Source organism: Argopecten irradians, chromosome 9 (genome assembly GCF_041381155.1).
Source record: "Argopecten irradians isolate NY chromosome 9, Ai_NY, whole genome shotgun sequence".
Lineage (NCBI taxonomy): Eukaryota > Metazoa > Mollusca > Bivalvia > Pectinida > Pectinidae > Argopecten > Argopecten irradians.
The window spans coordinates 24554468-24698646 of NC_091142.1; the positions used below are offsets into that span (position 1 = coordinate 24554468).

The 144179-nt window shown below is 36.1% G+C and overlaps 2 protein-coding genes and 1 long non-coding RNA gene across 4 annotated transcripts; 2 read left to right on the forward strand and 1 right to left on the reverse strand.

Moving 5' to 3' along the window:
- Positions 1–16992: 16992 nt before the first annotated feature.
- LOC138331846 (fatty acid-binding protein, liver-like) lies at positions 16993–28332 on the forward strand. The gene is made up of 4 exons (XM_069279675.1): positions 16993–17151; positions 26333–26520; positions 27084–27185; positions 27750–28332. The coding sequence occupies exons 1-4, from the start codon at positions 17082–17084 to the stop codon at positions 27798–27800; spliced, it is 411 nt and encodes a 136-aa protein (XP_069135776.1). The 5' UTR covers positions 16993–17081; the 3' UTR covers positions 27801–28332.
- A 10767-nt stretch (positions 28333–39099) lies between these two features.
- LOC138331847 (uncharacterized) lies at positions 39100–71027 on the forward strand. Its single transcript, XR_011209729.1, has 3 exons — positions 39100–39921; positions 57795–57897; positions 70462–71027. It is a non-coding gene; the product is annotated as an uncharacterized lncRNA (long non-coding RNA).
- On the reverse strand, positions 48204–110041 carry LOC138331845 (rabphilin-3A-like). 2 transcript variants are annotated; one of them, XM_069279674.1, is made up of 18 exons: positions 109942–110041; positions 98712–98943; positions 92974–93117; positions 90986–91115; positions 79583–79669; positions 78438–78624; positions 74571–74666; positions 73430–73606; positions 60365–60526; positions 59881–59960; positions 59260–59334; positions 58134–58243; positions 57233–57356; positions 53457–53614; positions 52754–52835; positions 52283–52379; positions 51657–51778; positions 48204–49481 (listed from the first exon to the last, which is right to left on the reverse strand). In XM_069279674.1, exons 2-18 carry the CDS (start codon positions 98759–98761, stop codon positions 49467–49469), a joined length of 1896 nt encoding a protein of 631 aa, XP_069135775.1. In that variant the 5' UTR covers positions 98762–98943; positions 109942–110041; the 3' UTR covers positions 48204–49466. The 2 variants fall into 2 exon arrangements, with proteins under 2 accessions (XP_069135775.1, XP_069135774.1); XM_069279673.1 differs by having other exon boundaries at positions 48205–49481; positions 51601–51778.
- Positions 110042–144179: the final 34138 nt, after the last annotated feature.

The window sequence follows — 144179 nt, forward strand, 5'->3', positions numbered from 1 at the left end:
AATTTTCATAGGAAATGTAACAGATGTAATGGAATCAAATACTCTTCATAGATTTAAAAGTTAAATTGATACCTCATCACTGACTGATTTCATGGGCCTTATAGGCCAAGGTATGGTGCTTATATACAGTGTATGTTTGTTTCATTCTGTATCCGAACTCATGATCATTTGACCAATCAGAAAAGAAAAAAAACATGACTGTCAGGTGTCTATGTGGTTTTTACTGCTATATAGACTTCATTTTTAGTTTTTCTATGTTATAAAACATTTCCAAGAGGAAAGAAAAGGGTAAAGAATTACAGAAATAGAGAAAAGATCCATCTTTTATTGGTATGATTTACATAAGTCAGAAGTGGGTACCAAGTTCATTACACTTTAATGTGCAACTGCAGGGGCATAGGAAGAAAAAGTGTCCTCCTGCACATTTTTCGTACTTCATTTTAGAAAATTTGCCGCTTTGCGGCGCATTTCCTAAAACGTAATTCAAGCACGTTATGTTCAAATCTTTAATAATAAAAATTCAATACACATGAACTAGACTAAAAATCTCCATCAAGGGATTCTACTATTTCAAAAATGTTTCTTAAAATATTACTTTGTTTTAGCAAGACAATTAAATCAACTCATTATTTTTTAGTAAAACAACAATGTGCCGATGGTGTGAAGCCGTATGTTCAGATCGAGCAGGGTTGCATAATGATATGACGACATTCACAATTATAATTTCTAAATGCAAGTAACTTTAAATCGAAAAATTACCACGTTAAGAACGCTTTAAAATCCTCAAAATACATCTTAAAACTTATCTCAGCCATTCTAAATCGTAATATTTTTTCACGTGACCATAGGGCCATGAAATTCACAATTTTGGTAGAGGGCCTTAGCTTGAGACCTTTCAATCTATGAAGAGTAATTCTGACGAACTAAATGATATACTAATAACCAGTAGTATCTAGGCATTTTCGTACGGAACCTACCGAAGCATAATGATTTAGGTCCTTCATGTATATATATATATATAGGTCCCAATTTAGCACATAAGCCCGTGCACGCACATCGATTTCCTTAATTAGTACGCGTACAAGTACATGAATTAGATTCCCAAAAAGCTAAGTGGGCTACGCGGGAGCTTAACCATTGTATTTTTTGGAAAGAATTTGGAAAATACACAATGATATGATAGTATTGCTTAAGCAATTTCAAATGGTGGAAATGAAACCACGATCCGCGGGGGATTTTCCCCATAATGTTACAAAGCACGTGTTCTTTGTAGTCAAACGTAGTAAAAAAAAGTCACGTGCTTATACCTCATTCATGCCATTGGCCGAAATAAATATGTAATTATATTATGGGTAACTAGTGATCACATGAGTGTGTGTTTACTTTTAAATATAGTGATTTCTCTGACCTGGTATTTAGTATATATGATTTGGCCTTTTGACGCAGATCTTATTTTCTCTTTTTTATATGTGTGTGTTGTGAAACCTAAATTAATAATATATAAAAATATAAATTTAGAATTCTACGAATATAGGCGGGAGTAGCCGATCATCGCTGATCCTAGATTAGACGGCTAGACCTAATGAATTGTTCGATTCGCATTATATCATTTATTTACAAAACGTGGAAATGGCAGTTTTATAGCTCATTTCAGTTCATTATTTATACTAAAACAATACATATGTGCAAGTCAAAATGATATGCATGCAATATTTATAACATTTTGGAGTGTAAATATTTTCAAATAATTCAATTTTTCCGAAGAAATGGCAAGCAAACTATCACCATATTTGGAAGTAAACACACAATCACGTGATTACTAGTTACCCATAATACAATTGTATATTCCGGCCAATGGCATGAATGAGGTTCTATAAGCACGTGGCTTTTTTACTACGTTTTTACTACAAAAAATACATGCAAATTTATCCCGATTTTGGAGCTAAAACCGCGCCCCGGGAGGAATTTAAGCCCAAAGGTTGAATCTGGCCATTAAGATCATAACAAACATTCGTTGTGTCTATATATAAGTGTATCGAGGGATGTAAATATTTATGTATATATATCGACAGGGCAAGCTAACAAGTAAAGCTGGTTTTCCAATGTGTATGGTTTACCTGTACTGTGACCTTTTTGGCTTTTAAATTACGTAACTGGTATTTTTCGTGATTCGTAAGAAAATAAAACATGAAAAAAATCATTGTTTTTCATTTTTAATTCATTCTTTTAATATAGTATAGTACGGTATGTACCCCATGGACCTGGTACGAATGCTAATCCACAAAACACACACACACATCTTTTAAACGAATTTTCAACCCACGATTACTTAATAAATAATTATGGCCAAGAGGATGGAAATTCGTTGTACAAAGAAGAGTCATTTTGCACCCCTAACTTCCTCAGCTCGGACTAACAGCTACATGTACGTACACGCAGGCTAGAGCTGCATGGCCGGTATGTGCAGTATCACAATTTTTAATTTTGAAATCAATTAACAAAATCAACGTCGATCTCTGCTGTATGGTGCTTTGCTGTATAAACACAGTGCTTTATGAAAGGGTGGCCTTTGATTTCCACTTTCAAGAAAATATGTCGACGTCTTTTAGTTTAGATGTCGACATCAATAACTGACAAGTCGGTGTCACGCCCGAGCATATAAACACGATTAATCGCCGAGTTACCGACTTTCTACATAATTATCTTAATTATCTTTGGAATCATTACGTGGGCAGGTACATGTGGTAAGTCGACATAGTCTTCTGTTTATGTCAACATCTTCCCATATGATGTCGACATCATTAAGTCGTAAGTCGGCAACTCGATGGCAGAAATATGCCACCATACAAAATACCACATGGGTCTAGTTCAATGAACATGGATGTTGTCATACATTTTTACCCAAACACCATCAGATGGTGGGCTATTCAAATCGCCTTTCGTCCGTAATTCGTCGTCCGTCCGGCTTTTCTTCCGTCCGTTCGTCCATTAACAATTCTTATTTCCGCTATTTCACAGTAAGTTAAGGGACCTTTTTCGAGTTTGATATGTAGGTTCCCCTAGGGTCCAAGTAGGTAATTGTGCATATTACTTTTTGGGACCGATCAATCAACACGATGGACGCCAGGCAGCCATCTTGAACTTTGATAGTTAAAGGCCCACTACCTTTCCAAAACGGCTTTTAATTTTTAAAATAGAAATGTAAAACGAGATTGATAATTTTGTAGAGTCGCAAAAGTTATCAACTTACCGGTAATGCTACACTTATCATCACCTTCTGAACAATTTAATTTAAATAAATAAAATGTTAATTTTCATAACGCGGGTCGTCTTATGTTTCCCGCCGTCGTCCTAAATGCCGCGCGGTAGTTGACTATCACTGCCCCAGAAGGCAAAACAGTGAAATGAAACTCAACTGTCATCATATATAACGCAGGAAAACTTGCATAAGCTTCATGTTATAACCTCATCTTAGGCCATCGATATATATTTTCTTATGTTATCTATGATTTTTAGAAACCTTTAATTTTGCTCCGGAAAGGTAGTGAGCCTTTAAAGTTTGTTACCGCTATTTCTCAGAAAGTACAAAAGGGATATTTCCCAAATTTCATATGTAGGTTCCTTTAGGAACCTAATCGTAAATAATGCATTTTGGGACCGATCGGTCAACAAAATGGCCGACAGGCCGCCATATTGAATTTTGATAGTTGAAGTTTGTTACCGCTATTTCTCAGAAAGTGCTGGAGCCATCTGCTTTTAAATTTTATCTGTAGGATGTAGTCAAAAGAATAGCAGAGAAAAGACCCCTCTTTCCATAGTTAGACATGGGTCATTCTTTGGTTGGCCCCTAGATCCCTCTGAGATCTCTTGTTTATATATGGTGAATAGAGTGATGAAAATACTGTACCTAACAGTCATGTGAATTTTTTTCAGAAAATGCGAGATTTGAAAAATAAGTTTTAAAATGCGGATATTTACTATAAAACTGTCTAAAAATCAGGATAATTACTATAAAACAGTCTAAATATCGGGAAATTTACTATAAAACAGAGACTGTTTCATAGTAAATATCCCAATTTTTATATTTTTTTCTTCAAATCTCGTATTTTCGGGGGGAAAAACCACATGACTGTCATATATAGTTATCAGTCCATCCACCAAGTACAAAAATGTATGACAGCATCCATTTTCATTGAACTGGCCCGCTGTGCAAAATACACATATATATAGTCCGAATTATCTGGGTTTTTTTTTCTTTTTTCTTTTTGTTGTCGTTTACGGAGTGAGCATCACCACATCAAAACTCAAACACTTATGTTCTCCATACAATTATCTCTAATCCACGACTTCCAAACCTGAAATGCCTAGAATCAAATTAAAGTTCATCTCAGGCAAAAAAAAAAAAAAAAAAAAAAAAAGCCGTTAACCTCTTAAAATTAACTGGCAGTCCATCATGCGGGACCTAATCTCACCAGAGTAGCTTTTTGACCCACACTACTTTTTGCTGTTGATACGGAGGCGAGCTTGGCAAGTCGCGAATATTATCAGGTAAAACAATATACAGTTTTATATAAAGAGGAATATTATCTCTCTTTGCAAAATTTTGAATATCGAAAATTGTTGACAAAACTTCGGATCAGCAATCACAACCTAGAAATTGAAGCTGGTAGGACAAAAAAGATACCTCGCCAGCACCGGTTATGCAAATTTTGCAATATTGTAGAGGATGAAGCTCACTTCATCCTCCAGTGTACAGTAAATTCTACTGAAAGAAAAAGTTTCCTATCTAAATACAACATTAATTCTATGTTCACAGACTATGAAAATTTAATAAAGTTATTGTCATCTAATGAACCACAACTTCTGCAGGATTTGGGCCTCTTCATTAAAAAGTCGTTTGAACTGAGGAAAGCGGGCTTGCTGAATGCATAAGTTGTTCTTGTTTTATTGTTATTGTGTTATACATGTAATGTTATCTTTGTAATTTGCTATCGATCCTTGTTTGTGGATGTAAAAATGCAAATAAATGAATTGAATTGAATTAATATATACCAATTTCCAATAGACTGTCACGCTCACACGTGGTATACACATTCTAGACGATTTTGTTCAATGCGTATCCATTTTGCGGTCTGATGCGATGGATTTAGCGGGTTATTCAGCGTCCAACCTGATTTTTGTGTTATTTCTTCCTAACATAAAAAAACTATTCAAGTTAATCTTTAAATACAGAATATAGTCATTCGGTGAGAACTGCGCGAAACTTAAATACCTAAATACCTTTACTTAAACAAGAGGCCCATGGGCCTTCATGGTCATCTGACTATTAGCACAATACAACATAGTCGTTTAAAGATTTTAGCCTATTTGACCCCTGTGACCTTGATTGAAGGTCAAGGTCCTTCATTTGAACAAACTTGGTAGCCCTTCATCCCAGCATGCTGCAGGCCGAATATGAGTATCCTGGGCCTTTTGGTTCTTGAGAAGAAGAAGTTTAAAGATCTTAGCATATTTGATAACCTGTGACCTTGAGTGAAGGTCAAGGTCCTTCATTTGAACAAACTTGGTAGCCCTTCATCCCAGCATGCTGCAGGCCTGATATCAGTACAATGGGCCTTTTGGTTCTTGAGAAGAAGTCGTTTAAAGATTTAAGCCTTTTTGACCCCATGACCTTGAGTGAATATCAAGGTCATTCATTTGAACAAACTTGATAGTCCTTCATTCAAGCATGTCAAGGGCCCAATATCAGGTCTCTAGGTCTCTTAGTTATTGACAAGAAGTTGTTTAAAGGATTTTAGCCTATTTGACCCCTGTGACCTTGAATAAAGGTCAATGTCCTTCATTTGAACAAACTTGGTAGTCCTTCATCCCAGCATGCTGCAGGCCGAATATGAGTATCCTGGGCCTTTTGGTTCTTGAGGAGAAGAAGTTTAAAGATCTTAGCATATTTGATAACCTGTGACCTTGAGTGAAGGTCAAGGTCCTTCATTTGAACAAACTTGGTAGCCCTTCATCCCAGCATGCTGCAGGCCTGATATCAGTACAATGGGCCTTTTGGTTCTTGAGAAGAAGTCGTTTAAAGATTTAAGCCTTTTTGACCCCATGACCTTGAGTGAAGATCTAGGTCATTGATTTGAACAAACTTGATAGTCCTTCATTCAAGCATGTCAAGGACCCAATATCAGGTCTCTAGGCCTCTTAGTTATTGACAAGAAGTTGTTTAAAGGATTTTAGCCTATTTGACCCCTGTGACCTTGAATAAAGGTCAATGTCCTTCATTTGAACAAACTTGGTAGCCCTTCGTCCAAGCATGCTACAGGCCTAATATGAGTATCCTGGACATTTTGGTTCTTGAGAAGAAGTAGTTTAAAGATTTTAGCCTATTTGACCCCTGTGACCTTGAATGAAGGTCAAGGTCTTGGGTCTTGGTACGCTTCATCCCAGCATGCTACATGCCCAATATCAGTACCCTGGGCCTTCTGGTTCTTGAGAAAGAGTCGTTTGAACGAAGAGTTTACGCACGGCGCACGACGACGGACGGTGCATGATGACAGTAGGTCATCCTGACCCTTCGCTGACCCTTCGGGTCAGGTGACCTAATAAACCATTTTTATAACGGTGTGAATCACGTTTCTTCATTAACTCACATTTTCCACTTGGTTGTATACCCCACACTAATGAGACGTGGTAATGCCATTAAGACGATGGATTCCCGCCTTCTCCTTAAAGGTAGGTTTCGCCCAATGAAATATAAAGACTACGAAATTGAAATTTATCCTATACATAGATATAATCTTCAGATCATTTTCAATGCATACAGCGAACAATATGGGTGGTCAGTTGCCTAGCTTGACCAGGAAAATACTCCTCTAAAAATAGAGCGAAGTCAAGCTTTACATAGAACATGACGTATTTTTTCCAAAACGAGGCCGCAGCAACAAACGGAAGCGTGCAACAAAATGTCAGATAGAAGTGACAGTCTTGCCACGGCATGTTTAGTTAAAAAAAACAACAACAACAAATCGAAGTGCGAGGGACTGTTTATACATATCATATAATCTAAAACACTTCATGTTACTTACATACGCTCGCTAACTTTGTACACCAAATATACATGTAGTAAGTCTGCGGCTGTTTGTGCGCTGGCATATGTGTTGAAATTTAACTCACCACGTGCAATGCCGTTACACGAGTCCCAACAGATTCCGGCAAGTTCCGCTTGAGATGTGGCTTCTGTTTCTTCTATTGCTACATGCCATCTCTGAATTTAAATCCCTATAGATATCCTAGGGTGCTACCGAATCCATTATAATTTCCTCCACTTTGTTGCCGATTCAGATATATTTTTTTTCATCTCGCACACTTTCGTTCAGCCATTTTGTTTACTTTTAGTGCGTGACAATGCGCATGCGCCAAACTTCGACAACGCAATCCATCGCAGCTTCATTTGCATATTATTTTGTCTGACGGACACCGTAATAAATCAAGGATTTCCTTCAATTTTGTATTCAAGACACATTTGTTCAATCTCAAACACATAAAGAAATTAAATTGAGATATTTTAATATGTTTTTACATCTTTTCTTCTGCTTATCGCATTTCACAAAAAAAATATTTATTTGGTTGGGCGAAACCTACCTTTAATTCTAACCCTGATATAGAAATAGTCATATATATTCTAAAATATAAAAAAAAGTCGAAAATATAATACATTGTACTGTCTGCACACAATAATGTGCATTTGAAAAGTTTAGTTCGCCAGTCATACATATTGTTATTTCTATATCAGTAGTTTCCATTTTATCACAATGTTGTTTAAATATTGACCATTTTTTTCTGAAGTTTTAATTAAAAATTCATAATTCGCCCCTAAATGACCTTGGCTGTTGACGGGCCCTAAAACAAAACAAAATAATTGCCACAGTTGGACAATGAAAGTTGTTCAGCATCATTTCTGGACGAAAACTTGAAATTTTATCAAGCTGTTAACGAAATTTTCGGATGACCAGTTTTATTTTAATACTCGTTAGCTTGCCTCAAGGCATCATTTAAACCTCATTAAACATTGGAGGGGGTATTACCACGTCATTATATATTAGAAATTTGCTAAAGATCTTCGTTCCATATTCGAAATCCTTGGTATGTATCCTTGTGGATTAGGCCTGGTGTGCATACTGACCACTTTGTTTGATAAGATACTCATAATATTACACCTTCTATTGACACTGTGTCTTTACTTGTAGGCTACATTCAGGTGACTGTGAGAGCTGGATAGCTTTGGCAGGAAGTGTTCACAACCACATAAACAGTATTCTACCTGTGTAGCACTAAGCATTTTGTAACATTCACGGACTGCAATGTTTGGTCCCAGGTAAAAATCGAAAATATACATATCGTCAACGTTATTAGTGCCAACAGTGGTATATAACACTCACATAATTTTTTTTCGGAGTAAATTATCCTGACAAAATAGAATTGTTGAGTCAATTTGCGACACGAATTCTGATCCTATTCTTGCTGCAAATTTTGGTGAATAGATTTTCATTGTTCATAATAAGAAGATAATCAATATAATTTGCAGTAAGAATAGGACCAAAATGCGAGTTTCAACTTCATTCAGCAATTTTATTTTGACAGGATAATTTACTCTGAAAAAATAATGTGTGTACAATTCTTCAAAACGCAACACTTTAAAATTGATAAACGTTTCCGAGAATGAAAAGGAAGGAGTGATAGTTAGAAAACATTATAGTATAGTACTATTAGAAAGTGACATATGATCGAATGTTTCTCCCAGCAATTAGTACTAAAGACAAGATCGCGAAATTATCCCTGAGAAAAATGTAACTACAACATGTATACAGACCAATGCCGCCAGTCGAAAAGAGAGACCTGAGCATTCACCAAGCACATGTTACAGGGATCAACCAACTAAATAAAAAAAGACCTTCGAAATGGCCACTGTGTATACAAGATTGAGCCCAGGATAGAATTTTAACCCGGCCGCTGATTGGCTGGCTAATTATGAATTTCAAAAGTAAAAATGTTTTCTGACAGGTAATTATTCCTAGATAACCATGATATGAATTTGGAAATTCATATTGAGATTTAGGTTCAAAATATCAACTTTGATAATGAATAGGTAAAACCATTAGAATTTCAGGATTTTTTAGTGCAAAATGCGCCTGATTTCAATAAAGCTACCCTGGATGGAGTTTGAGCAGAAGGACCCAAACTTTTTTTTCTATTTAGTGTTATATAAAAACCTAGACTTAAATTATAGAACACAACAGCTAACTAATATTCCTTTGTTTTAATAATACAGTACAAAAATTAAACAAAGTTTAACACTGTGGTCTATGTAAAATCATTTAGTTGGTTGCTCTCTACATGCAGAATGAAATATCACCTTATACATGTAGTAAGAAATCAGAATCAGTAGGCTTTTAAGCAGTGAAGTCCAAAGCATTTTACCTTTTTTTAAACACTTTTCATTCTGTTGATAATAAACTATTTTGATGAGCACCTGAGGAAACCTTTTCAAACATGCTCTTGTATTTTCATCGTCGATTCGATTAGAACACATGCCAATTTGCGTATCATATAAAATATATACCAAACGGGAAAAACACAATGTAGATGCATAAAGGCGCTGAAATAATCAAACTTTCGACTTTATAATAAAAACATATCTGCTGGTAATTGACATCTACCTGTAAGACACTTTCTTTTTTATCTATTTTTTCATGTGTGTCCTGATTTCATGCATTGTGGTATTACGCTCGCTTTTTCCGTCACACTTAGTTTTCAATGTATCATTCCAAATGCACGAGAACACATACTCTTTTCAAATGAACAGTATACTTTTAGTACATTTACATTATACAAAGTACACAGACACATAAACTAGATGATTCTAGAAGTGGTATAGTGCTTGCTCCATTCCTATCCCTGCCAGCTATGAGCTGGTCACTGAATAATTAGTCTTGCCAAAGTATGTTCATTTTGGTTTACAATGCTAAAAATATAGTTTATCTTCCTGTCACAAAGAATGCATTACAGAAGTAGAAACAAGATTGATCACCCTTGTTTATTGTGTAAACGGACCCCCAACGGGTTATAGGTAGACTGGCCACCAGACCCTAAAGTCTTTACTAGATTATCTCCCCTAGCTTCAAAATCTAGAATCAGATATGTAGTAGAAACCACAGGGACCTGGCACGATTTTTTTAAACTAACAGTATACATATATATATTATAGTATTGGTTAAAAAATTTTCGTGCCAGGTCCCTGTGGTAGAAACAAAGACAATCAAGCCAAATTTAAGTGATTTTTTTCCAATATTCTAGAGACTGTTGGCCTGTCTAGCTAAGGTAAAGTTATGATCCACACACAATACACTAGACTGGCCACCAGTCTCTAGAATATTAAAAAAATCACTAAAAATTGGCTTGATTATATTTGTCTCTACTAAGTGCCTGATTCTAGTTTTAAACTAAGGGGAGATAATCTATTAAAGAACTCAACTGAGAAAGTCTTATCAGCAACTTAGGGTCTGGTGGCCAGTCTAACAATACACCACAACGACGGAGATGGTAGACTGACCACCAGTTGTTGATAAGATCTTCTTTCTTCGTGTTCGTGTTTCTAATTGTAAACCTCTGGAAACCTTGCCCTACGAATTCCTGCTAGGAAGGCATACGTGTGGCTATCAATTGCTTGAATAATCATGTATGTTTCCTAAATACACACCCTGGCCCCGTGTTGCATACCAAACATACATCTATGTTTATATACATACCATGTTGTGCACTGGCCTGGACATGTTTGTTTGTTTGAGTGTTATGGCCCATCGACAACTAAGGTCATTTAGTTCAGCTGAACCAGATTAGGTCATACAGTTTTTGTGTGTTAAATGTGTATCAACTGTAGTGTTTCTGGTTGCAGTCATCACGCTCGATCCCTAAAATATTAAAATTTTATATTATTATTTAGAAACTTTTTTTTCGATAATGCTTTTTACATTTTTTTCTTGTACTGAATACATGTATATCGTATATGTGAAACTACAACTTCCTGCTGTTCGAATTGTTCCTGCCCCTATTGCATGACGGTATAAGTCGACTAAATTTCTAATCTTTTCTCTTCCTTCTAACCTAACTTACTTTCTTCTTTCTAAGGACTCCCTTGGCACCACCTCACGTGTTTGGCCTGCAATTGATCGCTCGCTCCTGTGAGGTAGGCTCTGGGTACTGTCCCCTGGCCAAGACACATCATGGTCTGTATAAATGGTCACTTTTAATGGCTGGGTTTGGTTTTATTTATTACATTAACGCCCTATCAACAGCCAGGATCATTTAAGGTCGGCCTCCCATGTTCATGTATGTGATGTCTTGCGTGTGTTAAATGCGACGTGTGTTTTGGGAGACTGCGGTATATTTGTGTTGTGTTCGTATTGTGTCTACTTGTGATAGTGGAACCCTTGCCTTTTTATAGTACTATCTCACTGATGCATGCCGCCGAAGACAAGCAACACACACCTCCTGGTCACATTATACAGACAACGGGCAAACCAGTCGTCCCATTACTTTAATGCGGAGCGCTAAGCAGGAGCAGATGTGTCTCTTTTATAGACTACGATGTGTCTCGGCCTGGTGAGGCTAAAAGTGAGGCGATATCAAGAGAGACGCTAGGAAGAGTATACAATCGATTTGGAAGAAGACAAAATATCATATCCTAAATTTAGTCGCCTTTTACCATCAAGCATTCGGGAAAGCAATTATAACTCTAATGCCCTATCCACGGGACCTTATTGGCTAATTGAAAGAGTAATGATATCATAGAAAAAAGAGTCCCAAAATAAATTTTGAAGGGATTATCTTTCGTTTATTGAATAATATGGATTAACTAGAATCGTTTTCGTGTTATGTAGATATAACACAACCATTTGTGTATACTCTCGTCATAAACCGCTTCGGGAGCATATTTTCGGCATGCATCATCAATTTGTTCCACTTTTCTGACCTGTGCCAAGAGGTAGAATCATAGTTGTCCTCACAATGGTAATACAAACGCAAAAACTGAGCCGGTGTCGAGGGAGATGTTAGGAAGGAGAATATGGGCTAAGACAAGATCACTTATTTACTCGTCTTTTACGATCATACAACGGAGCAGCAGGTAGATTTGGTTTTTTACAGAAATAGATATTTGACCGATAACCTGCAGTACGTAGCCACGCCTCGTGCCCATACACGCACGTGTACCTATATAATGTAGGAAAACGTGTTTTAACATAAGAATACAAAGCCACGTGATGTTTGATTAGCAGCTGACGAACCGTCAATTAGAAATGTGCCTTCATGATCTTACACTGCTCATGGTGTCACGTGATAAATCTGTCTTCCTAACGCCAAGAGAAAAGAAATAAAACAAACAAAATATCTTCTTGACAAATAAGCTTGAACATAAAATAGTTATTGTATTTAATCTTGTCGTTTTATCTTTTGACAGTGTGCACGTGATAGCACGGAAGTTTTCCACAATTCGCACGCTCTTCGTGCAATTCGAACATTTAGTTTTTTGTTAAACTCTACTCGCCATTTCCTGCTTTGATAGAGCTTATTTAAGACCACATTATTCTCCTTTGACGTCGCGTGCTCGCGCGCCCTTGCGAAATATATTGGCCCAAGACGATAGCCATAAAGAACAATTTCACTCTTGAATACAATCGTTATAGACATTTACTTCGCCTGGTTTGTCGGAAATGCACGTGCGTTGCCAACATGAATGATGGTACTTTTTTGCCACATTTTCTTTAGTACACTCGACTCCGTCAGAAACATACTACGTTTTGGTACATGGCGCGTCAGTAGTATACCTGACGAGTCAGTAGTATACCTGACGAGTTCTCACACCCTGGAACCATCCTGTTAATGTTTCTGTGGTTTTTTTCAGCTGTACAAACCAAACATTAGGCTGTACCATAGTTAAGACGTGGTGTTTACAAGCTAAATGTCAATACACATTATCACTAAATACACTCTCATACCGCACTCCAAAGCCTCTTTTACGGCAAATTACAATCCATCCCACTTTCATCAGGTTTCAAACTAGACACGCCCCAAATACAGCGTTTTGTCACTAAATTCACGAGTTTTAAATTTTGGTTAGCAATGGTTGTTATTTCAATATAATATTTTAGGTAACGACGGTATAGCGTTTATAAAATAAAATTAATATCTATGAATAATTAGTACACGAGTATATCAAGGACATTTGCTAGTAAGCACGAAGCCTGTCAAGTGCTGACCAGTCATAATATTTCGAGTGGGTTGAGATACACCGATTTAGTGATAGATTAGTGCTGACTGTTTCACTATTATAGGCTAGGAAAATATCAAATTTGTTTTGAAGTATCTAACATCATGATATCATCAGCATGATCGTCGGTATGCGTAAAATGATGACGTCATCGACAAGGCACGGTCTGGTTATGCCGCATATATACATTACGTCATGTTAATGCTACAACAATACATGCTTCCGGATCAAACGTTTACCACGTGCAATCCATCATTACCATAGAAAAGTCCCCACGGCTAAAACGAATGACGAATCGCTTAAGTATGCAGAAAGCATGGTCAATATTATGTAAGTGTAATCGATTTCAGTGCTACAGTTGAAGATAAATGGTCAATGGTATAATTGCATACATTCATTGGCTAACCCATCCTCGATGTCTCAGGGGTTACTATTACTGTCGTTATATCCACGACAGTGAAAGTCACCCCTGGAGCATCGAGGATGTACGGGGGTAATATAGTGTAGTTTAATCATATGTGTCGTAATATCTTTTTGTCCTGAATTGTAAATGTAAAAGGTACCATTCTTGATCTAGTTATTATTTTACATAAGTTTTATCGGATTCGCCTTGTTACTGAACTAAATTGTAGAGTCATTTGACATTTTCGTAATTCAATATAGTGTTATTTTAAAGTTGGGACAAAAATTGATTGTTTTCTTGATTAAATTTACGTCCTATTTACAGCCAGGGTCATGTAAGGACGGCATCCCATGCATGCGGTGTGAAATGTGTGTGAAGTGCGAGCTGCGTGTTTTGGGAAACTGTGGTGTGTCTTCTTGTATATAGTGGGACTATTGCCCTTTTCATAGTGCTATAACACTGAAGCTTGCCGCCGAAGACACCAGGCAACACACCCCACCCGGTTACATGATAAAAAAGCTCTATATAAACAGGTCCATACCGACCATAATATCAATAATTTCCGATTATTTTCTGTATAATGTTCATTTACAGAACCCAAATCAGATTCTCTGCTATTGGTTCAATGGACGGTTCAACTTGAGCAATTCCCATTCAGTTTCATTGCCTGAATCTTGCCATTAGGCCTGAACAAAGCTAGAAATAACATTTAATTTCCTGTGTGGCTAACGTTGTATCAGCAAACAGACGTACATTTTGCTATTAACATCCCTTACATACCTGTATGTACACAGCGTTTTCACTCGATAATATCGCCAAGGTTTGGATGATGGCTAGACGGCATGCTGTAAAGTATGAACCTTCTCTCAAATCGAGGATCTCCCTTGCTATCCGTAAACGAAAAGATATTGTCGTGAACGAAAGGTTGTTTCAATTCACCAAAACAGGCACAGGGCCCAATTTCGTAAATAATCCTTAGTTTTAAGAGATCTCAAAATGTAAAATTCTCCACAAAGATGCTTTACAGAATTTAAGGAAAACATTTTAAGTTATTGAGCTATCTTTAAAATTGTGTATTGGTTTCCCAATAATACTTTAAGTTAATATATATTATGAAACTGGACACAGAAAATACTTTGCATAAAACTGGTATTCCATTTGATGATTTTACAAAATATTTACGACGAGTGTCAATTTATTCGAGTTCAAAATTTAAACTTCGGATTACCATATAAAATTGTAATGAAAATATGGTGTAAATTATCTAAATTGTATCTGATAATTCAAGAACTGAAGAACATGTACTCAACTCAACAATACAAATAGAGAGAATTAGCATTTTTAAACTCTCGCTTATTTGAATTGTTTAGATCTATTTTGATATGGAATGTCGTTTCATTTGTTTCCCAGGATAACCTTATAAGTTCGTTATATTATTTTTAAGAAAAAAAAACGTAGACTAGGATTGTAATTGTTCTCTTGTGTACAGTTAAAGGCGACTAAATTTGAAATCTTACATTTTTTCTTTTCCTTTATGATGTCTTCCTTGTTATTCCTCTGTAACTATTGATTGTAAAAGGCCACTAAATTTGAGATCTTAATCTTCTGGCTACCGAGATCAATATACTTTCACAACTATTTACTACTTTGGTATTGATGTTTAGCGCTTAATGATCTTGAAATCATCTTTTTAAGACGATTTTATCCCATTTTTTTAAATATAGGATATTATCTTTCCTTTCTTCCTTACCTTGACAACGCCTCACTTTTGGCCTTTTGTTGGTGGCTTGCCCATGTGAGGTAGGCTCTGGGTTCTGACCCCTGGCCGGGACACACCAAAAGCCCACAAAAGTGATAGTTTCTGTTCTTAAAGGAGTGGGACGACCGCTGTGGTGTCTTGGCTGCATGTTTCAGTGACATAGCACTGTAAAAAGAGCAAGAGCTCCACTATACAAGAAGACACGACACGAATACACCGCGGTCTCCCAAAACACGCACCTCGCATCATACACGCTGCACACCGCATACATGGGAGGCCGTCCTTACATGACCCTGGCTGTTAATAATGTCTGACGTTAATTGAATCAATCACACATCTGATCTTATTACCTAGGCAATGTCATCGCTAACAGGCAGTGCTAAACATCAACCTCAATTTATCAAATCGTTGTTTTGAGCAAAATCGTGAAAGGTTAAAACAGAACAACTTTTTATCTTGGTCACTGTGACTTATTTCTTCATTTTTTATCTGTGTGCTGAACTCAAATCCACAAACCCTTGCCTTGCAGATCAAAAAAATATCATTACTTCTTTAATATTTAATTAATTAGTAAAATGAAAACATTAAATTTCACCATTTGAACTTTGTCCGCTGAAATTATTATGAGTATTAAAAAAATCGGATGGTCTAAATAGCATACAGTTTGCAGCTAAATAGCATACAGTTTGCAGCTAAATAGCATATAGTTTGCAGCCGACCCTTATTGTAAATTATCTTCATCCAGTTTGCCTGTCGTATCACTGAGTGGTCGTAAAACGGCCCAAAGTGATGTCACTCCTTTTGTTTTCGCGAATTTTTAATTCATTGTGTATATGGAAAGTTTAATGCATTATTTAGTTGTAAATTAAACTAATAAAAATGTTAGCTGAAAACATTATATCAGCATGTGCGACGTTATTCAATACACTGTATGTTTTGTAGGGAATAGGAATTATATCTACTCGAAAAGTTAATTTACCCATGTTTCAAAGGTCAATAAAAACATTTCATTTAGGAATTTAAAGTTGCCCCAATAATGACAAATACATTTTTTCTTTATTAAAACAGGAACAGAAGAAAAAGATTTTTTTCTTCGGTTACAAAAGTTAATTACTTTACACCATTACCATCATTGAAAAGTCTTAGTTTCTTATTTTACTTCAAGATAAAATTGTTGAAAATAATTTTGTATATACTTTTTGTTAATTAGACATATATGTAACGATTTAACACCAGTTATTGTTCAAATGATGAGTATCGTTTATGTCTGGCATCTTTAAGGCCAGACACAATCGTCTCGGTTAATCTTGGTACGAACCGGAACAGGACAGTGCGTACAAGTACTAAATGACACTCATGACAAGTGATGGGACTGATGATGAACCAAGTACACAAATATTACCCCTGGTGTTGCGTAACCAGAGCAAGCCTCACATATGACGAAGATGAGTCACGCCAAGCCTTCATTCCCAGAACGCCCCAGTCTATCTAATATATAAAGCGACTGCTGCTGGGCCGGACCAGAAGTACGGATCACTGACGAATCGACTTCTGTTGTGAAAAACTTGGATACGTACGGATATTTAATATAATAAGCCATGGCGTGTTTTAAGGGCAAATGGGAAATTCAGAGTAGCGACAAGTTTACCGAATATATGGACGCTATAGGTACGTATCCGTTCTTATGTGGTTGTCCAGAAATGCATTTTAGGATAAAATTATAAAGGTATCAAATAGTTCTGACATTTAATAAGTCAAGTACTAGTTAATGACAATTCTGATAAACCATTAACAACCGGTGCTGTAGATAAGTTTATCGTCCTGGTCAATGATGGCCTTGAGTTGATAGCGAAATTTATTTTGTGGTAGACTAGATGTTTTAAAAATGTTTAGTGTACCGGCTACCTATTGAATTATGGTTAAATATTAGCTTGCTCAAATACATTGTATTTGATGTTGTCTATTTATATTAGGTTCTGGTTTTGTTACCATATATCCCGGTAGGCAAGGAGTTCAAATATTTTACTTGTTTGCATGCTTTTCCATTGCATGATCGTAAAAGGCGACTAAATGTGAGATAGGATCTGCTTTATGTTCTTTAATGAATAGCTGTTCTTTTTGACGAGTTCATCATAAATACGGTGTGTGCTACTGGTTTGCCGTTATCAGTGTGAAATGCCACTGACCGGTTAGGTGTGCTGTTCTGTGTCTTTGATGGAACGATTCGGTCAGTTATCAATCGAAGATGAATAAAGGTTTTTACTATTGCAATGAGCCACAAACCTATACCGGCCAAGCTTTGCGATCTGTCAGTTTCACTGGTTTCATTTGGTGTTCAGCTACGTCCACGATATGGAATTCTGTGCGGTCTCTCGACTTCAAAGGTTCAGTTACTTTTAATTGCTTGTAGAGTTTTTGCTCGTTTGCTTTACTCGCGTATTCTTAACACGAAGCCTGACAAACTGAGATATGATCATTGAACGCCCAACAAAAAATTGTTGAACTAAATCAAATCCCATCTCCTCAGAACTGTAGAATTTGTTAAAGCAAGCGACAATATGACAGAACTAGACTGGGCGCTACTGACCAGTCAGTTAACAAGTCAAGCGTCTATCTTGAGGCCAGAGTTCAAAGCCTTATATTGCATTACTTTCATCTATTTAACATGGCATTGACATCATAGCTACGCGAAATGATGTGCATAATAAGAGAACTGCATGCTTTTGAGTTGTAATCCTCAGGAAGCAAATTGCACAAAGGATCTGAAATCGCGTTCAATAGTTGTTAATAGCGGTTACCAGTTATAATACTAAGGTTCATGGCTCGAATCTATATCTGGTATTTTAACGTATAAATATCTATAATGCAGACAATATAATTCCCAGAGTTTATGTATAATCCATACAAATGTCATCCCCCAATCCATTCTAAGCCGAATAACAAGCTCTCGGCAGTAATAAAGTGTACTCATACATGTGTATTAGTTTAAACATATCCCTCGTCGAAACCGGACACTTTTGTGTGTTGTCAGAGAAAATATTATGGCTACTTAAGCCGTAGGGATAATTGTCTGACCACTTACTGACCAATATTACTGACCGGTACTAAACTATGTTTATGATGTAGCCGCCAGAAGAGGGTCATCAAAATCGGTCAAAACGTACACGGAAGCCAAGGGTACCGAACGAAAAGTTCACATCGCATACAACGGATTGCAGATCGCTAATTAACGCGTATCTAGGGTGTTATTTCAGTTTGAAATCCAATTTTGTTAACTTTCTGGCTTTTTGCAGACTTCGTGCATTTCCATTGCTCAAAACAGAGGCACAGGTCAACACAATTTATGTCTTTCATCATGACGACCGGTGTTCGATTCCCTAATCCAACTTGAATAAGAATTGGATAATCTGACCCTATATTGTTGTTTCCCTTGGTACTGCAATTTATTTCGACATTTAGAGCCCTCGTGCTCTTTCAGTCCGGTCATCATGCGTAATTGATATGGCCCATGCTGATAATACGTATTGTTTTATAAAGAAAATACTAATCACACTAGTCTAGTAAAACTATCATCGAAGCGAACTGTGTTATACCATTGAAACCTAAAACCGAGAAGTTATTGTTGCCTCAATATCCTTCCTTAGAACAGAACGTTGTGCTTGATTCCTGATGACGTTTAAGAACCAGTTGATAAAGTTGTCTACCCAACACTTGCCCAGCAGCTTGATCATGGTTCCAAAAACTCGATCACGGAACTCAGATCGTGATTTTTATTCGGATACAGAAAACGGATCGTACCAAATTATTTGCGCCGCGAGAAAAGATGGATACCGTATTGTATTTCCTTGTCGGTTTTATGTGTTTTACGGTATACGTTCCGAATACCTGGATGTTTTGTTGGAATCCCGCGAGACATTGACATTGGAATGTACTTGAATGACCTCTCGAGCCACGTGCATTGTTTACACGTGCACTCAGTGTTATCTCGACTTGCGCCCTAAAATCAATACATCAATCAAACACGCAATGTACCCGACTGGCTTTAAGGGATGGGATTAGGCGAAGGAGAATAGATTGAAAGTGAAATTGCTGGAATATCTGTCTTTACAATTAGAAATACCACAAAGGCCGTGTCAGTAGAACCTTTCATCTGTAGATCACCGCACGCGCTAAACTAACGTCAATTAAAACGGCGGGTAAAGGCCAGTTGGATGTTTGTTGAAACTGCACGAGTGATGGAACTGCATTTTTTGGCAAAACTTCCAATTGGGACGTCATGTACGTATGTAGAACGTGCATAGTGTTAAATAATACTTCCCTTTTCTAGATGGATTCTTTTGATGAAAATAAAACTTCTGGGGTTCTGGATATTACCAAACCCATTTTGTTTATATCTTACCAATCGATACTTATAGAAATCACCTGCCAGAGACATGTCTACGCACTTTCGTTTAGAAGAAATCAACAATATACATGTATGTCTAATTATTTGAAATGGAAATTTGATCTTTGAATCTGAAAGAAAGCTACAGTGTGTTAAATTAATGTAATGACAGTTTGCTATTGATATTATCAGTAGTTTCCGGTAGAGTTTAATTGAGAGCTGAACTCGACTCCTGCTCATCAAACCCGAATCCCTGATTAGCGTTAACCGTTTTCACATTGTATATAGATGAAAGCCTCTGTAAATGCTGTATGCATGCCGTGTAATTGCTACTCATAGAGTGGATATCTATTGTTTCTGTATAGCTCGACGTGCAACCAGCATATCTTCAAAATTCCATTCGCACGTGTAGGTCGAGTCCTTAGAATCAGTAGAATGTTCTCGTTACATACTCGCCACGTGACAAATTGCTACATAGTCGCAATGTTCTCCTTGACAATTGCAAGCGTTGATAAGAAACTGATGGATTGTTGACGTAACGGCTATTATACACATACAATGCACATGCATTCCATACATGGAAGACCACATTGCATTCCACAGGCAACTTTTTGGGGAATAATCGTGTATATATATCTAATTAACACAAACATGATATAAAAACTTTTATTTCCTTTTGGTGCATGCGCAAGCAGTACTTAAGTCCATATAGGACAAAATGCCACAGAATTTTATTGATTTTTAATATTTTTCTCTTGGAGTAAATATAGAAGCTCAAACTTTTCAATGGTGGTAATGGTGTAAAGAAAGTAATTTTTGTAACCCAAGAAAATTACTAAATCTTCTGCTCCTGTTTTTGATACAGAAAAAAATACCATTTGTCAGCGATGAATCATATTTATGAATCTGTCTATACGTGAATGCTCGATTATATTGATATTGATTATAGAAATCAATGTTTATTTGTTTCTCAACACGTTTATTTTTTCTGAAACACTGAGTACACTTTGACTACTTATGTTTCTCTTTGTCCTTTACGTTTCAACAAATATCATCGCAAAAACTAAACGGATTTACCAAGAGGCATCTTTGTCCTTTGTTGTATGCAACGGAAGCCAATCTGGGATCAAAATTGCCAATAACCAACCACCGTATATCAATATTTCAGTATCGTATGACATTGTGCACACTTCTTTGTCGACTTAAAAGTAGACTAAAGTTGGAATATTCATCGAACTCCATGGTCCATCCTTAATCCATTTAATGTTGGTCAAATTTATAGGTCACAGTGACCTAGTTTCGGGACCTGCGATTCTCCTTACTATCGTACTTGTGATCGTGACAGATCGTACAGAAGGCCGACATTGACAAGTCGTACGGGCAAACTGCCTTCCTATAAAACATAAATAACACGTGGTCAGAATATGTGGATGTCCCATAACACGTGGTCAGAATATGTGGATGTCCCATCTGGCGTTTATTTCATTTACAGATCATTTTATGTCACCGATGATAAATCTGTTTGATAGAAATGTATACTGTGTTATTGGTGTATCTGGTATTCAATTTTATCACAGATGTGGCCAATATTTTAGAATTTTCCGCGAAATTTTTACATTTTTTATTTCATCCGCATCTCTAAAATAAAAACAAATGTTATTACAAACTATTAAACGTGTCTTAGTCAACTTCACGTTGTGTTCATAAAAACATGTAATATATGAATGGAATATAAACACAAATAACATTAACATTTGATACAAAAATACACGCATGGTGAATACCAAAGAAGTCTGAAATCTCATGTCTGGCCTCTAGAATGCTCGAATGAAGTGCTACCAAGTTTGTTGAAATCCATGGGCCTCTTGTTGTTTTTTTTTTAGTCCCGGCGAAACACGTTTGCAGGGGATATTAAATTGGGCTTCGTCCGTGCGTCTGTCCGAGACTCTTTTCTGGGATAAAACTCAAAACCGTCCGACGTAGCTCCTTGAAACTTACTGAATATACATCAGACTAGTGCTGTAGTTGTGCCTTTTGCTATTGTGGACCTTCCATTTTGGGAATTGTTTCCGTTACCATGGAAACTTAGTCAAAAATACCAAATTACTGTTTTCTTAGGTTCCGGACTATAACTCCCAAACTGTTTAACGCAGCTCCATGAAACTTTCTGTATACATCAAACAAGTGCCCTAGTTGTGCCGTTTGTTATTGCGGGCCTTCCATGTTATGTGTTTTTTTCTGTTACCATGGAAACTAAGTCAAAAATACCAAATTACAGTTTCATGTTGTTACCCGCTGGTTTTTTTCAGTTTTACAATGCTCGTATACATCTAAGGCTATACTTGAATAATTGTTACTTTGACATTGATGTATTTGGGTTTTTATACCAACTGCGGGGCGCGTGGATAATGCCACGCTTTGTGGCTCATTGTTTTTTTACAGAAAAAGCAATCAAAATTTATCTTTCAGGTAAATTTTAAGCAATATTGGGATACATGACTACCAAGGCTGTTCAAAGGAATGACCTTGACCTTCATTCAAGGTCTCAGAGGTGAAATAGACTAAACTCTTTAAATTACTTCAAACTCTTGTATTACATATTATTTCCTAACCCAATGAAATTTGTCTGTGTTAGAGTTATTTCCCCTTCATAATTCTCTTCATTTCTTCCGCGACATAAATGGAATATAAACATAAATAACATAAACAGTTGATAAAAAAATACACACATGAATAATATATGGGGCAGTATGGCATCACTAGCTAGTACTGATACAGATACATTGTATGTGCCTACTGTACATGCCTGCGGGAGAGTTCAGTCGTGTGTCGACAACAATCCTGGGATCGTTCATTACCTCTTATCAACTTAATTCTCCTCCGCTGTGTCCAAAGATCTATTCGTTAATGCATTAACTAATTTCCTGTGATGGTAAACTTCATACATGTGGTTTACATCCTTCTCTCATATTTTCCACACGTGTATGTAATTACATGTTATTATATTTCAGTGTTCGTTTGACTAGGTATGTTTAAATGTATTTATCGAAATGGAAGGGTTTAACATAACACTAATATAAATAGGTAATGATAGCAAAATATCATAGCATTAAGGATACACGTACAAATGTATCTGACTGATTTTCAGGGGAGGTAATAATCATTTTCAGGTGTATACAATATGTATAATCTAATCATACAGTATTAGGGATGGAGTGGAATCTTATATGAAAGTTTCATATGGAGAAAACTATGATACTGTCGAATTAACCATACTGAGATTAAATTGAACTAATGATGACGTATAAAGGAATTTGTTTCAAGGGAGATGATAACAAAAATTCGCTTCAAGGGAGATAACTTTAACGAAATAAATAGGAAGTACATGAATATGTAATGTAGTCAGTCAATGTGAATATCAACTAAAAGGCCATGAAACGTAAGCTATATGTAAACTGCCCGATGAACAACCTTGCGGACAGTTCTCGTTGATATGAGCAATGACTGTCAAAAATGTCATACATTCATTTGATGTATATCATACATAGTGACTCCAGGTGGCAGACCAAGAACGCATTGCCCGCGGTTTCTATAAGCGTAACATACTCTAGATGTCAGTGTGGCTTGCTGTAAATTATGAATAAACCTAATTATCTAAAGTCAGCTTGTCATTCAATGATTAGTTGGGGATGGAGCTGATGGCTAGAAACTTCCGCCTGGTCAAGGTGAGGGGGACTCAGAAAATTAGCGAAATCCCGTTTTATCAGAACATTCGCTAATTGCTTTGGTTTTCTCAGTCGATACAAAGGTGTCAGAAATAATATATTGCTACTTGTTATACTTGATCAAGTTTTACGATGAGATAGTCCAGGGGTTGATATAACAACAGTGATAGTAACCCCTGAAATATAGAGGATGATGCACATCAGATCCTAAGAATTCCATTCTACCTTTGGACAAATTTCAGGTCAGTTTCCTTTCGTTTAGAATAAAGAGACTGCTAACACAAATTAACAACATCCGAATTATGTTATCAATATACATGTATCATGTTGGCGCGAGAAGGACATGGGAAACAAACAGTTTTTGTGTTCGATAATGTGGATGTATAAAGTACTGCGTTCGCGAAACACTCCACCAAAGGAAGGGAGATAATTTAAACTCTGATATATCAAAACGAATAGATTATTCCTAACGACAAATAAGCAAAGTGTCTGTGGTTTAATTCACACATACAGCTACTTAAGAATATCATAATTATTATATCATATGTTTCACTATAAAAGAATCATCAAATGGGATTGAACTTGTGAAACATTACTTTATCTTCAGTATTTAACTGTAATCAGAAGCGCGAACAGGTCCTTGACATGATAAGGGTTTTATTGAATGATGGCTTACATGGTGTCACGAGGTCTACCGATTTCCCCTCGAACCAGGCAGATATTTGTACGGAAAGCCACAGCTCTGAAGCATCCTAATGACAGAATAATTTCCTATTGCGCTACTCAAAGGTTTAGATTATGAGACTAGGCCACCGACATTATAAATCAGGACGCCTCAGACATCATTGCATGCTATCTGTTTAATGCTCATACAGTCTTACGGATTCAGGATTTTTATCGATTCTACAGAAACCTCCACTGAGGTTTTTTCTTCTTTTGAAACGATGGCAAGGTTCCGATGTGGTTGTGTTGTAATCAATGATTTTTTGTTTAGACTTTCAACACTTTCCTTATGTTCAGACAAGAAAGTTTACGTTTCAGCCCGTCAATACTGACGGAGTATATCAATGAACAATAAGGAATAGTTTTATTTTGAATGCATAACGTTCAAAAACAGCAAAGTGACGTTTTCCCTGGTGTGCGACACGTGATCAAATGTTTTGGTATGGTTGTGTTGTCCTATCTGGCGCAGAATTCCTCTTTATGTGTCCATGTGTCCAGATGTATAATCATGTATCTTAATGTGACTTGGACTTTCGTGTTTTATACGTTTCTAATCCTGCTATCAGAAATATATATATGTTTCTCCTCCTATTGTTGAATAATTCACCTTTAAAAGCTCAGGTTTTATGTGTGACCGATATAATCCTTGTCACGACCGCCCTCAAAGGAGTCTACACACACTGTGGGGGACAGATGTTTAAAGTTATAAATATCCATAAGTGCACACACTTAATATAATTTACAGCACGTGGCAGCTCCCGCCAATACACTGATAATGACACACTGCGCGTGTTAAGCACGAGGCTGGTTTATGACCTGAAGAAGAGGGTTTCAGCCACAGGTGAAGCCATGCGGAAGATGTATCTTTGTACGGTTTTCTTGTTAAATATAGAACATATCCATGGCCTATCATTTTCTTTTTTCGTTCTTGATTACAGGCATTGAGCAAGCAATGGAAATTGTCAAAGTAATGGACTGATGGCATTGCGCATATCGTTTATCAAATTATAGTTACTTTAATTATAAGTTTCATACATAGAAAGTGTATTCATAAACGTAATTTCTAATGGTTACTGTATTCGACAGTTTAATACGAACGAATTCTATTTTAATGTCCAGTACATGCATTGTATGACGGGTTATTTTGCATGAATTTAGTTTCTTTTTAACCACCAACATGACACAAGCTACTGAAATGTTTTGTCATCAAGCAGGTTGTAGTTGCGGGTGATTGTAGACAAAGTTTATGTTACATGCTGTATGCTATCCCCTCCTTTTGGGACCAGCTATAGCAGAGTTGTGGTAAAATAAGTTTCTATAAATTGCTCTTGTCCTTGACCTTTCAGTTGAGATCCATGCTGCTTCTATTTAACCCGTCTCAGTATGTTACTAAACCAAACGATTCCAATATATCAGTATTGTATAAGATTTATTACGGTATAGACTATACAACACCCACTCGTTATCGCCTAGAACCATTACACCGGCGACCTTGACCTGTACCACCAGACAGGAAGGAATGGCTATATCTGTCAGTACCGATTCTGGCGATGTGCTGATTACAGAGTTATTAAATGTATATGCAAGAATACTGTCAAAATGCATAATTCATATAAACTGTAACACTGAATCACGCCTTGGTTATTCAAAGAAACTTTAGAAGACATAAAAGAGACGCCAGAGTACACAGAAAAAAGACGTTGACTTACAGTCATTATATTTCAACTATCTCACGAAGAGAAGTTTACTTAGAGATTCGAACTCGCGACCCAGAGGTGTCGAGACATTGGCCACCGCACCCTCTTTTGAAAGTCGTTCCAGACATGCATCCATCGCATAATGAAGATTGTGATAAAGTTTCTCCACACTTTGAAACTTCATTTTCGGAAACTTTTACAAGAGCGTGCGTGAAAACTTAAACATTTTATGAAATACCACTTGTATTAGTTCCCCTGAATTATTTGAACCACTTCCCGTCCGGAGCGATCTTAAAGTGTCCCTATTATTTTATTTTCAGGTGTAGCAGCTGAGAAGAAAGAAGAAGCTCTAAAGTTCCTAGGGGACGGGTCCAAAATGTCTTATGAAATCTGTAACTGTGGCGACGAATGGGAATTCCACGTGGGAACTCAAGCAGGCGAAAAGACAATAAAATTCACTTTAGGAAAGGAGTTCGAAACATTCACATTAGACGGACGACCAATTAAGGTGCGTCATATGTAACATGTACTTAGATCGAAGGTCGATAGGCTTTTGTGATTACATTAAGGTATAGCTGCAATATTGTAGCTCAAAAGACTTTTAGACTTGTATATTGTCGGCCGAAGGGTATAGTAGACCGGGTACATATATTCGTTCTAAGTAATCTAAAAACAGTAGGGGCCCCAGTTATTGCCTGGTTTTTTTTTCTAATAAAACATCAAAAACATATTTATCGTGTACCATGGAGATACAGATAGACCAGTGTTAATAATGAGATTCTATCAATTTGTATAACTAAACAAAGACAGAATGAAACCTGTGATCTTTAAGTGGTTAATAAAGATATTTGATCTACAGCCAGATCTATCTTTATACGTTGATGTTTATTTCTGAACGAAGTTACAAGCAAGCAGAATAAGAAATCCACGGTTCAATAAGAGGGGGGAAGGCTTATTACCGAATGAGAGCTTATTACCGGTAAATACAATACTTTGTCAATGCTACGTACTAAACTATTCATCTGTTCTTTAGTTTTGTATTAATTTTGTTGTCAATTCAAATATTTTAAGACAACTTTCACTCTTGATGGTGAGAATCTGAAGGAATGTCAGCGGGGAGACGGGTTCGAAACGACAAACGTCCGAACAGTGGACGGAGATTCCATGACGATGGTTAGTACACAACTTTATGTACATGAATGAAATAAAAGACGGCTTGAATTAGATGGAATATAAAAAATAATTATAATCACAAGCGTTTAAAAAAGCCGTATGTTACACACGGGTACAGTTTCAGCAAGCTTCGTAACTTTACGTATTTCGAAAGTTAGCGTAACTTTTTTCGTAAATATTTACGAAAGTTCGCATGTTACGAATCTTTATGAAACGTTCCCAGTTCTCCAGTCTTAGTATTTAAACAATGAAGCTGTATGCATGAACAGCCTAGTCTGTTATTTAGAAAACCGAAAGGCTTTGGTACCCGAAAAAATATGAATTGAAATACATTAAATACCTTTTCACTCTTACATTCAACGTATGTATTTAAGTTTTCTAAGAATTATCCTTCCCAAATAAGGACAAGATAATTACACGTTTCCTTAGATCTTGTGGTATAACTGTAATTGGCCACGTAACAATTATGACTGTACTGTATTTGTTACTCTATAGCTAACAATCTTGATGCCATCCTCGACACTCCAGGGGTTACTATCACTGACGTTACATAATTTATTTCAGACAATGACCGGAAATGGCGTGACCTGTACACGGAGATACAAGAAAGTGTGATTGGACGACTCTCTAGAAGCTTAACCAATAGAAACAGTTCTCTTCATCTCAATGTTGTCACGTGATAAACATGTATGTGTATTTTGTTGTCGTTGAATGTGTGAACGTAAAAAAGTGCCGAGAAACTTACAATAACGCTCTTCGGAACCTTTGACAACGCTCTTCGGAACATCTCATAACTTTTTTCTACGAATGAATGTAGACTTACGTTCGACACGTGTTTCTTGTTAATATTCATCAAGACAATCGTTTCCTTGAGTATGGAACCAACATTTCTATAGCTAGAATCAATCGAAATCGTATTTCCAAATAGGGCCTACTCGAAGATATTCTTCACATGCAAAACAGCTAGATGGAAAATGCATTATTAAAGTGTTTGAACGAACCATTTTTGTATAGTACAGGATTACATGTACAGGTACTTAGAACTTCAACGTTCTTGAAGGTTGATGACACCAGATTACCAGGAAATTTTCCATTTTATCCAGAACATCTAAGGGATTTCCAATAAAGCATTACGTAGAAGTCGTAACATGCTGTCTTTGATTTTGTTTGAATCTTTAAATGGCTTTAAAATATATAAATACTCGACCGTAAGGCGTCCCCCAGCAGTTGCAGGGATACTGGTGCAGGGATGCTTCCACCCAGAAACGTAGCGTTTAGATAGATGGCCGAGTGCGTTAATTATCTCTGGACTCAAATCTAACAAAATTCCAGTTGTTTAGCTGAAAGTCTTGTGCATTGATAGTTGCCCTTTTGACGACTTTCCGCAAAGATTTCACAACGGTCACCATATAATACCATGTCATACACTGTTTTATGCTTTAAATACTCAGGTGGTAGAACTCATTTAGAAATAACTGCAATATTATATATGCAAACATGACATCTATAAAACGTTACCAGGGAAATGATCTTTTGTTAAATTAATCATTAGTTTGATGGGTTTGTTTTGGCAGCTTCCCTAATGGAGCGTATAATACACCAACACCTTAATGGTACTCTGCATAGAATATACCAATTTATCAAAGGTCATCTTTACTCTCTGGACCACTGTACTAACATACGACATTTTTTATATATAAATACGAGTGCAGTGAACATTTCATTTGGTGTACCAATTCATATAATTAATGTTCCCTGCTTCCATTAAATCGTCTGTTTATAATTGTATAAACATCTACTGCCATACATCATCCAGCTGCTTGCTCCGAAATTATAGTTACTGATGCATTTAATCCTATGTGAAATAACACACCAGGCTTAATGTTACCAGTCGTCGCGGGGCTGTAACGACTTTTATATCCTATCCGTAATTACATATGGCTCACTCTATCTTAATTGGTAAATGACACATCAGATGGAATGATATGATATCGCTAATCGAGTGAATACTAAACAGGAAGTTATCAATAGTTCTAAAACAGACACAGATAAGGCTTTTAAATGAAACAGAAAAAAACATAACGGAAATACAAAAAAGCAGCATTGAAGATCAGACCCATAGCAGGTACTAGTCCGTGTAATGACCTTTGGGTTGGCTGTTATGTAAGATACTCCTGACTGCCCACTGGATATACGTTAGTAGGGGTCTTCCTGTCATGTCTCGACTTAACGCTGGTCAAAGCCATAAATCTGTTAGAACTACACAGTTAAGATCTGGATACTACTAGTAGTCTATCTAATCATCGTTTATAGTCACACTATACATACATAACTATCACAACAAGAGATCCCGGAGAGATCTTGGCGCCCACCAAAGATTGATCTATGTCTGACCACAGGAGTTTGATCTGACAAATGAAAGAGGGATTTTTTCTCTGCTTTTCAAACTGAATCTTCTGTTTTCTGCTTTTCAAACTTAAACTTCTTTTTCTGCTTATCAAAATCCAAGATGGTGGTCGGCCATATCTTGTTGACCGATCGGTCCCAAGATGCAATAGGCAGAACTAGGGCCCTAGAACAACCTACATGAAAATTTGAGAACGATCCATTCAGTACTTTTTGAGAAAAAGCGGTAACAAACTTTAAATTTCAAAGTTGCTTGCCTGTTGGCTATCTTGTTAACCTACATGCATTGGTCCCAAATTGCAATATGTGCAACTAGGGCCTTATATTTAGGGGAACCTACATAGGAAATTTGCAACAATCCCTTCAGTACCTTTTGAGAAATAGTGGTAACAAACAGCTGCCTGGCGGCTGTCTTGTTTATCGATTGATCCCAAAATGAAATATGCAATACTAGGGTCCTAGGTGAACATACATATGAAATTTGAGAATGATCCCTTCAGTACTTTCTGAGAAAAGGCTTTAACAAACTTTAACTCAGTCTCAAATGAGCATGACTCTCCGTGTCTCCTATGGGAAATCTACATATGAAATTTGAGACATTTCCTTTGGGTACTTTCTGAGAAATAGCGGTAACAATCACCAACTGCCAAATCCAAGATGGCTGCCTGGGGGCCATATTTTTTCCGATCAGTCTCAAAATCAGCATGACATTCCGTGTGCCCTACGGAAACCTACATATGAAATTTGAGACAGATCCCTTGAGTACTTTTTGAGAAATAGCGGAAACAAACATCAACTGCCAAAATCCAAGATGGCTGTCTAGTGGCCATATTTTTTTCCCGATCAGTCTCAAAATCAGTGTAACACCCCTAGGGCCTTAGGGGGTCATATACAAAAATAAATGAAATTTGAGACAGATCCATTGAGGACTTTCTGAGTAATAGCGGTAACAAACATCAACTGCCTTGATCCAAAATGACTGCCTGGCGGCCATATATTTTTCCCCGATCAGCATAAAAATCTGCATGACACTTCATGTGCCCTAGGGGAACCTACCTATGAAATTTGATGAAATTTGAGACATTTCCCTTGAGTACTTTCTGAGAAATAGTGGTAACAAACATCAAACATCTAATTAAAATTCGATGTTCATTATCTACTCCGATCATACAACGGAGTAGATAATGAACATCGAATTTTAATTAGATTGCCTTGATCCAAGATGGCTACCTGGCGCCCATATTGTTATTCCGATCAGTCTGAAAATCTGCATGACACTCACAGGGCTCTAGGGGAACCTACATATGACATTTGAGACAGATCCCTTGAGAACTTTCTGAGAAATAGCGGAAACAGAAATCAATAACCAAAATCCAAGATGGCTGCCTGGCAGCCATATTGTTTTTTTAGATCAGTCTGAAAATCTGCATGACACCTCGTGTGCCCTAGGGTAACCTACATACACTCAACAAATTAAGTTAAGGGTCAAAAGTTTTGAGTATAGGATTTTTTTTACCGAACACTTAGAACATGATTTTTATATTAATTTATTATCATTAACATTTCATTCATTCATTGGAAACGATTTTTGGCGGGAAAACAAGACATTTTTCAAACTACAGGCATCCGACAAGGCATACCCTATTTTCAAAGTGAAATCACATATGGTGATGAAAAGTTACTTTCATTCTGGGGAGTTCATTCGTTTATCAGTACTTTGTGTGACCTCCTCTGGCCTGAATAACGGCACGACAACGCCTGCTGAAGCTGCGGATGAGTCTACGGATGGTCAATTGTGCCAGGTTACGCCATTCCTCTAACAGTGCGATTTCCAGTTCAGGAATTGACGCCGGTTGAACGGCCCGCTTCTGAATCTGTCTCTGAAGGACATCCCAGATGTGTTCTATAGGATTTAAGTCGGGAGAAACCGCGGGCCAGTCCATGCGCTCGATAGTTTCCGCTTCAAGGTACTCATTTACGATCCTAGCACGATGAGGACGCGCATTATCATCCATGAGTACAAAATCGGGACCTAATGCACCCGCGAATGGTCGCACAATAGGGTCTAGGATTTCGTCCCTATAACGTTGTCCAGTCAGCGTTCCGTTCCGAATGATATACAGCTCCGTTTTTCCGTCGAGAGAGATGCCACCCCAAACCATTACTGAACCTCCACCAAAACGATTGTGCTGCGTCACACAGCAGTCGCGATATCGTTCGTTTTTCTCTCGCCACACTCGCCTCCTACCATCGTGAAAGTCCACACAAAATTTCGACTCGTCGGTGAACAGTATTAGTCCAGGTGCCAACCAGAAAACCCAAAAATATAGTTCGCATAAAATGTTTTTGCTGATTATGTTGCAGTAGGATGTGCTTAATCAGAATCCGAATGATGCCACCTTGGCATCTTTGGGGAATTGAAAATATTCAAGATGGCCGCCATGAACGTTCTCAAAAACGGTATAAGTCAAATAAATTAGAGTTAAATGTAACGTAATTGCAAAAGATAAGTTTTCTTTCTTAAATTTGCAAGATAGATGCATATTCTTTGATAGAAAATAAAATCCGATAAAAACTAATTTTCAGAATCAGTTATTTTACGTCATTATTTTGTCGAAAAATGAACAATATTACTTATATTGCGCAACGTTAAACATAATAGCATATTTAAGGACGATCATCCGGGAAAAAGATTTACTACATCACACAAACTGTTTACGAATGTCCTGCAGGTAGAACATCAGAAGTGTACCTGTGCATGATCGTAAAAGGCGACTAAATTTAGGATATCTTTTTTTTTATTTTATCCTGGGTTATAGAATAGTAGCCAGAGCTTCCCCACAAGGGCAAGCGCTCAACTGCGCAAAGTGAGGTGATGTCAAGAGAGACATAAAGAAGAAAAAAAGCAGTTAGGAACATGAGGAAAGAAAATATCCGAAATTTAGTCGCATTTTAAGATATCATGCAATAGAAGGCAAATGGTACAATTATATTGCACTACCTACAGGCCAAAAAACAACAGTGCGGCGGCGGAAATTACAGCAGCCAAAATAAACGAACAATATAAACCAATGTTAGCATATAGGAAGCATACAAGCATCATATCAATATTCTTTGCACTATGTAATCACTATAAGGTATTGTATTTTGAAATAAATTAGTTACGTACTTTGAAATAAATTAGTTACGTACTTCTTTCTCAAACAGCTAGACATACAATTGAGACCAATTTCAATGCTAAGTGACTAGTAACTTGTTATAATATGATTTAAAAGCCAAGAGAAGTCGTTGATAATGCATTTATGAATTTACTATACTTTCAGAAAAAAAGATTTGATATGATCATTTTACCGACATTTTATAAAACTAAGCCCTTTGTTTTAAACACTAGTTTATACTGTTTTGGTAGTAGCAAAACGTTTTAATAATCCCGAATAACAGAAATAAGGACAACTATCTTGTCATATAACCCAATCTTAAACACTTATTTAAATTAATGTTAATTAAGGATTAACCTGAATAGATTTTTATGTTATGAAGATATAACACAAAAATCTGAGTGTACTTTAAATAACCGCGAAGCCATTTACGACACTCAGGCTTTTATGTTATATCTCCATAATATAACAAATCTATTCAAATTAATCCTAATAATTCAATTTACTAAAGATAATCTCTTCTATATTCAAAATTCATTTTGGCTTTTGGCTATGAAATCATTACTTCGTCATCTCAGCCAATCAGAAGCATCGTGACAAACGACGACGCCATTGTTTTCATTTATGGGCTGATAAAGTAAATTGTAGGCCAATGAAAATGCTTGTAACAAGCAAAATTAAATTATTTAAGAATAAATTGATACCCACATCCATTTACATACAATAACACTTGTGTGTATTATGTATTGACCTAGATAAAGATCTGTTTTCTATCTTCATGATCCTGGCTGTTAATAGGACGTTATAAACTAATACCCCCATCTCAATATGGTAAATGTTATTAAATTGCATGGGATAACAAAACGCCCCCACCCTGTCACATTATACTAACAATGGACAAACCAGTGCTTTCACTCCCTTTATCAAAACGATGTTCAACTCCATTTATTAAATCAAACATTTTTTAAAAAGTTAAAAAAAAAACCATAGTAATGCAATCAAACATCCCACAGAAAGATTTTTCATGTTCGTTATATTGGAATGTTGTCATTTTGGACTCCCATATCAAATTAACTAAAACTTGTTTTCTAAGGTTGTTACATTCAAGCTAGTTAATATATGTATAACCAATAAATTACACAAAACCAGAATAAAAATATAAATATCATAAACCATTAAGAACAAAAAATTCAATTTGGCCTTCGAAAAATATCAAAATTAACATATAATAAGTATAACATTTTTATCTGGTAACTATTTTGGAAATGAATATATCATTAGTAAGCATTACCCTTTACAGTTGCTACATGTATATTTTTCAACTGATATCGTTTTCAAGTATATTGTACATTAAAATGGGTTAAGAAATGGTTTTTGTCGAAGTACTGAATCATATGTTTTATTGACATTTTGATGGTTCAATGCCTCATAACATCTTTGTGCATATCAATTATATTCAAACTGGTTACGAAACAAAGGCATCCATTCTATATTAAATAATAATTGAATATCTGTCTTGAAAGTTTGTCCAGTTGCTCTGTATGTAGGGCATAATAAGTGTACCTGCTGTCCCTTCATTATCGTAAAAGGCGACTAAAGTTTGGTATCTTTTCTTTTTCTTCCCAACATCGCTGCCTAAAAATTGTCAGAGTTGAACTCTCGCCCATTTGGGGAATACATCCCCTAGCCGAGCCTCACATTACTCTAAAATGTCGCAGTGTCTGGTCAGTACAAAGGGAATGGGGACGACTGTTTGCCCGTTGTCATTTTAATGTGAACGCGTGGGCTGTGATTAATAGAATCTTTCCCTACCTAGAGGGTGTGACAACGAAATCACAACCCGAGGGGTAATTCATTAACGTCTAACCCGAGGCTTGCCGAGGGTTGGACATTCAGGAATTGCCCCGAGGGTTGTGATTTCGTTGGCCCTGCAGGTAGGGCATTAGAATTGTACCTGCTGCCCCTATTGCATGATCGTAAAAGGCGACTAAATTTAGGATCTTATCTTTTCTCTTCTTCCTAACTGACTTTATCTTTCCTAATGCTTCCCTTGGCACCGCCTCACTTTTGGCCTTGAGTTGAGCATTCGCCCCTGTGAGGAAGGCTCTGGGTTCTGTCCCCTAGCCGAGACACACCAAAGTCTTTAAAAAGTGGTAGTTTCTGCTCCTGCTTATTACATATTGAAGCATGCAAAACATCGTTATTACAGGTTATACCATCAAATAATCAATTTCAAGAAGTGTGTATTTTCATTTTATGATAAAGATGTATTGCATAATAAACTAGTTTGTTTGTCGTGTTTTTTATTATGATTAAAGTAACGTCCTGTTAACAGGCAGGGTTATGTTGAGACGGCCTCTCATGTATGCGCTGTATTGCGTAAAGAAGTGAGGGAGTGTTTTGGGAGACTGGTATATTTGTGTTGTGTCTTCTTGTATAGTGGAAATTTTGGAACTCTTGCCCTTTGTTCTATCACTGAAGCATGCCACCAAGACACCGAGCAATACAACCCTCCTAGTCAAATTATACTGTCTACGGACGAACCAGTCGTCCCACTCCCGGTATGCTGAGCACTAAGCAGGAGCAGAAACTACCACTTTTACAGACTTTTGTGTGTCTCCGCCAAGGGACCAAACCCAGAACCTTTCTCACAGGGACGAGTGCTCAACCGAAAGCCCAAAGTGAGGCGTTGTCAAGGGAGACGTTAGAAGTCAGACGTCAGTTAGGAAGAAGATAAAAGATAAGATCATACACTTAGTCGCCTTTTACGATCATGAAATAGGTGCAGCAGGTACAATACTAAATACTAACACCCTACCTGCAGAACAAATTAACAAGGTAAGACTGAACATGTCATCTTACCAATAATTATAATAAGATTAGTTATATTGCTAAAAAATCACATGAAGGTTATTCCTATATCTTTCAAAATGACTACTGAATGGGTAATTCCATTTTGGGTAGAAGAAAATCTGTAAATATTAAAAGTGTTGGTTGGTTGATTACGTATAATGCCCTTTTCACAGAAAATGTCATTTTAAGAACGGTCTACCTTACATATGTTGCTTTGTTGGATGCCTTTGGTTCGGGTGGCTGTGATATGATCAAGAGTGCCTTTTTTAATGGTGGAAACATTTCAATGCATTCTCACTGAAACATGTTGCCAAATACACTGGGAGAACATCACAGTCGGTCATATATACTGACATCGGCTACATGTATAGTAGTCGTCTCGCTCTCTTTCTGTTGAATGCTCAGCAAGAGCAGAAACAATGTACATGTATATTCTGTAAAAAAAAACATACTTATTGTAGCGCAAGGCGAACATCTGTAAATTATTATTTATCGTCGCGGATATAAAATAACGCAGTTCGATGGTTCAATACCGCTAAAATAAGTACGTTTACAGTAAAGAGACGTGTCTCGTGCAAGTAATAGTTCCCAGAGCCTTTCTAAACAGTCAACTCAAGGCGGCCAAAAGTGAGGTGGTGTCAAGGAAGACGTTAGGAAGAAAAGAATATATAAAGCCCCAAAGGTCGCCTTTTATGATCATGTAATGGGCAAAAAGGTAGAATTAAAACGCTATAGACACCGAAACCAGCGAAATGTAAAATATTGTCTTAAACAAAACCACACAAAATACCAATCTACATGTAATAACTAATGAATCAAAGCAATTTTATCATACAATAACCGATTTGAAAATTAAGTTAATTAACTTATTAATTAAACATTAATTACAAGAGTTAACTTTATTATATTAAGAATTCTGTTCAATGACGGTATGACGAATATGTACACAAAATTTTATCGAAGAGCATAAAGAATTGATGATTTTATAGCAAGAATATCAAATTAGGATTGAAATATATCAATGTTGCAGTTTGTCAACCATCTTGTCCGCCATCTTGAATATTTCAATTTCCCCAATGATGCCACGGTGGCATCATCCAGTTTCTGATGGAGGACATGTTAAAGAACATTTCTGTGCAAAAACATTTTATGCGAACTACTTTTTTAGGTTGGGTGGAAAATCACCATTTGGCACCTGGACTATATTGGTCGAATATGGCGCAGTTGCCAGTGAACCAGGGTTGGGGTAATTAAAAATGTAATTGTAATTAATTGCAATTAATTACATTTTTTCAAGTAATTGAAAGTAATTTGTAATTAAGAAATATTTCAATTACATGTAATTGTAATTGTAATTAATTACATTCTAAAAATGTGTAATTAGCAATTACATTTCAATTACTTTTCAATTACATATATATATTTACTAGATTAATTAATGTAAGACATGTATTTGGCTAGATAGAAATTTAAACAAGTAACATATGTGAGGCAGTGACCATAGTATACACTACACTTGTATCTGTTTTACCTGTAGTTTACCCCTCAGGCAATATACATGTGTGAGGTGTGAACACATATAGCCTGTGATTACAACTCACAAAGGTCTTGCTTATACAACACCTGTTGATCACCTAATTAGCATATCTAATGAAGGCAAATATATAGATGGTAGCTCAGATTAGTCTTCAACCGCCCCCTGGCAAAAAAATTAAAACAGAAGATTTTTTTTTTCAGTTTTCTTCCCACTACACCCTCACACTACACCCTCACGAAAGAGACACAACTCATGATCAGGTGTTAAACCCAATAAAGTAGACATCTACGGTTACATTCGTGGATATTGCACACAGAGATGTTGTGACCCATTAAAGTTCTGGAAAGATAATGCTTGCAGATTTCCAAATTTGTCTATTTCAGCTAGCAAATACTTAGCTATACCAGCCACTTCAGCTCCAGTAGAGAGATTGTTTAGTGTTGCTAGCAAAGTATCCCGACCAGACAGAAACAGACTGTCTGATGATAATTTTCAAACTCTGATGATGATAAAATACAATTCAAAAATATGAATACCTGGTACGGTACCAGGTATTCATATTTTTGAATTGCATTTTATCACCATCAGTGTATGAAGTTTTAAATGCACATTTTTATTGGACCTAGGTCCAATAAAAATGTATGTGTAAAACTAATACACCCTACCAATACTCAATTGTAACTTGTGGTTTATGTGAAGCACATGTTCCATCAGAATTTACTGATACTGACATACCCCGGTATATATGTATAAATGCTTCATTATATGACTATACAATTGTGTATATGTTATTAAAAATAAACATGTTAAGAAAATGTAATGTGCAATTGTAAATAATTACTTTTTGAAAGTAATTGTAATTGTAATTAATTACATTTACAAAACTGAGTAATTGTAATTGTAATTGTAATTGAGTTTTGAACAAGTAATTGTAATTGTAATTAATTACATTGCAATGTAATTGACCCCAACCCTGCAGTGAACATGATTTGTGCAAAAATCAAGTCTTGCTGCTCTGTGTCTCGCGGTCAAAATGGGCCTCACAGCTGGCCGACGAGCCCGCAGGTTAGCTTCGTGGAGACGATTTCTATATGTTTGAGAGGAAATACGCAGTCCCTGGTGGTTGCGCGGGTCTGTATTCAGCTCAACACCAGACGAAAACCGATTACGTTTTGCTTGTAGGACAATAGTACGGTCCTCACGGGCTGTCGTACATCGTGGTCTTCCACTTCTGGGTCGCTGACGTACCGAACCAGTTGCCTGGAAGCGTTGCCAAAGTCTCCCGATGACACTTTGACTCACATTGAAATTTGAGCAACAATTCGTTGAGTCATTCCAGACTGGAGCATACCTATAGCAGTACCTGAATCTTGTTCACTCAAGCGACGTCTTTGAGGCATTTCGTGTTAATGCCACTTTGAATGACGTTTAGTGTTCAAAAAATGCAAAAACTGTGCAATTCCAATGATTTACCCACATGTCACAATCACTGTCCCATTCGGCTACCAAACTGTATATCGGGGTACCTGTACTCGGCCGAGTGTACTGCCTACGTGGCCTGACCTTCACCTTTTTACTCACGTGTAAATCATGGTCAAATGAACGCTTGAAAAAGTTATATCAAGTAGATATATTCCCGTTATATATTTTAGTATTTTTTATTACCCCAAAGTTGTGACCCTTAACTTATTTTGCTGAGTACATATATATATGAAATTTGAGACAAATCCCATTAGTACTTTCTGAGAAATTGCGTTAACAAACATCAACTACCAAAATCCAAGATGGCTGCCTGGCGGCCATATTGTTTATTTCGATCAGTCTGAAAATCTGCATGACACTCCATGTGCCCTAGGGAAATTACATATGAAATTTGAGACAGATCCCTTGAGTACCCTCTGAGAAATAGCGGTAAAAAGCATTGTTTACAGACGGACCACGGACCACGGACGAAAGGTGATTTGAATAGCCCACCATCTGATGATAGTGGGCTAAAAGGTCAATTCAGATTCGACCCTGATATGTCGATATTGTTATTTAATTAGTATCTGTAGATGTAGTTGATATTAAGTTATATCAATGAATATTTATAATGATTTCTTGATTCTATACTTGTAAACAAGCCTTCATTTTAAACTTGTCGCCATAGAAGTTGCGATTATTGCCGATCGGAAGACAGATAGTATATGACATCTTCTCGGATGAGTTCGGACAGATGTTACATAGTTACGGTAGTCACATGATGTTCTAGGCAACATCATTACAATGACATTGTTTGTTCAATATTTATTTGATTTTCCGAATCATTATTGCTCATCTTGACTTCGATTTGGTTCTGTCTCTGCACGATTTACAACAGATTTTTTTTTAAATTCTTCTAAATCACGAAAAAATAAAAATGGAATTAATAATAGATGGTATTCTGAAACGAATGAAATGTGTCAAACACAGATCAGATTCTAAACAAATAATTAACCAATCAAAGAGGATATTACAGAAAGCCTAGACCCTATAGTTAGCTTTCTAACCAATCATAGCGCAGCTTATCAAAACACTGAAATCACCAATCACATATCACTTTGATAAAAGTGAAATCATTTTTGATTGGCTGATCGTAAAGTAAAGCATCTTTATATTGTTCCAGAGCCGGGCTTGGAGCTCTGAATTAATTGTTTTAGTCTTTTACTAAGTAACATATATTCACAAACACAATTTGACAGGATGATAAAATTTATTTCAGAAACAAACATGGACTCTGCCAGGATTTGGACAAAGATTACTGGTAGGTTTCTACTTTTTAATTAATGATAAAAATAAGTTGTTCCTCACTCTATATACATTATAATCAGTTATTTAATCAACAAAAATAAATTAGTCCTATACAGAATACATGTATTGGTTTGTACATTAATGTAATTAACACTATTGTCATTTACATAATCTATAACAAAAAAACAAAACAAAAACAAACATGAATCTGTGTGTATAAGTACTAACAATGACATTGTCAACAAATAATCAATGGAATTCCATCAGGAATGTCATTTTACCATCACATGGCTGTGTAAGGTTGTAAACTGTCTTAAACAGACTATGGTTATAACACTACATAGCTTAGCAGACAAATAGTTTGAGCAAAAATATATCATTTTCACACTTATATGCCACTATGAACTGGGCTGAACGGTTACAAAGGAAAAAGGACAATGGTTATGACCATTTAAATTTAAATTTGTGAAAAATTAAAATGAAAGGTTTTATCTAGATTTTCTATAATCCTATATCTGCAGTCAACTGTCTCCAATAGAAAGTCTAAATGCCGCCCTTTTACTTCCTTACTTTGGAAGAATTTTACTTTCTTTTAAGTTCATGAGGTTTTATTAGTGATTCAATCTGACACTGGCAGAAATTGATTTATACCAAATTACACACGGATTGATGACCAAATTTGTAACAAAAGCACATTAAATTCTCCTGTTGATATTTTTGTCTTCTGTCATTATTTATAAGAACTTTTTCTAATCCTCTTTAATTCTCTATTAGAACAGTCCAATACTATTGCCATACATACCTATCTATTGCTTAATGAAGAAGGCACCGGAAAAGGGAGATAACTGTAATTGTGTGAGACCACCATTGTTATTTTGGATTCACCAAGGATTTCATTTACGTCCTTGGTTTCACTAACAATATCAGGAATATAACTTCAATGTTTAAATAACACAATATCATGTTATTATCATACATTAACACAATATCATGTTATTATCATACATTAACACAATGTTACCCTACAGCCTTTCATTGACAGACATTTGTTTACATGTATGAAAATAAAGATCATAATGTAATCTACATCATAATACATGTACAATTAGGACACTCATTCCACTACTTATTATAAACACACTTTCAATTGTAGATAGATATGGCAATATTAGAGAATTCCAGGGAATGGAAAATCGAAATGATTAAATGTTCTAAACAACCTTTGGAAATTTATCAATAAAATAGATGTTTTGTTTGTAAAGAAACATACATTGTAGTCAAAATATCATATTTTGTGAATACAAAGTAAGAATAATACATCTAAGACAATGTGAATTCAAAATATCAAGCTAAATATATATATATTATATGACAGACGGGGCCGCGGTGGCCGAGTGGTTAAGATGTCCCGACATATTACCACAAGCCCTCCACCTCTGGGATGCGGGTTCGAATCCTATGTGGGGCAGTTGCCAGGTACTGACCGCTGGTCGGTGGTTTTTCTCCGGGTACTCCGGCTCTCCTCCACCAACAAACCTGGCACGTCCTTACATGACCCTGGCTGTTAATAGGACGTAAAACTAAACAAACCAAATATATGACAGACAACTTTTTGCTTTGTGGGAAATTACCGTAAAATCATTGTAATTTGCGCAGGTACTACATGTACTTTGGGCTGAAAAAGCTGTAAAATGCATATTTCAGTACATAATTTTGCACACTCAAAAAATTGCAGGGAAAAAACAACAACAAAAACATAAATATATTTGTCAACAGCTTCATTTGTGTTTGGCTCATTCAGAATATTTTCAGTGATTGTGTTCTTTGAATCATAAATAGGGTCATTTTCAGATGAAATGAACTTTTGGAAAGGTTGATAGCGTGAATGTGAAAAGTCCAGCATGACAATCTAATGAAGGTTCTGCAAGAGAGGATAACAATCTTTTGTAAGGCATAACCAGTACACAGTTTTGCCTTGTGACAATCATATCTATAACCTGAGGGGATCCAAAGACAAATATTTAGAAAAAGGATGCAATGATGTTTTGTAATTAATTATTAAATCACCCCCAAAAATATTCTTTCTTATAAACTTATGTCTGGTGTTAACCTTTAAAACCACAAGAGCTTTCAGTCAATTATTTTAAACTGTCTAAAAAAATAAGGTTTTTTCTATAACAATTTTTTTTGTATCTGCCTAGCATACTAGAATACAAAATGTTGTGCTACATTTATATGCTGTTAGTGTACATATTTTAATGGTTTTCGTGCAAGACATATGCTAAAATATCATTAAGCTAATCCATTTTAGGTATATCATTAGAGGAGTGATTATTGCAACTACACAAAATCTTCAATGCACTAACCTTTTCAAAATAAATATTTACCTTATTTCTAATGTGATTGTGCCAACATACTGTATCGCCGTTTATTTTTGCAAGTCAAAATTTTTTGTGATTTGAACTAAATCAACAAAATTAAATTTCAGCGTTTTTAAATTTTTACGATCTGGCTTTAATGATATATATGACTCAACAATTCCTCAATATTTCGCAGATCAAATTTTAGTGATCATATCAATGATGCTTGGAATCGCGAAAGTATCATCACGCCAAAATATAACCGGCTATACGCTAGGTATGTTTACAGCATCAGTTAAGATATCCATTTACATAAGGCCATTACATAGCTAGGAGTACATGTATTAAAAATGCAATATTTTGACACCTTGTGAATGACAAAAAAAAATCGCAAAATTAATTAGCCTATATAGTATTGTTGACTTATATGAGATTACAATCTCTGGCAAGCATAGAAAAATAAATTATAAAAAGTAAATTACATGTATTGCGATGAATTAATAAACAGAAAATTTTATTTAAAAAAGACATATATGTATGTTGATTAAGTATTTTAATTAGCTGTACATCCTAAATATGTTAAATATCAATTTTGTGAAAGTTAATGTCATATAATAAACAGACCTATCTATTACAATATAGTTTCAATAAAACATACATGTAAATGCAATAACAATAGGTATGTCTTAAAAAGTTTATTTGATATTTTACAGTGATAATTTGGGCAAATTAACCTATAAAAAATAACTTTAAGTACATGTATACATTGCCATAATGTGGGGTGATGTTTATAATGCTGTTTGGAGATGAAAATAAAAAGAAACACAGTATGATCTTTGTTCAGCATCAGCAACTAATTTACTGACTCACAAGTATCTGCTAATCTGACAATTATCGTAGTCGACCCAATAAGTGCCCGCATTACTATGACAGTCCCCTCCCCCGTTTTGAGGCTTCATTTTTACTCACCACAAATAAGAAAGGCTAATCCAAATTCAATTCTAAATAATTAATTTTTCTTTGTTTCTGGCTTTCTGATTGGCCTATTCATTTTTTGCATTCCACGATGAAAAATAATCCAGAAATGGAGCTGAAATCTGATGTTATCGTGACATCATAATAGAAACATTTATGTTGCGTATTGATTTGACAAAAATAATCCCTTGGAAAAATCAATAGAATAGTACGTGTAAACGTATTTCATTTCATAATTTAAAGTAGATCTAGTCTGGAAAATTAATTATAAGCATTGAAGTCACTATTTTTTAATTTCATCGGGGTATAAAATAAATTTTGTTTGCAAACTTTTGTGAGAATCCGTTACACGGATTCACACAGTTTGCAAACAAAATTTCTTTCATACTCCGATGAAATTAAAAAATAGTGACTTCAATGCTTAAATGAAGCGTCCCTTTATTTTTTTTTAAATTTGCAAGCATTCAGGGCTCTTATTAGGTCAAATACAGCATGTTGTAAATTAAAAAAAAAAATCACAACAAGTAGAAATCACAACAAGTTTAAATGCCCTTGGCTCCATATAAAATCCTGATGAGACATGTACATGACAGGACCCGATAGTTAGGACACATTCTGATTTATCAAAGTTACTTCCCTTTATTTCACTCTTCAGTACTCTGTAGTATATACATTTTTTGTAAGAATGCTAGGGTAGGACTATTGGTGGTGATTGTAATGTTACTATGTAATGTTCTGGGATATATTGGTCCAATTTTCTCACAATTTATGCAATACCACTCTCACAACCAAATAAAATACCATAAGAGACCTGTTTATAATTTAACAGGTGATATATATATGTATGTATTCACATTTTTATAATTATGGTACTTATGTCTTTACAATAGGAATGTCTTGGGTATAAGAACAGAACACCACAAACATTGTATCAGGTCACGCCTGTAACAAAAACATGAATCAGAAAAATATCATAGAATAGTCTGAATGGCAATCTTCAAAGACTGGACTTCAGACTTATACAAACAGATTTCATTTGACCATGTCAGAAATAAAGTAGTCAAAATATTCCCAACAATTGAACATATAAAACAAGTAAAATTTCCAATATACATGCATGTACATGTTAATACAGTACATGCACCTCCTATGGTGTTCTGACACATTTAACAAATGAAAGATGATTATTTTTTTCTGCAGGTGAAATATAATAATTAAAAAGGTATGAATAGATAATGATGGATGTTGATGATAATGGTTTTGGCTGAAATTTCAATGTGTATGGTTCCCAATCAATGTGACTAATTCTCATGATACCTGATAACGTTTTTGGGGGACTAGTATCTCCAGTGAAGTGATGATGGAACGTAACAATGTGTATATCTTCCCGCTGAAATGACGTTAGCACAGGAGTATCATCTTATGATGTCATTCATCACCAATAAGAACAATAGTCCACACACAATCGTTATCAGGTATCCTGTGGTACGTGAATAAGTCCCATTGAATTACAATTTAATGAATGCACTACAAGAGCTACCATTGATTTACTCAAATATCAATCACAAATAAGATTGCGAAGCAGTGAACATGTATGGTTTTATAAATTATGAGCAGACATGTACTCTCATGGCTCGCCTCTCTTTGAAACAATAGCCTCATGGGTAGATTGAGCTTTCAAAGTTTGGCCCCTATGACATGATTAATTTTCAAACAGGCAAAAGACTTTCTACATGAAGCCTAAAATGTACAAGTACATTTTCTTTGATATGAATTACGATGTAGATTTGGTAAAGACTTTTCTAAATGGTGCAAAACTTTTATCCCTGAAATATGATGTTTTCATACCCTTAACTGGTTTTGGTTTGATGGTTTAACACAACAGCCATGGGGCATTTAAGAACATGGTTTTTAAATTTAATTGGTGAAGGAAAGCCAGAGTATCCTGAGAAAAACCACCAATCAGCACTCAGGACTTATACTGGACACATATGTGTTTGAATTGCCCTCAAAGTCACTAAATGTTCACCTATTGGAAATTTATATGATAAGTATGACAATTGAAGTAGTTTACGAGGGCTTTGATAATTTTGGTATAAATCGATACAAAGAAGGGTAAGATGGTATACAATAGGATTGAATTAAGTAAGTCCCTAAAACCCTAATTTATTGTGACTTGGTTTAATTATATTCAAAACAATGAATAAGTAAATGACGTAATTCCTGACAAACTCCAGGGTAGCCAAAATGCATACCAGTTGCCATGGTAACCAAATTCATAAGTATTCTTATGTATTGTCTAAGTGGTTTTTTCTTGTCTTATAAACTACTTATTGTGATACTTTGGCAGCTTCTATCTAATAATAAGAAGAAGACAATACACTTTTCTGATCTCATACAGGAGAAAATGCACCACCCCTGAAAGTAAGATCTATGTGGGCCACCTTTACCAACTCAGAAGCCACAACAGCGTACAATGGAAGGATTGATAAAGTGGCAACTTTCGTCTTGTGTGAGTTTTTTTTTTTATTTTTTTTTTAATTCTGAAGTCCGGTCACGAACAAGATTATTTTAAGTTTCAAAGATAAAGAATTATTGCAATTGTTTACATAGTAATACAGGAATTGCAATACCATTATAGACTATTTTTCTTTTTATCAAATTATCAATTTTGTCAAAAAATATGATTTCCAGCAACAGAATACTTATAAGTATAAATCCATTAATTGGTATCAAGCACAATGCTACAACTTTTCTGGTTCTAAATGTTAAAATATACTTTTTGACATCTTTGATATAAAGGGAGATAACTTTATAAATAACTGTAACAACTTATTAGAAAGTTGGTAGCTGCAATAGGAGCTCTGGAAAAAGGACGGAGAGTTTTAAGTGAGTAGTAAAGGCAGGGTAGGAATATTCTAATTATGAAATTAACAATTAAAACATTAATGTTGAATTTATTTTTATATAATAGTAAGATATTGCTATCAAAAGTTATATATGTATCTGCCAGAAAAATAAAAGACTAAAATAAATCTATAAGGCAGCTTTCACAACCATTTATCTCAAATTCACATGAAATAGGTCATATGTGTAACCCAGGGTTATTATCATATTGTGTTGTGTGTATGTGTCAGGTCCCTGTGCAAGTTGTTCTGTATCAGGTGAACTGTACGTGCATGACATATTATGATGTTATCTCTGTATATGTTACCAACAATGACCTGTAGATATATGTTGTATAGACTGGCCACCAGGTCCTAACACAACAATGACCTGTAGATATATGTTGTATAGACTGGCCACCAGGTCCTAACACAACAATGACCTGTAGATATATGTTGTATAGACTGGCCACCAGGTCCTAACACAACAATGACCTGTAGATATATGTTGTATAGACTGGCCACCAGGTCCTAACACAACAATGACCTGTAGGTATATGTTGTATAGACTGGCCACCAGGTCCTAACACAACAATGACCTGTAGATATATGTTGTATAGACTGGCCACCAGGTCCTACACAACAATGACCTGTAGATATATGTTGTATAGACTGGCCACCAGGTCCTAACACAACAATGACCTGTAGATATATGTTGTATAGACTGGCCACCAGGTCCTAACACAACAATGACCTGTAGATATATGTTGTATAGACTGGCCACCAGGTCCTAACACAACAATGACCTGTAGATATATGTTGTATAGACTGGCCACCAGGTCCTAACACAACAATGACCTGTAGATATATGTTGTATAGACTGGCCACCAGGTCCTAACACAACAATGACCTGTAGATATATGTTGTATAGACTGGCCACCAGGTCCTAACACAACAATGACCTGTAGATATATGTTGTATAGACTGGCCACCAGGTCCTAACACAACAATGACCTGTAGATATATGTTGTATATAGACTGGCCACCAGGTCCTAACACAACAATGACCTGTAGATATATGTTGTATAGACTGGCCACCAGGTCCTAACACAACAATGACCTGTAGATATATGTTGTATAGACTGGCCACCAGGTCCTACACAACAATGACCTGTAGATATATGTTGTATAGACTGGCCACCAGGTCCTAACACAACAATGACCTGTAGATATATGTTGTATAGACTGGCCACCAGGTCCTAACACAACAATGACCTGTAGGTATATGTTGTATAGACTGGCCACCAGGTCCTAACACAACAATGACCTGTAGATATATGTTGTATAGGACTGGCCACCAGTCCAACAACTTAGTTGTTATAGACTGGCCACCAGGTCCTAACACAACAATGACCTGTAGATATATGTTGTATAGACTGGCCACCAGGTCCTAACACCTGCCACCAGGTCCTACACAACAATGACCTGTAGATATATGTTGTATAGACTGGCCACCAGGTCCTAACACAACAATGACCTGTAGATATATGTTGTATAGACTGGCCACCAGGTCCTAACACAACAATGACCTGTAGATATATGTTGTATAGACTGGCCACCAGGTCCTAACATAACAATGATCTGTAGGTATATGTTGTATAGACTGGCCACCAGGTCCTAACACAACAATGACCTGTAGATATATGTTGTATAGACTGGCCACCAGGTCCTAACACAACAATGACCTGTAGATATATGTTGTATAGACTGGCCACCAGGTCCTAACACAACAATGACCTGTAGATATATGTTGTATAGACTGGCCACCAGGTCCTAACACAACAATGACCTGTAGATATATGTTGTATAGACTGGCCACCAGGTCCTAACACAACAATGACCTGTAGATATATGTTGTATAGACTGGCCACCAGGTCCTAACACAACAATGACCTGTAGATATATGTTGTATAGACTGGCCACCAGGTCCTAACACAACAATGACCTGTAGATATATGTTGTATAGACTGGCCACCAGGTCCTAACACAACAATGCCACCAGTCCTAACACAACAATGACCTGTAGATATATGTTGTATAGACTGGCCACCAGGTCCTGACACAACAATGACCTGTAGATATATGTTGTATAGACTGGCCACCAGGTCCTGACACAACAATGACCTGTAGATATATGTTGTATAGACTGGCCACCAGGTCCTAACACAACAATGACCTGTAGATATATGTTGTATAGACTGGCCACCAGGTCCTGACACAACAATGACCTGTAGATATATGTTGTATAGACTGGCCACCAGGTCCTAACACAACAATGACCTGTAGATATATGTTGTATAGACTGGCCACCGGGTCCTAACACAACAATGACCTGTAGATATATGTTGTATAGACTGGCCACCAGGTCCTAACACAACAATGACCTGTAGATATATGTTGTATAGACTGGCCACCAGGTCCTAACACAACAATGACCAGTAGATATATGTTGTATAGACTGGCCACCAGGTCCTAACACAACAATGACCTGTAGGTATATGTTGTAAAGACTGACCACCAGGTCCTTAATTGTTGTTAAGACTTTCTCAGCAGAGTTCTTCACTAGATTATCTCCCCCTAGTTTGAAATTTCTAGAATAAGACATATTTTGGAGACAAAAATATTCAAGCCAAATTTTAGTGATTTTTTTCAATATTCTAAAGACTGGTGGCCAGTCTATGTGTTGTTTTGTGTTGTTGACTCTAACCTTTGACATGCACACTTTTGACAGATGAAGCATGAACACATGATTCACAGACACAACTTTTGACGAGTGGCCAGGCTCTCTCAGCTGCCACTGCGCCTGTGCTCGTAACATTTCTTCCTCGATCTCCTGTCCATTACCGGTGACTTCTCAGCTTGCATCTGTGAGAATTAGTCAACTCCGAGACAAGCGTTTAATTTCATAACAATAGGAATGAACTGAAAGCAATGACAGCGTGATTGTCTATGAGATTCCTTGGTTTGTCTTGATGCATGACCTTTACCTTTGTCTGAGGAAAATAAAGTAGATTGAATGTCAATGTCTCAAGCTTCAGGCTTTAAATAATATAAATCATGTTGAAGCATTTCTCCTGAAGACTGGAAGCAGGTTTTTTTTAAATGATAAGATGCTGAGCATTTTGTATGACGTTGGAAGAGGAAATGTTTCATGATGTAAAGCTTTTTTTTGAAGATTGGAAGTGAAAAAGTCTTGTAATATGAGGCTCCTTCCCAGTGAACTTGCCTTCCATATTAGTTCCACCTTCAGTCCAGCAGTATATGACTGGGACAGCACACTAGTATTCATCAGGCTGCAAAACAAGAGACAACGTTAACAGGACTTTACTAGCTAAGTAACATCGTCAAAGATGTTATTTTGATAATGATAAAAAGGCAAGCCTAAAATAGCTGATTGAAATTTTCAAACAATAACACATATCAGGTATGAGGGAATCAAAGTTTATGGAAATCATTACAGACTATAGGCCACATGTAGTCTTCCTCCTACATTATATGAAGGGAGATAACTCAAGAAATACCAAGTATGTACAAAAAAAGACATATAACCTGAGGTTTATATTCATTTCACATCATTTGCATAACAAGGGCCCAATAGGCCCGCATTGCTAACCTGCTACATAATAATCATAGAAGCTTAATTAAGATAGTAAAATTTCCCTGTTCAACCAATGAAATATAAAATACTGTTTAATCCTGCCTAAATAAACAAACTTGCATGCATGGTAATCCAACCAGCATGCCACAAGCACAATATAAGATATCTAGGCCACCTAGTCATTGGAAAGAAGTTAAATATTTTAACCTATTTGACCCCTGTAACCTATATGGTAACACACTTGCATGATAGCCTTTCATCCTTGAAAATACTACTGGCTAAAATATATCAGGTCTCTTAAAGGCCTTCTACTTATTGACAAGAAGTCATTCAAATATTTTACCCTTCTTGACCCATGACATGGCCTGAGGGTCAAGGTTATACATTTAAACATTGTTAAACCTTGTTAGTCTTTCACCTCAAAATACTATAGGCCCAATATCAGGTCTGTAGGCACACAACTTACTGACAGGAAGTCGTTAATTTTTTTTTTCTTTATTTGACCCCTATGACCTTGAGAGAAGGCAAGGTCATTCATTTGAACAAAAATTAAAAGTACTTCATCCCAGCATGTTACAGATGTACTTGTAGTGGAATTGGCCTTTGGGCATTTTGGTGAGTGAGATTTAAGTCATTTCAATGGAAAAGGTGAGTGCCAAAGAGATAGATGACAGAAACTTCACTATGTCATAATCTCAATTAACCTTGGGACAGGTGAGCTTAACATAATTTATATTCATATATATTTCAGTAATTTAACAATTAAACGACTAATAAAACAGAGGTATGTAGCTTAGTGAAAATGACACAACCTTTTATTCAGGAAAAGCTATACGCTAACTAAGACATTGAAAATATTATCGTAAAATTTGTATGAATACAACATATTTCACTTCATTACATAATAAACTAGCACCACATAGGTACATGCCAATAACATTGAGGTATAATTCATATTGGAGTTATTGGGTAGCAGCTGACTATTACATTGGGATCAGTATTAAATGTACAATGAGAGAATGGAGGATGTTGGTATAGGGGTGTAAGGAAGAGGGTGACAATGATGATGTGGGGGTAGAATAATGGGGGTGTAGGAATTTGGTGATGGAAGTTGATGTATGAGGAGACATGATACTTAATCATATTCACTGTATCAAGCATGCCAACTAATAAACATTTAAATCTACCTAATTGACAATATATTATATAAAATATTTTACTCAACATCATTATAAATAGAAGCTGAGCCGAGTTTCATGAACATTCCTGTTTTTCATTTCCTTAAAGATGCTCCATCGCTGACAAATGGTATTTTTTTCACTATTAAAAACAGGATCAGACAATTTAGTATTTTTCTTCAGTTACAAAAGTTACTTACTTTAGACCATTACCACCAGTGAAAAGTTTGAGCTTCTTATTTTACTTCAAGTAAAAAAAAATAGAAAATCATTAATTGCATCCCGAAAAAATTCCGTGCTACTATATCCTATATGGAATGAAGTACTGATTGCGCATGCACCAAAGGCGAAGTAAATTATTTTATATTATTTTTTGTGTTAACTATACACATATATACACGATTAAACACCAATTATTGTTCAAATAATGAATATCATTTATGCTCTGTCAGAGGTGGAGCATCTTTAAATGAATTCTTTAAACTATACCTTTTCATAGGGAAGCATTATAGAAGGCTCTTGAACTTACACTAACACTTTTAAACTTAAGGAATGTTTGTGAATCTGGGCCCAGGTACAGTATGGTACATATTGTCATAAAATAATACGCAAAAAACACAAAATCACGAAACTCACAACATAAACACATGCAGGGTCATATGAACGTTTGATTGTTAGGACGTTAATTGAACCTCTGGAATGAGCTCTGCAGACAACATCTGCCATCGTTCAAATTTCTGATCGGGATTCTTCAGTGTATCAAACCAGTGTTTAAGTCTCTCCCCCTTGGAGTTGATCCCTAACTGGACACCACCTAACGGAGAGAATGTAAACACCAAATTATTATCCTGATATGCTGTGAACAATTAAATGTTACTGATACATATATACCTTAGGTGGAATGACTTTCAATGTTCTTAAAATGCATCTGTAATAAGAGTTTGATAATTTTGTAGGGTCTCCCAAAAGTTAGCATATACTGTTGATACTACACTTATTAGCATCCCCTGGAAAGTTTTAATACATAAACTAAATGCTAATTTTCATAACCCGGGTCACCTTATGCTTCCAGTGTTGCCCTAATTAAAGGTCCACTACCATGACATAAGCTCATCGGGACATTGGGCCAGGTGAGCAAAAAATAAAAGCCGTTTCGGAAAGGTAGTGGGCCTTTAACAAAAAGTATATATACGTAGTTGACTATCATTACGCTACATGGCAAAATAGAGAAGTGAACCTTCAATGTTAACAGATTATTGCAGAGAATCTTGTATTTATTTGGTATTGTCATTTCATTTTAGACCATAATAAGTTTTACCTATGAAGTCGTTTGCCTTTCCAATATCTTTGTCCCAAACTGTGATCTCTAATGTCTTCTTTGCCAATTCAGGCAGTTTGATCTCGTAAACAAAATCCTACAATAATGCACATTCAATTAATATACACAATTAAAAGTTCAGCACATATATACATATAACGGCATCTGGTATGTCATGCATTTACCAAAATGAACTAGAACACTCTCAGCAAATTGCTAACTAATGAGTAAACGGCCATTTTAAAAAACCTGTGGATAGTGACTTGTTTACCATGGAAACCAAAATTATTAAAAGAAACCTATGCACATATTCATAATTATATTTCCCATCATTACTGGAATATTTCATTAAAAATTGATCCAGTCGTTTAGGAGATGAAACGTTGTCTCGACAAACTTTTCAAAACATTTCTGTAGAGACTTTCATGTCGAAGTAACGAGGGTTCTCAGGATCACTGTAATCCTACCTACCTCATTGTACTCGGGATTCAGTGTTCTTTTCTTCACAACAGTTTTGAACTTGGACTTCTTATCTCGATCAGGTTTTAAGTATCTGGAGCATCAAAATAGATATTTGAGATATTCTGGGTATCACTCATTAATATTAATCTTAGTAGTTTACGACAGTCAACATCCGTATTCAGCTTCAATCATAACTAAGCCATTAATGATTACACATAATAATTAACTAATTTAAAATCATTATTACATTTTCTACATTATTTTGTAAAATTCATTATCAGCAAGAATGTTGTCATCAAATTAAAATTCTGCTTTAATGGCTGTATTCAACCTAATAACACCCATGTCCCAATACCAGGTAAGCGCCCCTCCCCTTTTAGAGGCTTTATTATATTTCAATTGCCCCGGAATAGGACCAAAATTATCAAAACTCTATAGGATTGCAATTATTTAGTCTTATTAAGCACCTTTTCCTATTTTTCAATTTTTAAAATGCCCTGGGCGCTTATTGGGTCAAATACGGTAATTAATGAGTCAGAGTACACTGACAGCAATATATAATTTATGATTGGAACAGTGATATTACAATGTATTGTTCTTGATAAATTTATAACACACATAACTATATCCCAATACACACATAACTAAATCCCAACAACATGGCCTACAAATCAACTTTTAGATTAAGCTTGAATTTAAATTTGGAGCTCACAGTTTAACATAGGGGTCAGAGTATCCATTACTGTCCATGGCAGCTAACTCGACACAGCGTACCACCCCTACAGCTAAGGCCTGCTTCCCCGACAAATACTTCAGGGACAGAAGGATCTTTCCTCGATCATTGGACAACAAATCATCATCTTTCTCCAACTACAAAACAAATCATTTTAGTGTGAGAAGTGAATTAACAGTATTCATTTTGAGTATTTTGAGTAAGTTTTGATACCAGAGGATCTTATGGTTCCCGCCAAAGATTAATCTATGTTTGAAAGAGGGATCTTTCCTCTGCTTTTAAACTTCAACTTTCAAAATCCAAGATGGCGGACTATCGGCCATCTTGTTGACCAATTAGTGCCAAAATGCAATATGCTCAATTAGGGCCCAAGCGGAACCTATATATGAAATTTGAGAGAGTTTCCTTGAGTACTTTTTGAGAAATAGTGGTAACAAACTTCAACTATCAAATTTCATGATGGCAGATTGTCGGCCATCTTGCAGACCAATCGTTCCGAAAATGCAATATGCATAACTAGGGCCCTAGAGGAACCTGCATATGAAATTTGAGAATGATGCCTTTAGTATTTTCTGAGAAATATTGGTAACAAACCTCAACGGCAGCCATCTTGCTGATTGATCAGTCCCAAAATGCAATATGCGCAACTACGGCCCTAGGGGAACTGACATGTAACAAGAGGCCCAGAGGGCCTGTATCGCTCACCTGGTTTGTGTGTAATGCCAAGTAATGTTCTGAATACAGGTTCATTGTTTCTTTTCTGAAGGAATTTTGATATTAACCTCTAAGTCCCCTATTGGGCCCCACCCCTCCTGCCCCCAGGGGGTCAGAGCCAATGGTTCTGTTCTCCTTCCCCCAAGGATGTTTATGGCCAAATTTGGTCACAATCCAAGCAAAACTCTAGGACAAGTAGCGATTTATAGGATTTACCTTTATTTCCCTATTGGGCCACACCCATCCTGCCCCCGGGGGGCCAGAGCCAAAATTTACACAAGTTCTGTTCCCCTTCCCCCAAGGATGTTTGTTGCCAAATTTGGTTACATTCCATGCAGAAATCTATGACTAGTAGCGATTTAAAGGATTTACCTCTATTTCCTCTATTGGGCCCCACCTCTCCTGCCCCCAGGGTAACAGAGCAAAAATTTATACAAGTTCTGTTCCCCTTCCCCAAAGGATGTTTGTGGCCAAATTTAGTTACAATCCATGCAGAACTCTAGGACAAGTAGCGATTAATAGAATTTACCTCTATTTCCCCTATTGGGCCCTGCCCCTCCTGCCTCCGGGGGACCAGAGGCAAAATTTATACAAGTTCTGATCCCCTTCCCCCAAGGATGTTTGTGGCCAAATATTGGTTACATTCCATTCAGAACTCTATGACTAGTAGCAATTTAAAGAATTTACCTCTATTTCCCCTATTGGGCCCCGCCCCTCCTGGCCCCGGGGGGTCAGAGCCAAAATTTATACAAGTTCTGTTCCCCTTCCCCCAAGGATGTTTGTGGCTAATTTTGGTTACAATCTATGCAGAACTCTAGGACAAGTAGCGATTTAGTGAATTTACCACTATTTTCCCTATTGGGCCCCGCCCCTCCTGCCCCCAGGGGGTCAGAGCCAAAATTTATACAAGTTCTGTTCCCCCTCCCCCAAGAATGTTTGTGGCTAATTTTGGTTACAATCCATGCAGAACTCTAGGACTAGTAGCGATTTAAAGAATTAACCTCTATTTCCCCTATTGGGCCCCGCCCCTCCTGCCCCCGGGGGGTCAGAGCCAAAATTTATACAAGTTCTGTTCCCCCTCCCCCAAGGATGTTTGTGGCCAAATTTGGTTACATTCCATGCAGAACTCTAGGACAAGTAGCGATTTAAAGGATTTACCTCTATTTCCCCTATTGGGCCCCGCCCCTCCTGGCCCCGGGGGGTCAGAGCCAAAATTTATACAAGTTCTGTTTCGCTTCCAAAAAGGATGTTTGTGGCCAAATTTGGTTACAATTCATGTAGAACTCTATGACTAGTAGCGATTTATAGGATTTAACTCTATTTCCCCTATTGGGCCCCGCCCCACTTGCCCCTGGGGGATCAGAGCCAAAATTTATACAAGTTCTGTTTCCCTTCCCCCAAGGATGTTTGTGGCTAATTTTGTTTACAATCCATGCAGAACTCTAGGACAAGTAGCGATTTAAAGAATTTACCTCCATTTTCCCTATTGGGCCCCGCCCCTCCTGCCCCAGCGGGGTCAGAGCCAAAATTTATACAAGTTATGTTCCGCTTCCAAAAAGGATGTTTGTGGCCAAATTTGGTTACAATTCATGTAGAACTCTATGACTAGTAGCGATTTAAAGGATTTACCTCTATTTCCCCTATTGGGCCCCGCCCCTCCTGCCCCGGGGGACCAGAGCCAAAATTTATACAAGTTCTGATCCCCTTCCCCCAAGGATGTTTGTGGCCAAATTTGGTAAACTTCCATTCAGAACTCTATGACTAGTAGCGATTTAAAGGATTTACCTCTATTTCCCCTATTGGGCCCCGCCCCTCCTGCCCCTGGGGGATCAGAGCCAAAATTTATACAAGTTCTGTTCCCCTTCCCCCAAGGATGTTTGTGGCTAATTTTGGTTACAATCTATGCAGAACTCTAGGACAAGTAGCGATTTAGTGAATTTACCTCTATTTTCCCTATTGGGCCCCGCCCCTCCTGCCCCCAGGGGGTCAGAGCCAAAATTTATACAAGTTCTGTTTCCCCTCCCCCAAGAATGTTTGTGGCTAATTTTGGTTACAATCCATGCAGAACTCTAGGACAAGTAGCGATTTAAAGAATTTACCTCTATTTCCCCTATTGAGCCCCGCCCCTCCTGCCCCTGGGGGTTAGAGCCAAAATTTATATAAGTTCTGTTCCCCCTCCCCCAAGGATGTTTGTGGCCAAATTTGGTTACATTCCATGCAGAACTCTAGGACAAGTAGCGATTTAAAGGATTTACCTCTATTTCCCCTATTGGGCCCCGCCCCTCCTGGCCCCGGGGGGTTAGAGCCAAAATTTATACAAGTTCTGTTCCCCCTCCCCCAAGGATGCTTGTGGCCAAATTTGGTTACAATCCATGCAGAACTCTATGACTAGTAGCGATTTAAAGGAAATGTTGACGGACGGACGGACGGACGGACGGACGACGGACGACGGACGACGGACGACGGACGACGGACGCCGCGCCATGGCATAAGCTCACCGGCCCTTCGGGCCAGGTCATGTAAAAATTTGAGAAAGATCCCTTCTGGACTTTCTGAGAAATAGTGGTGAATGATCTTTAACTATCAAAATCCAAGATGGCTGCCTGGTGGCCATCTTGTTGACGATGTTCCCAAAATGCAATATGCACAAGAAGGGCCCAAAGGGAACCTACATGTGTAAATTGAAAACGATCCCTTCAGCACTTTCTAAGAAATAGCAATTAACAAGAACATTTAATGGATAGAAGGATGGACAGACAGAGGACAGCCCAGGACGAAAAACTATTTGAATAGCCCACCATCTGAATGGCATCTACTGCATATACATACCATAGAGTTTTCTGTCCTTGTGGGCGGGTATTGGTTGTGACGTCATGTTTTTGTGAGCATAACATCATAATTTTCAGAGAAACATGATTTGACATCACAATCAATACCTAACCGCAAGGTAGATTACTCTGTAATATGCTAAATGAAATTAATTAATGCAGGAAAAACTATTATCATGATAATTGAAAAAAACAACTAAATGTAATACTGACCGGTAGTTGTTTCTCTAAGTAAACATTGAAGTGTTTTGTCTGACCAGCTCGCAGTCTCTTCAGTGGTACACGGGTCTCCCCTATAAAGTCGTAACCAAACGCATCTTCATCTAGTACTGCCAGTCTGAAACATACATTATAAACTCTAGGAAATGCCATATAATGATTGTGAAGTATTTACCTATATATATTACCTTTCAGCTTGTCTAAACTGGATCATGTTACTGGGACAGCATATTTGGATGATTGAGTCAGGTTTCTAGATTATCCAGTTTTTAAAGGCCCACTAACTTTCAGGAGTAAAATTTAAAGGTTTCTTTAAAACACTAATAACATAAGAAAATAAATATCGATGGCCTTATAAGGCGAGGTATTAACACCAAACATATACAAGACTTCCTGTGTATTATACGATAACTGTGGAGATTATTTCACTGTTTTGTCGTCTAGCGCAGTGATATTCAACTACCACGTGGTAATTAGGACGACAGCAGGAAACATAAGACGACCCGTGTTTTGAAAATTAACATTCTAGACTATTTATTTTAATTAATTGTTTCAGATGATGCTGATGAGTATAGTATTAACTGTAAGCGACTCTACAAAATTATCAATCAATCTCGTTTTACATTCCCAAATCAGAAATTGTATAACAACCAACACAGGTAAGTTCCGCCCTCAGTTAGATTGTCGCTGTTAACTAAACTCCTCCCATAGTTTGAATGACATCATTCCTGAGCCTAAAATGTGCATACGACGGCATGGTTGAAATTATTCATGTGATTTGTGGTTTAAGCTATCCGAAAGCCCATTCCGGACGCTTGAATGCATTTCACTGTATATTACAACAAAATGAAATTTCCATACTACACCATGTACAATCATGTAATCCTTTTCTTACCTGAGTGTTTTTTTGAGCATGTCATCTTCTGTGATACCATAGTAAGTTAAAGTCTCGTTCCACTCTGGGTTCAAGGTCTTATGAATGGTTTTGGTTCTTAGTTTGTTCGACTGTAAACAAAGTCATCAGGAGTAGAGTAAAAAATATTGCATCAAATAATACTGCGTAGGAAGACATAAACTGATAAAAACTTTTATGTTATTCATATTATACATATATATTTCCATTCTACTTTCAGTTTCCCGTTTGATCAATGTTAAACCAAATGGGCAATATCACGCTGTGAACTCAAATCTGGTCAAGCGTATGAATATTAAACGTTTCCGCCGCGTCACGGACAGTGTATACAATATATACTTACACCTATACATAACGGTCAAATAATTTAAAAAGTGGTTTTAAAGTTGTGTGGTCTATGAAATCTAATAGTATTATCATGTTTACAAAATAGCATGTATTAAAAAATATCATCGCATAATTTTCATTTGTTCGCTTGTTTCAAACCGTTTTGCTTTGAACTATATTCAGAAGCTGATGATATGGCTGTTCCGTTTATTAAACTTGGTGACGTCAACACTAGCTCAAGCGGGAAAATTCAAAGGATATACATGTAAAGTGTTGAATTTTAATAATCGTAATGGAAATATAAGTTACAAACTGTTACCAGATTGGACATACAGTTGATATGAAGCCCATCCGTCCGAAAGATAAATATTCATGGCGCCCTAACGGGCGCCATTCTATTTATCTTCCTTCCGGATGGGCTTCATATCAACTGTATGTCCAATCTGGTAACAGTTTATTGCTTAAATGTATCTTGTCATATAGATCAAAGTTAAAGAAAGACATCAGAGTTGTCTCCCCAGTAAAATAGATTTTATTAAGAAAGGCATCAGATTTGCCATGGTATTTGGGTCTTTGGGTTCTGAATCATTCTTACATAAGTTACCTATCCCTAATAGTTATGTATACATTGGAACCTTTTAAATCTCAATGCACAAGTATTGCATGAAATTTAAACCCTTCCATTAACTAACTCTTCTTACAAATATACTGTATAACATAGTCTCCTAACCTTGGTTGACCTCTAAGAAGGTGAACTATATGACCTTTGAACCTTGCTTACCTTGCTTGCTCCAGGAAGTGTGTGGAGTTTTACATAAGGATCTGATAATCCATTGGAGTCCATGGCTTTGAGTCCCTATTAAAATCAGAAGCACTGTCATGAAAATGTTCATACTAATTACTATATAAATACTTACTGTAAAAACTTACATTTATTTTAATTTGTACACTGTCATGTACTTTTTAAAACCAAAAATGGTGGGAAAATCTTTAAGCATATTTTGCTCATTAAAAGCATTTGGTAAAAAACAATGTCAAGGTATTAACAAAATTGATGTATGAAGATGACAATTTTATAGATTGTATGCAATTAATAAAGACTTGGTGAATTACGGTAATTAATTCAAATTTTGCTGAAGAGGTAACCTTCACTTTGGGTTGGAATGTATAAAATTCTTTGATTTCATCAAGAGATCATATTTTAAGTCTTGTTTGAGAGCCACATTCACCAACATCTGGATCATGTTTGTCTTTAACCACTAGATATACAGGGCATACATTCAATGTATCGTACATTCAATGTATCGTACATTCAATGTATCGTATATTCAATGTATTAAAAGATCCATTGTATCGCACATTCGAAATTATCAGATACATTGTATAGTTCAGGGGAACTCACCCTAGCTCGTACAACAGTACAGTGAAGGGCATTAGCTGCCGAGTCGTACAGGAGGGAGAACTCTAATGCTCCAAGAGACACTGGAACACAATAAGAACAATTGTTATTTATTTTTTGTTGTAACATTCTGATCCTCATCAATACCTCCATCCCTACAAGCACTACTGAAGGCCGTGTTATGGAAATCCAACACCAAAATGTTAAAAAGAAAAAAAATATTGTAACATGGAAAAGGGAAAAAAATGTATGTGATAGTGTATTTAATCACCTTTTAATTGCTTCAGATTTACATTTTATCTGAATATAGCTACATGTAACAGAATCAATACATATCACAATGTATAAAGATATAAAATTCTGTAGTTTCAAATAATACATTAAATATTTTTGTACATACAGATTTCATTTTCTTTGACTCAAAGAATCATCACAACATCAAATTCTATAATATGACTACAAAAATTCTCTTCCTCCTGAGAGTTACCTCCGTCACTGTCTGGTGAGGAAGGTGAGCCATCATCAAACTCCTCCTGATGGTGTGCGTATTTCGAGAAAGCGTTATCGATATTCTGATCTTCTTCCACTCTTCCTCGTGTCTGAATCACTGGCAGGTCATGTGACTGTGTTGATCCCTGTCGACTGAACTCTTAAAAAAATGGATGCATCCACATTGTAGAATTCATAAATCAATTTATTATTAAAATAAGTACCAGTGAATGCATTAAATACATTTTCAATGGCCACCTCAGTTTTCTTTATTTGCTTCAAGTGCTTATTGGGGCAATTAGGGTAATGTATATTTAGTTTTAAATTGATGACTTTATTCATAGGTTATGTCTTTTGATTGGTTTAATGTCTTATAATCAGCCAGGATCTTTAAAGGATGCGCTAGGTTTAGGAGGTGAAGATTAGCCAGAGTACTGGAGAAAAACCACTGACTGGGGTCAGTAGTATCTGGCAACTGATTCAAAACTTGTAACCCAAATGTGAAAGGGTTGTAGTAATATGTATCAAAATGTGAACCACTCCCACCGCAAAAATAATGGGAATTTACAAAATAATTAATTTTGTTAATAAAAGTATAAAATTCAATCATAAATAGAAGGCTAACTCTGAGGTATTTGTTACAATATTTCCAGGAATACTGTAACAAAATGTCACCATCCTTCAAACTCTTGTCAATGCACACTTGAGTAATTCTATAAAATCCGGTATCTTTGTCTCTTCCTATAGTTACGACACACTTAACACAATGTTGAGACCAACTACTGGTTTTTTTTCTAACCACGTAAAATCAATACCCAGCCTGTAATACAGTCAACCTTAGCCTGAAGAATCTGGTGTTTATTACTTATATAACTCACGCAATGGCGTCTAACTCGCAAGATAATTTGATTATCCTGTAAGCATCTAGAGAAAAGGTATGTCCTGATGTGATGAGTATCGCCGTACATTAAAAAGACATAAAACCAAGTCTACTACCACTGAGAAGCTAAAGGAAATCCTAACTATACATAGCCAAGCCTACTACCACTGAGAAGCTAAAGGAAATCCTAACTATATATAGCCAAGCCTACTACCACTGAGAAGCTAAAGGAAATCCTAACTATATATAGCCAAGCCTACTACCACTGAGAAGCTAAAGGAAATCCTAACTATATATAGCCAAGCCTACTACCACTGAGAAGCTAAAGGAAATCCTAACTATATATAGCCAAGCCTACTACCACTGAGAAGCTAAAGGAAATCCTAACTATATATAGCCAAGCCTACTACCACTGAGAAGCTAAAGGAAATCCTAACTATATATAGCCAAGCCTACTACCACTGAGAAGCTAAAGGAAATCCTAACTATATATAGCCAAGCCTACTACCACTGAGAAGCTAAAGGAAATCCTAACTATATATAGCCAAGCCTACTACCACTGAGAAGCTAAAGGAAAAAGGAAATCTAACTATATATAGCCAAGCCTACTACCACTGAGAAGCTAAAGGAAATCCTAACTATATATAGCCAAGCCTACTACCACTGAGAAGCTAAAAGAAATCCTAACTATATATAGCCAAGCCTACTACCACTGAGAAGCTAAAGGAAATCCTAACTATATATAGCCAAGCCTACTACCACTGAGAAGCTAAAAGAAATCCTAACTATATATAGCCAAGCCTACTACCACTGAGAAGCTAAAGGAAATCTACTACTAACTATAATAGCCAAGCCTACTACCACTGAGAAGCTAAAGGAAATCCTAACTATATATAGCCAAGCCTACTACCACTGAGAAGCTAAAGAAATCCTAACTATATATAGCCAAGCCTACTACCACTGAGAAGCTAAAGGAAATCCTAACTATATATAGCCAAGCCTACTACCACTGAGAAGCTAAAGGAAATCCTAACTATATATAGCCAAGCCTACTACCACTGAGAAGCTAAAGGAAATCCTAACTATATATAGCCAAGCCTACTACCACTGAGAAGCTAAAGGAAATCCTAACTATATATAGCCAAGCCTACTACCACTGAGAAGCTAAAGGAAATCCTAACTATATATAGCCAAGCCTACTACCACTGAGAAGCTAAAGGAAATCCTAACTATATATATATAGCCAAGCCTACTACCACTGAGAAGCTAAAGGAAATCCTAACTATATATAGCCAAGCCTACTACCACTGAGAAGCTAAAGGAAATCCTAACTATATATAGCCAAGCCTACTACCACTGAGAAGCTAAAGGAAATCCTAACTATATATAGCCAAGCCTACTACCACTGAGAAGCTAAAGGAAATCCTAACTATATATAGCCAAGCCTACTACCACTGAGAAGCTAAAGGAAATCCTAACTATATATAGCCAAGCCTACTACCACTGAGAAGCTAAAGGAAATCCTAACTATATATAGCCAAGCCTACTACCACTGAGAAGCTAAAGGAAATCCTAACTATATATAGCCAAGCCTACTACCACTGAGAAGCTAAAGGAAATCCTAACTATATATAGCCAAGCCTACTACCACTGAGAAGCTAAAGGAAATCCTAACTATATATAGCCAAGCCTACTACCACTGAGAAGCTAAAGGAAATCCTAACTATATATAGCCAAGCCTACTACCACTGAGAAGCTAAAGGAAATCCTAACTATATATAGCCAAGCCTACTACCACTGAGAAGCTAAAGGAAATCCTAACTATATATAGCCAAGCCTACTACCACTGAGAAGCTAAAGGAAATCCTAACTATATATAGCCAAGCCTACTACCACTGAGAAGCTAAAGGAAATCCTAACTATATATAGCCAAGCCTACTACCACTGAGAAGCTAAAGGAAATCCTAACTATATATAGCCAAGCCTACTACCACTGAGAAGCTAAAGGAAATCCTAACTATATATAGCCAAGCCTACTACCACTGAGAAGCTAAAGGAAATCCTAACTATATATAGCCAAGCTAACCACTGAGAAGCTAAAGGAAATCTAACTATATATAGCCAAGCCTACTACCACTGAGAAGCTAAAGGAAATCCTAACTATACATAGCCAAGCCTACTACCACTGAGAAGCTAAAGGAAATCCTAACTATATATAGCCAAGCCTACTACCACTGAGAAGCTAAAGGAAATCCTAACTATATATAGCCAAGCCTACTACCACTGAGAAGCTAAAGGAAATCCTAACTATATATAGCCAAGCCTACTACCACTGAGAAGCTAAAGGAAATCTAACTATATATAGCCAAGCCTCTACCACTGAGAAGCTAAAGGAAATCCTAACTATATATAGCCAAGCCTACTACCACTGAGAAGCTAAAGGAAATCCTAACTATATATAGCCAAGCCTACTACCACTGAGAAGCTAAAGGAAATCCTAACTATATATAGCCAAGCCTACTACCACTGAGAAGCTAAAGGAAATCCTAACTATATATAGCCAAGCCTCTACCACTGAGAAGCTAAAGGAAATCCTAACTATATATAGCCAAGCCTACTACCACTGAGAAGCTAAAGGAAATCCTAACTATATATAGCCAAGCCTACTACCACTGAGAAGCTAAAGGAAATCCTAACTATATATAGCCAAGCCTACTACCACTGAGAAGCTAAAGGAAATCCTAACTATATATAGCCAAGCCTACTACCACTGAGAAGCTAAAGGAAATCCTAACTATAAAGCCAAGCCTACTACCACTGAGAAGCTAAAGAAATCCTAACTATATATAGCCAAGCCTACTACCACTGAGAAGCTAAAGGAAATCTAACTATATATAGCCAAGCCTACTACCACTGAGAAGCTAAAGGAAATTTACTAACTATATATAGCCAAGCCTACTACCACTGAGAAGCTAAAGGAAATCCTAACTATATATAGCCAAGCCTGCTACCACTGAGAAGCTAAAGGAAATACTAACTATATATAGCCAAGCCTGCTACCACTGAGAAGCTAAAGGAAATCCTAACTATATATAGCCAAGCCTGCTACCACTGAGAAGCTAAAGGAAATCCTAACTATATATAGCCAAGCCTACTACCACTGAGAAGCTAAAGGAAATCCTAACTATATATAGCCAAGCCTACTACCACTGAGAAGCTAAAAGAAATCCTAACTATATATAGCCAAGCCTACTACCACTGAGAAGCTAAAGGAAATCCTAACTATATATAGCCAAGCCTACTACCACTGAGAAGCTAAAGGAAATCCTAACTATATATAGCCAAGCCTACTACCACTGAGAAGCTAAAGGAAATCCTAACTATATATAGCCAAGCCTACTACCACTGAGAAGCTAAAGGAAATCCTAACTATATATAGCCAAGCCTACTACCACTGAGAAGCTAAAGGAAATCCTAACTATATATAGCCAAGCCTACTACCACTGAGAAGCTAAAGGAAATCCTAACTATATATAGCCAAGCCTACATTTGTACTACCACAGAGAACCTAAAGAAATCCTAACTACTGTTGTACACATCACATTGGTCACAGTCGCTGAGTGTTGGGTTAAGATGACCTGATATATTAATTACCACAAGCCCTCCACTTCTGGGTCGCATATTTAAGATAGAGCAGTGGCCAGGTACCAACTGCTGTTCTGTGGTTTTTCTCTGGGTACTCTGGCTTTCTTCCACTTGTAAACCTGGCACAACCTTAAATGACCTCGGCTTTTAATATGACATAAAACCAATCTAACCAAATGTATACAGTTAATAAGTACAATTAAAAGGTGAAAAGCTAATGTAACCTTCAATCGTATCTATTGTACTGCTACAAATAGACAGAGGCCAAAAGAAGACAATATCTTCAGGATCAGGATGTTTCTGAGATTGTATGTAAGTACATTGTATGCCAGGTAGGCAAGCAGTGCAGGTTAATATAGAATCAGGGGAAATAACAGGATATATATATAGGTACATGTAATTATTCTCCATACTAAATAAATACTCAGCAATAATTTAAAGTCCAGCAATAACAGAAGAGTAGTTAGCAGAAGTGTATTTTATTCAGCAAAAGACGAAGTAGTCAATATCAATAAAATAAAAATTATAAATAACAATTTAGGGACATCACCGATGTATGTTCAGGTTGATAAGAGAAAAAAAAGATACAACCCTCTCTTAACTGCATCAAGAAAATTTGACTAAATGCATCTGTGGCTTTTATACCCATTACTTTTTAATTGACAACAAACTACAGTGCCTGTTCTGTCAGAATAAACCGTCAAAGAGAAAAAAATATTTCACTCAAACATATCTTTAGTACTACATGTATTTTCTCTATGGTTTTGAGATAATATGCCAAACAAACTTATCTTAGAACTTTTGTTAAATTGTACTAAACATTTTTTAGTACCCTATAAATGTGATATACCAAATATAATTCATATATCAATGAACTTTTTTCCCCAAAAAAAGAATAGTCTAGCCACTTTTCAGCATAAAAAAGATATGCCACATGGAAACTTCAAACTTCCACTAATATACACAGTCACGACTTAAAGCTTAGGAAATCAAAGTTTTAACATCCTCTTTGTATACTAAAAATCAAAATGATGGAGATATTTGAATATCTAAAGCTGTCTAAGATTAATGCTGACATATTTTGCCCCATTATATATATATAATTGCATATAGATTTCATCACATAACTATTTTATTTCTATGTACTATAAATGTACTGTATATGTACATTTTATATTCAAAATTTTATGCCTCAAAAAGTTGCAAGGAAACAAAATAAGAAATAAATTTAATTTTTTTCCCCACAGTAATCTAATATTCAAGAAATTTAGGAATAAACAGAGCAATAAGTTATCTCCCATTATAGGTAAGGAAATAATGAACAGATAATTTTTTTTTGAATTACCTCCCATGTTTTGGGGAAATACACAGGGTAATAAGTTATCTCCCCTTATGGGTATGGAAATAATGAATAAATAGGAATTCCTATAATAATCTCCCTTGTTTTACAGAAATCCACAGTTCAATAAATAGTCCCTGTATTTATGATATTTCTATTTAACCACTAAGTGCATAAACTGTTTGCAATTTCATTAACACCCACAGATTTTCAAAATCTGTTGTTTACACGTTAGACCAAAACATCGTTACACAAACGTGACACCACAGGCTAACTAGCATCACACAAATGAGATCAGATAATATATATAAAACACAACAACAAAGTGTAAAAAATACTTCATGTCTACACCTTTAAATATAACATCAACAAAATGCACCATTTCAGTCTACTAGCTACAAACACAACATACTATTCAAGTTTTCTACCATCAAATCCAAATGCATAAACATTGTATTAGAATAATTCCATTTTTTTTTTAAAATCTTATTTTACTGAATTTTTTTTTTAAATGGAAGTTATTGACTTTAAGTATACAGTGGAACTCGGTTAATACGAACTTAAAGGGACCAAGATAAAATTACGAGTTATCCGAGTGTTCAAATTAAGCGTGTTATGTCTACTGTTGATCTCTTTTCTTGGTATATATAGACTAGTTCCATGTCGTTAAACGATGTGAACAAGAGAGATGTCATAACTGCCGATGAAAGTTGCAAAATCATAACAATAAAATCAAGATATATATTTTCAAATGCTGTTCTACGATAGATTTATGAAAAAGAAATCAGCATTTTCGGCGTTCTCGTTGTCCAAAAATTCTCATTTTGAATTATAAGAACATTTTATGTATGATTTTTGTCATTTGTACCCAAAATTTACTTCGTATTATCCGAATTCGTCGAGTTTTCCGAATTCGAATGATCCGAGTTCTTTAAATAAAGATAAAGAAGGAATTTGGCCCAGACCATCATAGTACTTCATATTAAACCAGATTTTCCAATTATGCGAGTTCGTATCAACTAAGTTCCACTGTATAAGGATGGGCCATAGGTCTTCAATGGAACTGAAAATGTTCATCTCAAAATATTTCACCTCTGTGAACTTATGATTAAGTTAACCTCTCTCTGTTATAATTGAAAAAGTCATATGTAGTCCATGTAGATCGAAATTAAATCTGAGAACAGGATCTACTTGATCTGAATGAAAGTGTACAAGGGGACCAGTATTCATGAAACCTTGTTTGAAAAATTTTCAGGCTAACTTTTACTACAAAATTTCATCAATTCTGTGAAGAAGATCAGGTAAGGAATATATTCTTGTCCAAAAGAAAATGGCCTTAGAAATATGAAATTTGATAATCCAGTAGGCTTGAGCATATGGTCACTGAGCAGCAGGGTCCATGAGACCTCTCAGAGTTATCTCCCTTACAAATACATAGTTGATTCAGTAACAATATCTTTAATACAAAGGTATAAATTCTCAGGTAATTTAACCTACATACAATGTTGACTAGATTGTTTCCTAAGTAAAGCTATAAATTTAAATGTAAACTATGGTATATAAATATATAACTTACTGAATCATTCAAACAATAGCAGATGTAAACCATTTTACAAAATTTATCAACTTAATAGTCAAAACATCCAAACTTAAATGCCAACATATATATATTTATATTGCACAGTCATACAGCTTCTTCAGTATCCTACATAGCAATTATTTCTGATGCGATAGAATTGTAATTAATTACGACAGAGAAGCCTGTTGACTACAACTATAAACATTACAAAACCTGCCTATAAAGGCAACTTGTCTATATGGACCATTTCCTTGTCTTCTCTACTGTATTTCAAATACAGAAATACAGAATTGAAGTTAATCATAGATAAGTTTTGTGCATTTTTCTAGTTTGCATGCATATGTATATGTGTTTCTCTGAATTTTTAACATTTAGTATTTTTTTCAACAGCAAAATTTCTCCAATACAATTTTAATTCAATGAATCTCGAACAGGAGATAATATATGGAATTAACAGAGATGAATATGTTAATGTAATTCACATACAAATGCAAGCTCTATCGATATAATTTATATATATGAAAATTTAGAGGTCACATACCTATATAATTATTCTGTATTTCCATATTACAGAGTTATCTGTCCTTGCGGGTACATATTGAGTGTTCCATCATATTGTTATGATCATGCTTTTTGAAGAAAATGATGTGATTTTTTACTCACAAACCAATGACAATTGATACCCAACTTAAAGGGAGATAACTCTGTAATATGAAGGATTATAATATAATATCTACAATATCGGGCTCTATTTACACTACTCTTACAATATTAAATCCCATATAACTGCAAAGTCTGCATATTTAAATATTTCAGCGGGAATTAAGCATTATTCCTTGCATATAGTAATAATATATTTATTTGACATGCATACCATCTTCATACTTTCAGAACAACTTTGTGAGCGACTTTGTGAGCGATATTTGTTTCATAGATATTGTAGTCATTAACTTGTCATTAACTATCAGTAATGTTTATTGCAAATCTACCATTATAATTAATAATCCAGAGATCAATGTATTATCCTTTCAAATTTAGAAAATAAAGAACAAAACAATGATACGAACATTTCTGGTTATGTATTCCTGCACTACCTGAATAATACCTTATGTATTAATATTGAACTCTTTCACCCCTATGTAACTTTATAATACCCTACCATGCATTGACTAGTCCATTATGATCTACAGTGGTGAAAGGATTAACTATTACAAACAAAAAATTCTGAACTTTTTTTTGTCAGGTTTTCAAATAATATGCTCCGGAATTATGATTGAAATGGAACAAACAATTTTTTGCACTATAAACATCCATATGAAATAAGTGGGTCATAACAAGGTCATTATGAAATTTTTAATGTACTTGATCTGTATATAGGTATATGGATGGGATGTGATGTAAACGATGGCAGCACTTGTATGTTAATTAGCATAATAAAATGTTTACGGATCACAGGTCAATTCTGATTGGTCAGCATGGAGGTGGGAATTACCAATGAAACAATGAGTTATATTTAATCTATATTTGGAGAGCGATTTAAATGAGAATATAACACATGTATATATACAATATACTACAATAAGACAGACAAGCTGCTATCATATGGAACCATCTTTTAATTATAATGTTTATGAAAAATCAATTGAACTGTTAAATAATTCTTTACTCGTTTCAATTTTACCAGTTTTTAAATTTTACAAACACCTGAAAAGAATAACTTAATATGTGTATTGGGCACAAGCAACATTATGATATGGCATTTTAAACCATTTTCTCAATCCAAATTCATTAACATATCTATTGGTTTTTTAACATTTCATTTTTTTTTTAAGTGTTTGTAAATCTTTCAAAATTGTGGGACCGAAAATAACTTCACACAATGGGACTAATTCACGTACCATGTGATACCAGGTAACGTTTGTGCGGGACTAGTATCTCCAGTGGTGATGGAACGACTAGCTCTTTGTAATCTTCTCGCTGAAATGACGTAATCCTGGGATAACGCCATTTGACGTCATTCACGTCATTCCATCACCAATAGAAACAATAGTCCTGCACAAACGTTACATCAGGTATCACGTGGTACGTGAATGAGTCCCATTTGTTCTCATATTTATTTTGAAGTTTCTTTTCAGGATACTCTGATCAAAAGATGCAATAAAATAAAATACAAGAATGACTGAAACTAACAAATTAAAAATAGAATAACTTTCTATTATATGCTTATCTTTTTTAAAAGCTGTTATTGTTTTCAAATTTAAACAAATTTATTATTGGCAATCCAAGAGAAAATGTGAAAAAGTACATTAAAACATACTTTTAGATTTTGAATTACTCAAGGAAGAACTTTTTACAAACAAAAAACAAGTTTGACAATCAAACAATTCTCTAAATTTCTTTGTGAAAAGATTTACATCAATTTAAGGTATGTATGTTAGAGATGATAGTATCAATGGAAAATCAAATCAAGAAGATTGCTCCTATAATGATCAAGGTCATGACCCTACTATTGACCTTAAAAAGTTCATGTGATCTCATATTGATTTTCAAACAATGCCACATGATCTACATATTATATTGAAGCAGACACGATCTTGAAAACATTTGAATGTTGCCATGGTAATGATAGTCGCTATGGTAATAATGTTTCAGAATGTTCCCCACAAATGAAGCGGCCGGAGATGGGTAAGGTTCTACAGTACAGTTGGACAGTATAGCTGGGAGAGGAAACATAAACACACACTAGCTGTCGCAGACACAGGTTCAATGATATCGGTAACGACTGTCACGGCTGGGCTGAATGGCTGACGAGTGATGACGAGAAGCAGACACATGCCCACCTGTAGGAGACGGTATAGAAACATAAGGTCAACCAGCACCGTGATAGAAATCAAGTTGTCTAGTGGAGCCCCCATCTCCTCACATCATCAGCTTCAAAAATCTAAAACGGTGCCAACAAGTCTGTGATATATTGAACTCCAACACAAGGGTTGGTCTTATGCCACGGTTAAAATAGTCTAATAATTTTTAGCTTTTCTGATTACATTAAATAACTTTTTATAACAATCAAATTTTTTGTTTGGTAAATGACAACGAATAAACTTAATCAACAGCTTGAAGATTTCCTTTTGCATTTTAAATTGTCACATTTTGTTCTTTTTTTTTTTTTGTCTTTCTATTTAATTTTTTTTTTCTTCAGAAAATATTGCATACTAAAGATTCAGCCAAACTCAGTCATTTCAAAACCGAAAAAATAAACTCTCAAAATACAATTTGCACACAATTTTTGGTATGGTTGAAACTGTGAACTGGTATAGATAAATGAGCTGATGAAATGAGTGGGAACTCCAATAAAGCTATAGTTTATTATTGGATAAGCACATCACAGAATAAGGCTCATAACTATTCTCCAAAATACATTTGCCATGATATCACATTTTCATGCATTCTATATATATATATATATTTTTTATCAAATTTTGAAACAAAAAAATCCTTGTTTGAGTAAGAATAAAATTGATATTTTCTTAAAAAGGATTTGGATTTTACCAGCTTAAGATTTAATTTACTTGAAAATGCATGCATATGGCATTATGCAAAAAATTCAAAAACTAAAAGTAAGTGAATTTAGTAGTTATCTTTCCAAATATGGCAAAATGGATTTCAGGAAAAGAATTATGTGTATTCTCCGTGAGGGAATTTAAATTAGAAAAAGGTTGAATATTGCAGTTTTGTACAGATCAATATTACATGTGGGCAGACAAAGGGAGATCACTCTAGCTATTTTATTGGTAAGCAGGATGACGGCACAGTGTCACAGTGACGAGACATAACAGGACAAACATGTACAATCAGTATGCGAAGGTTTATTCACACAGTTTTTCTACGCAGAACGTTTTGATTTTTTTTTCCCTTTTAAAATACCAAAGACACTCATATCTATTGAAATTTAATTATTTCATTTAACTACATTCCACTTTATACCTAAATGCACTAATAAAGAATTCACAAACAAATTAAGTTTATCAATTCATAAGTACTCCAGTTTTTTCTTTCTTCTTCTTTAATATTCTGCATAGACCTTTTTTTCTTCTAAGAGCAATAATATGTAATATTTTTCAAATTCTAAAATATGTTATGAGTTTAATAATATCACGTGGTGCTTATTGTTAAAATGTTTACCTACAACGTGTAAAATCCATAACTCCTAGCTAGTGTACCACCATCACCACCAAAATTTGCACCAATTCAAGTCTTCATCAGTGTTATAGCACACAAGTGGATATATATGTAATATGGAATTCACCACAAGCTTTTAACATGATGTAAACCAACTCATTGTCAGGTATTATAATTCTGTGTGTATTTCATTGGTGAAAGGAAATTGACGCAAAATTGTTTATAAGCACATGTATACGTAAGGTAGAATAATAAGTCAGGACTGTGTAATGAAATTGTAATTGGGAATAAATCACTCGACAGAAAAAACGTTCAATTAGTTGTCGCGAAAATATGTTTGTTTACACTTTGATAAATTCCATATGACATAACCACAAGTATAAGATGCTGTTTATCACATAACTAGCATTATGAGAATTAAAGCAAAAGACTTTTAGTTTTGCTTTCATGCATGGCAAGCAAACTCCTGCTCAGATAAAGGGCATCTTAACTGCCATGACAACCGTACTATGTTGCATTATAATTTCATTGAGTACTTAATTGTGAGATACATAAAGTATATCACAATTTATGTTTTAAGATTTTATACCATTTTATGGCATAGTTTAACAAACTAGTTATGTGATAAAGACCAGCATTATGTAAGCATATAGCATTGAAGAATCTAACTTTCACCAACTATTTGCTAATAATTTGATTACATACAAGAAGTCACACCAGTAGATTTGATTAGTAAGATTTGAGATGGCTTCAGTCAGTAATAGCCATTCAGCACAGCCCTTTATTGTAGGTGGTCAATGCTAAATGTATCAGAGAACAGACAATTCTACATCAGTAACATTGATATATTAAACAGTATACACTATATCAATGACTCCACAGGGGTCTGAGATCTGATGATGTTTTACATGGTCTCTGAGAGTTGTACACAGGGACTTGATAAGAACTTTTAACCCAACATCTAAGTGATTATAACTATCTGAAGGGATGTGTTTAGGGTTTTTTTTACTTTTCAGAAACAGAAATGTTACGGTATGACATGTTGGGTTATGTTCTTCTTTAAATTATTTGATTTAAACAATGATTATTCCTTATCCGGATCCATCAACCCTCTTTACATCCTACTCCACATCATAGTTTATATGCCAACCCCCCCCCCCTCCCCTCTTTGTATCAAATCCCTCTGTTTCAATTCTATAACCTAAAATTGAGAGTATAAGTAACCCTCTCCCCTGTCCCTCTGTACCCTACTGTACAAAGAAGGTTACCCCCTGCCCTATCCCTCCTAGTCCCTCCATACCATACTGTACAAAGAAGGTTACCCCCTGCCCTACCCCTCCTAGTCCCTCCATACCATACTGTACAAAGAAGGTTACCCCCTGCCCTACCCCTCTTAGTCCCTCCATACCATACTGTACAAAGATTAAGTACTGAGACCTACCTCCAACACTCTCGCTATCTGTATCCTCATGCAGGTCATCGCCACGACTACTTTCTGTAGCGCTCAGCTGACTGCCGTGGTAATTACTGCTGGTCACACTTCCTCTCATCTCCTTCGGGTTGTGTCCACTATAGTACTGACCACTGGCCGAGCTGGTCACACTGATGTTGTCACTCTCTGTACAGTTATAATGAAGCACAAACTTAGCAGACTGAATTATGCTTTGAGTTTGATTAGACGGAAGAGAACCAGAATCATATAAATCAGATAGCTAATCTATATTGTAAACGTACATAATATCAATCATAGTGCAATTATCACTAAAATTTCGGGTGATTGGGTGCCCGGGCGGGTGTAGTGGTAGTGGTAGGCAATCACGTGGGTTTTCTCCAGGCAGTCCAGTTTCCTCCCACAGTAAGATTCCTTGCGCGTTTACATCCGGGACATCAAGAATGTTTAGCATAAGTTGTATAACTTGTTTTGTAATCGATGTAAAATAAATAAAGTTTACATATTAAAATTTAGTGCTAAAAGCCTAAAATATGGCTGTGCTAATTGCATTTTATACAAGTCTTTAATAAAACCATCATTATGGTGAATGCACAAATTCATCATTGTGCTGACTTGAAATTTTCAAAATAAATTTTAAGTTAGAATTTGATTGTGCCAAAATAAGCATGTTTACAGTATAATGGAAATATAAGAAATAAAACAAAATGTCATAGCCCTGAAGTATACCACATGTACTTCATATTCAATGCATTTTTTACACATTGCTACATCATTTGACAATGCCCTTTCGTCCCAGACTACATATATAATTACCTTTGTTGTACTGTTAGGGCGAGATGACTTCCTACAGGAAAATAATTCTGACAGTTTTTTTTAACAATTTTGTCCCATTGAAGTCACATTCAAGATTCTGTCAGCAGCAATTTGATTGGCCATTTCCAAAGGTCACCTGAATATGACCCCTAATGGGATGTTGTCAGATCCTCTTATCCAACCCAGGGATAATAAGGATCTGTATTTTAATCAGATTAGGGTGAATGGTAAAATTAAAATCTACCTACAAGAACAGTGGTAGTCACTTTGATTACACTGTTATGATTTGACAATCAGTGAAATCTACTGTACTGACCTGAGTCTCCTCTGTTGCGTCCAATCTTCCGTTTACCAATGCTGATCTCGTCTTCTGAACTACTTTCTGTGTCCTGTTCACTGCTTTCACCATAGGCTAAACAACAAAATATAAATTGTCAGTTGATTCTACATAAAATATTATAATGAGATTCACTGATAAAAAAATATGTAACTCTTGTGTGGTAAAGATAAACAGAATATATAAGTCTTGTGTGGTAAAGATAAACAGAATATATAACTCTTGTGTGGTAGAGATAAACAGAATGTATTACTCTTGTGTGGTAAAGATAAACAGAATATATAACTCTTGTGTGGTAAAGATAAACAGAATATATAACTCTTGTGTGGTAAAGATAAACAGAATATATAACTCTTGTGTGGTAGAAATAAACAGAATATGCAACCCTATGTGGTAAAGATAAACAGAATATATAACTCTTGTATGATAAAGATAAACAGAATATATAACTCTTGTGTGGTAAAGATAAACAGAATATATAACTCTTGTGTGGTAAAGATAAACAGAATATACGTAACTCTTGTGTGGTAAAGATAAACAGAATATATAACTGTGTGGAAGATAAACAAATATTATTGTGGTAAAAAACAGAAATATGGGTAAAGATAAACAATTAGAACTGTTGTATAAAATGACTAAAGATAACATATACTTATATGTAGAGATAAACAGAATACGTAACCTTGTGTGGTAAAGATAAACAGAATATATAACTCTTATATGGTAGAAATAAACAGAATACTAACCCTTGTGTGGTAAGATAAACAGAATTATAACCTTATTGTAGAAAACAAATACGTAACCTTGTGTGGTAAAGATAAACAGAAATATAACTCTTATATGGTGGATAAACAGAATATAAATTCTTGGTTGGCTTCTATTAAAAGACCACTTTTCAACTTCCCTTGGGTGGTCTCTTAATACAGATTGGACTGTAATTCGTGTGATTTACTATTTTGCCGCCTAGTGCAGTGATAGTCAATTAACGCGGGGGTAATAAGGATGATGGGGAAAACATTGTACAACCTGCGTTATAAAAATTAAAATTTGATTTACTTAGGAAAAGATTTTTATTTTGCTGAGGATATGAGGGTATAATGATGATGGAGCAGGTGTAAATTATGTAACCCAGGCAAAGCCCCTCATAACCTCAACAAAATCAAAATCTATTCCTTATATTTACAGTTTTTCACACAAACGAATATTATTTATTCTCGCAACAGTTGCAACTTTTTTAAATACCCACATTATTTTTTTCTCTCCTGTCATCGTCAACGAATTCAATTGAACAGCCGATTGTAATCAAGTCATTCATACGCTCCCACCAAAAGTGGGGTCATAACCCTACGTTTCCCGCCACATTGCTACGCCATTGGCTATTCACGAAACAACAAAATCGCCACACATGTTGTGCTATCATTATACACTGATAACGATAATATTAGAAAGCATGGTTAGGGAGTCCATGTCATGAAAGTGCAAACTGTAAATATTTTTTTATTAAGGTGTTCAGAAGGTAATAATAAGCGTACATGAAAAATTAACAGAAAGGACAGGTATATATACTTAAGGATTAACTTGAATAGATTTTTTATGTTATGGAGATATAACACAAAAATCTGAGTGTACTCTAAATAAACCGCGAAGCGGTTTATGATGAGAGTACACTCAGATTTTTGTGTTATATCTCCATAACATAAAAAATCTATTCATATTAATCCTTATAATTCAATTTACTAAAGATAATCTCTTCAATATTCAAAATTCATTTCGGGACTCTTTTGTCTATGAAATCATTACGCCGTCATCTCAGCCAATCAGAAGCAATGTTACAAACAGTGACGCCATTTTTTCCTTTATGGACTGATAAAGTAAATTTTTAAGCCAATGAAAATGCTCGTAGCAAGCAAAATTGAATTGTATAGTAATAACTTCATTTGCAACTCTACAAAATTACCAATCTCCCTTTATATTCATATTTAAAAAATTAAAAGCCATTTCGGAAAGATAGTTGTCCTTTAAATATTGAAATATATATATGAGGAGGTTGACTAAATGTAAAGATTTATGCAATGTGATCTTGACCACCATATGTATTAATGGATTTGATGGTAGGACAGTGGTAGAGAGCTGTCAATATGTATAACGAGGAAGGGAAGTATTATCATGGAGAGCTGGGTACACAGGCTACATGCTACAGGAGATTACTAATTATCACTGTCAGTGTATAACCCCCAGGACGACTATAGATTTTATACAACACCGCGCCAATCTCCATCAATCATTCATGGCACTGTTAACACTTTTACCATCAATTAGCGGTGTAGTATCACTGTGGTGTAGAGTCTGCTGTCAAACACATCAAACGTAATGGGGACCTCATCAAATAACCGACTATCTAATATAAATAATCAAAATCAAAACTCCATCAGTCACCAAGATATTGTAAAGTGTGTATTCCTTCAATCCTTCTAATTACATGGTAAATACGTATATTGTGCACATCAGTGTAATTTAGTGAACAATGCTGCAATTTATTCTTCAACAACATGCAATCTAGCAAAAAGTACTTCAATCTGATATCGATGATTTCTTTCTTGTATTTTATTTTCATATAACAGCAACATGTTCATTGTCAACATTAACCCACAATTCTTAATTTACTGCTTACATTTCATTACCCTGACGTATATGGTTAAAAAGTTTTTGCACTTATTAAATCATGAACAAAATACATTTCATCAACAGTGAGTCATATGCTTCTGAATCAATTCATGGACAAAATGATACACGTTTCCTCTGGTAATTAAGCTTCAGACATGCATGTCTATCGGAATTAAGTCTGTTGTACATGTTAGCCAAACAAAATTCTATTCTTCAATGAAATTGTTGAAAACGGAAGGAAATACAGTATTTTAATTGCCTGACTACAATAAACCTATCACTGCATTTACCTCACTATACTTGAAATTTGATAAGATTTTTGTCAGACACATGCAATCTATGACATGCATGACTAAATCAACAACTGATAAGATGTTATATGATCCATGACTCTTACAGAGGAATTTAAAGGAGGATAGAGACCGATATCAAGGAAGTTGAAAATACCATGTTTCACTGTAAATAAGACCCTCCTCCACCCACCCGGACAAGAAGTAAAGGTCAAATGAGGTGGGGAGTCTTATTTGCAGAAAATTAGCTAGACTAACAACATTAATCTATTTGGTTGCCATCTTGGATTTTTGAATGTCTGTCATTGTTGTAATAGTAGTAAGACAAGGAGTAAATATCAAGGTGTTATAGCATTATAAAAACATTTATAAAAATGCACAAATGATTAAATGAAATTCAATCATTCCAAATTTGTGGGTGGGGTGAGGGGGCTTATGTACAGATCCTGTATAATTTAAATATATTATTACATAGAAAAATAAAAACTCGGGCCGTCATGGTGTGAAAACTGTATAATTTCTTTCTAGAAAAATAAAATCTCCCGTCAAAAAAGCAAAGAAATTAATTTATAGTTTAGGAATCCTAAAACGTCCTTCCGTCCGACTGACTATGTCCGTGGTTACATTTCCATGCAGCCTTGCTATCAAAGAGTTATTTCAATGGTGAGAACTGGGCAACCTAAGCAGAACTTGACCGTCGTTCCAATATGTGAGAACATTTGGAAGGCCAATGAACGTATTTAGACTGGTTTTCTTTGCCCGACTATTCACTTTAATTATATAATGAGTGGAATGACACTCAGGCTTACAAATATGACCTTATATAGACAGGTCACATTGACTTATTTAATATTACACCGATAATCACGTCCTATGTGTACATTATACGTACCATGGTTACCTCGCCCTCGACTCCACGTGTTGTAATTACGTGTAGCACCTTGCGTGCCTCTCTGGACCCCGCGGGACTCAGAACGACCTTTACTAGTCGGAACTTTTGCAGCCTCCATGGCCTTTTTCTCTGGTATGGTGTATTTAGGGAGTCCCTTAAAGAACCATGCGCCAGACCTCTTCCACACCTGTATAAAATATCAATAGGTTACTGGCTATTTTTACTTTAATTATACAATCACATCTAAGGAGTCACTTAGTCGAGTGAGTGAAACCTCCACCTAGGATCCAGAATCAGAATCTGAAGGGAATATAGATTTTACCAATGGAGCAAGGTGAGGAATGAACTTACAATTGCATGGGGGCCTGGGTAGGCAAACATGAATAAATGGATGATTTCGATCGAGTTACAAACTTATAACAATTTTGTTTAAGATATAAAAAAAACAATAACTGTTTAATTATTCACATTATGTAAGCAGTCATATAGGTAGGAATGTGCCATCTCCACTTATGTGAATACTCTGGTTTTTCGCATATTTTCTTCTGGAAAATACCCTATGCAAATAAACGGTGTACTCCTAACACCAACAGGCATAGGGACTCTTACTTAATTATCTTACATAAATACAAGTATAAGTATGATGTAACACTATCATATGGGAAACAATATGATGTTCAGTGGTTGTCTCTCAGGTATTCTATCCATTATTCTGAATTAAAACAGCACACACAGACATTGTCCAATCAGGTGAGGGAGGTGTGTGTGTTATTTTTTCTAGCATTAATTAACGTACTGAAATAGGTTTTACACAACATGCATGGCCATGTTGTAAACTAGACATCGTCTAAATATGTTACCCTGGTTAAATAATAAAAAACATCATTATAACAGAAGCCTAAGAAGTGAGTATGAAGTACCATATTCGACCCAATGAGCGTCTAGGCCGTTTAAAAAAAAAAGGGGAAAAAATATGAAAAAGTGCTTAATAAAACAAAATTAATACAAACTTATACAGTTTTGGCCTTAGTTTATATGCCTTGGTAATTGAAATTCAGTCCTCAATGGGAGGGAAAGGAGCTTATAAGGACATGTGTACTTATTGAGTCAAATACAGTACATTCTGAGAGAATTTGGACACTAACCTCTCTATTTTCACTACAGATCTTACACAGCCAGAGCGGTTGTTTGTGGCAGTTATAGGTGTCGATGCCACACTTGGTACAAACAGCCTGTAACAGAGCAATCCAGAGTACAAACAGTCTGTAACAGAGGGAGTCAGAGTACAAACAGTCTGTAACAGAGGGAGTCAGAGTACAAACAGTCTGTAACAGAGGGAGTCAGAGTACAAACAGTCTGTAACAGAGGGAGTCAGAGTACAAACAGTCTGTAACAGAGGGAGTCAGAGTACAAACAGTCTGTAACAAGGGAGTCAGAGTACAAACAGTCTGTAACAGAGGGAGTCAGAGTACAAACAGTCTGTAACAGAGGGAGTCAGAGTACAAACAGTCTGTAACAGAGGGAGTCAGAGTACAAACAGTCTGTAACAGAGGGAGTCAGAGTACAAACAGTCTGTAACAGAGGGAGTCAGAGTACAAACAGTCTGTAACAGAGGGAGTCAGAGTACAAACAGTCTGTAACAGAGAGTCGGTACAAACGTCTGTCAGGAGTCAGAGTACAAACAGTCTGTAACAGAGGGAGTCAGAGTACAAACAGTCTGTAACAGAGGGAGTCAGAGTACAAACAGTCTGTAACAGAGGGAGTCAGAGTACAAACAGTCTGTAACAGAGGGAGTCAGAGTACAAACAGTCTGTAACAGAGGGAGTCAGAGTACAAACAGTCTGTAACAGAGGGAGTCAGAGTACAAACAGTCTGTAACAGAGGGAGTCAGAGTACAAACAGTCTGTAACAGAGGGAGTCAGAGTACAAACAGTCTGTAACAGAGGGAGTCAGAGTACAAACAGTCTGTAACAGAGGGAGTCAGAGTACAAACAGTCTGTAACAGAGGGAGTCAGAGTACAAACAGTCTGTAACAGAGGGAGTCAGAGTACAAACAGTCTGTAACAGAGTAAGTCAGAGTACAAACAGTCTGTAACAGTGTAAGTCAGAGTACAAACAGTCTGTAACAGAGGGAGTCAGAGTACAAACAGTCTGTAACAGAGGGAGTCAGAGTACAAACAGTCTGTAACAGAGGTAAGTCAGAGTACAAACAGTCTGTAACAGAGGGAGTCAGAGTACAAACAGTCTGTAACAGAGTAAGTAGAAGTCAGAGAGTACAAACAGTCTGTAACAGAGGGAGTCAGAGTACAAACAGTCTGTAACAGAGGGAGTCAGAGTACAAACAGTCTGTAACAGAGGGAGTCAGAGTACAAACAGTCTGTAACAGAGTAGAGTCAGAGTACAAACAGTCTGTAACAGAGGGAGTCAGAGTACAAACAGTCTGTAACAGAGGGAGTCAGAGTACAAACAGTCTGTAACAGAGGGAGTCAGAGTACAAACAGTCTGTAACAGAGTAAGTCAGAGTACAAACAGTCTGTAACAGTGTAAGTCAGAGTACAAACAGTCTGTAACAGAGGGAGTCAGAGTACAAACAGTCTGTAACAGAGGGAGTCAGAGTACAAACAGTCTGTAACAGAGTAAGTCAGAGTACAAACAGTCTGTAACAGAGTAAGTCAGAGTACAAACAGTCTGTAACAGAGGGAGTCAGAGTACAAACAGTCTGTAACAGAGTAAGTCAGAGTACAAACAGTCTGTAACAGAGGGAGTCAGAGTACAAACAGTCTGTAACAGAGGGAGTCAGAGTACAAACAGTCTGTAACAGAGTAGAGTCAGAGTACAAACAGTCTGTAACAGAGGGAGTCAGAGTACAAAACAGTCTGTAACAGAGGGAGTCAGAGTACAAACAGTCTGTAACAGAGGGAGTCAGAGTACAAACAGTCTGTAACAGAGGGAGTCAGAGTACAAACAGTCTGTAACAGAGTAAGTCAGAGTACAAACAGTCTGTAACAGAGGGAGTCAGAGTACAAACAGTCTGTAACAGAGTAAGTCAGAGTACAAACAGTCTGTAACAGAGGGAGTCAGAGTACAAACAGTCTGTAACAGAGTAAGTCAGAGTACAAACAGTCTGTAACAGAGGGAGTCAGAGTACAAACAGTCTGTAACAGAGGGAGTCAGAGTACAAACAGTCTGTAACAGAGTAAGTCAGAGTACAAACAGTCTGTAACAGTGGGAGTCAGAGTACAAACAGTCTGTAACAGAGGGAGTCAGAGTACAAACAGTCTGTAACAGAGGGAGTCAGAGTACAAACAGTCTGTAACAGAGGTAAGTCAGAGTACAAACAGTCTGTAACAGAGGGAGTCAGAGTACAAACAGTCTGTAACAGTGTAAGTCAGAGTACAAACAGTCTGTAACAGAGGGAGTCAGAGTACAAACAGTCTGTAACAGAGGGAGTCAGAGTACAAACAGTCTGTAACAGAGGGAGTCAGAGTACAAACAGTCTGTAACAGAGTAAGTCAGAGTACAAACAGTCTGTAACAGAGGGAGTCAGAGTACAAACAGTCTGTAACAGAGGGAGTCAGAGTACAAACAGTCTGTAACAGAGGGAGTCAGAGTACAAACAGTCTGTAACAGAGGGAGTCAGAGTACAAACAGTCTGTAACAGAGTAAGTCAGAGTACAAACAGTCTGTAACAGAGGGAGTCAGAGTACAAACAGTCTGTAACAGAGGGAGTCAGAGTACAAACAGTCTGTAACAGAGGGAGTCAGAGTACAAACAGTCTGTAACAGAGGGAGTCAGAGTACAAACAGTCTGTAACAGAGGGAGTCAGAGTACAAACAGTCTGTAACAGAGTAAGTCAGAGTACAAACAGTCTGTAACAGAGGGAGTCAGAGTACAAACAGTCTGTAACAGAGGGAGTCAGAGTACAAACAGTCTGTAACAGAGGGAGTCAGAGTACAAACAGTCTGTAACAGAGGGAGTCAGAGTACAAACAGTCTGTAACAGAGGGAGTCAGAGTACAAACAGTCTGTAACAGAGGGAGTCAGAGTACAAACAGTCTGTAACAGAGGGAGTCAGAGTACAAACAGTCTGTAACAGAGGGAGTCAGAGTACAAACAGTCTGTAACAGAGGGAGTCAGAGTACAAACAGTCTGTAACAGAGTAAGTCAGAGTACAAACAGTCTGTAACAGAGGGAGTCAGAGTACAAACAGTCTGTAACAGAGGGAGTCAGAGTACAAACAGTCTGTAACAGAGGGAGTCAGAGTACAAACAGTCTGTAACAGAGGTAAGTCAGAGTACAAACAGTCTGTACAGAAGTCAGAGTACAAACAGTCTGTAACAGAGGTAAGTCAGAGTACAAACAGTCTGTAACAGAGGGAGTCAGAGTACAAACAGTCTGTAACAGAGAGTAGAGTCAGAGTACAAACAGTCTGTAACAGAGGGAGTCAGAGTACAAACAGTCTGTAACAGAGGGAGTCAGAGTACAAACAGTCTGTAACAGAGGGAGTCAGAGTACAAACAGTCTGTAACAGAGGAGTCAGAGTACAAACAGTCTGTAACAGAGTCAGAGTCAGAGTACAAACAGTCTGTAACAGAGTAAGTCAGAGTACAAACAGTCTGTAACAGAGGGAGTCAGAGTACAAACAGTCTGTAACAGAGGGAGTCAGAGTACAAACAGTCTGTAACAGAGTAAGTCAGAGTACAAACAGTCTGTAACAGAGTAAGTCAGAGTACAAACAGTCTGTAACAGAGGGAGTCAGAGTACAAACAGTCTGTAACAGAGGGAGTCAGAGTACAAACAGTCTGTAACAGAGGGTAAGTCAGAGTACAAACAGTCTGTAACAGAGTAAGTCAGAGTACAAACAGTCTGTAACAGAGGGAGTCAGAGTACAAACAGTCTGTAACAGAGGGTAAGTCAGAGTACAAACAGTCTGTAACAGAGGGAGTCAGAGTACAAACAGTCTGTAACAGAGTAAGTCAGAGTACAAACAGTCTGTAACAGAGTAAGTCAGAGTACAAACAGTCTGTAACAGAGGAGTCAGAGTACAAACAGTCTGTAACAGAGTAAGTCAGAGTACAAACAGTCTGTAACAGAGTCAGGGAGTTACAAACAGTCTGTAACAGAGGGAGTCAGAGTACAAACAGTCTGTAACAGAGGGAGTCAGAGTACAAACAGTCTGTAACAAGAGTCAGAGTACAAACAGTCTGTAACAGAGGGAGTCAGAGTCAGAGTACAAACAGTCTGTAAACAGAGGGAGTCAGAGTACAAACAGTCTGTAACAGAGTAAGTCAGAGTACAAACAGTCTGTAACAGAGGGAGTCAGAGTACAAACAGTCTGTAACAGAGTAAGTCAGAGTACAAACAGTCTGTAACAGAGGAGTCAGAGTACAAACAGTCTGTAACAAAGTCAGAGTACAAACAGTCTGTAACAGAGTAAGTCAGAGTACAAACAGTCTGTAACAGAGGGAGTCAGAGTACAAACAGTCTGTAACAGTGTAAGTCAGAGTACAAACAGTCTGTAACAGAGTGGAGTCAGAGTACAAACAGTCTGTAACAGAGTAAGTCAGAGTACAAACAGTCTGTAACACAGAGAGGAGAGTCAGAGTACAAACAGTCTGTAACAGAGTGAGTCAGAGTACAAACAGTCTGTAACAGAGAGTCAGAGTACAAACAGTCTGAGTACAAACAGTGTAAGTCAGAGTACAAACAGTCTGTAACAGAAGTCAGAGTACAAACAGTCTGTAACAGAGGGAGTCAGAGTACAAACAGTCTGTAACAGAGGGAGTCAGAGTACACTGTAACAGTCTGTAACAGAGTAACAAGTCAAAGAGTACAAACAGTCTGTAACAGAGGGAGTCAGAGTACAAACAGTCTGTAACAGAGTGAGTCAGAGTACAAACAGTCTGTAACAGAGGGAGTCAGAGTACAAACAGTCTGTAACAGAGGGAGTCCAGAGTACAAACAGTCTGTAACAGAGGAGTCAGAGTACAAACAGTCTGTAACAGAGTAAGTCAGAGTACAAACAGTCTGTAACAGAGGGAGTCAGAGTACAAACAGTCTGTAAAAGAGTAACAGTAACAGGTAAGTCAGTCAGAGTACAAACAGTCTGTAACAGAGTAAGTCAGAGTACAAAACACAGTCTGTAACAGAGTGAGTCAGAGTACAAACAGTCTGTAACAGAGGGAGTCAGAGTACAAAACAGTCTGTAACAGAGGGAGTCAGAGTACAAACAGTCTGTAACAGTAGGGTAAGTCAGAGTACAAACAGTCTGTAACAGAGTACAACAGTCTGTAAGTCAGAGTACAAACAGTCTGTAACAGTGTGAGTCAGAGTTCAAACAGTCTGTAACAGTGTAAGACAGAGTACAAACAGTCTGTAACAGAGGGAGTTCAGAGTACAAACAGTCTGTAACAGAGGGAGTCAGAGTACAAACAGTCTGTAACAGAGGGAGTCAGAGTACAAACAGTCTGTAACAGAGTAAGTCAGAGTACAAACAGTCTGTAACAGAGTAAGTCAGAGTACAAACAGTCTGTAACAGAGGGAGTCAGAGTACAAACAGTCTGTACAGTGTAAGTCAGAGTTACAAACAGTCTGTAACAGAGGGAGTCAGAGTACAAACAGTCTGTAACAGAGGGAGTCAGAGTACAAACAGTTCTGTAACAGAGGTAAGTCAGAGTACAAACAGTCTGTAAACAGAGTAAGTCAGAGTACAAACAGTCTGTAACAGTGTAAGTCAGAGTACAAACAGTCTGTAACAGAGGGAGTCAGAGTACAAACAGTCTGTAACACAGTGTAAGTCAGAGTACAAACAGTCTGTAACAGTGTGAGTCAGAGTACAAACAGTCTGTAACAGAGGGAAGTCAGAGTACAAACAGTCTGTAACAGTGTGTCAAGGTCAAACAGTCTGTAACAGAGGGAGTCAGAGTACAAACAGTCTGTAACAGAGGGAGTCAGAGTACAAACAGTCTGTAACAGAGGGAGTCAGAGTACAAACAGTCTGTAACAGTGGGAGTCAGAGTACAAACAGTCTGTAACAGAGGGAGTCAGAGTACAAACAGTCTGTAAACAGTGTAACAGAGTCAGAGTACAAACAGTCTGTAACAGTGGTGAGTCAGAGTACAAACAGCTGTACAGAGTACAAACAGTCTGTAACAGAGGAGTCAGAGTACAAACAGTCTGTAACAGAGGGAGTCAGAGTACAAAACAGTCTGTGTAACAGAGGGAGTCAGAGTACAAACAGTCTGTAACAGAGGGAGTCAGAGTACAAACAGTCTGTAACAGAGGGAGTCAGAGTACAAACAGTCTGTAACAGAGGGAGTCAGAGTACAAACAGTCTGTAACAGAGGGAGTCAGAGTACAAACAGTCTGTAACAGTGTAAGTCAGAGTACAAACAGTCTGTAACAGTGAGGAGTCAGAGTACAAACAGTCCTGTAACAGAGGGAGTCAGAGTACAAACAGTCTGTAACAGTGTAAGTCAGAGTACAAACAGTCTGTAACAGAGTGGAGTCAGAGTACAAACAGTCTGTAAACAGAGTAAGTCAGAGTACAAACAGTCTGTAACAGTGTGAGTCAGAGTACAAACAGTCTGTAACAGAGTGAGTCAGAGTACAAACAGTCTGTAACAGTGAGTAGAGTCAGAGTACAAAACAGTCTGTAACAGAGGGAGTCAGAGTACAAACAGTCTGTAACAGAGGGAGTCAGAGTTACAAACAGTCTGTAACAGAGGGAGTCAGAGTACAAACAGTCTGTAACAGAGGTAAGTCAGAGTACAAACAGTCTGTAACAGGGAGTCAGAGTACAAACAGTCTGTAACAGAGTGAGTCAGAGTACAACAGTCTGTAACAGAGGGAGTCAGAGTACAAACAGTCTGTAACAGAGGGAAGTCAGAGTACAAACAGTCTGTAACAAGAGTAAGTCAGAGTACAAACAGTCTGTAACAGAGGGAGTCAGAGTACAAACAGTCTGTAACAGAGGGAGTCAGAGTACAAACAGTCTGTAACAGAGGGAGTCAGAGTACAAACAGTCTGTAACAGAGTAAGTCAGAGTACAAACAGTCTGTAACAGAGGGAGTCAGAGTACAAACAGTCTGTAACAGAGTAAGTCAGAGTACAAACAGTCTGTAACAGAGGGAGTCAGAGTACAAACAGTCTGTAACAGAGGGAGTCAGAGTACAAACAGTCTGTAACAGAGGGAGTCAGAGTACAAACAGTCTGTAACAGAGGGAGTCAGAGTACAAACAGTCTGTAACAGTGTAAGTCAGAGTACAAACAGTCTGTAACAGAGGGAGTCAGAGTACAAACAGTCTGTAACAGAGGGAGTCAGAGTACAAACAGTCTGTAACAGAGGGAGTCAGAGTACAAACAGTCTGTAACAGAGGGAGTCAGAGTACAAACAGTCTGTAACAGAGTAAGTCAGAGTACAAACAGTCTGTAACAGAGGGAGTCAGAGTACAAACAGTCTGTAACAGAGGGAGTCAGAGTACAAACAGTCTGTAACAGAGGGAGTCAGAGTACAAACAGTCTGTAACAGAGGGAGTCAGAGTACAAACAGTCTGTAACAGAGGGAAGTCAGAGTACAAACAGTCTGTAACAGAGGGAGTCAGAGTACAAACAGTCTGTAACAGAGTACAAAGTCAGAGTACAAACAGTCTGTAACAGAGGGAGTCAGAGTACAAACAGTCTGTAACAGAGGGAGTCAGAGTACAAACAGTCTGTAACAGAGGGAGTCAGAGTACAAACAGTCTGTAACAGAGGGAGTCAGAGTACAAACAGTCTGTAACAGAGGGAGTCAGAGTACAAACAGTCTGTAACAGAGGTACAAAAGTCTGTACAGAGTACAAACACAAACAGTCAGAGTACAAACAGTCTGTAACAGAGGGAGTCAGAGTACAAACAGTCTGTAACAGAGGGAGTCAGAGTACAAACAGTCTGTAACAGGGAGTCAGAGTACAAACAGTCTGTAACAGAGTAAGTCAGAGTACAAACAGTCTGTAACAGAGCAAGTCAGAGTACAAACAGTCTGTAACAGTGTAAGTCAGAGTACAAACAGTCTGTAACAGAGGGAGTCAGAGTACAAACAGTCTGTAACAGAGGGAGTCAGAGTACAAACAGTCTGTAACAGAGGGAGAGTACAAACAGTCTGTAACAGAGTAAGTCAGAGTACAAACAGTCTGTAACAGAGTAAGTCAGAGTACAAACAGTCTGTAACAGAGGGAGTCAGAGTACAAACAGTCTGTAACAGAGGGAGTCAGAGTACAAACAGTCTGTAACAGAGTAAGTCAGAGTACAAACAGTCTGTAACAGAGTAAGTCAGAGTACAAACAGTCTGTAACAGAGTAAGTCAGAGTACAAACAGTCTGTAACAGAGGGAGTCAGAGTACAAACAGTAACATGTAACAGTGTAAGTCAGAGTACAAACAGTCTGTAACAGAGGGAGTCAGAGTACAAACAGTCTGTAACAGAGGGAGTCAGAGTACAAACAGTCTGTAACAGAGGGAGTCAGAGTACAAACAGTCTGTAACAGAGTAAGTCAGAGTACAAACAGTCTGTAACAGAGGGAGTCAGAGTACAAACAGTCTGTAACAGAGGGAGTCAGAGTACAAACAGTCTGTAACAGAGGGAGTCAGAGTACAAACAGTCTGTAACAGAGGGAGTCAGAGTACAAACAGTCTGTAACAGAGGGAGTCAGAGTACAAACAGTCTGTAACAGAGGGAGTCATCTGTAACAGAGGGAGTCAGAGTACAAACAGTCTGTAACAGAGGGATTCTAGAGAACAAAGAGGGAGTCAGAGTACAAACAGTCTGTAACAGTGAGTCAGAGTACAAACAGTCTGTAACAGAGGGAGTCAGAGTACAAAACAGTCTGTAACAGTGTAAGTCAGAGTACAAACAGTCTGTAACAGAGGGAGTCAGAGTACAAACAGTCTGTAACAGAGGGAGTCAGAGTACAAACAGTCTGTAACAGAGTAAGTCAGAGTACAAACAGTCTGTAACAGAGGGAGTCAGAGTACAAACAGTCTGTAACAGAGGGAGTCAGAGTACAAACAGTCTGTAACAGAGTAAGTCAGAGTACAAACAGTCTGTAACAGAGTAAGTCAGAGTACAAACAGTCTGTAACAGAGGGAGTCAGAGTACAAACAGTCTGTAACAGAGGGAGTCAGAGTACAAACAGTCTGTAACAGAGGGAGTCAGAGTACAAACAGTCTGTAACAGAGGGAGTCAGAGTACAAACAGTCTGTAACAGAGGGAGTCAGAGTACAAACAGTCTGTAACAGAGGTACAACAGTCAGAGTACAAACAGTCTGTAACAGAGGGAGTCAGAGTACAAACAGTCTGTAACAGAGGGAGTCAGAGTACAAACAGTCTGTAACAGAGGGAGTCAAGAGTACAAACAGTCTGTAACAGAGTAAGTCAGAGTACAAACAGTCTGTAACAGAGGGAGTCAGAGTACAAACAGTCTGTAACAGAGGGAGTCAGAGTACAAACAGTCTGTAACAGAGGGAGTCAGAGTACAAACAGTCTGTAACAGAGGGAGTCAGAGTACAAACAGTCTGTAACAGAGGGAGTCAGAGTACAAACAGTCTGTAACAGAGGGAGTCAGAGTACAAACAGTCTGTAACAGAGGGAGTCAGAGTACAAACAGCCTGTAACAGAGCAAGTCAGACATTCTCACTGTTCCCTATTAACTCAGAAAATTGAAAAGATCATCATTAGTATTATAATCCTGATGCTGTATGTCATGTGGAATAAATTGAACTAATAAAATTAATGCAATTATTTCAAAATGCTGTGTTTTATTGATTCAGTTAAATGGATGTCATATAAGACATCTGAACCATAACTCTATTGATTGTTTTCATATATTGCTAATCATAATGTTGATTAAAAAAGGATGCTACAAGCAAATACTAGCATAAGCTAGGAAGGTCCTTATTTAACACGTAAAGCAGCCCTGTTTGATTGGCTATTGATCAAAAGTTGTCCTTGTCCACAAGTTAACTTTGTTTAATTGCATTATATTATACATGGGCTATTTATCCCTAGCCTGTTAAACACTGTTGCAGAAAACAGTTTATCCCATAACTATGCATGTTTCACAATGGAAAATCCATGTGATAAATTCCATAGCAGTTGGTTATCGTTTTTGTTTACACACTCCAGTGTGTAAACATCTACGACATCTCTGATTGGTCAATACCAAGATCTCTTGATTCCGATTGGCTTGCCTAACAGGTAGACGCTTATTCAAAGTATTAAAAAATAGAATATTAGTTCATTATTAAGGTAATATATTTTAAGGCGGAAAGATATCATTACACATTGTATGGTGGTAAGTTTCCCTGAATGAAGAAGAGAAAATGGTCACTACAGTATAAATATAAGTTCCCCAACGCTAAAGCTCGTGTCTTTTAAAAATTTGAAAATTAACTAACTCGAGTTTGATAAACATGATAAACAACAGTCACGTGTTGGGGAACCTCTATGTCTTATAGCACTCATTTTGTTATTAAAATTGATTTCTAGCTAGCATATATATATACAATATATCTGATTAAATCAAAATAAAGAATGTTTCTAAAATGACCTGGCAAATACTGAATGTAATAATTTTTTTTTTATTTCTAAAGAAATTACAGGAAAGTATTTATACATTATATCTACATCTATCTGCATTCATCATACTCACAAATTGACAGATCGCCAGCTGTCAATCAAACTGCACGTGACTTTGTGTTTTGTATTGTGTGTGCTACGATGTTTGCTCCGACATTGAATAGAAACACGTGTGTTTGTGTGCACGAGGCGTGGCTATATAACACCTGGCGATCGGTCAATTAAGAGTTAACAAATGAAATGCAATTTTGAAATGTACAAAAAAATACATGTAGTGTAACAACTCACTTGAACTGTAATCTTTAACTGGGACAATTATTATTTCATTTTTTTAAATCAAACTTAGTTAAATTTGTTTCAATGTTTCAGGTTGCTTTTTTTTTTAATTTTTTTTCTTCTTTTAATTCAAATTAGCCCAAATTTCTTACAATGTTTTGGAATTAAACTTATATGAGAAGGATAAGTCACACTGAGTTTTTGGGCAAAGACAGCGCAGGCGCTTTTGTGTTTGTGCACTGACCGTGATGTTGGTCACGACTGATTTCCTTTGATATCCGCCGCCGCAGCCTTTGATGTAGCATGGCGGGGTGCGAGGGTTACCGTCTTACTTTCTGAAGCGGGCTGCCAATTTCATGAGCGGTCGTATTTTTTTAACGATAGTTTCAGACATTTCTTCTAAATCTTCCGTCTTTAAAGCAAGTTATAAACGTTGTGAAATTTAATTTACTTTACATTGGTGTTTCGTTTGACTCGATAAGACAAGTATTTGTTGAGAAAAAACGGTTTTTATTCCCGGTTCATAAGCGTCTCGCGTGGTGTTTAGAAGTGTAAAGAGATCAGACACGAATCCTTCTCACTTACAAATCCTTGTTACAATGTTTTGAAATTAAACTCAGATTCATTTTTTATCATTTATTTTTAAAAAATTAAACTTACATTTTTACAATCATCACAGAAGGTTGGAGAGGCACCAAGAAGACCAAATTCATCCCCACACAATATACACTGGGTAGTGCCGTTACCTATGGCATTCTTCTTCATGTTGTCTAACTTCTCAACCAATCGCCTTTAACAAAGAGGTCACATTGATATACACAGGTCAAGGTCATATGTCTATATTTGGTTTATAGGACAGACCCCCTAACAAAAAGGTCCATACCATGATGAAATACTGACCCTTAAGTCACCAAGCACACAGCTTAACTCTTTCCGTACTTTGTATTCTTTCCATATTCTGTACCAGAAGTAGTTATTAGTCTAAATCCTCGGAAAGTTTTGGGAAGGTGCCAGACAAAATGTCTAGTTTATGGCAGTTTTTGTGCATGAATTCCTTTAATTTACACTTGCTAGTGTTAGTAAATTACTTAGAAATAATCTTACGTCTTATTTAAAGATTTTATTTTGATATATTGCAATCTGGAGGGAAGATCCAATGAACCGCCATTTTGGTTATAATGATAATAACTGTTTGATTTATCTTGTGCCTCTGCCATAAAATTATATGCATGTTCAAAATAATTATTTATTTAGCAACAAGAAGGTTTCTTTTGAAATCAAAATTCCTTTTATATATCGCTGCATTGAAAACTTGAATAAGAAATTTATTGTGAAGAATGAACATCAATATTGATTGTCAACAACAGGGAAGAGGGAGGGTAAAATCCTGTCAACTATAGTTGATATAGTTGACAGTGGTACAGAAAGAGTTAATTGTGGCATACATGTATGCATACATGTAAAGATCATTCATCATATAGGTCAAGGTCAACTACAATACACATAAAGGTCAACATTAACATGTCAAGGTCACACAATAAACAGAACAAATTCAATATGTATACATGACTAAGGCCAAGGTCACACATCACAGAGGTCAGGTAATATGACAACACTAAGTTAACTTTACAACTGTGAATTGTATGCATAGAAATCTATTATATTGATTTAAATGTTTGTCACACCATACAAGTAACACTATTGCACATATAGCCAATCTATATCTTCCACTTACATTATCCACAGGACAAAATCACAGAAACAAATAATTACAGGGGAAGAAAGAAATGCTTCCTGTAGAATTTCTATTTGAACAGGATATTAAATATTATTGATCCTCAGCAGTGTAGTGAGTGAGTTCTCTATAATTGTAGGTCTGAGTGGATGTAACTGATACACAACATATCCCCTGAGTGAGGTAGATACATTATATATATATACTGGTGTAATATCACTCAACTTCTGATAGCTCCATCATAAATCATGATCAAAGCATCATTTATTAGGGAGAATAATATTCACAATTCCTGCTAATCATTTATCATATATATATTGAGTTACAGCAAATTACAAAATTAGGTATATATTGATATTGGGTTGTAATTGTTTATTTTAAATTATCTAATTATTTCACAAACACAAGATGTAGGTAAAGTATTCTATATGACATAATTGGTACTCAGATGGTATGTGTGGATTGCCTTAAAATCAAAGCAGCTGTTCTTTTCCTATAACCCTGAATCAAATATTGTATTAAATTGTATATTTCTCTCTTTGTCCTAACACAGCAAGGACCCATATATATTTACCATAATTTCGACCCAACAAGCGCTTCTCCCCTCCCTTCCCAATATTAGCATCCTTACCCTTTTTGACGGACTTAATTATATATTTCATTTAAGTCAAATTAATTAATGACAAATGAAAACTGTATACCGAGGTAAGGTTCTCTATTTGATTTCTTCTGCATGTTGATAAATGACTTTATCTATGCAATATTTTTGTAAAATGTTAACTTGAAAAAGCCAAGATTTGATCCTAGTAAGAACCAATTCTTTTTTGAATGGGCACTTATAAGGTCTAATACGGTACATAGAAAATTTCATTCATGTCTCTTGATGTAGGAAACATAACAATAAGCTACCTACCCTATACGTTCCTGTTCATTTCGCTCGAGGAAATCCGCCTTACAGATTACATTCATAATGTGCTCCTGTTCATCAATACTCAGATTGTCTCCCTTGTGGAACATCCCCAGTCGATTGGTGTGGACCGACCAACCAGTCCCCAGTCTGAAAAAGGTAAAAATTTTATAATGAAATAATGAAGGGTCAAGCTTCATCACCATAATGAACTAGGATCTACTGCTCATGTTTTTTCTACTGTACACACAAAACCAAAGGTCAGAACTAACAAAGGGTTCTCACCATCAAAGTGTCCACCTAACAGGTTCTACTGTACACACAAACCAAATTGGTGTGCTTTTTTCACTAACTTTGTTTTTTAAGGTTTCTAATGTACACTTCACAAACCAAAGTGTCCTTTAACACTAACAAGGATCTACTGTACACATAGTGTACATTTTTTTTTTTTTTTTTTTGGTTCTACTGTTAAACATAAACCAAGTGTCCAGACTCTACTAACAAGGTTCTCTTCTGTACACACAAACCAAAAGTGTCGTCTCTTTTTACTTCTTCCAGACTAACAAGGTTCTTTTTTTTCTGTCTACTGTACACTAACAAAACACAAAGTGTCCAAGGTGTTCTACTTGTGTACACATAAACCAGACAAACTAGTGTCCACACTAAACAGGTTTTCTATACCACACAATCTACCAAATGGTTCTACTATAACAAGGATCTACCACACTAACACAAAAGTGTCCACACTAAACAAGGTTCTACTGTACACACACAAAGTCCAAAGTAAACCAAAGTGTCCACACTATAAGGTTCTACTGTACACATAAACCAATGTGTCCACACTAACAAAGGATCTACTGTGTACACACAAACCAACACTAACAAGGTACTGTACTGTACACAAACTAACAAACAGACTAACAAGGATCTACTGTACACACAAACTACTAAACAAGGTACACACAAACCTAAAGTGTCCACTAACAAACAAACACACAAACCAAAGTGTCCACACTACATGGTTCTACATGTCTACTTGTACACTAAACCAAAGTGTCCAGACACACAAACAAGTGTCCACACTAACAATAATTCTACCTGTACACATAAACCAAAGAGTCCAGACTAACAAGGATCTACTGTACACACAAACCAAAGTGTCCACACTAATAACAAGGTTCTACTATACACATAAACCAAAGAGTCCAGACTAACAAGGATCTACTGTACACCCAAACCAAACACAAAATGTTCACACTAACAAGGTTCTACTGTACATACAAGTACACACAAACCAAAGTGTCCAGACTAACAAGGTTCTACTGTATCTAGTCACTAAACTTATATTTTAAATGAATCTCCAACAGGATTTATAAACATTTGAAAACAACACTAGCTATATATATAGTTGATAATTTTAGGAGTCAAGTTATTTTCTGTATATGTGCGATGTTTGTATGTTAACTTTGATATATGTGTACAAGGCACTCACTGGTCCTGTCTCAGGGTATAAAGTCACACCTCAGGGTACAAACGCTTTCTGTAAGATCGGCTGTATAGATCAAAACAAAACATTGGCAGGATAATTTACTTTTAAACTCATATACTGAATTTGGATGGAGATGGCATCACTCCTTTCAGCTATATTGCACTGAAGTACAAATGTACAGCTTTTTAGTTCTGTGTTAGACGTCGGGAGTCCACAGTACAATATAGTTACTGTTCTACTCTGTCAAATCAATTCATCAATACCCAACAAAGCCAGGAGGTCAATGAAATAGATTTTTTATAAATAATGGGTACTAGTAAGTATAAATGACCACCAATGACCGATGTGCTACCAAACACAACAACAAACTGTAGTGTGTACCTAATTAATAACCTAAGGCATGACATATAGCATCAAGGTGCCTGTCAGTGGTGATGGCCCAACGTATTACCACAAGCCCATCACTACTACGTCATGAGTTTGAATCCCATGTAGAGCAGTAGCCAGGTGCTAAGTGTAGGTTGGTGTTTTTTTCGGGATACTTCGGTTTTCCTCTACCCCTCTTAACCTGACAAATCCTTAAATGAGCCAGCCAGCTAGCTGTTGTTAGGTTGACATTAACCAATCACCAGCCAGCTAGCTTTTGTTAGGTTGACATTAACCAATCACCAGCCAGCTAGCTGTTGTTAGGTTGACATTAACCAATCACCAGCCAGCTAGCTTTTGTTAGGTTGACATTAACCAAGCACCAGCTAGCTTTTGTTAAGTTGACATTAACCAATCACCAGCCAGCTAGCTTTTGTTAGGTTGACATTAACCAATCACCAGCCAGCTAGCTGTTGTTAAGTTGACATTAACCAATCACCAGCCAGCTAGCTGTTGTTAGGTTGACATTAACCAATCACCAGCCAGCTAGCTGTTGTTAGGTTGACATTAACCAATCACCAGCCAGCTAGCTGTTGTTAGGTTGACATTAACCAATCACTAGCCAGCTGGCTTTTGTTAGGTTGACATTAACCAATCACCAGCCAGCTAGCTGTTGTTAAGTTGACATTAACCAATCACACCAGCCAGCTAGCTTTTGTTTAAGTTGACATTAACAGCCAGCTAGCTTTTGTTAGGTTGACATTAACCAATCACCAGCCAGCTAGCTTTTGTTAGGTTGACATCAACCAATCACCAGCCAGCTAGCTTTTGTTAAGTTGACATTAACCAATCACCAGCCAGCTGGCTGTTGTTAGGTTGACATTAACCAATCACCAGCCAGCTGGCTGTTGTTAGGTTGACATTAACCAATCACCAGCCAGCTGGCTGTTGTTAGGTTGACATTAACCAATCACCAGCCAGCTGGCTGTTGTTAGGTTGACATTAACCAATCACCAGCCAGCTAAGCTGTTGTTAGGTTGACATTAACCAATTACCAGCCAGATAGCTGTTGTTAGGTTGACATTAACCAATCAACCAGCCAGATAGCTTTGTTTGGTTGACATTAACCAATCACCAGCCAGATAGCTGTTGTTAGGCATTGACATTAACCAATCACCAGCCAGATAGCTGTTGTTAGTTGACATTTAACCAATCACCAGCCAGATAGCTGTTTGTTAGGTTGACATTAACCAATCAACTAGCTACTGTTGTAGGTTGACATTAACCAATCACCAGCCAATAGCTGTTGTTAGGTTGACTTTTAACCAATCACCAGCCAGCCAGCTAACTGTTGTTAGGTTGACATTAACCAATCACCAGCCAGCAAGCTGTTGTTAGGTTGACTTTAACCAATCACCAGCCAGATAGCTAAGCTGTTGTTAGGTTGACTTTAACCAATCACCAGCCAGCTAACTGTTGTTAGGTTGACATTAACCAATCACCAGCCAGCTAACTGTTGTTAGGTTGACATTAACCAATCACCAGCCAGCTAACTGTTGTTAGGTTGACATTAACCAATCACCAGCCAGCTAACTGTTGTTAGGTTGACATTAACCAATCACCAGCCAGCTAGCTGTTGTTAGGTTGACATTAACCAATCACCAGCCAGCTAACTGTTGTTAGGTTGACATTAACCAATCACCAGCCAGCTAGCTGTTGTTAGGTTGACATTAACCAATCACCAGCCAGCTAACTGTTGTTAGGTTGACATTAACCAATCACCAGCCAGCTAGCTGTTGTTAGGTTGACATTAACCAATCACCAGCCAGCTGGCTGTTGTTAGGTTGACATTAACCAATCACCAGCCAGCTGGCTGTTTGTTAGGTTGACATTAACCAATCACCAGCCAGCTGGCTGTTGTTAGGTTGACATTAACCAATCACCAGCCTGCTAGCTGTTGTTAGGTTGACTTTAACCATCAAACCAAATATAGCATTCACTTAATACTTAAACAAGGCTATATTAACTAACTCATTTATTATGTACAGTGAAGAGGACAACAAGCAGTGAAAGAATAAAGCCTGAATTTGTACTTTCTGTTGTAATTACTGCTTAAAAGCACCAGGTGCCTGTGTTTTAGTAATTCATTTGATAACATTGTGGCCTTATTCATAACCCTGGTCAATATATACTAGCCACATACAATAGAGAGAATTTCTCTTTAGCTCGACTGGTTGAGCACCAGACTTGTAACCCAGAGGTCCTGAGTTTGATCCCTGGCAGAGGCAGTGTTAAATTTAACATAGAATCATGTGCTTTCTTACCTTTATACTGTTGAATTAACATGTATTATATTAACATTGTTTGTTTTTAAAATCAAATAATTTTATAAAACATTAAATGATATATACTACATTAACTTAGCATTAAAAATATGATTCTGTATTGATGAAATATAGGCATATGTAACAAATATACTTAATCCTTCCAAAACTGTACAGATCACTCCGAGCACTATATTCAGTATATAAAGAGTATATTATCAGACATTGTTGCCATATATAGACGAATGTTAAAACAATCGACTCAGACTAAATTCAATTGATTTTAGGTCTCGGTGGACTCTCGGCTTTGTTTGCTCTTTCCATTTCCATCAATAACAGTGTTTTTGTGAGTAACGTGCCAGCAGTATTATATTATATTTCAACATGACATCCTGGCAGCATGAACAAATCACATTACTCCAGTAGTTATAGGACACCAACTGGATGATAAATGTTGCGCATTATGTAATAACAAAAAGAAACACATCAACTCCAATACAAAGATTGATACCTGCATAAAAAATTACTTCCGGCAACTTTTTGACAATAAAAGGCCATTGAAGATTGTCAGAAGATAACACAATGGTCAGAGCCATATCTTGTAATTTTCAATAACCAATAATTAAGTGTCCATGTCCATGTAATGCCCAATCCCTTCCCTCCTTTGGGCCTCTTTCTCTAATCAGCTGATCAAATGGCACACCATACCTCTCCTCCCCCTTATTCCTCCCTTCAATCAATTTGTGTTGGAGGACAATTTGATCTTTGCTTCAAATGGAATAAATAATTAATCTACTGCTCTGAATTCAGCATATCTGGTATTGTTTTATCAATGATAATGACAGAATGAGCAAGAGGACAAAAACCTGATGCATGGAAACTTTTAGTGCTAAATCATCTTATTTCACAAAACAACATAAATTAAATGATCATGCCATTTTGTTATGCAAATGTTTTCAACAAACAAAATAAAAAATTTTCAGTGAGAATAGGATGATGATCTTCTCCTTTTTGTAATACATATATATCATCTAGGGTCTTAAATGATGGTTTATTTCATACAAGATCTTAATTCTTCAGAAGTTTTCTTTTGAGAGCCTTCTCAAGCAAAGATCAAAACTTTGAGATGAGTTTCAGAATATACCATATGAAAGGAACTCAAATTTGAAATACTTTTTATTAAATAACTAACTTATATTTAAAAGAATCAAAATTTCAGAATGTGCTTCAAGTATCTTACAGATCGTGCCATTTTGTCATGACGTCTTTGAATCCTGACAAGTCAAGTCATTACATTGCTATGAATTTCTAGCCAATGAAAATCTCTGCAGTTAAATGACACTTAAGTGACATCTACGCATATATATTACATGGGTAAAGTCACTGGATATCAGGAGGATTATGTGAGAAACAAATCATTTAAAACATGTATACATCATTGAATTCTAAAAAGGTTGTGCAAATCATATTATAATAGGAGAAATGATTATGGCATGTCTATCTACCGGTACTTTGCAGTTATTACATACGTACAGATATGAAAACAGAATCCACTATATACTTACTTGGCTCGCAGGGCCAGCTGGCGGTCATTTGGACAGGTCCAGCGATCCATATTCCTGTCCCTACTTTAGGTTTGAGATCCACAACTACCTCCTAAATCCTCATGGGGGCAGATTAGTCCAACACAAGCCCGTCGCACACAACGCACTGACTGAGCGTGCTCACAGAGCCTCTGTTCCTCTTGTTAGTCTCTGTCTGCCAGCTTCTTTATAAAGCAGTGCTTCATTGCATTTCCTGTGAATGAGAAAGAGACGAAGCGCAATCAATACCAGTAGTTTTACACAGCCTCAAAGCAGTAAATGATTAGCTACAACACGTGTACCGTCTCATGACATTCAGTAAAGATAGACTAACTTGCCCTTTTATACCTTAGTCTCTGAAAGTAATTATCATTACCTACACTAATTAACAGGTTAACGTAATAAAATATACCAACATCATGCGATAATTTCAGATTTATCTACACCAATAGCTTCATAAACTCATACAGTCTCAACTTAATCGGCTTTATCTACACTACAGTCCAAAGGTAATCAGCTTTACATATACCTGCAGTCTCAAGGTAATGTGCTTTACCTACAGTACATTCTCAGGGTAATCAGCTTTCCCTATAATACAGTCTCAAGGTAATCAGTTTTAATTACACATACAGTCTCAATATAATCAGCTTTACCTACACTACAGTCTCAGGGTAATCAGTTTTATCTACATTACAGTCTCAAGGTAATCAGCTTTACCTACATTACAGTCTCAAGGTAATCATCTTTACCTATACAGTCTACAGGGTAATCAGCTTTTCCCTACACTACAAGTCTCAGGGTAATCAGCTTTACCTACACTATACAGTCTCAAGGTAATCAGCTTTACCTACACTACAGTCTCAGTCTCAGGGTAATCAGCTTTACCTACACTACAGTCTCAAGGTAATCAGCTTTACCTACACTACAGTCTCAAGGTAATCAGCTTTACCTACACTACAGTCTCAAGGTAATCAGCTTTACCTACACTACAGTCTCAAGGTAATCAGCTTTACCTACACCTACAGTCTCAAGGTAATCAGCTTTACCTACACTACAGTCTCAAGGTAATCAGCTTTACCTACACTACAGTCTCAAGGTAATCAGCTTTACCTACACTACAGTCTCAAGGTAATCAGCTTTACCTACACTACAGTCTCAAGGTAATCAGCTTTACCTACACTACAGTCTCAAGGTAATCAGCTTTACCTACACTACAGTCTCAAGGTAATCAGCTTTACCTACACTTACAGTCTCAAGGTAATCAGCTTTACCTACACCTACAGTCTCAAAGGTAATCAGCTTTACCTTACACTACAGCTTTCACTATATTACAAGGGTAATAAATTAGCTTTCCATATACCTACAGTCTCAAGGTAATCAGCTTTACCTTTACCTACAGTCTCAAGGTATATCAACTTTACCTAATACAGTATCAGGGATAATCAGCTTTTATTCTACATATACAGTCTCAAGGTAATCAGCTTTTACCTACAGTCTCAAGGTATCAGCTTTACCTACACTACAGTCTCAAGGGTAATTCAGCTTTACACTCTACCATGCAAGTCTCAAATGGTATCAGCTTTACCTTACAGTCTCAAGGTAATCAGCTTTTACCTACACTACAGTCTCAAGGTAATCCTTTACCTACACTACAGTCTCAAGGTAATCAGCTTTACCTACACTACAGTCTCAAGGTAATCAGCTTTACCTACACTACAGTCTCAGGGTAATCTTTAGGTATATCAGTCTCAAGGTTACCTACTACACTACAGTCTCAAGGTAATTAGCTTTACCTACACTACAGTCTCAAGGTAATCAGCTTTACCTACACTACAGTCTCAAGGTAATCAGCTTTACCTACACTACAGTCTCAAGGTAATCAGCTTTACCTACACTACAGTCTCAAGTAATCAGCTTTACCTACACTACAGTCTCAAGGTAATCAGCTTTACCTACACTACAGTCTCAAGGTAATCAGGTAACACTACAGCTTTGCACCTACACTACAGTCTCAAGGTAATCAGCTTTACCTTACACCTACAGTCTCAAGGTAATCAGCTTTACCTACACTACAGTCTCAGGTAATCATTTTTACCTACACTACAGTCTCAAGGTAATTAGCTTTACCTACACTACAGTCTCAAGGTAATCAGCTTTACCTACACCTACAGTCTCAAGGTAATCACTACTACAGTTCAAGTAATCAGCTTTACCTACACTACAGTCTCAAGGTAATCAGCTTTACCTACACCTACAGTCTCAAGGTAATCAGCTTTACCTACACCTACAGTCTCAAGGTAATCAGCTTTACCTACACTACAGTCTCAAGGTAATCAGCTTTACCTACACCTACAGTCTCAAGGTAATCAGCTTTACCTACACTACAGTCTCAAGGTAATCAGCTTTACCTACACTACAGTCTCAAGGTAATCAGCTTTACCTACACCTACAGTCTCTACATTACAGTCTCAGGGTAATCAGCTTTACCTACACTACAGTCTCAAGGTAATCAGCTTTACCTACACTACAGTCTCAAGGTAATCAGCTTTACCTACACTACAGTCTCAAGGTAATCAGCTTTACTACACTACAGTCTCAAGGTAATCAGCTTTACCTACACCTACAGTCTCAAGGTAATCAGCTTTACCTACACTACAGTCTCAAGGTAATCAGCTTTACCTACACTACAGTCTCAAGGTAATCAGCTTTACCTACACCTACAGTCTCAAGGTAATCAGCTTTACCTACACCTACAGTCTCAAGGTAATCAGCATTACCTACACCTACAGTCTCAAGGTAATCAGCTTTACCTACACCTACAGTCTCAAGGTAATCAGCTTTACCTACACTACAGTCTCAAGGTAATCAGCTTTACCTACACTACAGTCTCAAGGTAATCAGCTTTACCTACACTACAGTCTCAGGGTAATCAGCTTTACCTCTACACTACAGTCTCAAGGTAATCAGCTTTACCTACACTACAGTCTCAAGGTAATCAGCTTTACCTACACTACAGTCTCAAGGTAATCAGCTTTACCTACACTACAGTCTCAGGGTAATCAGCTTTACCTACACTACAGTCTCAAGGTAATCAGCTTTACCTACACTACAGTCTCAAGGTAATCAGCTTTACCTACACTACAGTCTCAAGGTAATCAGCTTTACCTACACTACAGTCTCAAGGTAATCAGCTTTACCTACACTACAGTCTCAAGGTAATCAGCTTTATTACACTACAGTCTCAAGGTAATCAGCTTTACCTACACTACAGTCTCAAGGTAATCAGCTTTACCTACACTACAGTCTCAAGGTAATCAGCTTTACCTACACTACAGTCTCAAGGTAATCAGCTTTACCTACACTACAGTCTCAAGGTATCGCTTTACCTACACTACAGTCTCAAGGTAATCAGCTTTACCTACACTACAGTCTCAAGGTAATCAGCTTTACCTACACTACAGTCTCAGGGTAATCAGCTTTACCTACACCTACAGTCTCAAGGTTATCAGCTTTACCTACACCTACAGTCTCAAGGGAATCAGCTTTATCTACACTACAGTCTCAAGGTAATCAGCTTTACCTACACTACAGTCTAGGGTAATCAGCTTTACCTACACTACAGTCTCAGGGTAATTAGCTTTACATATACTGCAGTCTCAAGGTAATCAGCTTTACCTACACTACAGTCTCAGGGTAATCAGCTTTACCTACACTACAGTCTCAGGGTAATTAGCTTTACATATACCTGCAGTCTCAAGGTAATCAGCTTTACCTACACTACAGTCCTCAAGGTAATCAGCTTTACCTACACTACAGTCTCAAGGTAATCAGCTTTACCTACACCTACAGTCTCAAGGTAATCAGCTTTACCTACACTACAGTCTCAAGGTAATCAGCTTTACCTACACTACAGTCTCAAGGTAATCAGCTTTACCTACACTACAGTCTCAGGGTAATCAGCTTTACCTACACTACAGTCTCAGGGTAATTAGCTTTACATATACCTGCAGTCTCAAGGTAATCAGCTTTACCTACACCTACAGTCTCAGGGTAATCAGCTTTACCTACACTACAGTCTCAGGGTAATTAGCTTTACATATACCTGCAGTCTCAAGGTAATCAGCTTTACCTACACTACAGTCTCAAGGTAATCAGCTTTACCTACACTACAGTCTCAAGGTTATCAGCTTTACCTACACTACAGTCTCAAGATAATCAGCTTTACCTACATTCGCAAGGCAATCAGATTTATCTACACCTATACAGTCTAAATGTAATCAACTTTAAAGTAATTAGATAAAGACCAAATGGATTAGTCTGATTTCAGACAATATGATATAAACTTACTTAGAAAGGGATATCAATTGTATATAAAGGTGAAATTATTTTTGTTTTTTGATTGATAGATTTTATTTAATGAAATTCTTTATTTTAATTTTCATTGCAAAACAATATTTTCAAAACAAATAGTATTATTGATTATAAAATGATTTCTACATCATGTAATAAGCATTATAGATTTAAATGTGTTAACAAACATGTTTTGAATAATTAATAAGCTATAAGTAAATCCTCCATTTACACACATATATCATAGAATAACACTAATTAATGAAAAAGTAACAATATTATCATATTGATGATAATCATGGTCCTTGTTAAAAAAAAACCCACACTTTTAGGAGAATTAACAGATTAAATCTCGAGATGAGAAATGATCATATCTGAAAGACTGGACATCAAAACAACTCTTGTACTTAAGATTATGGCTAGGATTCCTTGAATAATTTCCATTTGAAATTAAAGACAGCCATTGATTTCTTCACATCTCGATCCTCTAAGAAACATTGCAAAAACACTGCAATGAAAGACATTAACTGAACCTTCATTCCGAATCAAAATCAGCTCAGCAAAAATAATCAATTCTCTGCAAATGACAAGAATCCCTCGTTAATGAGTTAGAGAACATTTATCCACTTCATCTAGAGGGTTTTAATTTCTCATTTCATCAATTGAAGACCTAGGTAATTAATGCAGAGAGTTTAATACCAGGCTAAGTGTTAAGAAATCCAACTAAAATTTCAATTTGGCTGTGAAGCGATAATCTAATTTTGAAATTAAAACAATCAATAGACTAATTAAAGTGATAATTTTGTTTTTATGAGAACGAAATTAAATAGAACTAATGCAATTGCGTTTAAGATCACAATTAAGCTTTACCATGGGGAGGTATAAACTAAATCATGAGGTCCAGGACTTTGGGAGTAAGATACCAAGGAACTCTGAATGCTGTTCAGAAGATAGCTAGAAGCCGGCTTTCTGGCTTTTCTCTAAGAATATCCCATTATTGATCCAGCCACACACAACTCACACAGCACAATGGAGGCTAATAACACACAACCGAAACTTGGAAACAAAATCTATAGTGTCTCTTTGTGATTGATGTACCAGACACTTTACGTGTGCCCATGTTCCATAATTATGGACTCAAAGATCAGGGAGTTCAGGCAGGAACAACAGAATGTACCATAGAATGTACTTCAGTCAGGTGATCAGGGAGTTCAGGCAGGAACAACAGAATGTACCATAGAATGTACCGTAAAAACTTGTGTAATTTGCGCAATTTTTCTGTGCAAAAATAAAATATGAAGTTGGGGGTGCGCAAATTACATTGCAGGGTACTTCAGTCAGGTGATCACAGTAGGCAATCACAGATCAGATAGTGTCCATCAGGTAATTGCAGATCAAATACAGCATGTCAGGCAATCACAAAGCGGGATGAGGGTGGGTGGTAAGATTCAGATGATCACAGATCAGGGAGTGCCAGGTAATTGTGGCAGATCAGGGAGTGTCTGTCTGGTAATCACAGATCAGGGAATGACTATTTGGTAATCAAAGATCAGGGAGGTCCGTCTGGTAATAACAGATCAGGGAGTGTCTGTTTGGTAAGCACAGATCAAGGAGGTCTGTCTGGTAATCACAGATCAGGGAGTGTCTGTCTGGTAATCACAGAGCAGGGATCAAGTGTCTGTCTGGTAATTATAGATCAGGGAATATCTGTTAGGTAATCACAGATCAGGGAGTGTCTGTCTGGTAATCACAGATCAGGGAGTGTCTGTCTGGTAATCACAGAGCAGGGATCAAGTGTCTGTCTGGTAATCACAGAGCAGGAAGTGTCTGTCTGGTAATCACAGATCAGGGAGTGTCTGTCTGGTAATCACAGATCAGGGAGTGTCTGTCTGGTAATCACAGATCAGGGAGTGTCTGTCTGGTAATCAGAGAGCAGGAAGTGTCTGTCTGGTAATCACAGATCAGGGAGTGTCTGTCTGGTAATCACAGATCAGGGAGTGTCTGTCTGGTAATCACAGATCAGGGAGTGTCTGTCTGGTAATCACAGAGCAGGAAGTGTCTGTCTGGTAATCACAGATCAGGGAGTGTCTGTCTGGTAATCACAGATCAGGGAGTGTCTGTCTGGTAATCACAGATCAGGGAGTGTCTGTCTGGTAATCACAGATCAGGGAGTGTCTGTCTGGTAATCACAGATCAGGGAGTGTCTGTCTGGTAATCACAGATCAGGATGCAGGGAGTATTTGAACCCTGACTGATATATGTCTTTGTCTTGTTTCAATGCTTAATACTGTTAAGATTGTTGCAAAATAAACTTTTACAAACAAAATGTTCTATACTGTGTGGTCAGATTGCTGTATCTGCCAGGATCAATCAATAATAGGAAGCTATGAGAGTCAGACCAGTGACTTGGGACCACTTAACTCCAAACTGACATTTGCTACATAGGGCATGCTGAAGTGAAATACAGTACCTATTTAAGATCCCTATCGAAGATTATCTTTAATTTTCTTAATTTTATTGTTGGGATTTATCAATTAAAGCCTAGCTAGTGTTAAGTTTAAATTGGCTTTAATTTTTGTTTGTAGTCCATCATACATATGGTAAAGTAATAATTTAGCTTATTCCTTGCCTGTTATGTAACTTGATCAGCAAGTTTCAGCATTGAAATTTAAGTGGTTGTTGCTTTCAATAAATTTACTGACTTGTACATGCTTATTCAGATTTTCATCATTTCCATCTATCCAACTAATGGTTCCTTTAATTTCCTAAATATCTGGCTAGGTTCTTCATCAAACTACTCCAGTAAAAGGAAATCATTTTTTTCCAAACTTGGTTTGATAGTGATAAATGCTGTAAATTAAATACCAACTTTTTCTCATTCGGAATAACTCACGTACCAGGTTATACCCGATAACATTTGTGCATTACTAGTATATCAAATAGTGATGGAACATCACTCTTTGTTATCTTCCCGCTGAAACAACGTTAGCGTGGGGCATCATTGGTGGTTTTCCGATCATCGATTATAACAGATAATTGATCGATTGAAGCAAATCTAAGCGACAATCGATTACAAAAAAACTAAATTGATTAGTGAAATTTACGCTGTATTCCAGAATCAACACCGGACGTTGTTTTTAGTTTTTAGTCACTAGGGTTGCGTAAACGCTTGACCTTACATGCATACCTGTAAAGCGTACAAGTGACGCAGACGCTGTACACAAAATGGAAGACGAACTGTATAATCACCCAGGAGCTACCGGTAGTTCCTCGCGAGTGTGGCAATATTTCGGGTTTAAAAAAATTAAAGATGGCCCTCCAAAAAAGGAGAATTTGGATATGATGAACGTGTCTTCAGTCTGGCTTGTGGTTTAGTAAATAAGAAACGTGCAAGGATGTCTCCAGAGCACGTTGATACGATAATATTCCTGAACAAAAACATGAAAGACTATTGGTGAATATTATGTTACTAACTTACTGAAGTTACTGTACCGTATAATACTGATCAAAGTGTTTTAATTAGTGATTATTGAATCTGTATTTCTAGTCATTCTACATTCTTCTCTATGATATTGGGACTTTTAAGTTAACTTCAAGAGTTTGTGTGACCTGAACGTGTTTGAAAGATTCAGTTAGATAATCCATAATACTGTGAAGTAAAAATGATCCTTTAGTCATGAGGGCATGTAGATATTGGTTATGTTTAAACCAGATATTATTGTTCAGAGTTCTAAAGAGTGAAATGTTAAAAGTTAAACTAACTGTATAATACTGATCAAAGTGTTTAGTGATAATTGAATCTAGTCATGAGGACATACACTTTCTAGTCATTCTACATTCCTCTCTGGTTTATCTGTTTTAATAAAAACAAAAACCTTTAAACATGTCTTTTATTTCTAGATTTAAAACAAAACAGCACATTGTTTTCTTATGTCTTCTTTGTATTTATAAGAATCTTTAATATGTTGTACATTTATTATTAGATCAAACAAATCCGATTATAATCGATAATCGATCGGAAGAGGCCATCCGATTATCCCGATTAATCGATAATGAAATTCTATCCGATTCCCACCACTAGACGTCATCATACAACGTCATTCCATCACCAATAGATACTATAGCCCCGCACAAATATTATCGGGTATCACGTGGTACATGAATTATTCCCATTGGTTCATTTCAGTAGTTAATCAAGATCAAGCTACATCAATATGGAAAATAGTTTTGTTTCTTCACTCTCCTCCCCCTTTTCACCTAGTCAAGTCTATATATAGCACTGTGACACAGGCACACCTACCGCATTCAACCCAATAAGCAATAAGCACCCAGAGTGCTTAAAAAAATTAAAGCAAAAAAGGGGGCCACCTAATAGAAACTAATTTTGACTAGTCTAAATCAAATCGGTAAGAAAACCAACAAAGTTTTGATATTTTCAGTCTGCATTTAATTTGAATAAAATGAAACTGAGGACTTAAAAAGAGGGAGGGGCGAATATCATTTTCATCACATAATCCGCCAGATATCCAGTGACTTCGCTCATGTAATATTGCATTATTTTATTGGCGGCCAGCATTTTTCATTGGCTGTGCAGAACAGGAAATTCATTGTGCCTTAATTAATGACAGAAACAATAAAGTGATATCAGGACAAATGACGTGATGGCAATATTTTGAGGACAGCAGGATAAAATTGCAATTGAGGCCTCAAATGGGTGAGGGGCGCTTATTGAGTCGAATACGGTAATTAAACACTCATTTACTATCCTACAATTTTATATGGTGATATTAACTAAGTGTCCTATATGCAAGGACCAGGTGAGATAAAAGGTGCCTTGGTTATAGAGAACTTTATTCTGTCTTTGCATATATCACAGAGTTATAGCTCCCTTGTGGGGATTGTGACTTCGTTATTTTGTGAGTCAAATTCACATGATTTTTTCTTTGAGAATTATGAGGTACATTAAGCTCATTCCATGCTTATCTGCAAAGGCAGATAACTCTGTAATGTTCATGCAAAAATAATACAGAATAGCGAGGTAGTTGTGAAGTTTTACCGTTCTTACCGTTAATGTCAACTGTGTGGAATAAACAACATCTTCTATCAAGTTTATCTCTTAGATACCCCTTAAGGAAGTTGTCGCACTTCCTATATTAAGGATATGACTGTTGATGTAAAAGGAAATTGTAATGTTTGAATATTGTTTTGTAGATAATCTTACCCTAGATAATCGAACCCTAGGTACATGTAGCAGGTTCCAACATTAGGTAGCAGGTTCGAACCCTAGATAGCAGGTTAGAACCCTAGGTAGCAGGTTTGAACTCTGGGTAGAAGGTTCGAACCCTAGGTAGAAGGTTTGAATCCTAGTTAGCAGGTTCAAACCCTAGGTTGCAGGTTCAAACTCCAGGTAGCAGGTTCCAACCCTAGGTAGCAGGTTTGAACTCTAGGTAGAAGGTTCGAACCCTAGGTAGCAGGTTCGAACTTTAGGTAGAAGGTTCGAACCCTAGGTAGATAATCTTACCCTAGATAATCGAACCCTAGGTACATGTAGCAGGTTCGAACCCTAGGTAACAGGTTCAAACCCTAGGTTGCAGGTTCAAACTCCAGGTAGCAGGTTCCAACCCTAGGTAGCAGGTTTGAACTCTAGGTAGAAGGTTCGAACCCTAGGTAGCAGGTTCGAACCCTATAGGTAGCAGGTTCGAACCCTAGGTAGCAGGTTCAAACCCTAGGTAGCAGGTTCAAACCCTAGGTAGCAGGTTTGAACCCTACGTAGAAGGTTCGAACCCTAGGTAGCAGGTTCGAACTCTGGGTAGAAGGTTTGAACCCTAGGTAAAATGTTCGAACCCTAGGTAGCAGGTTCAAACCCTAGTTAGCAGGTTCAAACCCTAGGTAGAAGGTTCCAATCCTAGGTAGCAAGTTCCAACCCTAGGTAGCAGGTTTGAACTCTAGGTAGAAGGTTCGAACCCTAGTTAGCAGGTTCAAACCCTAAGTAGCAGGTTCGCACCCTAGGTAGAAGGTTCCAATCCTAGGTAGCAAGTTCCAACCCTAGGTAGCAAGTTTGAACTCTAGGTAGAAGGTTTGAACCCTAGATAGAAGGTTTGAATCCTGGGTAGAAGGTTCGAACCCTAGGTAGCAGGTTTGAACTCTAAGTAGAAGGTTCGAATCCTAGGTAAAAGGTTCGAACCCTAGGTAGAAGGTTCGAACCCTAGGTAGCAGGTTTGAACTCTAGGTAGAAGGTTCGAACCCTAGTTTGCCTGTGCATTTTCAATCCTGTGTTGTGTGATCAACAGAACTCAATTTTCTGGCAGAAGTTCCATTGAATACAGCTGTACATTTTTATATGCTGTACATCTATTCATTGTACTCCAACTCTCTGAAGCCAAACTAACGGGTTTATATTGCATGTGACATGTTATGATTGTGTGTCTGTGTGAACAGGCGAATCAATTATTCTATATATATATATATATACTACATCGATATGTGCTGATCTCATATGATACAAGATTTCATAACAACCTACGTGTCCCACTCCAAAACCCCATATGTAAGCCTAGCTGAATCTATAATGGCCTTTACAGTCTAAAACGGTTTGGATAGAAACAGCATATGAAACTGGCTTACATGGTGTGATATTTTAGTCCATATTTTAAGTCCATATCATAACCCAGTGATGACGATCCACCGAAGGCAGCTGCGATCGATAAAAATCCGTCGTGTTCACAGATGTCTGCCAGTCGTGTTGCTGATGGCGACACACACAGCCTCCAGTTAAAAAACTTATTTAGGCTCTAGTGGATACACTTACATATTGTCTCGATGTCTAAAGAGGAAATGGAGAATGTAAAAATAAAATACATACCCCAACACACCTACAGTCCAACACTGTCGAACTGCAACTGGATTCCGCGGCTTGACACTTGCTTTTCCGGAAACTGAACTGATTATCAACAAACTCTGTGAGCATGCGCAGTGAATAGTGACAGTAGCCACAGGGGCTTGCCAGCCACTTGAAACGATTAGGCCTTGAGCATTTGTCAGCGGTTTACAAACCAGAGATAAACTCTGCTTGTGATCCCAAACATAGTATTTAATATATTTTGAATTTAATTTATTTGAAAAATCCTGATCAATTTTCAGTAACTAGGCCTAGAACCATGCTACGATGTAAGTGATAGGAACCCTTGGAGTATCGATGATGATCTGTACAGCGTACATGATGTTTCTGATTACAAATCCTCGGAATCCACGGTATTCATTGTTTTGCATGTACATGTACCCGCTAGCAATCTGCTACTACATGTACATTGGACACGAAGAATGTATCTTGCGTGTTTAAGTGAGTCGGACATGTACAGCTTATAGTGTTATAGGCTCAAGGATTTATAAGTCTTTGGTACACGCACAGGAGTTTGACGGTCTGTTAGTAATATATACGATTAATATAAAAATACCCCAATTTTATATAATATATTTTTAAATTTATATATTTATAGATCTACTATATATTATAAATCCTTGAGTCTGATTAAGTAGGTAAAGTTGGAAGTAGACTAAAGGTTACACATTGTGCACATGGTGTGAACTACGAGTGGACACGGAGTGCACGAGGTTTACACCACAGGTAGACATGGAGTGCACTACGTGTGAACACGGTGTCCATTACAGGTGGACATCGTGTCCAGGTAATATGTACACTACATTCAGACCACAGATCGACTAGCTGATGTGTTAGGAGATATGTATGGTGGCATATTTCTGCCATCGAGTTGCCGACGTACGACTTAATGATGTCGACATAATTAAGGTATTATGTCGACATCATATAGGAAGATGTCGACGTAAACAGAAGAATATGTCGACTTACCACATGTACCTGCCCACATAATGATTCCAAGATATTTATGTAGAATGTCGGTAACTCGGCGATTAATCGTGTTTATGCTCGGGTGTGACACCGACTTGTCAGTTATTGATGTCGACATCTAAACTAAAAGATGTCGACATCTGGTCTTGAAAGTGGAAATCAAAGGCCACTCTTTCATGACGCACTGTGTATATGCAGCAAGGTACCATACAGCAGAGATCGACGTTTATTTGATTTCAAAACTAAAAATTGTGATCCTGCACATCCCGGCCATGCAGCTGTAATTAACCAACGTGTACGTAGCTGTTAGTCCGAGCTGAGGAAGTTAGAGTGCAAGAGGACTCTGCTTTGTACAACGTATTTACTAATATAGGGGTATAACCGTGGGTTGAAAATTCGTTTAAAAGCTCTGTGTGTGTTTGTTGATTGGCATTCGTACCAAGTCCATGTAGTACATACCGTACTATACTATATTAAAAGAATGAATGAAATTTTTTTTTAAAAAATGCAAAACAATGATTTTTTCATGTTTTGTTTTCTTGCGAATCACGAAAAATACCAGTTACGTAATTTAAAAGCCATAACGGTCACAGAACAGGTACACAATACACATTGGGAAACCAGCTTTACTTGTTAACTTGCCCTGTCCATATATAAATACATAAATATTTACATCCCTCGATACACTTATATAAAGGCACAACGAATTTTCCTTACGGTCAACCTTTCGACTAAAAATCCTCCCGGAACGCAGTTTTATTAGGATTTATTAAGACAATTGATGGATGCAGGCTGGAAGCCTCTATATCCATATCAACAATATATACATTCATAAAATAAGTAAATAAATTCCAGTATATCAATGGCTATGATCCTACAATATAGACTATTAGATTTTAAAACAAATGTTTTTCTAGTGTTCATCTAACATTACTTCAAAGTTGTATACAGTATCTGCATCTATAATATGTTGCGGCAATTTATTCCATATGTCTACTATTCTGTTACTGAAAATATTTCTATCTTAATTCTAAATTGCAACGTTTCTTAAAAATTTTCTCAGAGTGACCTGTCGTTCTGCCTGTACTGTCCATTTGCAAAAAGTTCTCAGTTACTCTACGATCATATTATGTTTTTTCATTTTAAAAACATTTATAATGTCCCCTCTAGTTCTCCGATGTTGTAAAGTTGGAAGATTTAGTCTTTCTAAGCGTTCCTCGTATGTTAGGTTTTTGAGGTTTTAAGCTCCAAACTCGGGATACATAGATCTGCATCTATTTTTCGTAGTAAAAACACGCGTTCATTGTAGTCATACGTAGTAAAAAAAAAGTCACGTGCTTATACTTCATTCATGCCATTGGTCGGAATATACAATTGTATTATGGGTAACTAGTGACCACGTGATTGTGTGTTTACTTCCAAATATGGTGATAGTTTGCTTGCCATTTCTTCGGAAAAAGTGATCTATTTGAAAACATTTGAACTCCAAAATGTTATTAATATTGCATGCATATCATTTTGACTTGCACATATGCACTGTTTACTATAAATAATGAACTGAAATGAGTTATAAAACTGATATTTCCTCGTTTTGTAAATAAATGATATAATGCGAATTTACCAATTCAATAGGTCTAACCGTCTAATCTAGGATCAGCGAAGATCGGCTACTCCCGGCTAAATTCGTAGAATTATAAATTTATATTGATATATAATTACCTGCTTTAGGTTTCAGAACAGATACATATAACACAGAGAAAATAAGATTACTAAATACCAGGTCAGAGAAATCACTATATTTGGAAGTAAACACAATCATGTGATCACTAGTTACCCATATTACAATTCCATATTTATTTCGGCCAATGGCATGAATGAGGTATAAGCACGTGACTTGTTTTACTACGTTTGACTACAAAGAACACGTGTTTTGTGCCATTATTGGGCAAATCCCCCGCGGATCGTGGTTTCATTTACACCATTAGAAATTGCTAAGCAATACTATCATTTCATAGTTTAATTTCCAAATTCTTTCCAAACAAATGGTTAGCTTCCGCGTAGCCCACTTAGCTTTTTGGGAATCTAATACATGTACTTGTACACATGCTAAGGAAAATGATGTGCATGCACGGGCTAATGTGCTAAATTGGGACCTACATTATGCTTCGGTAGGTTCCGCACGAAAATGCCTAGATACTACTGGTTATATTAGTATATCGTTTTGTTTGTCAGAATTACTCTTCATAGATTGAAAGGTCTCAAGGCCCTCTACCAATTTTATGAATTTCATGGCCCTGCATGGGGTCTCGGAATTTTCCCCAGGGAAGAGGGTCAAATTTACCATAGTTTATATAGGGAAACACATTTACGAGCATTATTTGCTCGATTTTCATAGGAAATGTAGCAGATGTAATGGAATCAACATAATGGCAAAAAAATTGTCCGTCTGACTGTGTTTTGAGCTACACAAGCGCGTGGGAGCAGTAGACAGGTAAGTCAAATAGTCAGACTAAATTGAATTTTTACAGCTAAACACTTTGTTGATAGATCAATAATATGAGAGCCATTAAAATTTAATCTGTTGAAAAAGATTTGGTTACATTGTAAATACTATATCACCAATGCTAGGAGATGCGCACGTCAGTAAATGAGTTTATTTTTATTTCAAATTCTTTAAAGCATTGTTGGTTTTTCCTAAGTTGGACATTGAAATGGTGGAAGAAGTTTTTTTTTCATCTCCTTGACATTGCAGTCTTTACAAAAAAATGAGTCAACACCCAGTGCTTCAAAGCAGAAATATATATAATATTATTTATATGTGTTTCTGTTCAAAGGGTATCAAGGTGATGAAATACAAGTACAAACACATAACGTCAGCTGATGAAGCATATGTACTATGGAAAAGAAAATATATCTGTCTTAATTCTTAAGGATTCAATAATTTGGGCTTTGAAGTTGCATTTTAATGCTAAAAAAAACAATAAAGAATCCGGAACTTTGATCAAGTACATATGAATGTTTTAAAGATGCTCCATCGCCGATAGAACATAAATGATACACATCATTTGAACAATAATTGGTGTTTAATCGTGTGTATATATGTCTAATTAACACACAAAAAATAAAATAATTAATTACTCTGCAACCAGTACTTCATTTCATATAGGACATAGTGCGACGGAATTTTTTCGGGATGCAATTAATTATTTTTAATATTTTTATCTTCAAGTAAAATGAAAAGCTGAAACTTTTCAATGGTGGTAATGATGTAAAGTCAGTAACTTTTGTAACTGAAGAAAAATTCTAAATCGTCTGCTTTTGTTTTTGATAGATAAAAAAAATACCATTTGTCAGTGGTGGATCATCTTTAAATGGGAGCATAAAAAAATTACATCAAAAGCTTTTTGTGTGAAGTCATGAAAGTTAACATTCTACATTCTCATTATCTATTAATTTCACAATTTCAGAATAGAAATTATCTGCGATCTTTTCATGGAGGCTGATGTTACAGGACCAGAATCTAAAGGTAGGAAGAAGGGAGACAACCTTCAGCGCCTGTCAACGAGACATTTCTTAGGACACCTTCCATCCAACGGGAACCAAAATCTGTGGGCCAGGTGAGATAGAGCTGTATAGAGCTGTATAGAGCTGTGTTCCATTGTGTTTTGAACCCTGTTTGAATTATATCACACAAAGGCAGAGTTTGTGTTAGCTTACAGAAGGCTTAGAGTAGACTTTGATTGTGAAACATTGATAAATTGAAGATTACATATTGTGCCAGATGTCAAAGTTCATGTATATACTTGAAAATTACTTGAAACACCATCTAATAAATTTGTGTTGAAATTATAATTGACGTTGACCAGGAAATGTCCCAGGCTAATTTTTTGGTTGAATAATGCATGGAAAGTGAATTATGATCTTAACTTTTCCACTTTGTGGAAAATCCCTCAAAACGGATTATCTCCCTTGATTGAAATGACAAACCATGTACATTTGCTAGGATAGTTTTTTTTTTTTTTTCATTTTTTTTAATTAAAAAAATAAATGCAGATTAAATATATTAATCAAATATGTGTATTAATATAATTTGAAACATGTTTGTTTTGCTGAAAATTTGCAAAAAAAAAAAAAAAAAAAAAATAACAATACAAAATATTCCTGATCGTAATTTTATTGTTGTTGTTTTTGAACTTGCTGTAAAGTGAGAAAAACCATGTTGTGGAGAAGGAGTTTGTTAGAATTGCTTACAAATGGATGAGAGTTGAGAATGAGCAGAAGGCAATAAGGATATATATATCTAACAGTCACCTGAATTTCGATATGCACAGTTATAAATAATGTTTTACTTTTAAACAAATGATAGATATGTCTCAGCGTCTACGGTCAATTCTCAACGGCAGGTCTGTTGAAAAATGACCTTGGCAAACTCTCAACGGACGGTCTCTTGAAAATGACCTTAGTGCATTCACATATGTAGCTGTTGCACAAACATAATTCTCGAATTCTGTTATCGCCATTCTTAATATAAGCCCCCCCCCCCTTATAGGCTGGCTGATCACCGCGATTTGAAATGAAATTTTGTATTGTTATCATCGTTGTGTTTGTGTGTGTTGTGATGTGTGTTGTGTGTGTTGTGTGTCGTGTTGTTGTGTGTATTTGTGGTGTAGTGTTGTGTGTGTTGTGTGTGTGTGTGTGTGTTGTGTTGTTGTGTGTCGTGTTGTTGTGTTATTGTTGTGTTGTGTGTGTTGTGTGTCGTGTTTGTTGTTGTTTTTTTGTTGTGTGTGTGTTGTTTGTTGTTGCGTGTTGTTGTGTTTGGTGTGTGTTGTGGTGTGATTGTGTTGTGTGTTGTGGTGTGGTTGTGTTGTGTGGTGTTGTTGTACAAAAGATGTTATGTGTCAATGGGATCAGACAACAGGCATAGCCTATCTTTGTCTTTTCCTGAGAAGTGTCACTTTTCAACGGGGTCCATTTTCAACGGGTCGGTGTGAAAAGTGCGCTGAAGTTCAGTTTTCAACGGTTTTCGGGGTCATTTTTCAACGTTGAAAAATAACCCGAGATCAGTTTTCAACGGGGGTCCATTTTCAACGTTACACCGGTCAAAAGACACTTGAGACTTCACTCCAACACGAGGAGATTAATTCAACACGCAACCATATATACTTTCATGTTTTTCTCATAAATCATTACATATAATCCTTGTACACATCCACATCTTTAGACAGTGGCGACGCTAACAGAAATTAATGAATAAGCAAAATGGCGTGCGAGCGACGAAGGGTCGAGATTTGGTGTTTGGGGTCGGTAGTCTCCCCACGATTTTAATTCCTGAGGTAATTTTTACGATGTATTGTAATGATTTTTGCGAGCGCCGAATGCGCGAGATTTGTGTTGGGTGTTGGGGGGGGGGGGGGGGGGGGGGGGGTCTCACCGAAACAAACAAAAAATACTAAAATTTTGCGAAGTGCGCGAGATTTTGGTGTTTTGGGGTCCGAGGTCTCCCCCGGGAAAAAAATATTACGATTTAGAATGGCCAAGATGAGTTTTACGATGTATTTTGAGGATTTTAAAGCGACTTAAAGTTACCTGCTTTTAGAAATTGTAATTGTGAATGCCGACATATCATTACCGGCTTCACACCTTCAGCACATTGTTGATTAACTCAAAAAATAATGAATTGATTTAATTGTCTTGCTAAGACATATAAAATTTTAAGAAACATTTTTGAAATAGTAGAATCCCTTGATGGACATTTTTAGTCTTGTTCATGTGTATTGAATTTTTATTGTTAAAGGTTTGAACGTAACGTGATTGAACGTTTTAGGAAATGTGCCGCAAAGCTGCAAAAATTTCTAAAATGAAGTACGAAAAATGTGCAGGAGAACCCTTTTCTTCCTACGCCCCTGCAGCTGCACATTAAAGTTTAATTAACTTGGTACCCACTACTGACTGATGTAAATCATGCCAATAAAAGGTGGATCTTTTCTCTATTTCTGTAATTCTTTACCTTTTTCTTTCCTCTTGGAAATGTTTTATAACATGGGAAAACTAAAAATGAAGTCTATTTATTTAAATAGCAGTAATAGCCACCTGTCAGCCATGTTTTTTTGTTTTCTGATTGGTCACCTGAGTTCGGATACAGAGTGAAACAAAGACATACACCGTATATAAGCACCATATATTGGCCTATCAGGCCCATGAAATCAGTCAGTGATGATATCAATTTAACCTTTTAATCTATGAAGAGTATTTGATTCCATTATATCTGTTACATTTCATATGAAAATTGAGCAAATAATGCTCATAAATGTGTTTCCCTATATAAACTATGGTAAAGACCCTATCCCCTGGGGACAATTCTGAGACCCCAGGGCCATAAAATTCACAATATTGGTAGAGGGCCTTGAGACCTTTCAGTATATGAAGAGTATTTCTGACAAACAAAATGATACATTTTCGTACGGAACCTACCGAAGCACAATGAGTTAGGTCCTAGGTCCCAAATTACCAGGCGTGAAGCTGCCATGTAAGCACATAAGCCCGTGCATGCACATCAGTGTCCTTATATAATTAGTATGTGTACACATGTATTAGATTCCCAAAAAGCTAAGTGCGCTACACGGAAGCTTATAACTATTTGTTTGTAAAGAAAATAAACAATTATATGATAGTATTGCTTAGCAATTTCAAATGGTGGAAATGAAACCACGATCCGCGGGGGATTTGCCCAATAATGGCACAAAACACGTGTTCTTTGTAGTCAAACGTAGTAAAACAAGTCACGTGCTTATACCTCATTCATGTCATTGGCCGAAATAAATATGGAATTGTATTATGGGTAACTAGTGATCACATGAGTGTGTGTTTACTTCCAAATAGAGTGATTTCTCTGACCTGGTATTTAGTATATATAATTTGGCCTTTTGACGAAGATCTTATTTTCTCTGTGTTATAAAAAATGTATGTATCTGTTCTGAAACCTAAAGCGGGTAATTATATATATATCAAGATAAATTTATAATTCTACGAATTTAGCCGGGAGTAGCCGATCTTCGCTGATCCTAGATTAGACGGTTAGACCTATTGAATTGGTCAATTCGCATTATATCATGTATTTACAAAACGAGGAAATGACAATTTTTATAACTCATTTCAGTTCATTATTTATAGTAAAACAGTACATATGTGCAAGTCAGAATCATATGCATGCAATATTAATAACATTTTGGAGTTCAAATATTTTCAAATAGATCACTTTTTCCGAAGAAATGGCAAGCAAACTATCACCATATTTGGAAGTAAACACACAATCACGTGATCACTAGTTACCCATAATACAATTGTATACTCCGGCCAATGGCCTGAATGAAGTATAAGCACGTGCCTTTTTTTACCACGTTTGACTACAAAGAACGCGTGTTTTTACTACAAAAAATAGTCCCGGCAGGACCAAAGGTTGAATCTGGCTATTAAGACCGTAACAAAAATTCATTGTGCCTTTATATAAGTGTATCGAGGGATGTAAATATTTACCTATATATATATATATATGTATGGACAGGCCAAGCTAACAAGTAAAGCTGGTTTTCCAATTTGCATTGTGTACCTGTACTGTGACCTTTATGGCTTTTATACGTAACTGGTATTTTTCGTGATTCACAAGAAAATAAAACATGAAAAAATCATTGTTTTGCATTTTTTTAATTTTTCATTCATTTTTTAATATAGTATAGTACGGTATGTAGTACATAGACTTGGTACGAATGCCAATCCACAAAACACACACACAGCTTTTAAACGAATTTCCAACCCACGGTTATACAATGTACCCCTATATTAATAAATAATTATGGCCAAGAGGATGGAAATTCGTTGTACAAAGCAGAGTCCTCTTGCACTCTAACTTCCTCAGCTCGGACTAACAGCTACGTACACGTAGGTTAATTACAGCTGCATGGCCGGGATGTGCAGGATCACAATTTTTAATTTTGAAATCAAATAAATAAAAACCTGAATTAACAAAATCAACGTCGATCTTTGCTGTATGGTACCTTGCTGCATATACACAGTGCGTCATGAAAGAGTGGCCTTTGATTTCCACTTTCAAGACCAGATGTCGACATCTTTTAGTTTAGATGTCGACATCAATAACTGACAAGTCGGTGTCACACCCGAGCATAAACACGATTAATCGCCGAGTTACCGACTTTCTACATAATTATCTTGTGGGCAGGAATGTGGTCAGTCGACATATTCTACTGTTTATGTCGACATCTTCCTATATGATGTCGACATAATGCCTTAATTATGTCGACATCATTAAGTCGTAAGTCGGCAATTCGATGGCAGAAATATGCCACATATGAGAAAAGATATATTTATTATGTAATCTATATAGACTCTGATAGATAGAAGTATTTATTGCGATCAGAAACATGATATTTTACACATGAAATTGCCGTTAATTACTTGAAATCATTCGTACTGTAATGATTATTTGAATTGATACATATAAAGTAAAATGTATCAGTACATTATTATATGATTTAATTTATAAATGACAGAGATTTAAATAGTAATATACTATTTAAATCTCTGTAAATGAGGACATTTAATAGAAGTTATAATTAATATAAAAGCAAATTAATTGCGTAGCAAATTAACTGCGTACTGGTCGTTACGGTAAACCACTGCTGGTTATGTCTCATAAATGGACAGTTTAACCCGCATTTTCCCAGTAAAACTGTTTTTCTTAGCTTGTGATATATATTTAAAACATTGACTTTTTATTAGATGAAATTCTTGTCCGAAATCTTGTTCGAACACATAAAGTAATGAACTTACGTGAAGTCAGAGATTTTCAGTGTTGGCAAATCGTCGCCCAAGAGATATTTTGATCAGCAAAATATTTTGATTAAAAAAGATATATTGATGGGCATAATAATTGCAAAGACATGTAAACATAAACAGATTAATTGCTTCATAAATTGTTTAACTATGTATGTAAGGAATATTTGTAGTTTTCAAAACGGCAAGGTGCCCTGTCAAATGTATACTTTTGTTACATGGAACCTGGCGCGTTGCAAAGCATTGGGAATATGAGAAATCGTCCATAGACCTTAAAGGTCGGCATTAGAAATTACATTTTATTTTGTCAACCGATTGAGGAGCCTCTAAGCACTGATTTATGCAAGAAATAATTTAGTATCGGGCATATGGTTGCTCGCGAGCATCAACACTGATCAAAGGACCGATCGCTAAAATGTCAGGTCACATGCCTGATAACAGAGTCAAGATAAATCCAACATCTGCCAATTGAAACTGTAGATACATATATAGTTGTTGATTAGATTCTGTATTTGTCGCAATTATCTTTATTTTAGAAACTCTGATAATTTGACAATATCCGATTCTGACCTTCTATTACAAACCGCGTGAGTTTCATAGTAACAAAAACCGCTGAAAATGTGTGATCAATACATGGATATACTGAGATGAACATAGTACGTGTAATGAAATATTTTGATCGACTACTGTTCATGTACAGTATATTGTACACTTAAAATATGCCTGTTCGAAAGGTAGACCGCTAGTCTAGGACTGCAGTTGCCATGGTCACTTGGACTTCATACTGTTCTATCAACTACACAGGTATGATACTGTAAATTACCTAACATTGGTCAGACTGGGGCCTTCATTTGGCCCCTTTCAATGTGTTGAGCTAGGTGTATCACAGACTAACAACGCCTGTATACGTACCTCATCCCAGGAGGTCCATTTATAGCATGCTGTACTTAGATGGTAGCCTCTCTACATATATACATTGTACTCATCACACAAATACGTACAATAAGCAACGATGCTAGTCAATAGGGATATGTATTTTAACTGGTTGGTGCATTTTAATTAATCTGATAATGAAGTTTTGTATACTAAAATTAAAAAAAAAATAAAAATAACAGGTGCATAATTAACAAAAATATTTGTTTCTAGATAATTGGAACATCTAAATTTCACCCAATTGCATTTTATTATTATATTGTTTTTTGACACTGGCTTTAAACATATATCAGAAACCTGATTGTTCTCACTATGTATATAAAATACCATATCATAATGTTGAATAAGTACCTAAATTAATTTTGATCATTTATATATATATATATACGTGTATGTATGTATTATTGGTAATTGCATGGTTGTGACAGGTATGCTTGATTTACGCATATAGTACATAAACAGCTCCCGTCAGCTCCACTTCATGACAATATAATTGAGGTGTAATCAGCATCACTGACTATGTTTTACCTCATCCCAATCTACCCCTTATAAATTCTTTTCCTCAGGATACGGTGTACATGTTTACTCAGGCTCCCCAACATGCATGTACATATATCTAATAAGAATGGTATTTATGTGTTTCAAGTTTATATACCTATATGATCTTTAAACGACAAAATATTTGTTTGTCTTAACAAACTTCCTACAATTCTCGTTATATAAAATGGTAGCCTCTCTACATATATACATTGTACTCATCACACAAATACGTACAATAAGCAACGATGCTAGTCAATAGGGATATGTATTTTAACCTGGTTGGTGCATTTTAATTAATCTGATAATGAAGTTTTGTATACTAAAATTAAAAAAAAAATAAAAATAACAGGTGCATAATTAACAAAAATATTTGTTTCTAGATAATTGGAACATCTAAATTTCACCCAATTGCATTTTATTATTATATTGTTTTTTGACACTGGCTTTATACATATATCAGAAACCTGATTGTTCTCACTATGTATATAAAATACCATATCATAATGTTGAATAAGTACCTAAATTAATTTTGATCATTTATATATATATATGTATGTATTATTGGTAATTGCATGGTTGTGACAGGTATGCTTGATTTACGCATATAGTACATAAACAGCTCCCGTCAGCTCCACTTCATGACAATATAATTGAGGTGTAATCAGCATCACTGACTATGTTTTACCTCATCCCAATCTACCCCCACTTATAAATTCTTTTCCTCAGGATACGGTGTACATGTTTACTCAGGCTCCCCAACATGCATGTACATATATCTAATAAGAATGGTATTTATGTGTTTCAAGTTTATATACCTATATGATCTTTAAACGACAAAATATTTGTTTGTCTTAACAAACTTCCTACAAAGGTACCGCCCCCATTCTCGTTACGTGAAATACAGAAGGCAACCATTCTGCCCTCTGGCCACCTATCGATGGTCACCTGGTCACCTTGAGGTACCTGTTAGCTGGATACTGTGGCTTACCTAGTTATAATTATTGGACCATGACGCAATATACGGTCAAGATAACTTGCGGGATTGGGATCATCAACATATTGTTTACCGATAAAAAAAATACAAGCTGAATTGGGTACTTAGGTAGACTAGCCTGCAATAAGTGGAAGACGTCACAAGTTTGAAGTGGATTTAATTCTGCATGATCTTTTATCAGCAATCAGTTTTGATAAGGGATAATTAAGCTATTTTTACGTACACTACTTTTAGAACTTAAAACAGCAAAGAAAAATAATATACAAGTGTTTATATTTCAATGAAAGACGATTTGCAAGGGTATCGCTAGATAACTGATCGATATGAATCAAATCTTTTCTGAATCATTTAAAAGCTATGTATTACAAGGTATATGATTGTAATACTGATAGCTTATTATTAAATAAAAAGTGTCTCAAAAGCACAACAGGACTGGTTTTTGCTGCAATTAAAAGTTATTTTTTGACTGGTGGAAATGGTTGTTTTTCATGTAAATGATATATATATTTAATTCAATGTATCCATAAAATATTGACTTTTGAAAACGTAATATATTCTAGATACGAAATGGAAACTCATGATATAAAATTAAACAGACAGTCACATATACTTAATGAATACAAATTAATCTTTGTTTCTTTTTCAATTAAAAGGCCTTATTTATGTACAGAGATGTATTTACTAAGACAAATAGCGTATATTGTTATATATAAGTGTACACTAAATTGTAGATGTTATTATTAACAAATAAACACTAAAAAATATTATAATTATGTATTATTTCAAAGTGAAGGATGTATTCTTTCCCTGGTGTGTTCTCCATTTGCCCACTTTTTAGAGAACAAAGAAAAGTGTTGGTACAGGAGAACAATGGAAAACCAATTATAGTCAGTTTCATATTAATTTTTACCTGTGCTTACCTGTGTTCGTTTACCTGAGCTACCTACAATGTATAGTTGTCAAAAGTGGGGAAATAGAGAGATACCAATATACATGCATGTATACAGTACAGTACAGAGTGAAATAAAATCTGAAATCTGAGTACTATATAATACTTTGTGTATTTTTACAGACAAATATAAATAATATTTTAGAAAAAAGGTTTTTTTTTAACAAACTGTTGCAATTTCAAAAAAAGTAAAAAAAAAAAACAAATATATGATATTTAGTAATACACATAATCCACTATCATTATTATAAAGACTTTGTCAAGACAATAATGCTTGTAATACATATACATGTTGGCATGTGCACTTATGAAGCTACAGATCGATGTAGAGAATGTATATGCATCACAAGATACTGTTTAACTCTATAGGATGATACATGTAACAATATACATGTACATGTAGATACCAATGTATATTGAACTTGTATCTAATTGATTATACCATATACAGTTGTATACCATAAATATCAAACTGTACTGATGTCCCGAAATTCCAATTCTACAGTGACAAGTCTACATATATATTTGTATATATATTTGGTATGTTAGACAATGAGAAAATCAAGATATTTTTCATCAAGAGTGATATGTGTTGGAAAAATCCAGATGGTCGCTAAAATATCTCACCTGATACTAAATATAATAAATATACTTTTTAGTCAATATGTAATATTTGGATTCATTGAGATATCTTTTATTTTTTATGTTACACTGTAATAGCGAAAGTGTAACCCGAAAAACTTGTGCATTTGAATTTGAATGATTTGACAAGTAATTGGGTCGTGTATATATAACTGACTGTTGTGTAATGCACATCTCTCTTATCACACCATAAAAACCTAAGTATTTCTACTGAAATAGACTTCTGCAGATTGGAAATTGTTTGAGGGAATGTGAATATTATTGAGATAATTGTTTAGCTAGTGATAGTTCGAACACCGATTTTTTTTTGTAAAAGATCATATTTCGGATAGTTCGAACATGTCAAATTATGAATGTACTTGGTCATACCCGAGTGACCACCAGGTAATTAATTAAATTCCTTGTGAAAAGTAGTCACTTACCTGTATATATTGCAAGATTTGAATCTGCCATTCACAGTACTGTTTTTTTTTTTTACAACTTATTGGAATAATGAAAAAGCATAATATATATACAAGTTCAGCAATGACGCGTCGCAAGATACTGGTGATACTTAATATTATAATACATGTACATTTCAGCATAGCTAAACTATGCGGTTCTACATCTTAATTGATATAAAATAGAACATACTCTTTTTCTCTTCGACTATTTTTTAAGACAGAAAAGACACTCGAATTTCAAAATGCCGTTATGTATCTACAAGATACTATATATTAGCCGTTTTAGCAAAAAATAACGAGAGTACCCAATAAGTAATGAATATGAATCCCCTTTTCTGTAGCGATTTTCTGCTTTTCTGAGATTGAAATTACATACTTCGATTAGTTTTGAAATATACTTAATATGTAATTAATTCAATTGAATATATTGAATATGTATTGTATGCATCAATGAGAAAACACTGCACAACTTTTAAATGTTGAAATAGTAAATTTATAATGTCTCAAAAATGGGCCTGTATATCAATTACATGTATAATGGACTTTTAATTTGACCATGGGCATATAGGACAACACCCTCAATAATTGGACAGTGATATTCTGATGGGAATTTTAGATATTCACGGGAGACATGTTGACAAATCTTGGTCGATTTCATGGGGTGATGAATTGAGTTCATCTTGAAACAAATTGAATGAATTGAGCAGTTCATGTTGAATTTGTTTCAAGGCGAACTAAATTCATCACCCCATGAAATCGACAAAAGCAAGATTCAATCCTTATATTTCAATTCAATCGTATTGAATTGACAGGTTGGAATATTTTGTATCATGATAAATGCTTCTTTCTAAATCTCACTCAGACACACTTAATGTGTGACAAGGTGTCCCTTGTATAATTCTGTCGTTAACTGTTTTTGTTTAATTTCGTTCTTTAAATAGTTAATATGTGGTACACAACTTTTCTGATATAATATTTTGGATCAATATAATCCATGCTACATACATGTGCGGTTTGATAATTTATTTTATTACAAACCAACATAAACCAAAATTGTATAATTCTTAACCAAATATCGACATCTAATGAATATTTCAGTTTCTCCATATATACCATAAAAAGTGTATCAAATTGTCTCTACTAGGATATGTTTCCTGAGGTTTACCTGTGCTGTCAGTGTAGTGATAGTAGAACTTGTGTTGTTTTAGTAAAACACACCTATTCCACCCTGGCCAACCTTTTATCCTACCTGTTTCTCACCTAAAATCTCAAAAGTTGGCTAGACTGGAAGACACCGTCTGCCTAGGTCTGAATGTACCTAGACACACATGTCCACCTGTAGTCTAAATCTTGAAAGCGCTCATTAGTCAGTCGTTATTGTTTTTATTTTTGAAAGATCTCGTCTGTAAAAAATTTTCTTCAAAATTCTTATATATATAATTCAATTTTGCTTGTTACGAGCATTTTAGTTGGCTTAAAAATTTAATGTTTCCGAGTAATAAAAAATATGTATGATGATATAAAAGCCAAAATTATTAAAGATAGAGAATTTTCAAATATCTTTACATGCAATCCTGGTGTAAGACAAGGGGGAAAATTTATCCTCTCTCTTGTTCTCTATATCTTTAAATGACTTGGAAGAATATGCATATAAACGAAAGTAGTGAGTTTTGGTAGAGGCCATGTACCAGATAACCTGCAATTTGTGTACAAAATTACATAGAAATAGTAAATTATTTCAAGTACATGTATCTAGAAGTTTATTTTACAAGAAACGGATTTACACAAAAAAAATATCAAAGAATTATATACAAGGGGCCTTAAAGGGCCACTACCTTTCCGAAACGGTTTTTAATTTTTAAAATAGGAATGTAAAACGAGATCAAAAATTTTGTTCAGTCGCAGAAGTTATTAACTATACGTTTACTAGCACACTTATCATCACCTTCAGAACTGTTTAATTAGAATAAATAAAATGTTAATTTTCATAACGCGGGTCGTTTAATGTTTCCCGCCGTCGTCCTAAATGCCGCGCGGTAGTTGACTAGATAACTGCGCCAGACGGCAAAACAGCGAAATGAATCTCCACTGTTATCGTACATTAGACAGGAAATCTTGCATATGTTTGGTGTTGTAACCTCATCTTAGGCCATCGATATATATTTTCTTTTGTTATTAATGTTTTTTAAGAAACCTTTAAATTTTGCTCCGGAAAGGTAGTGGGTCTTTAAAGCAATTTTGTATGGTGCCTTAGCAAAATGCAGAGAAAATAACCTTTCAACCCATTATATTGTATAGGTGTGAAATTTGGGGATAGGTGAAATTTGGGGATATTGTATCTTCAAATTATTAGAGAGACTACATCTCAAATTTTGTAAATATATTTTGAAAGATAAAACTTCAACACCAAATCGTATGATATATGGTGAGCTTGGGAGATACCCACTGGGTATTAATGTAAAAGTTAGAATGATCAGTTTCTGGGCAAAAATAGTGAACGGTACACAAAATAAACTTAGTAACAAGTTAAGTAAAGTTTTAACCCATTATAATACACAATGGACACCTTTTATTTAGGATATATTAAATGGAATTGATTTAGGAAATATTTTGGATTCTCTTGAATTCGAAAGTGTTAATTGGCTAAAAACTACAGTCTTCATAAGACTAAAAACTAAATTCATACACAATTGGAGACAAGAGGTATTTGATTCACCGAAAGGAACAAATTATAGAATATATAAACAAGATCTTATTCTAGAAGGATATTTTATTGAACTCCCTCCTAAACTGGCTGTAGTTTATTGTAAGTTCAGAACCGTAATATTAAGCTTCCTGTTGAATATGGCAGATGGCAAAATATACCAAGAATGGAAAGAATATGTGATTTATGTACCAAAAATGAGTTAGGCGACGAAATCCATTATCTGTTTCAATGTGAAAACGAAGTTATTCTTACAAATAGAAGAAAACTACTGTCTAGATATTACTTCGAGAGACCAAACACTACTGTTAGATTTCATACTCTATTCAGTTACGTAACACAAAACGAGCTCATTTCACTGATTAAAATTTATTATTATAATAACATAGACTTTGGTAACAATATTTGATGTCCATCTTGTCTACTATTTTGTATCTTATCTGTAAACATACATACATACTGTAACTGTATATAGAGATGCATGCGCAAAAGAATTACTACTTATTGACTTAATTGTAAATTTGACATGTATAATTCTCTATACTGTAAACTTCAGCTTATGAGAATAAAAAATGTCATTGTCATTGTCACTGTACATGTGCTTCGCGATCTCACCTACTAATAATATAAACGTGTGTCAGCCCGGCTTATAAGGGGCTAACTGCATATGTAGCTACAACTGTAGGTTACGTAATATGAAGAAAAAGGTGTTTAGTGACCTGTCACGGTTTGTTCACAATTTAAGTCTGTGATCTTTATATGTATTGAACTGTTAATACATTTTTGAATTAATTTATTTGCTATTGTCAAAAAATCGCATCAGTTGACTCAATAATTTTTAACTGTCCTTGCAAGTGGTTGACTATTTATTCAATATCACTTATACATGTTAAACATGTTATCTTTGTCACAGTTCCTTAATGTCTAAGGTAATACATGTATCTATATGTGTTTTACGTGGGGCTACGGACTTTTCCCCATAGTAGTGAGGAAGATATTGTCTGAATATATTCTAAAGGGATCACCTTGTAAACAATCATGTTTTCTCAAAAGTCAATACAGTAATATACTGTTGGATATTGTTCCTATTTTATGAATATTGTGTTTATGTACTGTAGAGCAACATGTGACACTTAAAATAAAATGATTTAATAATATATATCAAGAATTTAAAACAAGCTCATACAGGTAAAAATCGAGCACTTCGGAGGGCGGCATCTCGGTACTATTTTGATGCTGTTTTCGACTTTCTTGTCATCAAACCACAGACGTTTGGCTCTATAGACATTTTTTCTCTTTATTATATATGTAATACTGACCACAGGCGTTTAGCTCTATAGACAGTTTTCTCTTTATATATATATATATGTAATACTGTAACAGCATACGCACATCGTTTACCTGTACAGCGACCGAACTTAGAAACAAGTTGTCGGACAACACAACTTGTAAAATTGTAATTTTGCATTAAAACATGGCGTGCAAACTCCACTACTTTGTATCTTCCATTCTACATACTCCAGGGGTTACTATCACTGACGTTATCATGTATCCACAGGCCGGTCAGTTTTTTTTTCTCCTGGAGTGACTTCAGATTTACTACGAGACAGTCCAGGGGTGGATATAGCGTCAGTGATAGTAACTTGGATTATCGAGGGATATATATGTTTCTGCAGGTACTAACTACTTACATTCTAATCGATCAGAGTTACCTATATATATTATATACCAGTTTTGTCAGTACTGACCGAATATATCGAAGGGAAGTAACTCTGATTGACTCTTTAAAGTGTACACGGAACGGAAAATAATATTTCGATATGTTATTCTCTTTGATCTCCTGACAAGAATGTTGAAAACCGCATCAAAATCGGCCATTTCAGTACCGAGATACCGCCCTCCGAAGTGCCCGATTTTTACCTGTATATCGACTGCTAATCACGGCCGCTCACGCTGATTTGGGGAATAACCGGACGTGACGTCACGGGGACAACGGCAGTGAGTTGTTTGGTAGTGGGGTTATAGCACAAAGGTGGACATATATGTATTCCTGAAATGGGGTTACGAGAATTTTACAAATATATATGCAGTATACAGTTAAGACGACGTTTTAATTATATATAAAATAGGAAATATTGCAACTGAAATCAGGCTAAATACATAAGTAGATTAGAGGATTCATGTATAAGTTACATATGTTTCTGGTATAAGCCCTTGTGTACAAACTTTTAACTAGAAATCTTATGTCTGTTTTAACAGCTTACTAAACTAACAGACCTCGAGAATATTCAATTTTCATTATGTGATCTAAAAACAGACGAATTCGAAAAATGATGGCCATATAATTTTCCATTTGAATATGTTTCTGTATAGATTTCAAGAATCAGCATGACGAATAGAAAATGTGTGAAATGTATTTCATAGTTCAATACACGTAAATATCATAGACATAAATCATAAATTGGGGGGGTTGGGTTAAAAAATTAAAAAAAAAAAAAGAAAAGAAAACCACTTGAGAGATTGAATTTATGATATTTCATTCATCTATAGCTGTAACAAGTCTCTCTTCCTTTTAAAGCTACATGTACCTGTATACCGACATGTGTTATTTTAACAATCTTCAACGGTACATTTTTTGGTCATATAGATTATCATTATTGGTATTCAATAATGATCGATATTGACCAAAATTCACTAAGAATTGCATATCCGAAATCTTGCAACTATCAGAAATTTCAAAATTCTGACATTGTGCATTATATTTGTATTGTTCTTTCTCGACATGCCATTTGTAAATAATTTTGTAGTTTCTGTTATTAAAATGCATATACATGTAACCAGAAACATATTTACGAGACAAATGTATATGCATGAGTCTTTCTGAAATATATACATCTAGTGATTGATACACTTGTTACATGTTATGTACGGACGGTATATTTTACTGTAAACCAAGGATTTATAAGTGTAAACAAATATGACATTATACAACAATTCCATGATGGTCCATCGCTAACTTACCTGTGATCTTACTTTTGACACCTGACGAGAGCTAATCAACAACGCGTGACAGGTCACTAAACACCTTTCTTACGTAATCTGGTTAGCCCCCTCATTAGTCTCGGTTGACCACGCGTTTTAGTTACTGCAGTATACAGGTATAGAGATTTACGCAGCACGACATTGGCAATTCGGAAGTATTTTGATTTGGATACTAGATATTTGGATTAGACATAGACATCTTCAGTCTCATTTTTTTTCGTCTGGCCCGTGCATGATTTATTTTTCAATTAAAGACACTAATGATTTAACTTGAGCAAAATATCAACAAGTCGTCGGATGTGCTGTATTATATGAAAGCTGAATGTATTTCGTCAAAAAACAAATGGATCGATTTCAGTTATAACGCAGTTAAAAGATGCATTTACATATATGCCAAAAAAAATCTGTTTAGTATCACTAAAATGTAGAGGGAGTTCCCCAGACTCAACCTCTTATCTACGACAATAAAGACAGTAATAGTAACCCCTAGAGTATCGAGGAATGATGATACATTTGTTCTAGATTTCAAAGGCATGGTTTCCCTTACTAACAAATATGTGTATATATATATATATATATATATATATCACCTCTACGTGCAAACCTTGACTTCATTAATATTGATATGTAAATCAAATTGTATAACTGTACATTGACATGATAAATAATGGATTGGGAATCCCCACTCAGTGGAACGTTTCATTCTTAGCAGCATTCTGCTTGTGTGTTTCAAAAGCGTGATGAAAAATTGACGAGATATGATATATTGCCTACAACAGGGTAATTAGCCCGCGTGTGTAAACCAGTAGGAGCCTGATAAATATAACAACAAATTTACATCAAGTCTTGTTGATATGAATATGATATGACAGAAACATGCAGAACACACATGGGCATAGCCACACAAGACATAACTGCATGTAATGCAGAAAATTTTAAAGGACATTCTTCATAAATATTGAATATGTACATGTAAGGACATTGACTCGGATTTGAATTAATTCTGTCATGTCTAGTATGAAGCATGCAAAACAAATCTTGGTTAAACCCAGAAACCTTCGGCTATATTTCCGTGACTTGGACGATCTAACCACAGGGACCTGGCACGAACATTTTTGACCAACAGTATACATATATGTATATTATATTATAATATATATATATATATATATATATATATATATATACTGTTGGCTAAAACATTTCGTGTCAGGTCCCTGTGGATCTAACTTATATGTACCGAGCGACCTGATGGTTTCCCTTGAGGAAATAATAATATACATATGTGGAATAACACTAAACAAATTGTTATTTATATATACACAATACATATGACAGGACCATGTCAGTCTCGTCCCAGTAAACGTAAATAAAGCATTCAAATTTCTTAACTAGGACGTTTTTAATAAGCATACAGTAAATTTTATACTGGTTGTTGACAATATACGTAATTTATGTATTGGTCAAGGAATTGATTGTCTCCGGATATTGGGGACTGTTTCCTCAATGCAAGCATTTTGCACAATATCTATCTGCACAAGAAAGGTTCTTAATGCTCCTAGACCTATGTCCGCATTCGAAACTTGAGATGAATTAGACCGGTTGTACTTGCAAGGAAAGCGAAATGGACGTTGCTATAAGCAAACGAAATAACTGGACGTACCAAGCAAAAATGCCGTCATTTTCGGTAAGTACACACTAATCATATGCATTACGAATCCATGAAATCATTTGTGATACAATAAATATTTTCACATCTTGTAACTGAGCTTTAGCTAACTTAAAAAATAACATGTGGTATTCAACAGCGTTTCCACAAATGCAAATTGAAACGTTGGCAACATAACTAAGAAAACATTTCAAAAGGACATTGTTCTCGTCGATACTGTTTTAAAGATTTAAATGTCACAGTCGTCTTTTGCGTGGTTATTTAGTAATTAATGTTGGACTTCCCTTAAATTACTCGACTAAGTTCTATGGAGCTCTTTTTGATACTCTCTTCATGGCGAATGTTTATAATTGTGTTACCTTACTGTAATCGTGAATTATATTCAACATCAGGGTCATGCATTGAAGTGTGAGAAGTACAACAAAAATGTTAAAGAAGTTCAACTGCTGACAAATAGTGTTTTTTTTACAATAAAAAACAGAAGCAGACGAATTTGTATTTTTCTTCAGTTACAAAGTTACTTACTGTACACCATTACCACAATAGAAAAGTTTGAGCTTCTGATTTTACTTCAAAATAAAAAATATCAAAAATGGTTGAAAAAAAAAAAAATCCGTGGCACTATGTCCTACATGTATATGGAATGAAGTACTGATTGCGCATGCACCAAAAGCAGAATAAAATAGTTGATATCCCTTTTTGTGTTAATTAGACATATATATATATACGATAATACACCAATTATTGTTTAAATGATGAGTATCGTTTATGCTCAGTCGGCGGTGGAGCATTTTTAACAATTGACTTTACGTGATTAAATGTAGTCTATTAAAACTGCCTATATTATTAGTTGGTTTTCTTTTTTAATTCTTTAAATGCCTAATATATATTAGGAAATAAATAAGTAAATAAAAAAGCCTAATAATACACTAGGCAGGTTACGTGGACTAGCTTAAAAGGGACTGATTTAAAAATGAAAGAAAGTTCCGTAGGTTGCTCTTGAATACTGAATGATTACTGCACAGTATACAATGAGACAAATTAATACTACATGTATATGTTCTCTTCCTATCAGAAACCTAGAACTGTACTTACTAAAGGATGCTGCACAGCTGTCAAATGGTATTTTTTCACTATCAAAAGCATGAGCAAACGATTTAGTATTTTTCTTCAGTTACAAGAGTTACTTACTTTACACCATTATCACCATTGAAAAGTTTGAGCTTCTAATTTTACTTTAAGATAAAACCATAAAGAAGTAATTTATTGCATCCCGAAAAAAATCCGTGTCACTATACCCTATATGGAATGAAATACTAATTGCGCATGCACCAAAGGCAAAACAAATTATTTTATTTTAGTTTTTGTGTTATTTAGATACATATATATACGATTGAACACCAATTATTGTTCAAATGATGAATGTCATTTATGCTCTGTCGGCGGTGGAGCATCTTTAACGAACGTCCCTCTGGTAGTAGACTTAATTTTGATTTAATCTAATATTTAACTTCATATTACTTAGCCAATAAAAAACGACGTAACTTTTATAACATATTCAATCTAAATCACATCCTGATTATATAATGTATTTAACTTCACTTTAGTTAGTCATTACAAAATGACGTAACTTTTAAACGTGTTTTTATTGATCAGTTAAAACAAACATTTAACTTAAGGCTATTGCAGCATTTTTGGCCACCAAAGATACATTATAATACATGTAGTTAGTTCACAGGATTTTGATTCTAAATACACACACAGACACGTCTAGATATTGATTTTGTACATATAAATATATAATATCAAGGTGTCTGTATACCAGTAGTTACACCAGTAAACTGTAGTTACAAATGTATCTGTGAATTAGTAACATTTTTTTGCCCCACTAAAGTGTCCATGGATCCTTTTAGGTATTTTAAGGGGTCTAGATAAAAAATCATAATGTTATTCTACATAAATAAATACGGAATAAATAGAATATTCCTTGTTTCTTGATTATGGTGGCATATTTCTGCCATCGAATTGCCGACTTACGACTTAATGATGTCGACATAATTAAGGCATTATGTCGACATCATATAGGAAGATGTCGATATAAACAGAAGAATATGTCGACTTACCACATGTACCTGCCCACGTAATGATTCCAAGATAATTATGTAGAAAGTCGGTGACTCGGCGATTAATCGTGTTTATGCTCGGGTGTGACACCGACTTGTCAGTTATTGATGTCGACATTTAAACTAAAAGTGGAAATCAAAGGCCACTCTTTCATGACGCACTGTGTATATGCAGCAAGGTACCATACAGCAGAGATCGACGTTGATTTTGTTAATTCAAGTTTTATTTATTTGATTTCAAAATTAAAAATTGTGATCCTGCACATCCCGGCCATGCAGCTGTAATTAACCTACGTGTACGTAGCTGTTAGTCCGAGCTGAGGAAGTTAGAGTGCAAGAGAACTCTGCTTTGTACAACGAATTTCCATCCTCTTGGCCATAATTATTTATTAATATAGGGGTACATTGTATAACCGTGGGTTGGAAATTCGTTTAAAAGCTGTGTGTGTGTTTTGTGGATTGGCATTCGTACCAAGTCTATGTACTACATACCGTACTATACTATTTTAAAAAATGAATGAAAAATTAAAAAAATGCAAAACAATGATTTTTTCATGTTTTATTTTCTTGCGAATCACGAAAAAATACCAGTTACGTAATTTAAAAGCCATAAAGGTCACAGTACAGGTACACAATACACATTGGGAAACCAGCTTTACTTGTTAGCTTGCCCTGTCAATACATATATATATATAGGTAAATATTTACATCCCTCGATACACTTATATAAAGGCACAATGAATTTTTGTTACGGTCTTAATAGCCAGATTCAACCTTTGGTCCTGCCGGGACTATTTTTTGTAGTAAAAACACGCGTTCTTTGTAGTCAAACGTAGTAAAAAAAGTCACGTGCTTATACTTCATTCAGGCCATTGGCCGGAGTATACAATTGTATTATGGGTAACTAGTGATCACGTGATTGTGTGTTTACTTCCAAATATGGTGATAGTTTGCTTGCCATTTCTTCGGAAAAAGTGATCTATTTGAAAATATTTGAACTCCAAAATGTTATTAATATTGCATGCATATGATTCTGACTTGCACATATGTACTGTTTTACTATAAATAATGAACTGAAATGAGTTATAAAATTGTCATTTCCTCGTTTTGTAAATACATGATATAATGCGAATTGACCAATTCAATAGGTCTAACCGTCTAATCTAGGATCAGCGAAGATCGGCTACTCCCGGCTAAATTCGTAGAATTATAAATTTATCTTGATATATATATAATTACCCGCTTTAGGTTTCAGAACAGATACATACATTTTTTATAACACAGAGAAAATAAGATCTTCGTCAAAAGGCCAAATTATATATACTAAATACCAGGTCAGAGAAATTACTCTATTTGGAAGTAAACACACACTCATGTGATCACTAGTTACCCATAATACAATGCCATATTTATTTCGGCCAATGGCATGAATGAGGTATAAGCACGTGACTTGTTTTACTACGTTTGACTACAAAGAACACGTGTTTTGTGCCATTATTGGGCAAATCCCCCGCGGATCGTGGTTTCATTTCCACCATTTGAAATTGCTAAGCAATACTATCATATAATTGTTTATTTTCTTTACAAACAAATAGTTATAAGCTTCCGTGTAGCGCACTTAGCTTTTTGGGAATCTAATACATGTGTACACATACTAAGGACACTGATGTGCATGCACGGGCTTATGTGCTTACATGGCAGCTTCAAGGCTGGTAATTTGGGACCTAGGACCTAACTCATTGTGCTTCGGTAGGTTCCGTACGAAAATGTATCATTTTGTTTGTCAGAAATACTCTTCATATACATGTACTGAAAGGTCTCAAGGCCCTCTACCAATATTGTGAATTTTATGGCCCTGGGGTCTCAGAATTGTCCCCAGGGGATAGGGTCTTTACCATAGTTTATATAGGGAAACACATTTATGAGCATTATTTGCTCAATTTTCATATGAAATGTAACAGATATAATGGAATCAAATACTCTTCATAGATTAAAAGGTTAAATTGATATCCTCACTGACTGATTTCATGGGCCTGATAGGCCAATATATGGTGCTTATATACGGTGTATGTCTTTGTTTCACTCTGTATCCGATCTCAGGTGACCAATCAGAAAACAAAAAAACATGGCTGACAGGTGGCTATTACTGCTATTTAAATAAATAGACTTCATTTTTAGTTTTCCCATGTTATAAAACATTTCCAAGAGGAAAGAAAAAGGTAAAGAATTACAGAAATAGAGAAAAGATCCACCTTTTATTGGCATGATTTACATCAGTCAGTAGTGGGTACCAAGTTAATTAAACTTTAATGTGCAGCTGCAGGGGCGTAGGAAGAAAAGGGTTCTCCTGCACATTTTTCGTACTTCATTTTAGAAATTTTTGCAGCTTTGCGGCACATTTCCTAAAACGTTCAATGACGTTACGTTCAAACCTTTAACAATAAAAATTCAATATACATGAACAAGACTAAAAATGTCCATCAAGGGATTCTACTATTTCAAAAATGTTTCTTAAAATTTTAATTTGTTTATATGTCTTAGCAAGACAATTAAATCAATTCATTATTTTTTGAGTTAATCAACAATAATTCAATTTTGCTTGTTACGAGCATTTTCATTGGCTTAAAAATTTACTTTATCAGCCCATAAAGGAAAAAATGGCGTCGCCGTTTGTAACGTCGCTTCTGATTGGCTGAGATGACGGCGTAATAATTTCATAGACAAAAGAGTCCCAAAATGAATTTTAAATGTTGAAGAGATTATCTTTAGTAAATTGAATTATAAGGATTAATTTGAATAGATTTTTGATGTTATGGAGATATAACACAAAAATCTGAGTGTACTCTCATCATAAACCGCTTCGCGGTTTATTTAGAGTACACTCAGATTTTTGTGTTATATCTCCATAACATAAAAAATCTATTCAAGTTAATCCTTAAATGTGCTGAAGGTGTGAAGCCGGTAATGATATGACGGCATTCACAATTACAATTTCTAAAAGCAGGTAACTTTAAGTCGCTTTAAAATCCTCAAAATACATCGTAAAACTCATCTTGGCCATTCTAAATCGTAATATTTTTTTTTCCCGGGGGAGACCTCCGGACCCCCAAAACACCAAAATCTCGCGCACTCGGCGCTCGCAAAATCATCTAAATAGTATTTTTTTTTGTTTCCGGGTGAGACCCCCCCCCCCCCCCCCCCCCCCCCCCCCCCCAACACCAAAATCTCGCGCATTCGGCGCTCGCAAAAAAATCATTACAATACATCGTAAAAATTACCTCAGCAATTCAAAATCGTAATATTTTTCTGGGGGAGACTCCCGGACCCCAAACACCAAAATCTCGACCCTTCGTCGCTCGCACGCCATTTTGCTTATTCATTAATTTCCTGTTAGCGTCGCCACTGTCTAAAGATGTGGATGTGTACAAGGATTATATGTAATGATTTATGAGAAAAACATGAAAGTATATATGGTTGCGTGTTGAATTAATCTCCTCGTGTGGGAGTGAAGTCTCAAGTGTCTTTTGACCGGTGTAACGTTGAAAATGGACCCCCGTTGAAAACTGACCTCGGGTCATTTTTCAACGTTGAAAAGGTCATTTTCAGCGTTGAAAAATGACCCCGAAAACCGTTGAAAACTGAACTTCAGCGCACTTTTCACACCGACCCGTTGAAAATGGACCCTGTTGAAAAGTGACACTTCTCAGGAAAAGACAAAGATAGGCTATGCCTGTTGTCTGATCCCATTGACACATAACATCTTTTGTACAACAACACCACACAACACAACCACACCACAACACACAACACAACAACACCACAACACACAACCACGCAACAACAATACAACACCACACACCAACACCAAACACAACAACAACACAACACCACACACAACATCACACAACACAACATATCACACAACAACACGACACACAACAACACAACACACATCACAACCACACGACAACAACACACAACACAACACCACACAAAATACAGCCACATAGCATCCAACAGCACACAACACAACACACCAATAACACACAACATAACAACAACACAAAACACAAAACACAACGATGATAACAATACAAAATTTCATTTCAAATCGCGGTGATTACGTAATTTAGATATCAGCCTATAAGGAGGGGGGGCTTATATTAAGAATGGCGATAACAGAATTCGAGAATTATGTTTGTGCAACAGCTACATATGTGAATGCACTAAGGTCATTTTCAAGAGACCGTCCGTTGAGAGTTTGCCAAGGTCATTTTTCAACGGTCATTTTTCAACAGACCTGCCGTTGAGAATTGACCCTAGACGCTGTCAATTTTCAACGGCATGTTAAATTTTCAACGGCATTCGGGGTCCGTTTTCAACGTTGAAAACTGACCCGAGGTCAATTTTCAACGAAGGTCCATTTTCAACGTTACACCGGCATCTTCCAGTGTCTGTTGTAAGCAATTTACAATCTTCTTAATAACCAAGAACCTCATACATGGACATGATATTGGGCCATAGCATGCTGGGATTAAGGGATACAAAGTTTGTTCAAATCAATGATCTTGACCTATGTGCCAAGTCACAGGGCTGAGACATATCTATTATTTGTTTAAAAGTAAAACATTATTTATAACTGTGCATATCGAAATTCAGGTGACTGTTAGATATATATATCCTTATTGCCTTCTGCTCATTCTCAACTCTCATCCATTTGTAAGCAATTCTAACAAACTCCTTCTCCACAACATGGTTTTTCTCACTTTACAGCAAGTTCAAAAACAACAACAATAAAATTACGATCAGGAATATTTTGTATTGTTATTTATTTATTTATTTATTTATTTATTTTGCAAATTTTCAGCAAAACAAACATGTTTCAAATTATATTAATACACATATTTGATTAATATATTTAATATGCATTTATTTTTTTAATTAAAAAAATGAAAAAAAAACTATCCTAGCAAATGTACATGGTTTGTCATTTCAATCAAGGGAGATAATCCGTTTTGAGGGATTTTCCACAAAGTGGAAAAGTTAAGATTATAATTCACTTTCCATGCATTATTCAACCAAAAAAATAGCCTGGGACATTTCCTGGTCAACGTCAATTATAATTTCAACACAAATTTATTAGATGATGTTTCAAGTAATTTTCAAGTATATACATGAACTTTGACATCTGGCACAATATGTAATCTTCAATTTATCAATGTTTCACAATCAAAGTCTACTCTAAGCCTTCTGTAAGCTAACACAAACTCTGCCTTTGTGTGATATAATTCAAACAGGGTTCAAAACACAATGGAACACAGCTCTATACAGCTCTATCTCACCTGGCCCACAGATTTTGGTTCCCGTTGGATGGAAGGTGTCCTAAGAAATGTCTCGTTGACAGGCGCTGAAGGTTGTCTCCCTTCTTCCTACCTTTAGATTCTGGTCCTGTAACATCAGCCTCCATGAAAAGATCGCAGATAATTTCTATTCTGAAATTGTGAAATTAATAGATTATGAGAATGTTAACTTTCATGACTTCACACAAAAAGCTTTTGATGTAAATATTTTATGCTCCCATTTAAAGATGATCCACCGCTGACAAATGGTATTTTTTTTATCTATCAAAAACAAAAGCAGACGATTTAGAATTTTTCTTCAGTTACAAAAGTTACTGACTTTACATCATTACCACCATTGAAAAGTTTCAGCTTTTCATTTTACTTGAAGATAAAAATATTAAAAATAATTAATTGCATCCCGAAAAAATTCCGTCGCACTATGTCCTATATGAAATGAAGTACTGGTTGCAGAGTAATTAATTATTTTATTTTTTTGTGTGTTAATTAGACATATATACACACGATTAAACACCAATTATTGTTCAAATGATGTGTATCATTTATGTTCTATCGGCGATGGAGCATCTTTAAAACATTCATATGTACTTGATCAAAGTTCCGGATTCTTTATTGTTTTTTTAGCATTAAAATGCAACTTCAAAGCCCAAATTATTGAATCCTTAAGAATTAAGACAGATATATTTTCTTTTCCATAGTACATATGCTTCATCAGCTGACGTTATGTGTTTGTACTTGTATTTCATCACCTTGATACCCTTTGAACAGAAACACATATACATAATATTATATATATTTCTGCTTTGAAGCACTGGGTGTTGACTCATTTTTTTGTAAAGACTGCAATGTCAAGGACATGAAAAAAACTTCTTCCACCATTTCAATGTCCAACTTAGGAAAAACCAACAATGCTTTAAAGAATTTGAAATAAAAATAAACTCATTTACTGACGTGCGCATCTCCTAGCATTGGTGATATAGTATTTACAATGTAACCAAATCTTTTTCAACAGATTAAATTTTAATGGCTCTCATATTATTGATCTATCAACAAAGTGTTTAGCTGTAAAAATTCAATTTAGTCTGACTATTTGACTTACCTGTCTACTGCTCCCACGCGCTTGTGTAGCTCAAAACACAGTCAGACGGACAATTCTGTTGCCATTATGTTGATTCCATTACATCTGCTACATTTCCTATGAAAATCGAGCAAATAATGCTCGTAAATGTGTTTCCCTATATAAACTATGGTAAATTTGACCCTCTCCCCTGGGGAAAATTCCGAGACCCCATGCAGGGCCATGAAATTCATAAAATTGGTAGAGGGCCTTGAGACCTTTCAATCTATGAAGAGTAATTCTGACAAACAAAATGATATACTAATATAACCAGTAGTATCTAGGCATTTTCGTGCGGAACCTACCGAAGCATAATGTAGGTCCCAATTTAGCACATTAGCCCGTGCATGCACATCATTTTCCTTAGCATGTGTACAAGTACATGTATTAGATTCCCAAAAAGCTAATTAAGTGGGCTACGCGGAAGCTAACCATTTGTTTGGAAAGAATTTGGAAATTAAACTATGAAATGATAGTATTGCTTAGCAATTTCTAATGGTGTAAATGAAACCACGATCCGCGGGGGATTTGCCCAATAATGGCACAAAACACGTGTTCTTTGTAGTCAAACGTAGTAAAACAAGTCACGTGCTTATACCTCATTCATGCCATTGGCCGAAATAAATATGGAATTGTAATATGGGTAACTAGTGATCACATGATTGTGTTTACTTCCAAATATAGTGATTTCTCTGACCTGGTATTTAGTAATCTTATTTTCTCTGTGTTATATGTATCTGTTCTGAAACCTAAAGCAGGTAATTATATATCAATATAAATTTATAATCCTACGAATTTAGCCGGGAGTAGCCGATCTTCGCTGATCCTAGATTAGACGGTTAGACCTATTGAATTGGTAAATTCGCATTATATCATTTATTTACAAAACGAGGAAATATCAGTTTTATAACTCATTTCAGTTCATTATTTATAGGAAACAGTGCATATGTGCAAGTCAAAATGATATGCATGCAATATTAATAACATTTTGGAGTTCAAATGTTTTCAAATAGATCACTTTTTCCGAAGAAATGGCAAGCAAACTATCACCATATTTGGAAGTAAACACACAATCACGTGATCACTAGTTACCCATAATACAATTGTATATTCCGACCAATGGCATGAATGAAGTATAAGCACGTGACTTTTTTTTTACTACGTTTGACTACAATGAACGCGTGTTTTTACTACGAAAAATAGATGCAGATCTATGTATCCCGAGTTTGGAGCTTAAAACCTCAAAAACCTAACATACGAGGAACGCTTAGAAAGACTAAATCTTCCAACTTTACAACATCGGAGAACTAGAGGGGACATTATAAATATTTTTTTAAATAAAAAAACATAATATGATCGTAGAGTAACTGAGAACTTTTTGCAAATGGACAGTACAGGCAGAACGACAGGTCACTCTGAGAAAATTTTTAAGAAACGTTGCAATTTATAATTAAGATAGAAATATCTTCAGTAACAGAATAGTAGACATATGGAATAAATTGCCGCAACATATTATAGATGCAGATACTGTATACAACTTTGAAGTAATGTTAGATGAACACTAGAAAAACATTTGTTTTAAAATCTAATAGTCTATATTGTAGGATCATAGCCATTGATATACTGGAATTTATTTACTTATTTTATGAATGTATATATTGTTGATATGGATATAGAGGCTTCCAGCCTGCATCCATCAATTGTCCTAATAAATCCTAATAAAACTGCGTTCCGGGAGGATTTTTAGTCGAAAGGTTGACCGTAAGGAAAATTCGTTGTGCCTTTATATAAGTGTATCGAGGGATGTAAATATTTATGTATTTATATATGGACAGGGCAAGTTAACAAGTAAAGCTGGTTTCCCAATGTGTATTGTGTACCTGTTCTGTGACCGTTATGGCTTTTAAATTACGTAACTGGTATTTTTCGTGATTCGCAAGAAAACAAAACATGAAAAAATCATTGTTTTGCATTTTTTTTTAATTTTTCATTCATTCTTTTAATATAGTATAGTACGGTATGTACTACATGGACTTGGTACGAATGCCAATCAACAAACACACACAGAGCTTTTAAACGAATTTTCAACCCACGGTTATACCCCTATATTAGTAAATAATTATGGCCAAGAGGATGGAAATTCGTTGTACAAAGCAGAGTCCTCTTGCACTCTAACTTCCTCAGCTCGGACTAACAGCTACGTACACGTTGGTTAATTACAGCTGCATGGCCGGGATGTGCAGGATCACAATTTTTAGTTTTGAAATCAAATAAATAAAAATCTGAATTAACAAAATCAACGTCGATCTCTGCTGTATGGTACCTTGCTGCATATACACAGTGCGTCATGAAAGAGTGGCCTTTGATTTCCACTTTCAAGACCAGATGTCGACATCTTTTAGTTTAGATGTCGACATCAATAACTGACAAGTCGGTGTCACACCCGAGCATAAACACGATTAATCGCCGAGTTACCGACATTCTACATAAATATCTTGGAATCATTATGTGGGCAGGTACATGTGGTAAGTCGACATATTCTTCTGTTTACGTCGACATCTTCCTATATGATGTCGACATAATACCTTAATTATGTCGACATCATTAAGTCGTACGTCGGCAACTCGATGGCAGAAATAAGCCACCATACTTGATAGATGCCAGTACTATTTCATCTCGTGAGGTGGAAACTTTGAAATTTTTCACGAGTGCGATCTAGACCCCTAAAAACGTCTAAAGTGGTTTTAAGACAATCTGGTGGGCCATGATAGTATAGAAACAGTAGGCAATAACTAATTCTCAAATCGCTGTGCGTTAAACCTGCCTCTATATCATGCAAATTAAGAAGAAAAAAGTACATGTACTTGTATATGGGCAAGTTTAGCTGACTAGTGCTAAGTCTGGGCCGGAGTTACTCGGGCGTAAAGGAGGAAATATCGTGTAAAGGTTAATAGAATCGTCTATAACTCTATATATAGTGTGGATGGAATCACATATTTCCCTCAAGAAGCCAATGTAATAATGCAAATCCAGCTTTCTTCTATATGAATTATTTATTCAGACCTAGATTTACTTACCTTTGACTGTTGGGTATGGATTTTTTTTAAATGTTCCTCGCATTTCTTTTTTTTATTAGTTACACTACACATTTTTGTCCAAATACACCAAACAAGTTCATGACTACTTTGTTTGTAAATTTAATTGAATTTCGGAGAAATTCTTAAAAGATTCCAAAGTGTCGTATCAAACTTATACTCTTTACCTTCAATACATTCCAATTTAAATAGCGCTCGCTGGCACATACATCACAAGGAATTTCATGATAAATTCAAAAGTGCGTTGAACTTGCGTGAATACCATCAATTATTGATTTAGTTTATTGGAAGAATTTGAAATTTCTTAAGGGTTTGTTATATCTATTCAATGTATATACCATTTGTGACATTTGAGAAAAAAACAACTCATGTGTGACAATTATGTGTACGCTCTGGAAATTTACTTCGAAACCTTAAAGGGACAATTCAGTCTAAGAGAACATTAAAATTTGTATATATATCAGATAAAACAACTTCTAATGGAAATTACATCAGTCAGTGTTACTGTGATATGCCTGAACGCCTATGGTGGTGACACGTGTGTGAAATATTCAAACTTACTCGCTGTCCACCATAACACTCTGTGGTCGAACTTCTTGTATGCCGAACCCTGTCCCTTGCTCGTAAAGTAATGCAACTTTTGGCTAGAACTGCTCAAATCGCTCTGACAGTAGTGTGTTTACCTTATTAGGTGAATTGTCTTGCCTAAAAATCATTTTATCACCTTCTCAGTGGTTATGTAGTTCATTTGTTTAACGTGCGTGACTTTGGCTCG

Coding starts and splice junctions, on each gene's coding strand:
- LOC138331846 (XM_069279675.1), top strand. CDS start 17,082: ATGGCGTGTTTTAAGGGCAAATGGGAAATTCAGAGTAGCGACAAGTTT. Junction 17,152..26,332: donor CGAATATATGGACGCTATAG/GTACGTATCCGT, acceptor TTTTATTTTCAG/GTGTAGCAGCTGAGAAGAAA. Junction 27,186..27,749: donor ACGGAGATTCCATGACGATG/GTTAGTACACAA, acceptor AATTTATTTCAG/ACAATGACCGGAAATGGCGT.
- LOC138331845 (XM_069279673.1), bottom strand. CDS start 98,761: ATGGATCGCTGGACCTGTCCAAATGACCGCCAGCTGGCCCTGCGAGCC. Junction 91,116..92,973: donor AATGAACAGGAACGTATAGG/GTAGGTAGCTTA, acceptor TCTTTGTTAAAG/GCGATTGGTTGAGAAGTTAG. Junction 51,779..52,282: donor AAAGGCAAACGACTTCATAG/GTAAAACTTATT, acceptor TCTCTCCGTTAG/GTGGTGTCCAGTTAGGGATC.